At 43.6% G+C, this 114,330-nt stretch overlaps 1 protein-coding gene across 1 annotated transcript; it reads left to right on the forward strand.

The window, feature by feature from the left end:
• Positions 1-4,949: 4,949 nt before the first annotated feature.
• CUL1 (cullin 1) lies at positions 4,950-111,743 on the forward strand. The gene is made up of 22 exons (XM_060021057.1): positions 4,950-5,080; positions 43,292-43,592; positions 67,947-68,121; positions 70,186-70,353; positions 73,442-73,492; positions 73,749-73,839; positions 74,529-74,692; positions 81,053-81,215; positions 82,572-82,702; positions 95,889-95,996; positions 96,076-96,182; positions 98,502-98,550; positions 99,278-99,409; positions 100,651-100,768; positions 101,929-102,005; positions 102,500-102,631; positions 105,030-105,122; positions 109,077-109,124; positions 109,204-109,286; positions 109,832-109,937; positions 110,459-110,572; positions 111,222-111,743. Exons 2-22 carry the CDS (start codon positions 43,453-43,455, stop codon positions 111,300-111,302), a joined length of 2,331 nt encoding a protein of 776 aa, XP_059877040.1. The 5' UTR covers positions 4,950-5,080; positions 43,292-43,452; the 3' UTR covers positions 111,303-111,743.
• Positions 111,744-114,330: the final 2,587 nt, after the last annotated feature.

Here is a 114,330-nt window from a genome sequence, read left to right on the forward strand (position 1 = left end):
GTACCGTATCTGGGCTAGAAAGAAGGCAGCCTGATTGAACTAAATGATGCTGAAGTGTGAATGACTCTAAAGCCCTGTTGCCTCCCAGAGCTATCTGACTCTTTAAGAGTGGATGCTAGGAACCTTTGATGGAATTCCAGGCAATGAAACTAAGGTCTTTGTGTATTTGTTTGTATAGGCCATTTAGACGTCAAGAGTTGAGAAGGTGGGGCTACCCGGTCTGTGTTCCCCATTCAAACATACTTACTTTGTGACTTTGGTTAAGTAAATTTCTGCTTCCTATTTTTAAGGCTGCTTACATTTAATATCATTAAAATACTGTTTGGCATTTGATGGACTAAACTGAGCTATGAACTTTTTTCTAATGAATTAAAGTAGAAGATTAAAAACCTGCTTCTTCAAAAAGAACTTATGACTCATTGTCCTAAGTAAGAGAAAATGTATTATTTCATCTCTTTTCTGATTGCTTCCTTTGAATGTTAAGTTGGTTGGATTACTCTATTTAGTTATACAGTAAATGGGTAGTTATTTTCCTAAGAGAAACTAGTTGTTGTTGTTTTTCTAATCATGCATAAAGTGTATTTCATGATTTGGATTAAGTAAACTAATTTAATAGAAAAATCTGTTTACTTAGCGCCCCTTCCTTGAAGTACACTATTTCAAGACAAATAAGACTTATGTGATATGTCATAATGCTAATACCAGAAGTTTTAAGACCATGACATTTGAAACTTTGAGAGGAAAGAGTAGTTCATTAAATCAGTGGTTCCCAGACTCAGGTCACCAGATTGGCCCTGGATAATTGTATCATCATCACCATCATCATCGGTCATGTTTGTTAAGTATTTAATTTATAACAACCTCATATGAGATACTATTATCATCACCATTTCATAGGGGAAGGCCCAGAGAGGTTAAGTAGCTTGTTCAAAGTTACTCAGATAATACGTAGTGAAGCCAGGATATAAACTCTGGCAGTTTCAAATTTCCTCCCTTCCCCTTCCCACCCAATTTTGATTCAGTAGGCCTGGAATGGGCCCTGGAATCAGTATTCAAATCCCCAGGTGATTCTGAAGCAAAGACAAGTTTGGGAACTCTCTCATTAAATGAATTAACTTTGCACTGGATAGCTAGTTCCTTACTCAGGTCTTAGAAACAATAGCTCATATGGCTGGTCAAGAGACACAGTATCCTTTCAAATTTGATTAGTAAACAATTTTGAACCTCTTCAGTGTTCTTCCGGCTCAATGCCGAGGGACCTGGGGAACGTCAGGAAATAGTGCCTGACCAAGGCACAGACCACGTAGTTTAAAGGCATATGTGAGAGGTTGGCAATCAGGGAGAGATCACCAAAGCCTGCGTAGAAGGTGCAAAGTAGGCTTCCTGAAAGTGGATGTGAGCTGTATATGAAAGCGGGAGGACGATGTGCAGATGTAGGAAAGGAGGATGGACCACTTGTTTGTTCGGGGAACAAGCAGAAGCGAGCATTCATAAATGGTGATTGAAGGCTGGTATTTGTGGGCCAACAGTAGACTTGGCAGGATGGGATGAAGTTGAGAGTTCCTTTTGGGAAATGGCTGGAGATAAATGTGGAAAAGTAAGTTAGGACAAGATTATGGTCAACCTTAGGTGCCAGGTCAGAGTTTGGATTGAACCCTATAAACAGTGAGGAGCCACTGAAAAGTCTGAGAGGACAACGATTCAGTGATGACGGTATCAGTTTGGAAAAACCATCGGCAGTCAGTCACTGCACAGGCTGGAAGGATATAGCAGAGAAGAGAACCAGGAAAACCATTCAGAAGGTTAAAGGGACAATACAGGTGTGGGAAGACATCACAGTAAAGGAGTGGATGTACCCGGACTTGGGAGTCACTGGATCAGGTTATGCCACTGATCAAGCCGAGAGATCTGGAGCAAATTGCCTAGTATCTCTGAGTCTTGGGTTTTTCTTTGGAAAGTGGGTGTGATGATGATAACGAATGCCCCCACAGATTGAGCCAAAATAGACAGAGGAGTTCTCTAGGATGGTGACTGGCTCTGAGATGCAAGGTCCGTGGGTCAGTCTTTTGAGTTTTCAGGCCCATATGACTTGGAAAATGTCAGTGTTATCAACAACGAAATAGGGCAGTCACTTGATCTCCACTGTATGGAAGATGAGGAGAGAAAGGGAACTAACTCTTGCTGTTTCAGGAAGTATGCTGGAATTACAAAGGAATTACCCTTCACCTTATGAGGTAGGTATTTTAATGCCCATATAACAGTTGGCTTAACCAGAGCAAAAGATGGTGGTTTGAGTTTGAATATAAACCAAGGTCTACCTAAATCTAAAACACGGGCTTTTTGAACTTCGTCATATTGTTTTAGACTTGTAAAGTTCTATTTTATTTCATTGGTTTTGGCCTAATATTCTAGTCTATGTTGAATTTTTTTTTTCTGAATTTTGATTCTAACATCTAACAAGTTAATTACCCCTCCAAACTTTGGGTCATCTGAAAGGGGGACAACATCAATTTTGCTGAGATGGGGGAGAAAGATGGAGGAAGAATGTTTTGATGTGGAAAGAGAATAGATGGCCTTGGTTCATTAGGTTGGAGGCAAGCTTACCTGCCCAGAGTACAAGTGGTATAGATGCAACCGGTTGTGAAGTGGACATAAAAGTCAATGGCGTAGGGGACTTCCCTGGTGGCGCAGTGCTTAAGAATCCACCTGCCGCTGCAGGGGACACGGGTTCGAGCCCTGGCCCAGGAAGATCCCACATGCCATGGAGCAACTAAGCCCGTGCGCCACAACTACTGAGCCTGCACTCTAGAGCCCATGAGCCACAACTACTGAGCCCGCGTGCCTAGAGCCCATGCTCCGCAACAAGAGAAGCCACCGCAATGAGAAACCTGCGCACTGCAATGAAGAGCAGCCCCCACTCACTGCAACTGGAGAAAGCCTGTGCGCAGCAATGAAGACCCAACACAGCCAAAAATAAATAAATAAATAAATTTGTTTTTTAAAAAAGTCAATGTCATAGTCTAAGAGCTAAGAATAATAGTGCAGATGAGTGGAGGGCAAAGGCTAGAAGGAAGTTAAGAACCAGGAATTGAGGTAATGAGAAGTGAGGAGGATGGTATAGGTGGACTAAATCCTTCTGTTAAGGAAAAAGAGAGGTTGGAAGAAAAAAACAGTAAAGAGAAAGTTGACCCATTCAGCTCATGTATTAGCTCTGGGAAGTCACAGGCAAGGAGACCATATTGAATGATGAGATGGGAGAGGGCAGATTAAGGGAAACTGGAGATGAGATACCTTGTCTGAGGAAAGCACAGGGAAGAAGTAAGGATCTAAGAGAAGCCATATACCTACAGTGGAAAGCATTGTCTGCAGGGACAAGCCTTCCATTTGTACCTTCAGTCTTACCAAGTGCCCACAAAAAAGTTAAATGCATCCAAGTTTCTTTTGAATATTTAGAAGTACAGGGTATAAACCAAGAATCTAAAAATCCTCAGACAGACTGAGATCACATACTTCGGTGACAAGTATAGACAAATGCCCTATTTTTAAAGATACTTAACAGGTGCTGACAAAAGACCACTTTTTAATATGAGGAACCACATCTACTAGTGGGATATTTCTTCTAAGAGAAACCCATATTCCTCAGGAAAGAGAGGACTATGGGGGTAGCCCTCTGCTCTGGGCCTAGGATTTCCACCCCAAGGTGATACTTAATGTTTTAGTTTGGAGCAAAACAGGAAGTTAACATTCATCAAGTTTGTTGCCCAGGTAATCTGAAATCCTTCCACGCTTGTTCATGGACCACGGGTATGAAGGCAGAAGCCCCTCCAAGTCCACGCTTCTCACCTGTGCGACCCTAGGAAGCCAGGTGGCTATTTGTGCTGCCAAAATTTGTATTTCAAGTACCCAATTGTGAATTAATTTCACCTGAATGCGATGAACTACTCCAGACCCCACGTGAAAACAATCCTATAGTCACACCTCATCCCATCCATATATGTAAAATCTTCAGTTTTTGATTTGTCTTTACAGAGATTAATGGTAAAGGGAATCTTTGTCAACATTTGCCTTAAAAAGAGTCGGTTAAAGAGTTTGAAGAGGGAAGCTAGTTTTGGTTTGATTTTAAAGAAACAGAGGGAGAGAGGCGCCGAAGAGCTCGGGCTTTCAGGTGCGTATCGCCGAGGCCCGCAGGTGTCCTGGGGCTCGAGAATGGACGACACGTTTATCTCTAGCCTGTACCTGCTTTTCAGGGCCACTCGCCCATCTCAGACTTTATCAGCCGGTCGGGATATGGCTTTTGGTTATTCTCCCAGCCGGGGAGGCAGATCCACCGGGTGCACGTGTGTGCGCGCAGGAGTGGGGGAGGAGTGGGTGTGTAAGACCCCCCTCCTCCGGGGTGTCTTGGGGCAGTTGCTCCCCAGGCTGCTGCCCCGACCTAAGAAGGTGACCCCTCCTCGTTCGGCCCGAAGTGGCGGGAAGCCGGGTCCTTAGAGGCGGCCTCTAGGAGAGGGAGGCTGTAAAACCTGGAGGAGGATCCGCTGCGCCCGGCCGGGGAGGGCGCCGGGGTTCGGGGCCAGGGGCCGCGGGCTTTCAGGTAGAGAACAGCCCCGCGAGCGAGTCCTCGGTGGCGCTGGGGGACCGGGAACCGGGTCCGCGGCGGGCGGGAGGTTTCCGGGCCCCTCCCGCGCCGCGGGCTGGTGGGGAGATGGCGGCGACGGTTTCCCGGTTCCCCCGCCCCGGACGCCGATGGCGGTGCGTTCCGGCCCTCCCCCACCAGCTTCTCCCCCACGGGAGCCGTAGCCGGTGAGGCCGGGAGGGCGGGGAGCGGCGGAGGAAAGGCTAGAGGGCGGAGGTTGCGTGGTGCAGGCGGCGGCGGCGGGAGGAGGGCCGGCAGGAGGGCCGGCGGGCGGGCGGGCCGGGAGGAGGAGGAGGCGGGAGCCGTGTCGCACGCAGCTCCAGGCGGGGCAGCCCCGGCGGCTGAGGGACGCGGCGAGACCTTGGCGGGACGGGGATTTAACCGGGGCCGGGCCCAGCGACCAGGTGGAGACGTCGCCGGAGCCATTTAGGCACCCGGGAAATGCGGGTGAGTGTCGACGGCGCCGGGGCCGAGGAGAGTCGGCGGCGCAGGCCCGGCCCGGAGCCGCGGTGTCGCAGTGACTGGGGCCGCGGCGGCCGAGCCCAGGCGCCGGGCGAGGCCTGAGCCGCCGAGTCGCGGCTGGGCGGAATGGCGGCTGGGCCGGGGTACTCGTGGGCGGAGGGCGCCGGGGGCGGGAGGGGAGCGCGCGGCCCGGCCCTGAGTCACCCCGGCCGGTTCGGGCCTGGCCGGGCCGCGGCCCCGGTCGCGGGCACGGGGCGGCCAGGCCCGGACTACGCACTGGGAAAAAGCCCGATTCATGGCGCCCGCCCCTTTCCCAGCGCAACCGGGCTCGGACCGCGGAGCCGGGCCGGCGGGCGGCCTCGGGTGGCCGGGCGTGCGAACCTCGCCTCTTCTCGGGCGGCGACCCCCGCGGGGCGCCCGGACCCGTGCCCTCTCTCCCTCGCCCCCTCGGGATCACTTCTCCCCCGAGCGTCGCTTGCCCCGGACTCGTTCTCTCAAGTAAAGTACTGGGCTCGCGCGCTGAAGGAGCCGCGGAGCCGGGCTCTCTGCTTTCCGGTTCCCTGCCCGCGGCTCCCGGGTTCCTCGCCCGCATTGTTGCGACTGTGCGGGGCGCTATTACTGGGTAATAGTCGCCCCTTTGCCCTGTTCTCTTGGGGGAGCGGGCCGGGGAGGCGCGCAGGGATGCCAGTGCGGCGGCCGGACGGGGCCCCCCGGCGCCGACCGAGCGCCCGCGAGTCGGGCCCGGCCTGCTCCGCCGCCTTGGCGCGCCCCCGGTCCCGCGCCCGGCGGGAGCGCGCGCTGACCCCGCAGGTAACCAGGGCGACGGCCGCCGCCCGCGTGCAGGGGTCGCCCCGCGTACCCCTGCCTCCGCCCGGGTGTGCTGTAGGCCGAGTGCTGGTTCGGGGAGAAACGATTGGTGAGCATTTCTTGAGACTAATCCTCCAAAGTTCGGGGTTTTCTCCCTTTAACGAGCTCTCTGCCAAAAATAGGATCCTCTTTTCCGATTGGATCCCTGTTGTTGCTCATCGTTCGCAGTTGGGGTTAGTGGTGAGGGTGCAAATGGGGAATTGCAGTTAACTCAGGTATTTATTTGCTCTGTGTAATTGCCCTTCCCCGTAGGGGCATTAAAACAGTCCAAGTTAGGAGTGGAGTAGTCTCGCAGTTTTGGAAATGCACTCGTCGAGTCACAGAAGGGAACTAAATTCACTTTACGACCCCAGCTTCTAGGACCTCGGCATATCTTAACACGCTGCAAAAGCGTGTGCAGTTGTAAGGTTAACACTTCATTTTGTGGCCACTCTGTCTACCCAATTTTCCGAAATCCTGGAGCGTTTGTGGGTTGTGTAGCAAAATAGGGAATGTTGTTTAAAAAGCAGCAATATTTCGTCTAAAAAAAAATTGGATATGACGTTTTCTTGATCTAAGTGTTCTTGGATATTAGAAAAAAATTTACTTCAACGTTCTATTTGTTGCTTTCCATGGGCATCGCATTTCAAATTCCGAAGCATGCGAACAGACTGGCTTGCTTTAACTCTATTATGCCCGTTTTTGGAGGTTTCGAGACAGTGCTTATTAAGCTGGAGAGGGGTGGCTGAAATACTGTCTAAAAATATTTAACTTTTTTTGTCATTGGAGTCATATTTTAAAAACTTATGTTACAAAAAACCCCACAAAAACCAAAAAACACTTTTAGCTGTAGTAGTAGGGTTTCTCACCGATTTGTAGTATCCTCTGTGTCTTAGGGCCACCGGCTCAGGTCCTTGCTGGTACACCCCCTTTTTTACCGCCCACCACCTCGGGGAACTAACAGCCCAGTGAATGCCTGGGCTGATTCTGCAGTTTGCTTAGATATTACCGCCCGGTCGACTCCTTTGCCTGTTGCTGAATATTACCTTGTAGAGATAATTAACTTAGTCTGGGTTGCCAGTGCAGCCTTACTTCCCATACTTTTCTGACTGAATTGCTTGAAGGCAGGAGATACTCCTTCTGTATTTTTGCATCCCCAAAGTAAATAGCATAGAACTTTGTCATGGGTACCTCAGTTGTTTTTTGAGTGAATAAATTTGGAATAATTCTAACTTACACCGAGTGTTTGACCACCTCCGATTTTGGCTACAGAAGCAGTCACTGCACTTCCATTGCGTAAGAACGCAAGCTTAATTGTAATTGTTATTACAGCACCCCAGAAACTAACACAGTGGCCCGACAGAAAAACTGCGCAGGTTTTCTTCAACTATGGCAATCCAGGAAAGTGCCAAGAAAACAAGTTGTGAAACTTTAATTTGCTTTTTTTGTTGTTTCAAAGCTAGTTTTAGGGTAGATTTCTAAAATCTGTGTGTGTGTTTTTAAACAAGATTGAGGTCTTTCCCCTCAGGTTAAATGTTTCAGCCTTACCTTTGAAGTGAAATCGTTTGGTGAGTTAAGGCTCTTCCCTGTTGGAGAGATGATGCAAATGCAGTGGTGGTAATAGAGCCCGAGTGACCTTTCTCACAGGAGAGACCTTTCTTGGGTCCTTGAGGGCCTTTTATCAGAAGTTCACACCCAGTTTTCCCAGCAGGCATAGTATGCCTTTCTTTCAGCAAGGAAAGGTCAAAGGAATGTGGTTTAGATTGAGGAGTAGTTACTTGCCATCCTTCAAGTTGAAAATTAGGGCCCCCCAAAACACAGGAGCGTGTTTGTGTTTTATTCCTCGCTGTTTCAGCCCTGCATAGGTTCCAAGGCCATGGGCTTTCTACCTCAGCAGTTGAGTCTGGAATAAGATGTCTTTTGGGGACCATTGGCTGAATTTTGGGCTTGTCTTTCAGGTATGCCTGGAGAAAAGAATGTACCATTTTTAAGGACCAATGAAAAGTTTACCTTGCTTTTTTGTTTGTTTCTTTGGGGGGAGGGATATCAGGTAGTTTCTCAACAAATTCTCTTCTTTCACTTGCCTTTCAAAACTGAGACGTGAACATGAAATGAGGAGTAAATCAAATTTAAATAAAACCTTAGGTTTATTGCTAAAGATTTAAGCTCTTTGTTTATAATGTGTCCATTTAATAATGCACACTATAAACAGAATTATATTTGATGGCTTTTAAATTTTTTATTCACAGGGATATAGCTTCTGAAAGAGATGTGTGTGTAATTTATTCATGTATTTTTGCTTAGGTATAGAAGATGTTGCTTGGGAGAGAAGACATGGGATCTGGTTTGAACTTAACTTTGCTGAGCCTCTATTTCCTCATTTATAAAGTGAGATGGTTTTCAGTTGACTCTTAAGTTTTCTTCAGGCCCTCAAAGTCTGGGTTCTATGCGAATGCCATAGCTTCTAACGTTAACAACATTTGAGGAACCATCCTATAAAGCGTAATCTCATTCGTGTTTGAGAAGCAGGGTTGTGAAGCCTAGGCTTGTTGGTCATTTAAATGTTTTCCCTTGGGACTCTGGGATCAAGTGAGCAGAGTCTCCTGGCAGCTTCCCCATCACTGCAGCGCCTGTTCCCAGAATTGGCTTTGCTGCCCTTTCCTCATGCTCTCCCGCGGTCTCGAGTATTGTGTCCCCTTCCTGTCGCCCGACAGACTCCTGCTGCTTTGGAAAGGCTCCTCTCAGGTCCTGATGCTCCATCCGGGGTGGGAGCCTTCCCTGCGGTCCCGTGAGGCCCCACCCGGGTCACTGTCCTAGCAGTTAACCCTGGACTAGACTTGTGGTTCCTTTGGAATAGACAGACCTCCTGTAGGGCCGAGACCTTGTGACGGGCAGGTGTCCCTGTGCCGTTGCGCTACCTGCTGCAACTCATGAAACTCACACTTTGTTCACGATCATCGACCCACTTAAAATCTTGATCGGGCCCCGCAGAGTGTGGTGCTGTTGTTCAGTCCTCTGACGGCGTCGAGGAGCGGCTGAGGCTTTGGGTGGTTAAGATCAGGCCTCGTGAGTGGTGAGGCCTGGGTTAAAACATGACAGGGAGACTCCAGGGCTCCAGCTTTTAACGGGATGCTCCCAAAGTGTCTAATTTATATGAAGGTGGAAGAGGAGAAGAGAGCAAAGTTGAAATGCTTTCAAGATTGGTATCTTATCATTGATAATTAGGACCAAATTCATTATGCAGAACTGGGTTGCCTACCAAGAATGAGCTTATTCTTCTCGGTCTTTTAGTAACTGGGGGACATTGAAGGGGAGTAATTGGGCACTGATGGGATAGAAAGGAGCAGTTCTGGAACTTCGGGACTCTTGTTAAGTTGGTGTGATGTGACTCACTGGCCTTAAATTTATGAAACCATTTAAGACTGTTCATATCTAACAAGCTACAATTTTTAAAAAAGGCCTATGTCAGAAAATACTTTGGAAAACAGATTGTATGAAATGTGTGCTTAAAATGTGTATGTACTAGTGAAAATATTTATAAAGTAGTAAAGATGGTTGTAATTTTAGGATGATGAACTTGTGTGTTTTTAAAATATCCCCCCCACCCAAGTTTTTATCTTTTTAATAAATTTATTTATTTATTTATTTATTTTTGGCTGCGTTGGGTCTTCATTGCGGTGCGCAGGCTTCTCGTTGTGGCTTCTCTTGTTGCAGAGCACAGGCTCTAGGCGCGCGGGCTCGGTAGTTGTGGCTCGTGGGCCCTAGAGCGCAGGCTCAGTAGTTGCGGCGCACGGGCTTAGTTGCTCCGCGGCAGGTGGGATCTTCCCAGGCCAGGGCTCTAACCCATGTCCCCTGCGTTGGCAGGCGGATTCTTAACCACTGCGCCACCAGGGAAGCCCCCCACCGAAGTTTTTAAGAACCAAAAGATAATACAAATGATCTCAGGATGGAGGAACCCTCTCAGCATAACACCAGAAGTAGGAACTGTAAAGGAAAAGGCTCTTTTCATTACTTTAGAATAATTAAACTTCTGCAGGTTAAAATGCCTTAAACAGAATTAAAAAGCAAATGACAAACTGAAAGAGATATTGTAACTTAACACGTAAATTTACTTTGCTTACTATAAAAAGAGGGCTTATAAAAACTAAGGTAAAGACGATGCCCTCCCCTCCCCCGTGGGGAAAAAAAATGAGCAAACTGGTAATTTTTAAAAGAAGGATCCAGAAACAAGACAAAAATTTCAGCTTTACTAGCAGTACTCTTGGAAAAGTATATCAGTGAGATACTGTTTTTAAAAACTTGGGCATAGATTGAAAAATAAGCCACTTCTGGTGAGGGTATGGAGAAATGAGTCCATTCATTCATTGCCTGAAAAAGAATGATTTTTCTGAGAGCACTGTGTAAAAAATATATATATATGTATTTATACACTTAGAAATAGCTAATCTACTTTTAAGGATTTAGTTTAAGAAAATATAAAAAATGATTGATTAATATTCTGTCATGGGTACACTATTTAATGCTTTCTTATTGAACATTTGTTTTCAGGTTTTGCTATTAAGGATTATGATCTCAGCATTTTTAGATAAGTCTTTGCATTTCTGTAATTCTGTATTCAGTGAGGCAAAAACGTGCTGTAAAACAGTATATGTAATGCTTAAATTTTTCTTTTTAGTGTGTGTGTACATTTTTTAAAGGATAATAAGCGAAAATGTTTTGAGTGATTATCTTGAATAGTGGAATTATGGGTTATTTTTAGTTTATTCTTTTGGTTTTTATTTTTTCATCCAACTTTCTACAGCACACATGTATTTATAATGCGGTGGGTTAGCTTATGAAGACAAAAGACAATAGAAGCAGTGAGCCTGCTTCCGAGCAAGAGGTTTCTGCTCACTCAGTTCAGTGCTGGAATCACTCTGGTGTTTGCTTTATTTGCAGGTCCCTTGCCAGGTGTGTTGACACGTAGGGTAAATATCTGACTCTCAGCCCTCAGGTTCTCCTTGCAGCTCATCTTCCCATCCCCCCATCTTAATCCTTCAGCTGCTTTAGGCCCCTGCAAGTTTCACACCCTCCATGAAACTGTCTTAATCTCATGAACCTCGTTTATGTTTTGTTATTTTGTTGAATTACAGTGGATTATGTACTAGTGAATTGTCTTCAGTGGGGAAGTTTCCTTTTCTTAGAGATGCTGTGAACTTCCTGTCCTTTTTTGCTAACTTTACAACTCCTAGCAATAGTAGATGGATGTTTAAACCTGTCGTCATCATGCCTAAGAATGTAAATTTGCTAAAAATTAGAAAAATTCTTTTGACACATTTTGTGCTGTAGCCTGGAACATTGAAATGTTACTATTGATTTAAGAAACGTATTCTAAATGACACAAATTAGGGATACTTTTGGCCATCTGAGAAACAGGTGCACAGAACGTGTCCCCTATTAGCTAACATAGTTAAGTGTGCCTGGGCAGCTTCCGTAAGTCAGGATGTGGGAGAAAAGCCAGGGAGCTCAGAGCCCCCTTCCTGCAGTGGGGAGGGAGGCCTGCTCTGGTCAAACTGGAAGGAAAGGTTTGAAATCGTGGATGAGGCTGAGAAACAGGAGACAGCAGACTTCAGTCCCAGCTGGAGGCCCAGGCATGAGGGCTGGAGGCCTTTTCCCTCCCCGAGCCCTGAGTTTGTCTTTGGGAACTAGGGGACTTCAGTTTGGGGGAGGGTGGAGAAGAAAAAAGTCCAAGAGTGATTTCTTCTGACTTCTCCTGTCTTACAGAATCATCTTGCCTGTGGTAATAACCACTATTCCTCAGCGCTTAGAATGTGCCAGAGACTGGGCTGAATCCACTTTGGTGGCTTTGGAGCTGTTCCCCCTCAGCTTTCTGCTTCTTGCAAATAAATGCCTCATTTTGGACAGAAGTCCCAGGGTGAAGGTAGCCTTGGACGACACTCGGTGCAGGAATGGTTCACTAGTCAGTCTTCAGATAGAGACTCCTGAAACCAGAGGGTGATTAATGTCTACCCACAGGGGACCCAAAAGTCAGAAGGGAGGGCTTAGGGGTGCTGAAGACGCTTGGCCTGATGAGCAGTTTTGCCGCCACTGCTCCTCAGTGGTACCTCTGCAAGTGTCCCGTGTGTTGGCGCCCTTGTCCTGTGCGGGACGTTGTGTGTTCTGTTTTTGAATGTCTGCAGTTTAACTGGGGCATTTATGGTGAAGCCTGTAACACCTGTCATCACTTGACATTATGAAGCTTTGTTTAGTCACTATTATTTTTATAATAAAGGAGCTCAGCTTTACCATTCCCTGCATTTTCAGTAATTTTTGATTTGCCTAGAGCAGTATTTGCCCACCTGTGTTCTGTGACGTGTAAGATACTGGAGTGGAAGGGAAGATCTGTGAGGAAGTACATTTAGGAAACGCTAGGTTGCATATTGGGGGGCTTTTAATATGTTAATGTGCATTGAGGGTCTTATAGGGAGACATTATTTTACAGAGAATGTGTATCTTACAGGATATGTGTGTGTATGTACTTGTGTATGTGTGTAAGGTGTACCCTTAGTTTAATAATAGCCTTTGGGGGAAGAAAACCCTGCCACCATGTTAAAGAGTATGTTTTGTTTTGTAGAGCACATACTGACTTTAGAATCAGAAATGTGAAAAATGGCGTGCCATGCAGTAGAGGCGTGGTCTGGAGTGAACGGCTGTGTTCGCTTCTTCCCTCTTCAGTGGAGCGTCGATGAGCATCTGCAAACGCCCGTGTTCTGGGGAGCAGTGTGGGAAGTGGCGCGGAGATCGGGATCCTCATGAGTACGGAGTTAGACGTGTAGTTGTCTAGAAATGGTTCCTGCTTCAGTTTATTCCTGGTCTAAATAGAAACCCTAAATACTATCACAGGAAGTCTCTAAGAAATTGTTTTAAGCACATGGACCAGCATTAATCCGTCCTCACTACTGAGGACCAACAAACAGCAGGATGACAGCACACATGGTTCACATTTTCTTAGAGGTGCCATACGTTGAAAGTACTTTTTAAACCTGGGAAATGCTGGTTGGTAACATTAACTGCAAAGATGTTTCAAAAATTTTAAAGTCTAAACTGCCAGAGTTTTCAAAGCACTTCAGTCCCTTGAAACTCTGACTTGGCTTCTCCTTGTTCAGGTTCTGTTAGATTCTTTCCTGTTATTTTAAGTGGGTTCCCCTGCATGTCTCGGGCTCAGTGATTTCCAGAGTGTGAACACCGTTCACGTGATACATTTGCAAAGTGTAACCAGGACTGTTTTCTAGAGCGTTTTGGCCCCTTTAAGGAGGTGATGTAACATGCAGTGTTTTCCAAGCTTCTGGACCAGGTTCTCATCCTTTTTTCTTGAGTCATCTCTTGGCCTTAGCTTCTGTGGAGAATACTTTGCTCTTCCGGTTATGTCTTCTTCTCTAAATGGACGCGCAGGAGGTACCTCTGGGACCTGATTCTCTGTTCTAGTCCACTTTGCTGTGGGGTTTTTCAGCTCTGTTTTGGCCGGAGCAGTTCTGACTGTTCTCGCTGGTAGCTGGTTGCCTTCCAGCTGAGCCCCAGTGGCCTCTCTGCCTGCCCGCAGGGCTTCCCCGTGGCCCACCTGCCCTCCCCACCATCACAACCTCCCCAGACTGATCTCATTTGCTCTCCAAGCCACATCCAGCTTCTCTGTTTCGAGGCTTCTCTCCGCGACTGTGATGTTCCATAGTGACTACCGAGTATTATTAGTTCCTCCTTCAAAATGCCCTGTCTTCATCCCTCCCTTGTTCGGTTCTGTCACCAGCTCCTGTTGCCTTGTGTTCAGGATTTGTCATGGCTCCCTGACTGCAGAGTCTGCCCCCAGCGGGTGTTGGCGTCACCACGACAGGCAGGAGTGGGCTCCGCTCTCCGTCCTCGCCAGCCCTTCACTACACGTCCCATCTCATCCCCTTAAGCTCAGAAAATACTGAAAGTCGGGCGGGCCGTGTGCTCAGTGCTGATCTGCGGCACTTCTCACCTAAAGTGGCTGGTGTGGGTGCCGGCTCTTTGTCGTGTCCTCATTCTTCCAACCTTCTACCCATAACAATGAGATTTCAGTAAAGCAAACCATTTTGGGGAAGTTCTGTTAATTTTGAGATTTAACCTATAATAAATTATAAATGAGAAATTTTCTTTTGATAGGCTGATTTATGGAAACAGTCTATGATTAAAGAATTCAAGGTTCTGGGCTTCCCTGGTGGCGCAGTGGTTGAGAGTCCGCCTGCCGATGCCGGGGACGCGGGTTCGTGCCCCGGTCCGGGAAGATCCCACATGCTGCGGAGCGGCTGGGTCCGTGAGCCATGGCCGCTGAGCCTGCGCATCCGGAGCCTGTGCTCTGCAACAGGAGAGGCCACAGCAGTGAGAGGCCCGTGTACAGCAAAAAAAAAAAAAAAAAAAAAAAGAATTCAAGGTTCTAACCAACAAACCGTATGTTAACACCGTTTAATTCTGAAAGTATGGATGTGGTGTAAGATGAATATCCACTGTTGCTTTTTATGGTAGATTTATAGGTGAGTGAGTGTGTGTCTAACTAGGACGGTGGATTCCCTTAATAGTTGTAAAAAATGATTTTAAAACACATTCAGATGACTCCCTTGGCAGCAGTTTTACATTAAAAAGAGAGTTTTTCCCCCCAAAATGCAGAGGCAGATTTGTGTGTTTTGTTGGCAGTCTACTGTAGACTGAGTGTAAGTGCATACTCGGGGTGTGTGATCTGAAAACAATTAGTCCTAAATGTGCTGCTTTCTATAGTTCGTTGCATTTATACAGTAGTACTTTGCAGAAGTTGATTTATTGCAAAGTTTTGACGTCTAAATTTTATTGTAAAAATTGGATCATGTTTGTGAAGCTCAAGTCTTCTAAAGTGCCCATTTGTTATAGAAGTGAGTTCTTGTTAAACTGTGGAGGAAATCTGCATTTTGTGATTTTGATGTTCTTTGAAAAAATACTATATTTTCAACTGGGAGCATGATTTGATGGTTTTCAAAGTAAGCTGTTTGAAGCGTAGGCTTGAAAACCTTGCTTGAGAAAATATACACAAGTTAATGAAGTAAATTATGTGAAATCAAGAATTTTGCCAGACATTTCTCTGAGGCTTCTCCCACCAAACTTGAGCTTGACTGTAAAGATGATGGTACTGCCCCAGTCGCAAGTAGTATATTGATAGAAATCTGTACCAATCTCAGTATGTAGGATGTTCTTTATTCTTATTTAAAATATGAGGCTTAATTATTGTAGAAGTGAAATGAGCTGCTTTTGTCTCTTCTGCCCCTAAACAGTAACCTAAAAAGCCACTACTTTTATAGTGACCATAAAAACAAGTTGTGCGGATTATGAAGGAAATTCACTACAAGTTTTTGCAACTAAAAAGAAACATCATGACTAGAACCAGTTCAGAAAAAAACCACAAGTAAAAAATGCTAGAAGCTTAGGTCAGTTTCAGAATCATTTTCTTAGGTGAGGCCGTTACAGGTTTTACCAGACTCTTTCCCGTGTTATAGGTGTGGCCGGATTGTGCTCAGTCAGAGCGGGGAGCACGAGTTTTTAACCACCACCGCCCCTGCCCCCCAAAAAAGAAAACACCTCCCTTATTGGAGGTTATCAAATGGTACATTTTCATGAACTCAGAAGACACACTTAAATAATTGAGAGGCTGAATTTAATCTGTTTATCCTTGATAGGCGCTAAAGCCCAGGTTCAAACACACTTTTGTGTGCTGTGCACCTCCTCATACCCTTTCCCGGGTATTTACAAGTCTCTTGACTACTTGCTGTTGTCGTAGCTGGTAAGGACATTTTCAACGGGATGCTTTTTATCAAGTCCGCAGTGCACGTGTGCACGGGGTGGGGCTGGGTGCCGACCCCCAGCAGCGGTAGGTGCCTCTCTGGCTCTTCACGACCCCGCGTGGCCAGAAGCACTATCCAGGCGCCTGTGCCGCCAGATTGCTCTCGTACCTTCGGTAAGGTGAATAAATCGGTAAACTGTATTCAAAACGTGAAAGCTGCAAATCGGATGGAGTATAGAAGTGGGACTGTTTATTCTTTTTGAACCAATTTGTAGTGAAGTGGGCAGTGTCTTGAAAATTCACTTAGCTAGAGGGAGCTGCCGGTCAGAATTTTTTTTAAATTTTATTTGGTTTGGGCTGCATTGGGTCTTCGTTGCTGCGCGCGGGCTTTCTCTAGTTGCGGCGAGCGGCGGCTGCTCTGTGTTGCGGAGCACGTGGGCTCTAGGTGCGCGGGCTTCAGTAGTTGTAGCTCGCGGGCTCTAGAGCGCAGGCTCAGTAGTTGTGGCGCACGGGCTTAGTTGCTCCGCGGCATGTGGATCTTCCCGGACCAGGGCTCGAACCCGTGTCCCCTGGATTGGCAGGCAGATTCTTAACCACTGTGCCACCAGGGAAGTCCCCTGGTCAGAATTTTTGAACTTAAGATAATTTATTTGTATTAGTGGGAAAAAAAAAGTAATGAAAAGCCTTGAAAACCCAGATTAGATGCAGGATCTTGTTCAATTAGTGACGTGGTAACTTTCAAAATCTGCTGGGTTAGCAGATATTACTTAAAGGTCTAGCACTCACCAACTACAGGGAAAACCGTGGCCACACAGGAGGGAAATCTGCACATTAGTTGAACAGAATTGTGGGAACTGTGAGATGAAACATTTCATTGAAACGAAAGTGACAGCGTGTTTGGTAGAACAGTGCATCCTTTCCTGAAGCAGCAGCATCACCAGGAGTGGGAGAGACCTGTCATCTGCATGTGACATGTCATTCTGTCTCCCCAGCTGAAGGTCCGTGTCTAGATTTCCACCCTCGGTGGCCTGAAGATGTTTCCTGTACCACCAACATCCCGGTCATCTCAGGAGTGAAAACGACTTGCTGTCTGTATCTGCCTGTCTGTTGTTAGGCTGGGTCCTGATGATGCTGCAGCACCAAGACAGGAGAGAGATGCTGGGATGCTGGTGTGCAGGGAGAGCTCCGCCGCAGCAGGCTTCCAACCTCGGTGGATTCGATAAAACAGCAGCTCACCCACTAACTAGGGTGAGAAACGGTTTCCAAGGTGGTATTTTAGGGCATTCTATTACGTGTATTTGGTGGTGGAATGAAAGATCCAGATGAACTTTAAGAACGAATGAAATTTCAAAGAAAATCTGAACTTTTACAACTGCTTCTGTCTGGATCCCCAGGTCCGTCAGAATACAAGGTTCCCTGTCTTCTGATGATGGGCCCACTTTGGTGGGAATTTGTAAAGTACCCCTGGTGTTACGTTGTCCAAGCATATTGTGAAATTTTCAGGCAACATTACTTTACTTCATTTTGACTTACACGCTGGCTTTGACATTTCCCCCTGAGAAGTTTTTTGTTGTTTTATTTAAGTAGCACGTTAGGAGTTTCGAGGACATCTGATAACCTTTGTTGAAGTGTTAATATGAATAGTAGCAAATACTTACTGTGTGTCTGGTACCCTTCTAAACAGTTTATTTAAATAACTCATCTATACCTCCCAACAACCTTATAAGATAGGCACTGTTATTGTCCCCATTATATATATATGTCTATCTGTGTTATAATTGCAGATAATTATAGGCACAGAAGTTAAGGAATCTGCCCAGGCTCACACAGGCTGTGAGTTGTGGAACCAGAACTTGGGGGTCCCCTCAGACATCCACATGCACTTATAGATTAACTATTTGAAATAGTCATGTCACTGTGTAATGTCACTCTGTGCTTCTTCAGTTGTTTCTACAGTAAGAAATACATTTTGTAGGTTAACTCTGTACGTACACAGACATAACTGAATTAAAGATGCGCTGAGCAATACTTATGTTCTATGAGCTCTTCTCATTTTCACTCCTTTGAAGAGTTCCGGCTACCATTTACTAAGCTGATTTCATGGCCCACATGTTAATGGATTGCAGTCCTGAATTTGAAAAATATGCATGGTGTAGATAATGATCAAATGTAATACTGTATTTCCTTGTTTTAAAGTGAACGAAAATGCTTGGAAATGAAATACGTGCAAGCACCAGGCTAGATCATTGAATAAATGTCCCTATAAAAGCATTGTGCTGAAACTGAGAGCTGAAATTCGGTCCTTCACAGGTAAAGCTCGTTTATGTGGACGAACCAGTCAGTCTGCATGACACCTGCTAAATAGTAAGAGGTTAGGGTCACCTTCAAGCTTCCTAAAGCAGTTTATACCAGTGGTGCTCCTGTCATCCCACTGGAAGGCACATAGTAATTAAAATAGGAAGAATCTGTATTCTAATGGACTTAAGATTCAGTTATAACTTGGACAGTACTTAAAGCTTTGAGTGCTTGTATTTGGATTTTTAGGATTTGAAAACACTTATTAATTAGTTGTTCAAGTACCAAGAATAAAAATTGTATCCTAATTCCTAAGATGCTCATAGGAGAAAATTCCATACTTAATGGCATCCAAAATTTCTCATGATTATAAAATTGTATCTGTGTTTGGGGGAATGAGTTGAATTAGCATATTTCTGTATTTATGTAATTAGAAGGACAAAGGTTGATCTCAAGGAGAAAGCAGCTATGTTGCCTCGTTTAGTATAAGTTTGAGGGCCTACTAATTTCAAAGCTCTGCTAGTCTTTAGGAAGTGGGAGAACTCATCAGACAAACCGTGAAGATTTAAATACATGTGCTCACATCCTGCCCCAGGATGGTGAGTCCTTGCTTCTTCCCTTTCCAAGCCATCAGTTTTACAGTTTTTATCGCCTGTTTGAATAATTTCTCTTAAGTTTTATACATAACGTAAATGGTGTGCCTCCCCTCTCCCCATTTTTCTCAGTACTGTTACTGTGCTGGGAGAAAATGAAATTGCATGTAATTAACATGTTCTAGCATGCTTCTTTGTAGTTCTGTATGCTGATGGGCTGGGTGGGTTTGGGTTTTTTTTTTTTCAATCTATTTATTTTTGGCAGTGCGCGGGCTTTCTCTAGTTGCAGCGAGCGGAGTCTACTCTTCGTTGGGATGCGCGGGCTTCTCATTTCGGTGGCTTCTCTTGTTGTAGAGCACAGGCTTCGGGCACGCAGGCTTCAGTAGTTGTGGCACACGGGCTCAGTAGTTGTGGCGCACGGGCTTATTTGCTCTGCGGCATGTGGGATCTTCCCGGACCAGGGCTCGAACCCGTGTCCCCTGCATTGGCAGGCGGATTCTTAACCACTGCGCCACCAGGGGAGTCTTGGGTTTGGGGTTTTTTTATGTGTCATCAGTGATTCAGACGTGTCCCCAAAATATTTGGAATCATCATTTCCCCAGTCTCTCTGGAGCCCTGCAGTGTGTCGGGACACTATGTTTGGTGCTGAGGATTTAGCTGTGAATTAGGCCCCTGCCTTCCAACCACAGAGCAGAGCCCATGAATCAGAAGTCTTACTTCTATTAAAGTCTGAAGGTCTGGGGCCAGATATTTTGTTTACAAAGAAGAACCAGTTATTGATATACTTTACATTTTTACAGTAACAGGTATAAATGTAAAATCTACTTATTGACATATCCATTATTCAGGTAGCGATAATTATCAAAATAGCCTAATTTTCATTTAAGAAAAATAAGCAAATACAGTATTTGATATTCAGTACTAGCTCTTTGTTTACTCATGTTTTCTAGATTATAAAATGCAAGTTATTTCATGAGCAAAATAGAAAGATCAAAAGTGAGCCTCTACTTTTATTGTTTTGTTTTGATTTTTTTAACTTTTTTTTTTTTTAGCAGTTGTAGGTTCACAGCAAAATGGAGAGGAAGGTATAGAGATTTTCTATATACTCCCTGCCCCAGCACATACACAGACTCCCCCGTTATCAGTATCCCCCACCAGCGTAGTACATTTGTTACAACCAGACCTCCATTAACACATCATAATCACCAAAGTCCATGGTTGACATGAGGGTTCACTCTTGGTGGTGGACATCTTGTGGGTTTGGACAAGTGTATAATAACGTGTATCCATCACTGCAGTACCGCACAGAGTAGTACACTGCCTTAAAAGTCCTCTGGGCTCTGCGTGCTTATTTCCCCACCCCGAACCCCACCAAGCTCCTGGCAGCCACTTAAAACTTTTCACTGTCTCCTTAGTTTTGCTTTTTCCAGGATGTCATATAGTTGGAATCACACAGTATATAGCCTTCTCAGAATGGCATCTTTCACTTAATAATATGCCTTTAAGTTTCCTCCATGTCTTTTCATGGCTTGATGGCTCATTTCTTTTTAGTACTAAGTAGTATTCCGTGGTCTGGGTGGACCACAGTTTATTTATCCATTCACTCCGAGGGACATCTTGGTTGCTTCCAGGTTTTGACAATTAGGAAAAAAGGTGCTATAAAGATCTGTGTGCAGGTTTTTGTGTGGACATTAGTTTTCAACTCCTTTAGGTAAATACGAAGCAGCACAATTAATGGCCGAATTGCTTGGTATGAGTGTTTATTTCTGTAGGAAACCACCAATCTGTCTTCCAAAGTGGCTGCACCGTGTTGCCTTCCCATCAGCAGTGATTGAGAGTCCCTGTTGCCCCACCTTCTCACCAGCATTTGGTGTTGTCAGTGTTCTGGATTTTGGCCATTCTAATAGGTGTGTAGTAGTGTCTCATTATTTTAACTTGCATTTTCCTGATGGTGACATAATGTGGAGCATCTTCTCATATGCTTATTTGCCATCTGAATATCTTTGGTAAGGACTTTGGCCCATTTTTTAATCAAGTGGTTTTCTTACTGAGTCCTAAGAATTTTTGTATTATTTTGGTTAACAGTTGTTTATCAGATGTTTCTTCTGCGAATATTTTCTCCCAGTCTGTGGCTTGTTTTCTCATTCTCTTGACAGTGTCTTTCCCAGAGCAGAAGTTTTTAATTTTAGTGAAGTGCATCCATCCCATCAGTGATTTTTTTCATGGATCCTGCCTTTGGTGTTGTATCTAAAAAGTCACACCTCACCCAAGGTCATCCAGGTTTTCTCCTGTGTTGTCTTCTAGGAGTTTTATAGTTTTGCTCTACTTTTCTTTTTAAGGAAGATTTTGCAAATATTGCATGAAGAATGTTCAACATGCCAAAAGTGTCCTTGCATTCCTTGCATTTAATGGGTTAATCATTTTCTGACCAAGATCAGGTGAGTTAGATGGTTTCACCTCCTACTACACTATTGTTTTTTGAGAAGGAAGGGAGAAAAAGAGCTATTGGCTGGGAAATTCCTACTAGGTACCAGCCATAGAACTAGGCCTTTTTACATACGATGTCTCATTTAAAACCCTTTAACAGCCCTGGAAAGTTGTTTGGGTCTTTAGTTTCAAATGAGTTAACAGAATTAGAGCTGGCACTGAAGGAACCAAGTGTGCCCTTCTAAGTGAATCCGACTAGCGGTGCTCCCTGGTTTTGGGTCATCTGGATTTGTCTGTTCTCTGTAGTAATCGGTGTAGTATTTTCTCAGTCCCATGTGGGCGTGATTGGAGTTGGGGGTCATCTTGAGATCACCAAGGGGACCCCTGTAAGAGGGCAGTGGGAAGCATGAACTTCAGATCAGATTTTGAATTCAAGGTTTCATACGTTCAACTGTGAGACATTGCACAGAAGTTTTATTATGAGACAGCTGTTGTAATTATCATTGGTTGTATATTATTTTTGAATAGGTTATGTGATTTGTCTTAGAAGTTGAAACATGATAGTTGTCATGTTGTATTCAAATAAAAGTTTGTAACAGTTATGCTTGTATCTGGCCTTAGGATTTAAAAGGAACACTCATGTCTCTCACTTGCATTGTGTAATGGCGGATGGAGCTAGTCCTGGGTCCTCCTGTGAGACCGGGTGTCAGGAAAGGCAGGTTTCCAGGGGCCCCAGCAGCAGCGGAGCCGGCACCTTCTCCCGGCCGTTAGGGGGCGTCTCCACGTGGCTGCAGCTGGCTCCCACTCTGGAGCTGCATTCTCAGAGGTACCTTCTCCTGGCGCCTGCTACAGTCAGCGACTTTCATCCTAGACCTTCTCCCTGATTGATCGCAGCCTTTGAGCCTGTCGAGGACTAGAGGTTTCGTCCGGCTCTCCTCCCTGAGCTTCTGTTCTCTGGCCTCTGGTTCTCACACCTGTGTCCCCCCGGCTCGCAGCACTCCTCTCTCCTGGGGGGCCAGGGGGAGGGGGGCTCCCCCATGTCCTGTAAATACAGGTTTGAGTTCTCGTCGCTGTTACGTTCTTCCCTTATGCTGTGAAGATTTTATCCACGTTAATGCCGACAGTTTTACCTTTTTGCAGATTACCAAATTTTTTTCTACAGGTGCGATTTCCTTTGGGCTACAGTTGTGTATTTTCAAACTGCCTGATTGAGCATTTTCATTTTGGGTTTTTTTTTTTAATTCCTTCCCGTTCATCATATCTAAAATTAAGTTTCTCATCTTCTCTTTAGATTCAGACTTCTTCACATAACTTACCAGTTTATCTTAATAATATGACCTTTTTCTTTTGGGTTGTTTCTCTTTAACACTTTTACCCCTGGGTTTTTTCCAGCATGAGAATTTTTTTAAATGAGTGTTCAATTTAGTGACATAAGGAATTTTGTAATAACAGATGTATGAATGTCTAGATGGTCATCACTTAACCCAGAACTTCCATGAGACTTCGTGCTTGTGAATTCCTGTTTATTTACAATTCTATTGTTGCCAGTTATTACCTAAAGCAGAGAGCACAATTGGTTGAGACCCTCTAGGCCAACTATGGCTCACAGATAGATGTTTTTATAACTTTTACAGTGTAACTTTTTGCTTTTCTCAGTCATGAAAGATGTCCAACAAAGAACAGCAAACTTCACCCCTGAGAATTACATGTTAACGTATTTTAAATATTTCCTGTTTTTTTAAATTTATTTATTTATTTTTGGCTGCGTTGGGTCTTCGTTGCTGCGCCCGGGCTTTCTCTAGTTGCGACGAGCGGGGGCTACTCTTCGTTACTGTGAACGGGCTTCTCATTGCGGTGGCTTCTCTTGTTGCGGAGCACGGGCTCTAGGCACGTGGGCTCAGTAGTTGTGGTGCACGGGCTTAGTTGCTGCACGGCATGTGGGATCTTCCAGGACCAGGGCTCAAAACTGTGTCCCCTGCATTGGCAGACGGATTCTTAACCACTGCGCCACCAGGGGAGTCCAATATTTCCTATTTGAGGTATAAAAATTTTTATGCCAGGCTACTGTAATTCCACAGTATTGATGAGCAGAAATGATACTGGCAGTAACTGTCATGGAGTAATGAAAATACCTGTGATTTCCTGGTGGCAAAGCCAGAGGTCCTGCTAAAACTGTTGTGGGCTGCTGCCTACATTCGTAATCGGAGGAGTGGTCAGGTTTCAGTCAGAGGTGAGTGGGAGATAAGATGTACTTTTTTCCCCACCCGCGTTTGCAACCCCCGAGTTCTATCCGCGGACCCCCAATGAATCTCACCTGCACCCCTCTCCTCCGTCCATGGGTAACCATTTGTATTAGTGTTTGGTTTATCTTCCACTTGTTTCTCTTCGAAAAGAAAAATAGAGATCTATCCGAGTGTTAGTATTTACTCCCCTCCCCTCACACACGCAGGGAACCTTGCCTTTTTCAGCGACTGTGTCCACTGGGAAGTCACTGTGTTGTCAGTGGGTAGGGGTCGCCCTCCTTCTTTTCCATAACTGTGCGGCGCTCCGTGATGTGGGTGCACCATAAACGATGCTCCGCGATGTGAATGGGCCATCATTTAGTGCTCCATCCCCTGCTGGTGGCTTTTAGGTGGATTTTCAGTCTTTTGCGTGACTAAACTTGAGGAGTTTACAACTTCTTGTAGTTTTTGGCCAGTTTGTCTTGGGGATAGATTCCTAGAAGTGAGATCGTTGGGTGGAAGGGCCAGTGCACCTGTGGTGTTACTAGATGTGGCCAGTCGCCGTCTGTCTCGGTGAACATCCCCGCCAGCAATAGTTAAGTCATTTTGACTTTGTAATGCAGTGTCCGTCAGATGCTGGAATCCAGAGGTACATTTTTGGAGATGTGAAAGTCCAAGTTTGAGAGGCGCCCTCTTCATCCTTGTGTCGTTCCTCACCAGTGCCACCCATTCTGGTGCACGTTCCCATCGTCCCTGCTTGGTTTGGTTTTAAGCATCTGGCCTTTTCTTTTTCCATTGCTGTTCCTCTAAGTTAGTTAGTGTCACTGACCTTTGGTCCCCGTTCACCCCAGCTCCAGCTCCAACTCCAGAGAGCTGTCACGTGAATGTTTCTAAAATCACGGCAGTCATGTCACTTCCCTGCCCTGGAACCTTGCAGGCCTCTGTCGCCCACTCAGAATAAAGGCCTCCTCCAAGGGGGGAAAGCCGAGGGCAGGTGGGGATGGTGGTGTGATGAATTGGGCGATTGGAATTGACATGTATACACTGATGTGTATAAAATTGATGACTTAGAAGAACCTGCTGTATAAAAAAATAAAATTAAATTAAAAAATTTAAAAAAAAAGAATAAAGGCCTCGTGGGAGTTCCGTGACGGTCCAGTGGTTAGGACTCTGCACTCCTACTGCCAAGCGCCCGGGTTTGATCCCTGGTCGGGGAACTAAGATCCCTCAAGCTGCGCAGCCAAAAAGAAGAAGGGCCTCACGTCCTCTTACTGAAAACCTGCCCTCCTGCCCCTGAAGCTTCCAGCCTGAACCCCACGCTCAGCCTCCCGCTCTTCCCTGGCCGCCCTTCCTGTTCCTCTGCTGCCCTTCAGATCCTTCCTAAGAAGCGTTCAGAGCACATGTGTGTAGAGACTTCTTGTCATTGTAGCTGGAATGACTTCTTCTAGACCCTCTGAACTCTATTGCAGTTCTGTCTTTATCTTTACTGTGGCAGTAAAACGCCTCTGCCCTCTGCCGTGCGGCAGCTCCGCTGGTGCTTCCAGCTGTCTTTTAAATGATTTGTGTTGCAGGAGAATAAGAGCCCCTCTGTTGGTAACATATTAAATAGCAGTTCTTAAATAAAGCTTTCTTTCCAGTAGAACACCCAATAATACTGTTTTTCATGCTAAGGCTCCTACATATGCAGAACCTGGTCGTTTTGTAAAGATACATTCCTTTCTGTGAATGACCTGAATTTGACCCAGAAGGATTTATAGCTAGCACGCTTTAAAGCTGTCTTTTTTTCCTTCACAGTTTTATTGAGGTATAATTCACATACCGTAAAATTCACTTGTATAACTCAGTGATCCTTAGTAAAGTTAGAGTTGTGCAGCCATCACCACAATCCAGTTTGAAAACATTTTCATCACCCAGAATACCCCACGTGGCTGTCCGCGCTCTCCATCCCCGCCACCCCCGGCAAGCACGAGTCTGCTTCCTGCCTCTGTAGTTTGCCTGTGCCGTACATTTCATGTAGTAAATGGCATCGTATAACCTGTGGCCTTTTTCTTCTGGCTTTCACTTAGCGTAATGTATTTGAGGTTTGTCTGTGCTGTGGTGTGTATCAGTACTTCCCTTTTTATTGCCTGAGAGTATTCTTTTATATGACTTTAGGCTACTTTGCTTATGCGTTCACCTGTTAGTGGACATGTGGGGGGTGTTCCACTTTCTGGCTTTTATAAATAATGTGCTGTGAACATTCTTGTACGGGTCTTTGGATGGACATACGTTGTCTTGTTTGTTGGGTAAATACCTCGTAGAGGAATTGATGGGTCACGTGGTAAATTTATGTTAACTAAACCCGGTGTTTAAATGGCCCAAATGGTTAATCACTAGCTTTGAGTAAAGACATAAACAAGGCAATTCGAGCACTTAGGATACATTCAGGTCTTGGGAACTTGGCTGTGAATTGGTTGCTTGAGAAAAAGCAGAACCAGCGTCCAGTCTGGGTGAGTGTTTTTGCTTCTCTTTCTAGCCGCGGATTTAAAGGTTTTGAATGACTAAGTGGAGACAGAAACTCAGTTAAAGTCTCTAGAAAGCCATCTATTAAGATGTGAATTGGAACTTTTTTATGCTTTTGTCAACTGTAATTGTTTGAACTTAATTGTAATTGTTCCCTTAGTTCTATATATAGAAATGGAATAATATATTTAAATTTTATAATATAAGTAAGTATAAATTTTGCAAGCCTTGTGTTTCAGTAGTGAAATAAGGTAGGCTTATCCGAGGTAGTAAATGCCCTTCCTGGTGATGTACAAGTAGACCCCTAATTATTGAATGCACGCATTCCTGGTCTGCATTTACAAGATATTAGCCCCTGTTCTTTAAGATTCCTTTGATTTAAAAAGTGAAAAATTTTTAATAATTAACATTCAAATACTAATAAATGAATATTCAAATGAAGTATGTGAGTATGAATAAATGTCCAGTTCCTGAGTTGGCCAGCTCTTCCTTGACCTGTGGGTTTGCTGTCCTTTGGGCTCGTCATTACACACTTGGGTCATGAAGCTTTCAGTTGGCCTTTTTGCATGGTTCCTGTGGTTCGTGTTGTAATTTCAAATTGGAGAGTAAGTCTTCATAGCACACTTTTTGAGGAAGTGGAATAAGAAATCTCCACCTTCCTGTGGAAACAACATGGAGGGGCGGGTGACAGAAAGAACATGGCTTTGGAATCCAGATAGTTGGGTGTGAATACTTGCCTCTTATTAGCAGAGTGGCTTTGGGCAAATTATTGAACATCTTCAAGCCTGAGTATCCTCATTTGTAAGAAATTGATAGTACCATGCAGAGAGTACGGTTATTGTAAGGATTCAGTGAGAAAAAGTATCACCACTAATATTGCCACAGGGTCAAGCACTGAGACCTACAGAAAATATTGGGTCCTTTTTTACACAGCGAGTAAACCGACATGCAGCAAGCAATCCCACTTGATGGACACTGTCCGGGGTGGTCATCACTGTGGTAAAGTGTAGATGGTGGTTGTGGAGTTAATTCATTTAACAGAATGAAAGGCTGCTTGTATTTTAGAAATTAACCCCGGGCCCCATTGTAGAGGGTGAACTGGACAGGGTGAGAGCAGTGAAGAGACTTTTGTTAGGGACCCCAGTGAGAGACGGTGATACCTCTTGGACTCTAGGAGTTGTGTGGATATCAAGAGATGTGGATGATTCAAGAGAAGAAGAAGGGGCTTCCCTGGTGGCGCAGTGGTTAAGAATCCTCAGGGGACACAGGTTCAAGCCCTGGTCCGGGAAGATCCCACATGCCGCGGAGCAACTAAGCCCGTGCGCCACAACTGCTGAGCCTGCGCTCTAGAGCCCACGAGCCGCAACTGCTGAGCCCACATGCCACAACTACTGAAGCCCGTGCGCCTAGAGCCCGTGCTCCGCAACAAGAGAAGCCACTGCAATGAGAAGCCCGTGCACTGCAATGAAGAGCAGCCCCGCTTGCTGCAACTAGAGAAAGCCCGTGCACAACAATGAAGACCCAACACAGGCCCAAAAAATAAATAAATAAAATTTTAAAAGAAGAAGAGGGAGTTGATGGAACTGACTTTACATCAGGGGTAAGAACAGAGAGGAATCAAAGCTGACCTCTTACCAAGATGGGAAATACAGAAAGAGGGTTAGTTAGAGGCTAAGCATGACCCTTAATTTACAGTGTCGGGGAGGGGCTGGGTGGGGGGTGGTGTGTGAATGGAGATGTGTCTGCCGTTAGCAAGTGGTGCTTTCATCACCCTCAGGAGTTTGAATCGGGCAGCTGAGGCTTCTGTTAACTAAGGTGGAGGAAAGGCGGAGAGGGAGGTGTTCCGTTTTATTCATGTGAACTTGTGGTCTCTGGAAGGTCAGGGAAAGGAGAGTAGGAGGGAGAGCTGGATTCAGGAGCAGCTTGGAGTGGCAGGTGCACAGAGGGTCGTGCCGCCGGAATTACCAAAGTGAGAGTGTAGAAGTCTAGTAAAATCCTGACCAGAACTGTCTGCAAAGTGTATAGCCCGAAGCTTCGGTGTTACCTGATCCCAGGGGTGCACGTCAAACCCAGGTTGACTGCATCTGCCTCTCAGGTGTTACATTCATTTAAAACTCTAATGGAATTTAAGACTTTCTAATAGAATTTAAGAATTTCTCAGGTTGGGAGCTTTCCAGTCTCAGTTCTAAGTGGCACTGAGATTTCTTTGTATCAACTAGATCATGATTAAACATCACAGTATTTCCAGGGGTGCAAGTGGGAAGCTACTACTGTAGGGAACCCACCCCCCGGCCCTGTGGAATAGGATGTGTCCAGTGCGGGCTTGCTCCCTGGGTCTGTGCTGCGTTCCAGTCCCATCTCCACCCACATCCGTGTCTGAAAGTTCACGTCCCCGCCCCCCACCCAGTCCTCTTGCTTTTCTTTCTATTTGTACTTCATATGTTGTGTAGGTTTGCAGAGCTTTTAATTATGGAAAATAGAAACTACAGTGTAACTATCACTCAGCTTTTTTTTCTGCAGTATTTTAAAGTATATATCCAGCCATCGTATCATTTCACCCACAAGAGTATCTGACGAGGATGGTGGCGGGTGTTGTTTGGTTGGTTTTAAACATGAGCCAGGAAACCCGGGTGCCAGTGCCTCCCCCAGCCGTGAGCCGAACCTTCCAGGCTTTCCTCCTATTCTGTCAGGGGAGTGCGAGCCTTCTCTCCTGTGTTTTTTGTTTGTTTGTTTTGGGGGGATTTTTTTTTTATTCAAACAGAAAGTCACGAAAATTATAATCATCCTCATCAGTTCACTCAGTCCCATGTAATTAATTGTTTTTTCATCTTGATCTTTTGTTAGCACTTCTATGAACTCATCAGTTTTCCTTAGAGTTCTGAAAATGCTTCTTCATTCAGTTCAGCAGTATAGCCAGTTACCAGAAACCTGTACTTGTCAGAGTCTTTTCCATGAATTCCTTGAAGATGAAACCCTTTTATAGGAACATTTTTCGAAAGCATCAGAGTACACCCAGAACTGTCTGTAAATGACAAAAGACTTAAAAATGACCACGGTTAAAGATTTGATGAAAGTTCATAATAATGCAGTTGACAAGGAAATTTAGTTATTTCTGAGATATACATCTTAAAGTAATAACTAGAATTATGACTTATAACATTATACCAGAACATATAAGATTTTTAGAAATTTCATGTAATGTCTGAAATATTTATATTAACATATTTCCATACAAATAACCCAAAGAAACTTTAGTATTAGTTGTTTCTTTGTTTGTTTTTTTATACTGCAGGTTCTTATTAGTCATCAGTTTTATACACATCAGTGTATACATGTCAATCCCAATCGCCCAATTCATCACACCACCATCCCCACCCCACCATGATTTTCCCCCCTTGGTGTCCATACGTTTGTTCTCTACATCTGTGTCTCAACTTCTGCCCTGCAAACCGGTTCATCTGTACCATTTTTCTAGGTTCCACATACATGCGTTAATATACCATATTTGTTTTTCCCTTTCTGACTTACTTCACTCTGTATGATAGTCTCTAGATCCATCCACGTCTCAACAAATGACTCAGTTTCGTTCCTTTTTATGGCTGAGTAATATTCCATCGTATATATGTACCACATCTTCTTTATCCATTCGTCCGTCAATGGGCATTTAGGTTGCTTCCATGACCTGGCTATTGTAAATAGTGCTACAGTGAACATTGGGATGCATGTGTCTTTTTGAATTATGGTTTTCTCTGGGTATGTGCCCAGTAGTGGGATTGCTGGATCATATGGTAATTCTGTTTTTAGTTTTTTTGCGGAACTTCCATACTGTTCTCCATAGTGGCTGTATCAATTTACATTCCCACCAGCAGTGCAAGAGGGTTCCCTTTTCTCCATACCCTCTCCAGCATTTGCTGTTTGTAGATTTTCTGATGATGCCCATTCTAACTGGTGTGAGGTGATACCTCATTGTAGTTTTGATTTGCATTTCTCTAATGATTAGTGATGTTGAGCAGCTTTTCATGTGCTGCCTGGCCATCTGTATGTCTTCTTTGGAGAAATGTCTATTTAGGTCTTCTGCCCGTTTTTGGATTGGTTTGTTTGTTTCTTTAATATTGAGCTGCATGAGCTGTTTATATATTTTGGAGATTAATCCTTTGTTGATTTGTTTGCGAATATTTTCTCCCATTCTGAGGGTTGTCTTTTCGTCTTGTTTATGGTTTCCTTTGCTGTGCAAAAGCTTTGAAGTTTCATTAGGTCCCATTTGTTTATTTTTGTTTTTATTTCCATTACTCTAGGAAGTGGATCAAAAAAAATCTTGCTGTGATTTATGTCAAAGAGTGTTCTTCCTCTGTTTTACTCTAAGAGGTTTTTTGTTTGTTTGTTTTGTTTTTTTGCAGTACGCGGGCCTCTTACTGTTGTGGCCTCTCCCGTTGTGGAGCACAGGCTCCGGACGTGCAGGCTCAGTGGCCATGGCTCACGGGCCCAGCCGCTCCGCGGCATATGGGATCTTCCCAGACCGGGACACGAACCCATGTCCCCTGCATCGGCAGGAGGACTGTCAACCACTGCGCCACCAGGGAAGCCCCTCCCATAGGTTTTAAATAGTTGTGTTTTCATTGTCATTTGTCTCTAGGTATTTTTTGATTTCCTCTTTGATTTCTTCAGTGACCTCTTGGTTATTTAGTAACATATTGTTTAGCATCCATGTGTTTGCTTTTTATGTTTTTTTTCCCTTGTAATTCATTTCTTTTTTTTTTGTGGTACGCGGGCCTCTCACAGTTGTGGCCTCTCCCGTTGCAGAGCACAGGTTCCGGACATGCAGGCTCAGTGGCCATGGCTCATGGGCCTAGCCGCTCCGCGGCATGTGGGATCTTCCCGGACTGGGGCACAAACCCATGTCCCCTGCATCGGCAGGGGGACTCTCAACCACTGTGCCACCAGGGAAGCCCCCTGTAATTCATTTCTAATCTCACAGCGTTGTGGTCAGAAAAAATACTTCATATCATTTCAGTTTTCTTAAATTTACTGAGGCTTGATTTGTGACCCAAGATGTGATCTATCCTGGAGAATGTTGCATGCGCACTTAAGAAGAAAGTGTAATCTACTGTTTTTGGATGGAATGTCCTATAAATATCAGTTAAATCTGTCTGGTCTGTTGTGTCATTTAAAGCTTCTGTTTCCTTATTTATTTTCATTTTGGATGATCTGTCCATTGGTGTAAGTGAGGTGTTAAAGTCCCCCACTATTATTGTGTTACCTTCGAATTCCTCTTTTATAGCTGTTAGCAGTTGCCTTATGTATTCGGGTGCTCCTGTGTTGGGTGCATATATATCTAAAATTGTTATATCTTCTTGGATTGATCCCTTGATCATTATATAGTGTCCTTCCTTGTCTCTTGTAACATTCTTTATTTTAAAGTCTATTTTATCTGATATGAGCATTGCTACTCCATCTTCCTTTTGATTTCCATTTGCATGGAATATCTTTTTCCATCCCCTCCCTTTCAGTCTGTATGTGTCCCTAGGTCTGAAGTGGGTCTCTTGTAGACAGCATATACATGGATCTTGTTTTTGTATCCATTCAGCAAGCCTGTGTCTTTTGGTTGGAGCATTTAATCCGTTCACGTTTAAGGTAATTATCGATATGTATGTTCGTATGACCATTTTCTTAATTGTTTTGGGTTTGTTTTTGTAGGTCCTTCTCTTGTGTTTCCCACTTAGAGAAGTTCCTTTAGCATTTGTTGTAGAGCTGGTTTGGTGGTGCTGGATTCTCTTAGCTTTTGCTTGTCTGTCAAGTTTTTGATTTCTCCATCGAATCTGAATGAGATCCTTGCCTGGTAGAGTAATCTTGGTTGTAGGTTCTTCCCTTTCATCACTTTAAGTATATCATGCCACTCCCTTCTGTCTTGTAGAGTTTCTGCTGAGAAATCAGCTGTTAACCTTATGGGAGTTCCCTTGTATGTTATTTGTTGTTTTTCCCTTGCTGCTTTCAATAATTTCTCTTTGTCTTTAATTTTTGCCAATTTGAATACTCTGTGTCTTGGCCTATTTCTCCTTGGGTTTATCATGTATGGGATTCTCTGCGCTTCCTGGACTTGGGTGGCTGTTTCCTTTCCCATGTTAGGGAAGTTTTTGACTATAATCTCTTCAAATATTTTCTCGGGTCCTTTCTCTCTTCTCCTTCTGGGACCCCTATAATGCGAATGTTGTTGCATTTAATGTTGTCCCAGAGGTCACCTAGGCTGTCTTCATTTCTTTTCATTCTTTTTTCTTTGTTCTGCAGCAGTGAATTCCACCATTCTGTCTTCCAGGTCACTTATCCATTCTTCTGCCTCAGTTATTCTGCTGTTGATTCCTTCTAGTGTAGTTTTCATTTCAATTACTGTATTGTTCATCTCTGTTTGTTTGGTCTTTAATTCTTCTAGGTCTTTGTTGAACATTTCTTGCATCTTCTCAATCTTTGCCTCCATTGTTTTTCTAAGGTCCTGGATCATCTTCACTCTCATTATTCTGAATTCTTTTTCTGGAAGGTTGCCTATCTCCACTTCATTTAGTTGTTTTTCTGGGGTTCTATGTTGTTCCTTCATCTGGTACATAGCCCTCTGCCTTTTCATCTTGTCTGTCTTTCTGTGAATATGGTTTTTGTTCCACAGGCTGCAGGATTGTAGTTTTTCTTGCTTCTGCTGTCCGCCCTCTGGTGGATGAGGCTATCTAAGAGGCTTGATGGGAGGGACTGGTGGTGGGTAGAGCTGGCTGTTGCTCTGGTGGGCAGAGCTCAGTAAAACTTTAATCTGCTTGACTGCTGATGGGTGGGGCTGGGTTCCCTCCCTGTTGGTTGTTTGGCCTGAGGTAACCCAACACTGGAGCCTACCTGGGCTCTTTGGTGGGGCTAATGGCAGACTCCAGGAGGGCTCATGCCAAGGAGTACTTCCCAGAACTTCTGCTGCCAGTGTCCTTGTCCCCATGGTGAGCCACAGCCACCCCCCGCCTCTGCAGGAGACCCTCCAACACTAGCAGGTAGGTCTGGTTCAGTCTCCCCTGGGGTCACTGCTCCTTCCTTTGGGTCCCGATGAGCACACTGCTTTGTGTGTGCCCTCCAAGAGTGGAGTCTCTGTTTCCCCCAGTCCTGTCGAAGTCCTGCAGTCAATTCCCACTAGGCTTCAAAGTCTGATTCTCTAAGAATTCCTCCTCCCGTTGCCAGACCCCCAGGTTGGGAAGCCTGACGTGGGGCTCAGACTTCACTCCAGTGGGTGGACTTCTGTGGTGTAAGTGTTCTCCAGTCTGTGAGTCACCCACCCAGTTACAGGATTTGATTTTACTGTGATTGCGCCCCTCCTACCGTCTCATTGTGGCTTCTCCTTTGTCTTTGGATGTGGGGTATCATTTTTGGTGAGTTCCAGTGTCTTCCTGTCGATGATTGTCCAGCAGCTAGTTGTGATTCTGGTGTTTTCGCAAGAGGGAGTGAGAGCACGTCCTTCTACTCCGCCATCTTGGTTCCTCCCATTAATACGGTTTTAAGACCATGCATTCATGACCTGAATAGTTCTGCAAACTGTAGTCCAAAGTCAGGGTTTCGGCAGGGCCATGCTCCCTCCAGGCCGTCGGGGAGGATCTTTCCTTGCCTTCCGGCTTCTGGCAGCCCCAGGTGTTCCTTGGCTTTTCTCTCCTATGTTTTTTGTTGGTTTTCTTTAGCTCTCATATATAAAAATGGTATCGTACAATATGGATTCCTCTGTCACTTTTTTCGCTCTAGACTCTTTTCTAAAATTTATCTGTGTTGAAGTAGCCAAAGTTGATTTGTGTGTGGTCTATTGTGTGACTGTCCTACAGGTTATTTGTGAATTCTGTTGGTGAACGTGTGGGTTGTTTCTAGGTTTGCGTTTTTGTTCTCGTTCTTATAAACATATGGCAAATGCATGTTTGCATATTTCTTGGTGTGCATAGGCAAACGTTCCTCTAGGTCTAAATCACTGTTTTATCATACATTTCATATCTTATGTGCCACACTGCAGGTGAAAGCCGGGGATTCTGCATACTTTTAAGAAGTGTTAGAAAATAAGTAATTGCTGAGTAATACCCAGGATCATTCACATTTTAATCAGATTTAAAATGTTACTAAACTAGAAAAGCTACATTTGGCCGCCTTGTTTGATTTTTTAACAGTGAATTTTAACTGTATTTTCATTTACTCTAATGCTTTATTTTTAGAAGATACTGTAACAGTTGAAGTCCATGCTTTGTTTTTATCTTTTTACATTTTTTCCAAAGCAGTCACGTAACTGAAGCAGCTGTGGTCTTTTTGAAGAACCCTGCTTCATGTATTCCTGTTACAACTCTGATCTGATTGATTTTGCGTTGTTTATTTAACCCTATTCAACATTGGCTTGTGCAAAAGCATCTGCTAAGTGTGTTTGGTCTTAATTTATAGGAACAGAGGCAACTATCAGTACTGCATTAATAGACAAAAGTGGTATCTGGGTTTTTTTGAGTATTGGAGGTGAAATTGAGCAGGGGACACAATTCTTTTATTATTTCTAAATTTGTGGGTTTCTCCCCTAGCGTAGAAATGCAGTTACGTTCATTGAAGTCTTAACTTATATTCCTGTCTGTTCTGTATTTAGGGCTTGTTGGGGGAATAATACAACACATTAGGGACATGCACGGAGCTTAGCTGGTGAGACGTGGTCCAGGCCGAGGGCCAGGTCCCGTCCCATAAACTGGAAGCCACCCTCTACTGAAACCAGTGGCCTGAGTCCCCTTGTGTCTCCCCAGGGTCTCTCCCATCTCTGAACTAACCCCCCGTAGCTGCATTGTCTGTCCCCAACGACCCAGATCCCTACCCCGGTCCTCCCTGCCCTCCCTGCTTTCCCCACCTGGTTCTCATGGAACCTTCTGGAGCCCAATTCCGGGAATGGGAAACTCCTCCTTGCTCTTCCTCAGAGCCTAAGGCCCCTGAAGCGGAGGTGTGGCCGTCGCTCTTCCTCAGCATCCCATGGGCTCCCGTCGAAGGCGGTCTGGGGGCTCCGCTCGTCCCCCCGGTGCTGCCTGACTGCTCAGCCCGCCTGCAGCGGCCATTGTGCCCTGTCACCCTTTCGCAGGCGACGTGGCCTTCGGTGCGTCCACCTCACATCAGCCCCTCTCGGGCCTGGCCGCCCAGCTGCACCCTCCCAGCCACGGCCCCCTGCCCTCCCATCCCGCGCTCTTTCTCTGGAGAGAGGATGAGGACATGCGTGCCTTTCCCAGTTGTCGCATCCCCTTGCAGCCTCTTCACGCCTCCATGGCCAGAATTCCTAACGACAGTCTGCATTTCTGTCCCTCCCAGCCCACTCCAGTTTGATTCCTTCCTTAAAACCAGTGAAACCTGCCTTGCTCAGGTCCCCAGTGACTTACGTAGAACTAAAGTCAGAAGCTCCATTTCGGATACTGTCATGATGATGAAAATAACAGCTGGCGTTTATCGAACACTGCGTGGCCACATTCAACCCTGACCCTCATAGATACTAAGTGATTTACCCAAGGTCATACAGGAAGTAAATGGCAGCGACCTCCTTAGGCCCAGCCAGCCATGGCCTTCTCTGGCCTCCAGGACAGGTCTCGTTGCTTTTGGCTGTAACTTTGCAGGTACGAACTCTGTGGGTTCCCCAACATCTAGTCAGTTTCTAAATGTTCCTCAGGATTCAGTTTGGGCCCATCTTTTTCTGTAATTTCTCTGATTAACTCTGGTTCCCAGACTGAAGTAGTGCCCATCAGAGATGAGCTCTCAAGCACCTCAGATTCCCTGGGTCCAAAAGTGAACTGTCTCCCGCCTGTCTTCCCTCTGATGCGTTCTGTCCTGGTAAATGGTTCCATGGTCCATTTATCCTGTAGATACTCGTGGGTGTTTATCATATATGCTCAAAGTATGCTCAAAGAAGAGAAGTCCATAGGAGGCTGCCTGTTGCAGTATTACTTACAAACTGTTAAAAAGTCAACACCTAGAAGCTCTCTAGCGGGGTGGTAGTGTGATGAACAGTAGAATAGTATATGCCCACAAAACCAGTGAGGCGTATTTCATTAAGTGAAGTGAGGTTTATCTCATTGTTAAATGGAAACGTTACAGAACATCGTGTGGTTGATCCCAGGAGAGTTAGGACCCTGTAGGGATCAGCACAGATTTACCACCACCACCCCCTTTTTTTAAAGTTATGTTGTTCTCTGAAACATTAGTGTTTTCTTGGAAGTCCAGTCCTGAGATATGTTCAGGAAAAAATACGCTCTGGCCAAGTCAGTTTGAGTAGGGGATGCTTTATCCTGTTTTTCTGATGGAAATTCATAAGACACATTCACTTATCAAGGCCTCTGAAGTCTTGTAGCAAACAAAATATTTAGCTTCAGTAAAGCTAGCATTTCCCCAGATTCCCTCGATGATCTGTTCAGTTGACATTCCAGTCAGCGTCGGTAGATGGCTGTTACAAGTGCTCTTTTAAGAAAGCCCTTTCCTTACTAATGAAACTGTGAATTACTGATATCAAAGAGGATGTATTTTGCAGGATTCTTGGAGGTCATTTGGTTAGTTCACACTTGTACTCAAGGAAGGAATCTTATGCACCATTAATCTTGAGAAGCAGGCTGATTCGTTCACGATTTGAATTGTTAGAAAACTTGTTTAATATTGATTCTGTTGGCTTTCATATCCCTTTGGAACAACAGTCTCTTGCATGAGGCAAAGCCTTAAATAGACAACCTCCCTTCTGTTAGATGCCTTTGTTTATTTTGGCTCCTGGGTTCCTCCCATTATCTTACTTTCTGGGAGAGAGGAAGGTGAAGGGAGGGCGGGTGGGTGAGCAGTGTTCTCATGCAGGCTTCTGAGCCAGGCTCTGGGGCGGGACGCTACAGCCTGCTCTGCCGTGGGTTCCTGCCCTTGGTTGGCTGCATTCTGAGCCTTGGTCTCCTGTGCTTGGGCCTGTGCTTCCAAATGGTGAAGTGGCAAATCTGCAGATTCTCCCTCCGAAATCTTGAGTGTTCCTCCTGGATATTCATCACTGCAATTGGTAAACCCTGTGATGCCAGGGACCTACTGTAACGGAGTACTTTTGAAAACCACCCGATTTCCTAAGTGTATATTTCGTTTCGTTTTGTTTTTTGTTTTTAATATCGGCTTCTTGGACATCCTAAGTTTTTTGGCTCTGTGATGTGAATTATTGGGAAAATATTTTTAGCCCTTACCCCAAAGCCATTTACGCCTCTGACTTTTCATGAGGTCGGATTAAGATTATTGATAGTTTTTGATGGCCTGGTTATGAGATGGAGGGTATACGGTTTGTAAAGTGGTTTATTCCTGAAAATTCAACACTGACAGTTAAACCAGTCTTTTTTTTTTGCGGGGGGAACTGCGTTGGGTCTTCGCTGCTGCGTGTGGGCTTTCTCTAGTTGCAGCGAGCGGGGACTACTCTTCGTTGCAGTGCGCGGGCTTCTCACTGCAGTGGCTTCTCTTGTTGCGGAGCATGGGCTGTAGGCCTGCGGCAGTTGTGGCTCAGTAGTTGTGGCTCGCGGGCTCTAGAGCGCAGGCTCAGTAGTTATGGCGCACGGGCTTAGTTGCTCCGCGGCATGTGGGATCTTCCCGGACCAGGGCTCGAACCCGTGTCCCCTGCATTGGCAGGCGGATTCTGAACCACTGCGCCACCAGGGAAGCCCCTAAGCCAGTCTTTTATGGGTACCTCTATTATTGTACTTTATTACTCCAAACAGTTTTATAGTCAGACACTGAGTGCTGCATAAACAGGTGAAATCCAGACACACAAACCTGCACACACCCCAAGGTGGAAACCTCCGTGAGCAAAGCATCTTGGGTCCATTTGGGCCCCACCCAGGTGCCCCGTCAGGGAAAGACTTGACTCCTGTGCATGGTCAGCAGGTGGCCTCCAGTTAGCGCCGCCCTGCCTGGCCCATTGCAGGGACTGAGCCGGCAGGAGCAGAAAGGCTGCCTCTGCAGCCCTGCGTGCCATGTCCGGGCAGTGCTGGGCATCCAGCTGCCTGCCAGGTGGGGACCACCTCACAGTTCCCTTCCTTCTCTGCCCAGTCCTGCTTCCTCCCCTGCCCCTCACAGGTGTCATCCCTAAGAAGCATCCTCCACCCAAACTCTGTCCCAGCATCTGCTCCAGGGCACCCAGCCTGAGACCAGCAGGTCAGCTGCTGTCAGCATGTGACCTGATTTTTAGGGCCTTTTTCTGATGTACTGACGTTTAACATTTCCCTTTAGATTTAGTTTGTTGCAGTGTAAGTGATGAATGTTAAATATATAAATGTGAGGCTCGCTGGGGGATATTAAAAATATAAGATAAGGTTGTCCTCTTCAAACTTCTCAGTTAAGTCAATAAGGACATGGGAATTGTTGTGAACCTTGGATCAACTCTGTATGAATTTTGGAATCTCAGTGGAGACAACGAGAAACAGGGAATGAGTAGTTTCAAAGGGAAAACAATAAAGCACCTGAAAGCAGGAGTAGAATACTTGGCTGATTTTTCGGCCTGGTCTCCACATAAGCTGAGATCTGCTGCAGCACCAGATTTCCACGCGTAGACCTAGACACAGAACGTGCATAATAAAGTAGACTTGACATTTCAACATGAAAAGGTGGTTTTTGGTCTTAGGATACTAGTGACTTGACAGAGTAAGCTTATAACTGGAATCAGATGTACACGACGAGGAGGAAAGAGCACACTGGGGTGCTGATGTTGCGTGAGGACAACGAGGTATTGTGAGGAGAATCACTGACCGTTTTATTTGCTGTATCTTAACCTTGCCTCTGGGGCAGGGTTCGGGGTGAGGTTGGTATGACAAGTGCTACCCTGACTTTATACTGCTCTGATATTTGCAGTGTTCTTAGTTTAAAAAGTCAGGCTTTTTTTTTTTTTCCCCCAACCCAACTTTCTTAAATTTCAAAATATTTAAATAGATTTAATATTGATACGATTAAGACTGGTTTGTTCTTTCAGACTATCAACTGTTTTCTTTGGAGCTGTTTGGGTTTGTGAGATTAATAGATAACTGGTGCATCTGTTTGTTTGTTTATTTTTCTTATGGCTCTGTTAGTGGTTTCCCTGTTTATTGACACCTTAAAAATCAAAGAATCTGGGCTTCCCTGGTGGCGCAGTGGTTGAGAGTCTGCCTGCCGATGCAGGGGACACGGGTTCGTGCCCCGGTCTGGGAGGATCCCACGTGCCGCGGAGTGGCTGGGCCCGTGGGCCGTGGCCGCTGAGCCTGCACGTCCGGAGCCTGTGCTCCGCAACAGGAGAGGCCACAGCAGTGAGAGGCCTGCGTATCGCAAAAAAAAAAAAAAAAAAAAATCAAAGAATCTAAAGTTCAGACTAGAGTGTTGGGGAGTACTGGCTTGAGAATCCAGAGCTCTGGCCTGGGGTCCTGCCACTTCCTAGCACTGTGACCTTGATCAGCTCTGATTGCTTCTTTGAGTCTGTTTCTTCATCTGTAAAAGGAAGGGCCAGAACCATCTTTTAAGATTAAACCTCTAATCGTCTGGGACTGTAATCGGCTCTTGTGAGCAAACACTTTTGGCACAAATGCCTGGTACATAAAGTTTCCAGTTTACAAGTGGGTTATATACCAAAGGTGTATGTTAACCCCTTAGATGTTTTATCTCATGGCAGTGGTGTTATGGAAGTGGACCACGTCTGCTTTGATTTACTATTAACAGTACCTAACCAAGGCAGAGGACAGTGCCTGGCACAGGGTCGCTTCCTACTAAATATTTGTTAGATAAATATTAATGGTCACTAGATTTCTATAACATAAGTCTGTTTAAAAACTGTGTTAGGGCTTCCCTGGTGGCGCAGTGGTTGAGAGTCTGCCTGCCGATGCAGGGGACACGGGTTCGTGCCCCGGTCCGGGAGGATCCCACATGCCGCGGAGCGGCTGGGCCCATGAGCCATGGCCGCTGGGCCTGCGCGTCCGGAGGCTGTGCTCCGCAACGGGAGAGGCCACAGCAGTGAGAGGCCCACGTACCGCAAAAAAAAAAAAAAAAAAAAAAACTGTGTTAAAATATGTATACATTTGCAGTGACCAGGATAATACAAAACATGACTAAGTGAAAGAGCAAGAAATAAATTTTAGCCTAAAATCTAGTGTTTGAAGGAAAAAGTTGAAAGGGAACAAGATAGAATTTGTGGAGATGCTCGAGGGGGATTTGGGGTGAGTTTAGATGCTCCATGATGCTGGTATTTCCTTATTTCTAAATCCTTTCAAAACATGTAACTCATCGATTCCTTAATTTACTCTCTCGTTTATTCATGCGAAACATTGATGGAGCTCTGCGCCTGCTCTGAAGTGGGCTCAGAGACACTGTGGTGAGTGAAGAGACGGCCTCTGTGCCTGGGGATCCTTCACACCGGTACAGGGAGAGAGTCCCAGTAAAGACACAGCTGTGGAGTGTCGACTCTGAGTGAGAGTTAAGGCGGGAAAGGCCTGGAAATGGGTGAACCTGAACCTCGCCTGGGAGTTCCCTAGTGTGTCTTCTGTGGCTGGAAGAGAACTTGACGAAGAGGAGCTTTCCGGGAAGAAGCAGCAGCAAGTGCACAGATGTTCGGGAGTGGAAAGGGGACTGGCACGTCCAGGAACGGAGGACAGGGTCTGTGTGGCTGTCCCCAGGGGCGTGAAGGGGGAGTTTTGTAAGAGGCAAACGAGGAGAGAGATGTGACTCTGCCGTAGTGAGGATTTCTCTGCTGCGGCTGCCTTTGCTCTCAGGACGACAGCCTAGTCAGAGTGGCAGCTTTAGACTCAACTGCTGTGTGAAGAATAGATGGCGCGTGACATAAATACTGGGAGGTATGGGAGTCCAGTTCCGACTATGAAAACAGTGGTCCAGGTAAGAGAGGATGGTGATGGTTATTGGAAGAGGAAATAGAGATGAGTGAGTGGATTTGAAATGACCTTGAGAGTTGAAATCTGTAGCAGCTGAATGTGAAAGATGAGGGATAAGGCATTAGAGTCATTCCCAGGTTTCTGGTGTGTGGGTACGTGGAGTTGCCACTTACTGAGGTGGGCAGTACTGGTGGAGAATGGAGGTTGGAGGAAGATCCTGAGTCCAGTTGCGGATCTGCTGGGTTTGAGACATGGGAGAAGACGTGAACTGGATACAGAGGTAGGCCTGGAGTTCAGAGAAGTCTGGGCTGGAGATGAACATTGTGAGTGACTGGCCTGTGGAGGTTTGAAGAAAGAAGGGTTCATACATCCCCGTCCTATGCTTATGTGTCATAATTGAATTTACTTTTTTAAGGTACCCAGTTGAAATGATAAGGTGAGGTAAAGGTAAAAATGGGGAAAGTCGAGGGACTTCCCTGGTGGTGCAGTGGTTAAAGCTCTGCGCTTCCAATGCAGGGGGCCCGGGTTCCATCCCTGGTCGGGGAACTAGATCCCGCGTGTATGCCACAACTAGGGAGCCCGCGTGCCGCAACTAAGACCCAGCACAACCAAGTAAATAAATAAATAAATATTTTAAAACATGAGTTTAAAAAAATGGAGAAAGTTGAACATTTTCAGTTGCCGGTAGAAATTAGAAGAGAAGAAAAGGAAGTAAATAGAGCATCTAGATGGGTCTGAGAAAGCTTACGGTCTAAGATAGAATTACCTGAATTGCGAGTCTGGGAAATTAAAGTGATAATTTCCCTTTAGGGAAAAGCTAAGTAAGTGGTAGGGAATGGAGTGTAGGTTTAAATAGGGACGCTGTCGGGTGGCGCTGCCAGTCCGCAGTGCCCCAGTTCCTGTCAGGTGGGGCGTTAGTATGTACCATCCAAGGCAGATTGAAATTATATTAGGAAACACTTGCAAAGCGGTTGCTGAGTTGTTAGTTTCTTAAAACTTGTGGATTCGTTCTTGTTAGACATTGTTATATTTCGCATTTGGACATACCTATTTGAATGTATAACATAAAATATTTTCAGGATCAGGAATGATGTCATGGTTTCATAAAATATTAAGTCCCATAGCTTAGGTTATAAATATTAGAGATGATTTATGCTTCCGAAGTTCAGACTTAATCCATATGCGTGACCTATGTTGTCCTTAAATGTGCCTTAGACTACGGAGAGCTCTATAATGCCGTTGAAGATGCAGGACGCACTGAATCCCTTGCAGACTTTGACGGCCCATTCTTCCTGTTCCAGATTCCATTTACGTTCCAACAACATTTATTTTTTGGAGCCATTAAAATAATTCAGTGTTTCCTAGTTTTGCACCACAAATACTTGTTTAAAAGCCTCCACAGGTCTTCCCTGGTGGCGCAGTGGTTGAGAGTCCGCCTGCCGATGCAGGGGACACGGGTTCGTGTCCCGGTCTGGGAAGATCCCGCATGCCGCGGAGCGGCTGGGCTCGTGAGCCATGGCCACTGGGCCTGTGCTTCCGGAGCCTGTGCTCCGCAACGGGAGAGGCCACAGCAGTGAGAGGCCCGCGTACCACCAAAAAAAAAAAAAGCCTCCACATTTCAATGTGATGTACATAGACAGTCCTTAAAGTATGTCTGTAATGTTTTGTATTGGGAAGTACTGACTTAATACAATATTGGATAGCTGAAGTTCTTTATCTGTGGATCCATAGTCCTGAGACATTATAAATTGTATTTTGCAGTAGCTTCATTCACTTAGAAATAATCGCCATTACCACTTGTCACATGTTCACTGTGTGTTAAATAGATTTGCCCCCATTTTGCAGGCTGGGAAATTGAGGCTTAGAGCAGTGAGAAGTTAAGTAACTTGCCCAAGACCACGTATTTGTATGTATGGAGCTGAGCTTCAAACCCAGGTCTCCCTAAATTGAGGGAGCATTTTAAATTTTGGTAATTCTTGCCCAGTTCCCTTCTGAAAAGAGAGTGACCAGGAATTCACTGGCGGTCCAGTGGTTAGGACTCGGCACTTTCACTGCCGGGGCCCAGGTTCAATCCCTGATTGCGGAGAACTAAGATTCCACGAGCCACTGGGCGCTCGGCACCAAAAGCGGGGGGCGGGGGGGGCGGCGCAGAGTGACCACTTCCCTCACCTTCAGCCTCAACATTTGCATTTTGCCAAATGCGAAGTGAAAAGTGTTTTAAATTCCCAGGTAACTAGTGAGATTGAATGTTTGGCTTTTTGTACTAGCTACGTTTGTTTCTCTTTCTGGAAATTTCCTTTGCCTTTTCCCCTTTGAGTTTGTCTTTCTGTTACGTAGGTCAAGTAATATAGTTTAAGTTTCGATACCTTTAGAAGGCCTGCAAAGTAACGTGTTGGTTGTGCTTGTGTCCATTTTACCCAGCTTTTCTTGTGAGCACTGATAGTCATAATGATTTTGAACTAAGCGTCTCCGTAAGCACAGACCATGTAATATGAGTGTGTTTCCACACAGAAAGAGAAACACTCTCTGGATTAGAGTGGTACCTGCTGAGGCCTGCAGACTATTTCTGCCATGTGGCAGGCATCCTATCCCACCCCCGCTCCCACCCCAATGCAGGATGTTGAAAAAGGATTAATTAGTTCCCTTTATTTCTTCTTCAGGTTTGCCTGCAATGAGATTTCATTCTCTGCCTTTAAAGGAGTCCTTTCTGAACTGCTGTGAATAAATTTGGAATGATACTGTATATTTTCATCTAATGGAGAAGTAGCTGTACCTTGAATAAGGATTGCTGCACTGGACGACTTCAGAATATTATTCAACAATGTCATCCAACAGGAGTCAGAATCCCCATGGACTGAAGCAGATTGGCCTTGATCAGATCTGGGACGACCTCAGAGCTGGAATCCAGCAAGTGTATACCAGACAAAGTATGGCGAAATCCAGATACATGGAACTCTACACGTATCCTCCTGCTTGAGCTGTGATCGATCTGCTTAGGATTTTGATTATTTACTGGTCTGATCTGTGAGTTGTTAGAAATTTTACGTCACGTGTTCTCTTCCAGTTCATCCTGTAATGTAAGACTCGTTTTTTGCTTTAAAAGTTAACTCATTTACTCTTCTTTGTTTTGAGCAGAGGTGAAATTGGCTACTTGGTGGTCTAAAGCAGTGCTGCTCAGGACAGCAGCCTGTAGCGGCACGTGGCTGTTGACATTTGAAATCATTAGTCGTGGTAGCCGTGTTTTCAAGTGCTCAGTAGGTAATAGACTACTTTTATCATTGCAGGAAGTTCTGCTGGACAACGCTGGTTAAAGCCGGGGAGCATTGGTTTCTGTATTGTGCCGGGCTGCCTTCATGCTATGCGGGCAGAGTGGAATAGCTTGCATCAGAAACGGTCTGATCCACAAAGCTGTGTATTTACTGTCTGGTCCTTTATGGGACAGGTTTGCTGACTCCCGTCTAAAGGGTCACCACATAGAGCAAAAGTTGTACTGTTATGGCCTTGTTTTACAAATAATGTGTTCAAGTGTTTCACTCACTGTTATGTGGTCCACGATGGGTGCAGGGAACTGCTGTGTGCTACGAAGGATACCTTGTCTGTTGTATACAGTCGGCCCTCCTGATCCGCAGATGCGGAACTCCAGCTGTGCTAGCCACTTTACATGAGGAACTTGAGCATCCACGGGTTTTGGTATCGCTGGCAGGGAGCATTCCTGGAACCTGTCCCCCACAGGTATCGAGGGACGCCTGTACTCCAAGACATACTATTTGACTTGTAGAGTTTCTTGATTCCGTTCAAATACAAGAAGTTGCAATTTAAGCTAACTCACCAAAGAGCAGGTTGCTGGTTCTAGGAGGTTAAAGTTGCCAGTTCAGTGGAGATTTAAGTAAATCTTTAATATGTATCAGTGATTGTCAATGCGATATTCCAGTATGCCCTCAACTATGCTAATGTTTTATAATCTGAAAAAATTAACATTAATTTAAATAGATATGAACCTATATGTCTATCTCTAAATTTAAACCTTACTGTAAGTATGTACAGATATTCATAAATGTGTATATACTTACACTGTAGAATACTTTAAAAAAACAGCTTTAGTGAAATATAATTCACATACCCAAAAAACTCACCCCTTTTTAAGTGTACAGTGCAGCAGTTTTTAGTATAGTCCCATGTTGTGCAAGCGTAACCGCTGTCTAAATTTAGAGTATTTTCATCACCGTCCTGTCCCCCCCGCCCCAAAGAAACTCTGTACCCATATTAGCAGTCACTTCCCATTCTGTCCTCCCCCAGGTTCTGGCAGCTGCTGACCTACTTTCTGTCTCTCTGAATTTGCCTGTTCTGGACATTTTCGCATAAATGGAATCACACAGTGTCTGGCCTTTGTGATGGGCTTCTTTCACTTAGCATAATGTCTTCAGGCTTCCTCCTTGTAGCACGTGTCGGCACATCATTCCTTTTTACGTTTGAGTTGAATGCGTATTCCATATTTTGTTTATCCATCAGTAATGGATATCTGGGTTGTTTCTACTTTTTGGCTATTATGAATATTGTATATGAGTTTCTGTGTGGACATGTGTTTTTAATTCTCTTAGATATATGTGCAGGAGTGGAACTGCTGGGTCGTGATATGTAGAACGCTTTTAAGGACAGTAGAATCTTTGCAAATGAGAGGATATTGACCCACTCAAGAGGGTTGTGGCTTGCTAGGTATGATGGGTGGTTGTTGTTTTTTAAATTCTTGTAAGTAATAGATATAAAGATGGTGATTCCAGTTGTGAGACGATAAGGCACTTAGTTGGATTCCTGGTGTGCAAACAACAGGGGAGCCCTAGTGTAGACATCATGGAAATTTAGCTGCTGGTTTGTCTCTGGGGAATTTATTAGTTGTAATTTTTGACCAACTCAGACTGGTCCTTAGCCCAATCAGATGTTTTGCTCTTCGAACTCTGAGGAAGTAGAGACTTGTCTGCTTGCTGCAATTACTAAATTCTTTTATTCTACAAATAATTATAATTGGTAGTTCTGACACCTTCAATTTTAATTTTTTTAGGAATACTATTAAATTGAGTATTCTTCCAGTTTTGTCTGAGAAAATACTAACTGCATATATTTAATAGGAGTGGAGAATCTGAACTGAGTCTAAAGCATCTGACTGTACTTCTTTAGATATTATGAAATAATATCTATGAAATCATAGCTACCATTTGAGTCCTGTGTGTCAGATATGGTGCTAAGAACCGTCTACATGTTATTTAAGGCTTACATCACCCACGGCGGTTGGTGGTAGTAGCCCTCCTCTAGTGCTGTCAGAAACATGATCTCCAAAACGCAAGTAACTTGCCTAGTTGTTAAGCAACTGTTGGGCAGTGATGATGCCTGTCTAAAATTCTTAGTAGCCTGAATCTAGAAACTGCCTTTATCCACTCACTGTATGGCCTTCAGATTTTGTATGTGAATGAATCACTGTTCCCAAAGTATTTTCTGTATTTTTCTTACGAAGTTCCAAAGAAGAGGGTTTGATCATCTCTTAATAATTAACTTTTAGGATACAGATGAAACAGAATGTCTATTTGTATTAATTTAATTACTGAAAATCATAAAATTTTATTCCCCACTTCACCTGCATTTTTAACATCAGTGTTATTTTCCTAAGTAGAAGACCTTGAGTCATCTGACACAGTTTTCTAGAACACATCTACACTTCCATTTCAGTTAGTTAACATACAGTATTTTTGGAAACTGTGTGTCGCCATACCACAGTTTTATCCCAGCCTCAGTTTACCTAACAGTATTTTTAAAAGTTTTCTCTTTCGGGTGTATGTTCAGCCTCCCATGTAACCGCTTAACTGCATCACCCTTTAAAATAATCTCCCCCAGGCTGGTCTCCAGTGACAGATGATTTAACACTTTGGATTGTGAGGTTGTGTTTCAGGCTTGGAGGTACTTTCGGTCCCAGGAAGAAGGAGCAGACTGTGCATCTCCCTGCTGTAGTGTCACCCTTCAAAGTCCTGGCCTTATGGGGAGCTGGTGAGGGAGAGTGGCTCAGAAAGGGAGGAGAGGGAAACTGCCTGAGAGAAAAATGAAGGATCCTTTCCCCATAATTGTAGCCAGTAGCTAATAGCTAGATTTGTAACCCTTCGTTCATCCTGGAGAACCACGTGACATGTTTTCTAGAGAAAAGTAACCTACTTCTGGATGTGAAACAGATATTCTTCGAGCTTTTAGGAACCTCTGGCATTTATTGGTGCTATAACAAGAAGGTGGGTTATTATACAGTATAAACATTTTTCTTGATTTTTCAACTCAGAATGGCAAAGGAAAGAGAAGGGAACTTGGGGAAAGAAAAAAAAAAAGTCCCAGAGCATCTACAGTCAGAAAGATCTAGTTCAATTAACTTTGTTTCTGGCCGTTTCACAGACGTTTCCTTTTTCTTCTAAAGTTTAGCCGGAGGCTCTTGCTCCCCCACTGTATGTCTGTTCAGCACTTATATTCGGTTCTGATTTTCTAGGACGTCTTAGGTATGTAGAGTTACCGTACAGCGACTTTTTTTTTCCTTTTCTTTTTTTTTGCAGTAAAATGTAGGAGTACATTCTCTGCTGGTGGGTAAATAATAGTAAATTTCCTTTCTCTTGAACTTGAAATAGGTAATGAAGTTTCCTATTCAGTTTCTTGACACCAGTATGTTCCCGCTGCCGTGCCCAGCTCAGAGAGCAGGCCTGGGTCCTGACTCGCAGGCGGATCTTGGTGAAGGGAGTGCAGTGTGATGAGGGGACCCCTGTGGCATAACCGAGAACAGCCAGTCTGGTCTAGTCTGGTCTAGACATCAGGCCATCTGGTTAAGTGTGTTGGTTTTGCTAGGCCCCAGGTCTACCTGCTTCTCACTTCCAGGTCAAAATTCTCTTGTCCTGAAGTCATTATTCATCTCAAATCATAAATTTAGCTTCCTTGGAGTCAGTGTAAACTTCCATGGTGATGCCTTTCTCTTTTTTTCTCTCTGCCTGCGTTAGTTCTCAGAAACTTAAAAGTGGCTGTTTCTCTCCCTGTAGTGCTGTGAGCTGAATTAGTTTATTCTGTTTTCTTAGCCTGTTTTTTCAAAGTTCTTTTTCCCGGACCAGTACACTAAGGATCACATTCCCGTTGCCTAGCCTTTACTGCACCTCTCAGTAAGTTATAACACAAGTGCATTCAGAATTCAGTTAATCTCTGTCCCGATACTCTGTGACAAAGTTCACCATCACTGGGGCTGGGGCACTTTTTCACCCAGGCGAGTCTGCTGGGCCCTTGGCAGCCTGCAGCGTAGGCCTTGCAAGGTTGACACGCCAGGATGTGCTTGGTCCTGCTGCAGCTCATCACCTGCCAGCTGGGCCGTCATGTCGCTGTCACTATGCTCAGGTCGCCGGCTCCTCTGCAGGAGCTGTGGATGCAGGGCCGGTATTCCAGGTGGCGGCCTTTCTTCTTGGCCTGCCTGCTCCAGAGTTCTCTTTCCTTTATAGAAACTCAGTCTTGTAGAAAATCGGATCAAACAGAAAGTGTCACAAATTGTTTTCACAATAGATTCATAATGATGCATGTCCATTTTGAAATAACCATGTAGGCGGTGAAGGTATTTGGACATTTTTCGTCTTGTATACTTTTTATTCAGGAGTCTTACGTTCATCTGATTTTGCTCACCTAACGAGCATGGCTTACAGCAAATAGACCTAAATGTACAGAAGTGTTTTTTCCAAATGTATGCGACTGTTCATACATACATATATATGTCCGTACTTTCAGAGCACGGTTCGGAAGGATGTCACTGGTTCACAGAAGGAAGAAATGCAAATGGTCAGTAAGCATATAGGAAAATTTTCAACCTCTTAATTATTAAAGAAATGAAGAATTAAAAATTTTTTAAACTTACGTTGAAAACATTTTTAAAGACATGTTCGTAGCCAGTGTTGGCCAGAGTGAAGGGAGTTGGAGCCCCGGCAGTCAGGTGGGAGTGTTAGTTTGCTATGATCTTTCTGGAGAAATTTAGAAATATAAAGACGTAAAAATGTACTTTGGTCTGGTGATTTTTTAACTTTTAACTCTGTCCTAAGGAAATAGTTGTGTCCAAATTGTATGTGCAAGGTTGTTCGGCATACTTTAATAATAGGAAACAACAGAAAACAACCTCAGCCTTCAACATTAAGGACTTGGTATAAAATAGCTATAAACAGCCATTAAAAATTCATTGAAGAGTATTCATTGACATGTAATAATGTTCGTAATAACGGGGAAAGCAGGGTAGGAAGTGGTCTGTGTGCTGTGAACCCTCACGGCATCCTCTCTGCTTTTGAAAAGCTTTCCATAGTATTGAAAGTGGCTATCCGTATGTATTGGGCTTATAGATGACTTAAAAAAAAAACTGATCTGTGCTTTCTGGATTTTCAGTATAGAACATGCATTTTAAAATACAGTTATTTCGTTTTTGCTGGTTTTCCTTATGCAAATATAGGTCCTAGTTATTATACTTACTTGCAAAATCCTCCCTACCTTTCATTACTGACATCGTACTATTAAAATAGTTTATGGGATTGAGAAATTTTATCTATCTTTGAGAGAGAACCCACAGAAATGATAATTATATTGCATAGTTGTCTCTAGAAGCAACTTTTTTGGTTTATTAGTATAAATGTGGTATGTTCAGCTTTTATCTTCTAAATCTGATTCATAGTGAATATACTTAGAGCACTTTGAGCATTGTTGAGACAAATTTTATAGTTAATCACAGTCCATTGCATGGAGTCTCTGCCTTTGAAATAAATGTGAACTTACTTGCTTCGTCTGGGATTCTCCTTTTCAACGCTGTACCTACCACAGCCTAGAGAGAACTTGATTCTTTTATAACTTTACAGGCGACAGTGCGGGATGGTAGGCAGGCCTGCCTCTCCTGCCACTGGCTGCAGGTGGGACGTTTGTTGACACGAAGATAGGAAGTATTTTCAACACAACTTTTAGTGCAGAGCCTTTCCAAATGATTTTCATACAAGCAATTGCTTAAATTTCCACTAAGTTCAGTTGGATGAAGAAGTGGTAGTAGAAAGTGGTTTCGTTCTGTTTAGTTTTGCTTCTTCAATTGACTTGTCTTTTACAAAATGAAAATGCCTTGAGTTTGGTAGTAACTAAAAGTCACAAATTGATTCCCCAGATGTGTTGACTTTATGTAGACGGCCTGGTGCCGTGTGGTAACAGACAGTGGGGGCATCTGCCTTATCCTAAAGCGTTTGCAGCCTCCCTTGGCCTCACAGCTGGGACAGCGTGTCGTCACACGCAGCGCCTGGGATGACAGCGGCGGGAGATGGCTGCATGTCACCCGACCCCTTTCGCGGTGACTTGTCGCAACCAATCATGCAAGAAGTGTGTTTTGGCAAATGACGGAGCAGTTCTAGGATACGGAAGAGTCGTAGGCCCATTTCGGAGGCAGAACCAGGCTCGGCTCTCGAACACCAAGTGCTGCCAGGCCACCGTGCCATCCTGGCCGCCTGCAGAGACCCCAGGTGTCTGCCTAGGGTCCCACTTACTGCCCGCCTCTGGCCGTGTTGCCAAAGGAACTCTTCCAGGGAACCTTTTGAAAACAAGCTCAAAGTTTTAAAAGTCAGATACGGGGGTTTGTCAGGCTCTCGCTGACGTACTGTAAAACAGCCACCCGCTGACTACTGAAGGAAGCTTCTGTTTAATTGCCTGTTAGGTTTTTAGTTTACTTTTACCTCTTGAGGGTTTTTTCCCCTTATTTCCTCTTAATTCCCATATTTAACTTTTCTTCATATTCTATTTTGTTTTTGCTTTAAAAATCATTTTAGACCTGACCATTTTACTTTCAAATCTGAGTCATATTTACTGAGTTTTTACAGTCATCACTTAGAGTCAATGCCTTGTTGACACGCAGCTGCCCGTGTCGGAAGGGCGGGTGGTACAGGTGGGCTTGGGGCGGGGACCTGCAGGAGGAGCCCCTGCTCTTCAGCCAGAAGCCTGAGGTCGGTGGTTTCCCACAGTGGAATGAACCACCCCCAGCAATCGCGGGCCACCCCCCTTCCAGAGCCCCCCTCAGGCCCGGCTGGTCCTCCCCGTCCAGGTGACACGCGGGACATACCAGTGACGTGTGTGGAGGGCCGGTCCCCTGCACAGACGACTTCTCCCTGCAGCTTCTTTTTTTTTTTAATTAAAAAAAATTTTTTTAATTTATTTATTTTGGGCTGCGTTGGGTCTTCATTGCTGCGCGCGGGCTTTCTCTAGTTGTGGCGAGCGGGGGCTACTCTTCATTGCGGTGCGCGGGCTTCTCATCATAGTGGCTTCTCTTGTCGCGGAGCACGGACTCTCAGCGTATGGGCTCAGTAGTTGAAGCATGCAGGCTCAGTAGTTGTGGCTCGCGGGCTCTAGAGCGCAGGCTCAGTCGTTGTGGCACATGGGCTTGGTTGCTCCACGGCATGTGGGATCTTCCCGGACCAGGGCTCGAACCCGTGTCCCCTGCATTGGCAGGTGGATTCTTAACCACTGCACCACCAGGGAAGTCCCCTCCCTGTAGCTTCTGATACACATTAGGAGTCTGCTTTTTCCTTTTCTGATAGCATTTCCCCACACAGTTGATTTTAAAGCCAAGATAAAACACTACAAAGTGAAGATTGCACATCATTAGAGCTCCGTGGGTCCATCTAGGTGGGAGGCCGTGGGTCTCGCCTTTCTGCTGACGCAGCCTGGGCTCAGAGCGCAGCTGGTGCTGTTCTTTTGTGAAAGGCGTTCACGACTCCGTCAGAAGCATCCACCGGTTGGTATCTTCCCGATAAACTTTGTGTCAGTTTCCTCTTCAGGAAAACAGCCAGCATGGGCCCCCAGGCCAGCATCTTCTATGAGGCATAGCCCAGCTTCGGGCTGAAGTCTTCCACAGTCAGGCGCAACTACCCATTTGGGGGCTTTTTAATAATTTTTGTTTTTTAGACAAATAATCCTGTAGTAAAATCTAGAGGTTTAAAAGGACACACAGTGAAAAGTACGAGTTCTTGCCATCCACATGTCGTTCATGTCTCTCAGCCCCCGGGAAGTCCCTGCACTGCTGTCTTGGGTACATCTGTCTGAGTGTTATCTACACACACATACATCGTACAGAAAACGAGTGTTTGTATATAACTTAGAAATAACCTTTAACAGCATTTCCCAAGTGTAAGTAAACATGTACCTGTGATGGTTCCCTGGTCATCAGTCTTTGCAGAGCACTTTCTCTGAATCCTCCCCGTGAGTGTGAGAAATGGTCTCGTCGTGATACCATTTTTAGCTTATATCTGAGCACTTGTAGTTGTTCTTCAGTGCTCTGGAAACAGACGTCTTTAGAGAGACAATAGGAAAATTCATTTTTCCTTGATTCCTTTGATAATATTTGTACTATAGTCAGGAGTAGGAATTGCCCTAACAGTTAGTTCTGTTACTTAAATGCTATTAGAAATGCGGAAGATAAATACTCTGAAACTGGAATTAATTTTGGCAGGTAGTCCTCCAGATGTGAAATATGTGCATTTCTAATAATGCATGGTTATTTAAGTAAGTTTTAGGATGCTGACATAGACACAATAATTTTGTGCCCTGTCTTTTTTTTTTTTAAATAAATTTATTTATTTTTGGCTGCATTGGGTCTTCGTTGCTGCGCGTGGGCTTTCTCTAGTTGCAGTGAGTGAGGGCTACTCTTCGTTGTGGTGCGAGGGCTTCTCATTGCAATGGCTTCTCTTGTTGCGGAGCACGGGCTCTAGGTGCGTGGGAATCAGTAGTTGTGGTACACGAGCTTAGTAGTTGTGGCTCGCGGGCTCTAGAACACAGGCTCAGTAGTTGCAGTGCGCGGGCTTAGTTGCTCTGTGGCATGTGGGATCTTCCCAGACCAGGGCTTGAACCCGTGTCCCCTGCATTGGCAGGCGGATTCTTCACAACTGCACCACCAGGGAAGTCTTGTATCCTATCTTATTTTTGTGTTCTGTAAATATTATTTGGGCTTGTATTTTTTATTTTTCTATTACGTTTCAGGTCTTCGCATAAGCTATCTCAAATCCCTAGTGAAGTGGGTGGTGGGGGATGTGTGTGTGTGACGGAATATTTGATGGTCCCGTTTCATGAATTAGGAAGTATATTATGATGGGTAGTACAGAGGGGATGCTCAGAGGAGGAGGGAGAAGGATTCTGACACTTCCAAGGTTGGAAAGTTTCAAGAACTAGTAGAGATTAAGTGGGCCTCAAAGGATGAGTATAGATAAGGAGAAACAAAGGGATGAAAGTCTTGCAGAGTTTTGCTGGAGGGAGAAAGATGAACGTGAAAGTGGGAAGTAGCACTTTGAGAGAACAGGATGCTGGTCAGCTTGAATAGATGCTGTAAGAATGGCTACCCAAGTTAGTTTAACTGGCTTTAATAAAGAGTGACTCCAGATTCTGGTGAACCTTGAATACCAGGTAAATGAGTTTGTTTGTTTGTTTTACAGTGTTGTGGGTCCATAGAGATGGATATATGACTTGATAACTAATGACTTTAGGAGGATGAATCTGGAAACCAGATGGGATTAAAACAGGAAAGATATCAAAGGCACAGAAAGACCAACTTGGTTTTAGTAATCCAAGTGTGATGTTGTGTAAGTTCTGAACTAGGGTAGAAACAGGAAACAAAAGGAGCAAATTTCTGGGCTTCTGGTTGAAGATGAAATTTATGTTTTGACTTTCTCGTTTGTGACATCACTAAAATGATAGTAAAATAATTTTTAAATCAATGAAGACAAAGAATGGAAGAAAACAGACATCATAGATGAGAATTTAACAGTTTTTTTTTTTTGGAGAATGAAAAGCAGATAGAGTCACAGTACTGATCACCAGGGTATAGGAAGCCTCGCTTTACAGGGTACATCCCCAGAGGAGAGCACCGCTGGCCCTGCAGGACTGGAGAAGCTTGGGACCTGAAGGCTCCGGTTTGGCAGAAGGTGGAGGCGTGAGACTGGGCGGTGCTTGGGAGGTGAGGGATGGATTCAGAATCCGTGAAATTGAAAGCCTGTCATTTCCCTCTACTCAGGTATAGAACACATGGTAGTCAAGAGTCTGCATCCCAAGCAGAAGATTTGTTGCTTCTACGTAGAACACGTTGAATGGGACTGCTGCAGAAACTTGGGAACAGGAGGCCTAGCAGAGGTTGTCACGAATAGGAAGCAACAACAGTGGCTATGATAGAAAGTTGGCCTTTAGAGTGATTGGTCCCTAATTCCATATATTCAGAATACTGGTGGTGATGCTAGAGACAGAACAGTGCTCTGGAAAAATTGAACAGCCCTGAAAAATAAATGCATTTATTGACATGAAAGGTGAGCCATTCAGAACTGTGGCCCACCAGCCTCACTCAGGCCAGTGGTGTTTCCAGTTAGTTTTTTAGTACCTTATCGTTATTAGTACTAAGGATTAATAGTTGTATGAAAGAACAGAATACACACACAAAGAATAAAAGGGAACAGGAAGAAACTGATAATACAGGGAAAAGAAGAATATGTTTTAAAAAGTAACATTGTCTGATATGAGAAGCTTCTCATTATGACAGTAAGTTAGGAACAGGATGCTGTGAGAAAAGAACTCACATTTGAAATGGTAACTGAGATTTTAAAAAGAAGAACAATTGAAGACCTAGAAGGACAGTAAAAAGTAAAATAAAAGGACAAGTAGCTTTGGAGACAGGAGTCACCCAGGAGGCCTAGTATCTGACTGTTAGGAATTCTAGAGAAAAACAGGGGAAGAAGATTTTTTTGAATTTATAATATTTTTAATAGAGAGTGAAAAGTAACTTCCCAGACCTGAAGGTGCTATATCTCTAGTGCCCAAGATAATAAAGGAAGAAAAGATCGATCCCACAATTTCTGTGCACAGAGAATTAAGAGATATCCAACAACCTGTGGACTGAATTTGAGAACAGGATGCAGTTCCTGGGTTAGTGTCGCCCAGTGGGTCTAGAGAGCAGTCTGTCTAAACTGAAGCTAGAAGACTGGGGAGCTGTTGCAATTGCTGCTGGAATTAAGACCGTAAGTGTGTTGAGTGGAAAGAACCCAGCCTTCAGTTACCAAGAGTAGCATGTAAGGCATATCAGAAGCCCTAAGCCTGTCATTATGAAGAGGGGCACAGTTAAGGGAAATGAACATAATTTAGCAGCCTCAAATATTGAAATAGTTGGAGTCTGACCACCTGTCTTAAGTGATTAGCCCGTCACAATGTAATTAGCCGGGAGCACCGTTATTACAGTAAGTCTTAATAAAAGGACCAAAGTGGTACACAGGCATTTGTTCAGCAGTTTTACGAATGACTGGTTTTGTATCTTTGCTTTTGATTTTAGGTAATAAAGCATGTCTAATTGTCTTTAGCAAATGACATCAGAGGCTCAAGTGTTCTTTATGTTTTGTTTTGAAGGTTGTTATATGTTATTTTCTGTCTTGGAGTTTTCAACCTTTTATTTATTTTTGATAAATTTATTTATTTATTATTTTTTGGCTGCGTTGGATTTTTGTTGCTGCTCAGGCTTTCTCTAGTTGTGGCGAGCGGGGGCTACTCTTCGTTGCGGTGCGCGGGCTCCTCACCGCGGTAGCTTCTCTTGTTGCGGAGCACGGGCTCTAGGCACGCGGGCTCAGTAGTTGTGGCGCACGAGCTTAGTTGCTCCGTGGCATGTGACATCTTCCCAGACCAGGGCTCAAACCCATGTCCCTGCCTTGGCAGGCGGATTCTTAACCACTGCACCACCAGGGAAGTCCCTCAACCTTTTATTATAAAAAATTTCAAACATACAAAGAAGTCAGAAGAATTTTAGAGTGAAGACCCATTTAACTGAACTTGCTTAATTACATATCTGTCTATCCTGAATTCCCATATCCATCCATCCATTTTACTTCCTACATTTCAGAGTAAGCTGTAGACATCAATGCACTTCTCCCTAAGTGCTTAGGCATCTACATCATTGGAGTTTGATACTTGTTTATAGTTTCCAGTAGGTAAGTTTTAACTAACACATTTGCCCAAGTAACCCAAAGCCCTACCAAGTTACAGGGCATAATCATCCCCACAGAAAGTTCCTTAATGCTTCCCAGTTAATCCTGGCCTCCCCCAAGGTAACCACCATAGATTAGTTTGGCCTGTCCTAGAAGTTCATCTAAAGGAAAGTATGTACCAAGTGGTGCAAAGGAAGTGTGAACCACTTCATGTAAGGCTGCTTTCACTCAATATTTTTGAGATTTAGCCATGTTATCATAAGTAGCAGTAGTTTCCCTACCCCCCTTTTTTTCTGCTGAGTAATATTCCATTGTATGAATATGACAGTTTCTTAATTCATTCTTCTAATGACAGATACCTGGGCTGTTTCCAGTTTTGGGCTGTAATGAATAAAACTACTATGAACATCTAAGTGGAGATCTTTTATATCTCTTGGGCAAACGCATAGCAGTGGGATTGCTGGAATGTATGGTAATAGTATGTTTAACTTTATAAGAAACTAGCCAACTATTTTTCCAAAGTGGTTGTATCATTTTGAATTCATGTGAGCAATGTTTCTGAGTTCTAGTTGTCCTACAGTTTTGCCAACATCTGCTCGGAATGTCATTCTCTTTAATTTCAGCCGTTCTTGTGGGAGTGTTGTGGTATCTCCTGGTTTTAATTTGCATTTCCCTAGTGATTAATGATGTTGAGTCCTTCTCATATGCTAGTTGACCATTTGTATGTGGTCTTTTGTAAAGCATCTGAGTCTTTTACTTTTTTTTTTTAAACTTTTGGGTTAATATCCTTTTTATTATTGAGTTGTAGGAGTTCTTAATATATTTAGGATGCCAGCATTTCATCATATTATCAAGATATGTCTTGCTACTATTTTCTCCCAGTTTGAGGCTTGCTATTCCTGTTCTTAATGGTGTCTTTGAGTGAGCAGGTTGTTTTTATTTTGAGGAAACCTAATTTGTTTTATTTTCTTTTACAAGTATCATCCTCTGTGACCTTTGCCTAGATGACAAAGATACTGTGTTTTCCTCTTGAGGCTTTATGGTTTGGGCTTTTAGATTTAGGTCTGTGATGCATCTTGAGTTAACTTTTGTGTGTGGTGTGAGGTAGGGCTTGAGGTTAATCTTTCCCCCATGTGGTTCTCCAGTTATTCCAGCGTCATTTGTTTCCCCCAGTGTGTTGCTTTGGTGCCCTCGTTAAAACTAAGTCACAATATAAGTAGGTTCTATTTCTAGAATTCTGTTTCACTGATATGTATCCATCCTAAAGGAATGACATACTACTAATTTGATTTGTTTCTATTTTGTGCAATATGTTTACATCTATATTTATGTGGGATTATTGGTTGGTGTTTTCATTTTTCTGTAATTTCTTAATTACTGTATGTATGAAAACTCTTGAAGTCAGGTAGTATAGGTCTTCCAACTTTGTTCTCCTACCCCAAGATTTTTGACTATTCTAGGTCCTTTGCATTTCTCTATAAGTTTTATTGTCAGCTTGTCAATTTCTACTCTATTAGTTTCTGGATTACAATTGGGATTACATTGAATATTTTTTAATAGCAGTTTTATTGAGATACAATTCACATGCCATACAATTCATCCATTTAAAATGTACATTTCAGTGGTCTTCAGTATATTCACAGATATATTCAATCACACATTTTAGAACATCTTCATCATCTCAGAAAGAAACCTTGTACCCTTTAGCTATTACTCCCTTAGTCCCCCGCCTCCATGCTCATCTACTTTCGGTCTATAGATCTGTCTATTCTGAACGTTTTATGTAATGTAATCATATAATATGTGGACTGAAGTGTATGCCCCCCAAAATTCATATGTTGAAGCCCTAACCCCAGTTTTATAGTATTTAGATGGGACCTTTAGGGAAATAAGCATAAATGAGGTTGTAAGGTAGGGCCCTGATCCTATGGGATTGGTGTCCTTATAAGAAAAGGAAAAAATACCAGAGAGCTCTCTCTCCAACGACACAGGGAGAAGACAGCCATCTGCAAGCCAGGAAGAGAGGCCTCACCCAAAACCAACCCTGGCACCTTGATCTCGCACTTCTAGCCTCCAGAACTCTGAGAAAATTAACTTCTGTTGTTTAAGCCACCCAGTCTGTGGTATTGTGTTATAGTGAACTGAGTAGACTAGTTCTGTGTCTGGCAGCTTCCACTTTACCGTGTTTTCAAGCCGCATCCATGTGGTGGCATACATAACTGCTTCATTTGTTTTTATGGCCAAATAGTATTCCACTGTGTAGATATAGATATTACATTTTGTTTATCCATTCATCAGTTAATGGACGTGTGTTATTTCCACTTTGTAGCTATCATGAATAGTGCTGCTGTAAACACTTCTGTACAGGTTTCTATATGGATATGCTTCTGTTTTTCTTGGTTAGATACCTAGGCGTGGAATTTCTAGGTCAGATGGTAGGTCTATGTTTAACCATTTGCAAAACTGCCAGAATGTTTTCCAAAGTGGATGATAATACTGTTTTACTTTCCCACCAGCAGTGTGTGAGGGGTCCAGTTTCTCCACATCCTGACTAGCACTTGTTACCAGCTGAGTTTTTTGATTCTAGCCATCCTAATGGGTATGAAGTGGTGTCTTATTATGGTTTCGATTTGCATTTCCCTGATGACTAATGATGTATCTATTGGCAATTTTTATACATTCTTCAGAGAAATGTCTGTTAAGAGCCTTTGCCCATTTTTTAATTGGATTGTCTTTTTATTATTGAGTTGTGAGAGTTTTTTACATATTCAAATAGTTTATCGGATAAATGATTGATAAATTGTTTTCTCTCAGTCTGTGGATTGTCTGTTCGTTTTCTTGGTTGTGTTCTTTGACACGAAAAACTTAAATTTTGATAAAATCCAGTTCATTTTTTTCTTTGGTTGCTCATGCTTTTGATGTCATATATGAGTCCCTTGCCAAGTACAAAGTCATGAAGATTTATTTTTATGTTTTCTTCTAAGAGTTTTATAGTTTTGGCTCTTAGTTCTAGGTCTTTGGTCCATTTTCAGTTAATTTTTATATACGGTGTGAAGTAAAGGACCCCTTCATATATTTGCATGTCACTATATAGTTGTCCCAGCGCCATTTGTTGAAAGACCATTTTTCCCCCCATTGAATGGTCTTGGCACCCTTGTCAAAAATTAGTTGTCCACAGAGACATGGGTTTATATCTAGATTCTCAATTCTGTTCCATTGATATATGTGTCTATCCCATGCCAGTACCTCACTGTCTTGATTACTGTAATTTTGTAGTAAGTTTTGAAATCATGAAGTGTAAGGGCTTCAACTTTGCTCTTTTTCAAGATTGTTTTGGGTCCCTTGCAATTCCATATGAATTTTAGAATCAGCTTGTCACTTCCTACGAAGAAGTCAGCTGGGATTCTTCTGATAGGGATTGTGTTGAATCTGTAGATCAATTTGTCATCTTAATAATAAGAAGTATTGTCATCTTAATGCCATCTTCACCTATTCTAGTGTAAGTATTTGAAGGTACCAATTTCTTTGTAAGGATTTTTAGCTTCATTCCACAAATTTTGATTCGTTGTATTTTCATTATCATTTAGTTCAAAATAATTTATGTCTTGTTCTTTGACCCTTGGGTTTTATAGAAGTGTGTTGTTTAGTTAGAAATATTAGAGGTTTTCCAGGGTAGCTTATTGTTGCAGATTTCTAATTCCATTTTGGTCAGAGAATAAACTCTATATGAGTTCAGTCCTTTAAAATGTATTGAGGGCCGTTATGGCCCAGAAAACGGCCTATTTGGTGAGTGTACAATGTACTGTTGAAAAGAATGTGAATTTGTTGGGTGTAGACTGGGGCAGGATCCTATTGGCTTGTGGGAGATGATTATGCACATCTCTCCCCAGCTCCCTGTCAGTAATGTCATGTTGGTAGCTTGAAATCTGCCGTGGAGGGAGTCTTACCCCACAGATAGCTGCTAAGGCTACAGTTGGGGCTTTTTTCTTTTCTTCTTTGAGAGAGACAGTTTACTAGCATCCACTGGGTATAGAATTAGGTGAAGGTGATTGATAGTGTCAATCAGGTCGTCTGTGTCATGACTCCTTTCCCCCCTTCCCCGCCTGTGGTCTAGTTGCTGAGAGAGGGATTTTTAATCTTATCCTATGATTGTGGAATTGTCTTTTTCTCCCTTTACTCTGTCATATTTTGCTTCATGTATTTTGAAGCTCTGCTATTAGGAGAACATACATTTATGATTATGTCCTTTTATTATTATGAAATGTCCCTCTTGTCTTTGGTAATACTTTGTCTTGTTGAAGTCTGTTTTGTCTGATACTGTTGTAGCGTCTTCAGCCTTCTTATGCTTAGTGTTTGCATGATAATCTTTTTCCATCTATTTACTTTCGATTAGTCTGTGTCTTTATATCTAAATTGTGTCTCTTAACAGCATATTGAAAGGTCTTGCTGTTTTGTCCCTTCTGATCATTTCTGCCTTTTGACTGTAGGTTTCAGTCTACTGACATTTATTATAAGTATTAATAGGTTGGTTTTTAGGCCTACCATCTTATTATTTTTTCTGCCCTGTAAAAAAATTTCTCTGTTCCTGCTTTCCTCTCTTCTTTTGGATTATTTGAATTTTTTCAGAATTGCATTTTAATATATCTGCTGGCTTTTTTAGCTATTCCTCTGCTGTGTGTGTGTGTGTGTGTGTGTGTGTGTGTGTGTGTGTGTGTGTGTGTGTGTGTGTGATTGCTCTAGGGAGTACAATATGTATCCTTTTATTTCTTTTTTAATATGCTGCTTAGAGTTGATATTGAATGACATCACAGAAAACATAGAAAAACCTTGTAACTGCAGTGTTCCATTTACTATCCCAAGCTCATCCTTTATATTACATCTAAATAGTTTTAAGACCCACAAGGCAATATTATAAATTTTAGTTTTAAATCATTCTTTGTATTTTAAAGAATTAAGAAAAATAGTCTTTTATATTTGCCCAAATATCTACTACTTCTAATGCTCTTCATTCTTTTCTGAAGATCCAAGATTCAGCCTGATACCAATTCCTCTCTACCTAGAATTTAAGTCTGTACTATGTGAAGTCTCTAAGTTTCATTTTATTTGAAATTACCTTTATTTTGCCTTCCTTTTTGAGGAATATTTTCACTGGATAAAGCATTTTGGGGTTGATAGGTTTCTTTTTTTCTCTCAACACTTAAAGATGTTATTCCACTGTCATTTGGCCTTTGTAGTGGTGATATTCTTTTGCCGTATGTTACAAGTCTACTTTTAATATTTTTTCTCCCCTTTAGTTTTCAGCAGTTTTTTTTTTTTCCCTCTTTCTTCTTCAGAATTGATCATTTTTGTTGGTCTGTCTTCATGAGTCTTATTTCGTTTCCACTCTGCTCTCAAGCCCATCCACTAAATAACTTATTCTAGGTAATATGTATTTCAGTTCTGTAATTTTTATTTGGGTTTTTTTTTCATAGTTTGTTTTTTACTGCAATTAATTTTCATTTGTTACGAGCCTGTTTTTCTTTGTGTCCTTGAGTATAGCTATAATAGTTGCTTTAAAATCCTTGTCTCCTAATTTGGAGACAGGTCACCTCCAGGTTGGTCTCTGTTGCTTTTCTCTTGAGTGCGTCTCATTTTCCTTTCTTAGATCTATAGGCTTGGGTTGTGCCGTTCCCTTCTTCCAAGACTAGGATACTCTGCAGTATAAGCCACCTTTTGGTTGCTCTCTGGTGCCTTCAGACAGTTCTTTTTACACTTTTTCAAGTTTATCGTTACTATCCCACAGAAACGTGGTTAGATACGTTGGTACTGATCGCAGAACCAAAGTTTAAGTAGAACCTGAAGTTTCAGCGGCAACTCCCGCAGGCTCCACAGTGACATGGGCACTGCCGTGGCAGGATTGGGTTGGGGGTGGCCACGAGAGGGTTTTCTGTTGGCAGGAATTCAGTAACTTACGCGAAGATTAATTAGTCAAAAGACAATACAGGCGTATGATTTGAAGATGTGTCTATTTGCCTGAAAAAGAAGAACTAAATCAAGAAACAGTTAAAAGCGGTTGCTGCTGTGGGTTGGGAGGGGTGGATCGTAGCACGCTTGCTTTTTATTATAAGTTCTTCGTTATTTCATCTAATTTAGATGTAAGTTGATAGAAGGAAACCTAAGTTTTATAAAGCAGGACAGCTCCTAGCCACTACTGTCTCTAGTCAGCACTGTCTCATGTTTTCGGTGCCTGGTTGGATAATGGTGAGGGTGATGCTAATTTGGGAATGAATGTTAAACTGTGGGTAGAAATTTTAAAAGAGCTTTTAAGGGCTTTTTTTTTTTCCCCATTAAAATTTTGCCGTTTAGTCTGTTCTGTGAGGCCCAGGGTTCCTTGCATTGTTTCCAGGTCCTCTTTGAGGAGGTGAGGCTGAAAGGAAGTAATGGTGGGGTGAGAGTGTGTGTTCTGGGCACAAAGAATACTTTGTGAAGAAGAAAGAATTCTGTAGTTAAAAGTTTTTAAAAACCCTTGCTAGCCCTGCTCTCCCAAAGTAATGACTATTAATGTCTGGACAGATACATAAACTTTATCTGCATGTCCAAAGGAACCACACTGAAATGCTCATTTCTGAGTTGTGCTTTACACTTTTATCTTTTCAACGTCTTTCTGTATGGATCTATGCATGTCCCACGTTCCTTGACTCCAGGGCTGAGTGCACCCCTAGTGGGCGGCATGGCTCCCTGGTTAGTCAGGTGCTCATTACCTGCACCTGTGCCGAGTTACCTGCCCCGCCCCCACCCTTGTTCTTAGGCTGCAAACCATTAAGGACCATTTTGAAGAGTATGGCCGGAAAGAACAAAACCTTTTAATATCAAGCCAAGCTCAGGATGGGAGCAGATTAGAAAGAAACCCCACCGTGGGCTATGGGCTGTGGCCTGCTCTCAGCTTTTCTTTATTTGCTTACAAGAACGTTGTGATAAATCTTTTTAAGTCTAAACCACTAATCTTTTAGTCAGTATAAAAAAATCCCATCTAAACGCACTGTGTCAGATTCTAATTGGCAGCATTTTCGTAGTGTTACTTAAAGTAATGATACATATTGTGACCAGAGTCTTGGATTAGATGAAATTTGGTAAATGTATTGCAGTTTTTATAACCACTCTATATTCTCTGACAGTATTAAAAGCGCCATATTGTATCCTCAGGTGAATCCAACAGTGTATTTAACTAATTATGTTTGACAAGTAGGTTGTTAGAATTCTTTTTATCATCTTCAGCAATGCTGTGATAGTTTGATAGCTGAATTAAAGTATTTGTATACTTCCATGATAATTTCACTATGATAAATGCTTGTGAGTATAATTACTATATCAAAAAGAATGCACTTGAATTTTGAATATTTCCAAATTATATTCCAGAAAAAAATATAACAGTGTGTGCTCTGACCTCCAATGGATAGATGCTCCCATGTTCCTGCACTTTGGCTATCACTGGGTTTGACTGTTTTGTTTTGTTTTGTTTTTAAAACCTTTGTTAATTTAGTAGCTAGAGATTAATATATTGCCGAGAAATAAAGGTCAGGCTGAAGTAGGTAACCTAAAAAATTCCCTAGAACCAAACACCTCGAACTGGGTGCTAGATACAAAGTGAGACTCTGTGCTGCCCGAGGATCTGGGTGAGAGGCGGGTAGGCTGGAAGCAGTGGTCACACAGAACAGGAGCAAAGCCTGCGCCCGGCCAAGAAGCTGATGTTTCCATGGAAATCTTCAGTGAAAAGGTGAACTGGAAAACAAAATAATCGACCCACTCTCCCAGGTGGGCCACTAGGAAAGTAGTTTGAGCCAAGGTCTGCATGTGAGGGGAGTGGAGGGGGAATCCGTCCTGAGAATTTGTCACCTCTGGTGTCTTTGGGATTTGAGTTTGTATTGCCAGCTTGCTGGGGGATTTCCCCAAGCTGGGAAATTAATGTGAAAGCCCCACTGAAAATGAGTTTTTAAAAAACCCCAAAGTTACAAAGTGAGGAGAGTCTCTGTCCACGTGAACAAGTCAGCATATAGAACAAACAGCAGAACTAGAGCCTCAAGAACTTCAAACAGAAAGGTCTTTAGAGAGCACTTCTAAGTGTATTAAAAACAATTAGGGGTGTAAAAGAGTCAAGAAGATAAAGGAACAAAACACTATGGACAATAAGACATCTTTTTAAAGAAATAGGGAAAATCTGCACATGTAAAATAAAATTATTAAAGGTAGCAAATTTGACACAGCTGATAGAGAATTACTTAACTTGTGGTAGGTAGATCAAGAAAAATTAGAAAGTTTGAACAAAGATAAAGTGATGGAAGTAACTGAAGTTATAAATTGAGATAAGGAGGTGACATGAAAATGTAGCAGAGAAGCTAGGAGAAAATAGAAAGGGGACCAGAAGTGTTTGAAGAGGAAATGACCCAAGAATTTACCAGAATTGGTGAAAGCAAAATATGCATGCCAAATTTTAAGGCAACCATTACAAGAATTTGAATAAGATGTGTAACTCCAGCATAACAAAAGTACTACAGTGGAATAAGGAAACTATCGATCCAATATAAGAGAAAGGGGGAGAAAACAAGAAGCACAGAGAAAAAAAATGAAAATAGAAAATGCAAAATAAGGTGGTAGAAATTAATCGAGATAGCAGTACAAAACAGTATAATCTTAAAACCAAACCTGCCCATCAGAGACTGTCTGACTCAATTTCTATTTTAAAAGTGAATCTTACTGTGGTGATTCACAGTAGACAAACCAAAACATAGAGATATAAAAGTTGAAAGTAAAGAGGTGGAATACAGGTATTTGAGATGAATTCTAACCAAAATATAGGAAAAACCATATTAACATCAGATACGATAGCTTTCTAAGGCCCTGTTGTTAAGAAAAAACATGGTTACTTTCTAATGATAAAAAAGAACAAGTTATCAGGAATATAATTCTAAATTTGTAAACTTATTAACAGGGCCTCAAAATATATGGCAGATTTTTTAGAGAATTATAGGACTCATTGACAAACCCATAACTGGTTAGGGGGATTTTAATAAAAATTTCTCAGTAGTTAATAAACAGACAAATCACTGGCAATACAGAACATCTGAAAAGCAAAAGTGACCAGCTTGCTTTAACAAACCGTGTGTCCAGCAGTTAGAGAGTGGACATTTTTTCAAGCACATGTAAAGAAAAATCACTACATCTTCGGCTACAAGTCTCATCATATATTTTTTTAAACATCTTTTTTTTTTTTAATTAATTTATTTTTTGGCTGTGTTGGGTCTTCGTTTCTGTGCGAGGGCTTTGTCTAGTTGCGGCGAGCGGGGGCCACTCTTCATCGCGGTGCGCGGGCCTGTCACTATCGCGGCCTCTCTTGTTGAGGACCACAGGCTCCAGACGCGCAGGCTCAGTAGTTGTGGCTCATGGGCCTGGTTGCTCCGTGGCATGTGGGATCTTCCCAGACCAGGGCTTGAACCCGTGTCCCCTGCATTAGCAGGCAGATTCTCAACCACTGTGCCACCAGGGAAGCCCACTCATCATATTTTAAAGAAACTATCCAAAAGATAACACTCTCTGATTAATTTTAAAAAGAAATTAAAGGGTTTTTTTAAAGGTTAAAAAAAAACACTTTGGAAATCTAAAAAATTCTAAACTCTTATAATCAAGATAACTAGCAATGGAAAAAAGAAAATATAACTGAATAAGGAGAATACATATCAGACTTAGGTGATGTAGCCACAGAGGTGTAGAGCAGAAAGTTTGTAGGATTTTTTTTGGTTTTTGGTTTTTTTTTAAATAAATTTATTTTATTTTTATTTTTGGCTGCGTCAGGTCTTTGTTGCTGCGCGCGGGCTCTCTCTAGTTGCGACGAGTGGGGGCTACTCTTCGTTGCGGTGCGTGGCTCCTCATTGCAGTGGCTTCTCTTGTTGCGGAGCATGGACTCTAGGCATGCGGGCTTCAGTAGTTGTGGCTCGCGGGGTCTAGAGCGCAGGCTCAGTAGTTGTGGCACATGGGTTTAGTTGCTTCGTGGCATGTGGGATGTAACCCGACCAGAGCTCGAGCCCACGTCCCCTGCGTTGGCAGGCGGATTCTTAACCACTGCGCCACCAGGGAAGCCCAGAAAGTCTGTAGGTTTTAATGCTTATATTAAAAAGAGCAAAGAGGACAAATTACAAAGCTAAGCAACCAAACGAGGATTTATAGAAAGAGAGCAAACGTAAAGAAAGAAGTAGATTGGAAACAGTAGAAATACAGGTACAGTGATGAAAATGGATAAATCTCAAACTGGTTCCTTAAAAAGACTAATAGACAAGCCTCTGGCAAAATTAATAATAAAAATATTTTAAAAGGGGGACAATAAAATTAGCAGGCATTTTTTAAAAGAAGACTGAACTGGGCAGTGTACTTGAAAAGTTTATTGAAATGGACAGTTATCTAGAAGGTAGCAATACATATAGTCAGGAAAGGATAAGACCATTTAATATGTGGTTTGTGAACCGTTGGTTTTCTATGCAGAGAAATGTAAAATCACCTTTCTTCATGTTATATACAGTTTTAACCAAGGTGGATTAGAAATGTCAGATTTAAAAGAAAATACAGTAAAATCATGCCAAAATTTGGAACCTGCCAAAAGATCGTTAGCAGGGTCTAGCAACGAGAGAATGGATAAATCATAAATCTGTACTATACAGTACATTACATACAGCTGTAACTATCTCAAATGTTGTCAGAAACAAATTGGCAGAAGCAGATGTACAACGTGTTACAGTTTGTGTAATCTAAAATTTGAAAACATGCAAAATAATTTCATATATTGTTACACAGTAAAATATAAAACATTCATAGGAATGTTAGACACCAAATCACGGGGACATTTGCCCCTAGGGAAAGGGGGAGGAAGAGTGCGATGAGGGAAGAGTTCGTAGTGTGTCAGGTATACTCTGTATCATTTCATTTCCTAAAAAGTTGAGGGGGGTTTGGATGGAATGAGACAAGCATGGGAATGTAATAAGATTTGTCCAAACTAGGTCATGAGTTTGCAAGAGTTTGTTGTGTATTATAATCTGTGATTCTGTCTATATTTGAAATATTTAATAAAATGAGTCAGTGTTTTATGGCATAGTTCTTTGATTACCACTGAGATTGAGGGGTTTTTTAGGTTTTTGGCTACGAATACGTATTTCTTTTAGCTTTTGGATTTTCTGTTGGAATCCTTGTTTCTTTAGAGATTAATTTTTTTCACATTGTTTTAAATTACCTTTATTTATTAAAGGTAGTAACTTTAAGATATCTCTTACTAAAATAGTTACAGAATTTCAGATGAAGTGATTATATGACTTTGCTTAGAAAGGCCTTCTCCAACCTCAGATCAAGAAAGTATTTGTGTGTATATTCTTTGTTTTATGGTTTCAGTTTGTATATTTTAATTCTTAATCTGTTTGTAATATATTTTGGAATATGAAATTTTTTTGAAATCACCTATAATGCCATTTATTCAATAATCTTTATCCGCTGACTTGAAATAGTTTTTATATAGCAAGTTCTTAAATACACCAGAATATTCTGTTTCATGATTTTTCTTTCTGTCTGAATCAGTATTGGTGTCTTTCTATTAATTTTATCCAAGTAAAGAATATGCAGATAAACTGAAATAGTATTAAAGGTTATATAAAAAAAGAGAGACCACATCTCCATCTCTCTCCGTAGTGCCTGGGTCCTGCTCTTTCCTGATTGGCCAGCTTTAGGCATCCATGACTTTCAGTTGTAATAGAGGACTCCGTCTCTTTCACTGCCGTGTCTTCTGCTTTTCATTTTTCATTCTCAGAGGGTAGCTTTGGTTAAATCCACTTACAGATAATTTTAAAGTTTTGGTTATTTTTATATTTATGACATATGCTTCTGGAAATATTCATAGCTAAGCATTATAATAGACTATGGTTATAGCTTGTTGTTTTCCCTGAAGTAGGTAGTTGCTTTTCTTCTTTTCATTTGCAACCTTTTCTTTGTACATTTGCCAGTTCTTTTCTTACCTTCTAATATACTCTCAGGACAGTTTTCCACAAGGTAATGGCATTAGACGATCTTGAAGGTCCAGAGTTTTCTTGGTGACCTTCCTCCAGGATGTTCCATCCTCCTTGGCTGGCTGACTCTTAGCTTTATTGGTGTGTGAATGGGATCTTTTTTCCACTCTAACTTTAACAGGTTTTGGTTGATACATGGGAAACATTGATACTGAAGTATCTTATAAGAAAATATGTTCGTATTAATCACTGTTGACATTGATGATGCCTGTTGATTTCCTTGACTTTTCTCCAAGTCACGTTTATAACTACTGCACGAGTGTTCACCAGTCAAACCAGGCTCGAGGGGCTGGTGTCCCTCCCTCTAAATCAAAAAAGGGGCAGACGCCGGGGGGAGCTCAGTTTGTTGGCTTGGAATTGTACAAACGGCTTAAAGAATTTTTGAAGAATTACTTGACAAATCTTCTGAAGGTAAGATGTTTTATATGTATACTGAGCATTTATAAAAGAATGTAAAAACAGAAAAGGTAGTGAAATAATGATTCTATTGATAAGTTAAATCTTTCACTGTCATTGTTTCATTGTTTTTGGCGTTGACGTGTGCCTGAAGATGTTTTGCTCTTGCTTAGTCATTTACCTATTGTGAAGATGAAATCTTCATAAGCCCATATTCTGTTCTTTGATTTGTTAAATTAGAAGTTTTTGATAGCCTTTCACCATAGTAGTACTTTCCTTCAATTACTAACCATTTGGTATTTGGTGGTTAGAGATTGATGAACCTTTTTAAAGCATATGATTATGAAGTCAGATTACCTGTATTGTATTTTGAACCCAATGTGCTGTTCTGTATCAAAATGTATAAAAGACTGTAAGGTTATCCAGCCTTTGGTAATCACATTTTCCAATGTGTTCTTGCCTTTTCTACATGTCCTTGTGGTACATTTCAGAACTATAATGAAATTGTGCCCTTGGCTGGGTGGGTTTCGCCACGAACATTCATTCCTCCTGCTCTGAGCCTTTTGCTTGGACAGTGATGTGGTTTTTCCCCTTCATCTTCTGCCTTTTTCTTCCTCAGTCTCCATCCTCTGTAGCAAAGGCAGTGTGATGCCTTCCATCCAGCCACAGGATGGGCAAGTGGCTTCTTCATCTGGTGCTACGCACATTATGTAGGGTGTGTACCCTGGGAAGTCTGCACACTCTGTGTATATACTTGAAAGATTTTTTATTTACACAGATAACAGGCAGAAAACTTCAGCATGCCACATTTGTTTTTCTTAATATATTTTACAAGGTAATTGGAAACTTAACATCATTTTAACAGACCATAATCGACTGACCACAAATCGTGACTAAGATGGTATTATTTTCCACGTTCCTAAGCAGTCTTGATGAAGCCACTGTGTCCTCCTTGCTTTTATTCACAACACTTTGTAAAGTGAACACTGGAATTAATTATTCTTTTTTAGTATTGAAGTGAGGAACAGTGTATTGTGTTTTGAAAGGTATTGACAGCCATGCCATCAGCGATATTATTTTTTGCATTCTAAAAATGGTCATCTACTATAATCCAGAATAGCTTAGCTTTACATGTTCGGGTTCGTTTCTTGTTATTTAAATGAACACAGATTTGGTTGTATCCAGATACGGTCAGGTTTTCACGTGGCTTGTCGGATCACTCGTGCAGCGTGTATTTATGGAGCTTCTGAGAAGTTCAGGGACGGCCCCAGGCCCTTAGTTCATGGAGGGGGCTGCCCTCTCCCAGCTCCCCCTGGAGTGCTCTTCTGCTACGGCACGTTTTAATTATACTGCAATTTAATGCCCCATTTTTAAAGGGTAAGACCTAACTTTGTAGATGTCATTAATACGTAAGAAAAAATTTCAAGTTACTGTCCTTCAAATAAAAATTTGTGGTTTAAGTTGTAGACATTTCAGTAAAAATAATTTGGTATAATAATTTTCCTCGTGAGGCCTTGTTAAAGAAGAGATATTGCACCATTATACTGTGTACTTTATTTTTACAAAAATGCAGCAGATTACCACAGAGAGCTATAGATTTTTATAATTTTTAAGTAAATTTAATGAATGAAGAAGATGCATTAAAAAATGGAAGAGTATCAGCCCCGTGGTCTAAATTGTTAATTGGACATTTTAATTAATTTTTTAACAGAAAATATCAAAAATAGGAGTAAGTTGAGGTGAATTCCTCATTTGTTAATATAAAGGAATTACCCTCATATTCTAAAAAGTTCAGTCTTTTTATGAATGTATATGCATATTAATACCATGAAAAATATTCTAGTTTGAGATCAAAGAATTTCCATTAAAATTCTCTTTAGTCTAATCCTCATGAGCTACTTTCTTGTGAGAATTTATAGTAAATGAGCATGTTTTGTATACAGAATAATCCAAAGAACCCATCTGAAGCCATACACATCAGTGTATCCTAATGCAATAGATTTGTTTCAGTTAACTTTTATCTCTGATTTATCATGTGACAAATTAGTCATCTTAAAGCTCTAGTGAACTTGTCTTTAGGACGGAGAAGATTTGATGGATGAGAGTGTCCTGAAGTTCTACACTCAACAGTGGGAAGACTACCGGTTTTCAAGCAAGGTGCTGAATGGGATTTGTGCCTACCTCAATAGACACTGGGTTCGCCGCGAGTGTGACGAAGGACGGAAAGGAATCTATGAAATCTACTCCGTAAGATTGTTTTTACACACCTTTCAGATGTGTGTTTTCTTAGGGACACATCTTCCTTCCCAGTAGGAGATCTAGGCAAATAGTAAGCAGTTTTCAGACTGGTGAGCTATAACTCCCTTTGTTTTAATTGATCAATAAATGGCCCTTAGATATTTTGTGGCGAGAAAAGAGAAGGATGAGTAATTGGAGTTCTAAAATACAGCCTGCACGCTTCTGCATTTACTTATTAAAAGTTTCTTCTTCAATTATCTGACCGACCATCAGGCTGAGCCCGGAGCTGTCCCCGTTTTAGCACAGCAAGTCCTGCATCCCGGCCGCAGCAGGCAAAGCGGGTCCCTTGCTTGGGACTCGAGCCTCAGTGATCAGCCATCCACGGTCTTCTGGGGTCTGGGAAACTGCTTCACGGAGGGGACTGTGATGTGAAATTCCACTCTACCCACTCAATATACGAAGTAATAGGAGTCATGACACTTAACAGAATTCAGAATTGAGGGTTTTTTTTTAAGACTGCATGGAAATAAATTTTGGAGAGGCAAAATTTGAATTGTTAAATCACCTTCATTAGTATGTTTCTTCAGTCAAGGGAGCTTTTTCCAGGCTCACTGGTTTTCAAAGTGTGGTCTCCAAACTTGCAGCATCAGTATTACCTGGGAACTTGTTGGAAATGCAAGTAATTGGGCCTCAGCCTAGACTGACTTAACTAGAGACTCTGGAGCTGGGGCCCAGCAGTGTTTTTAGCAAGCCCTCCAGGTGATGCACTGTCGAGTTTGAGAACCAGTCAAGGGAGGACTCAGAACAACAGAACAGTCTGTCTGTTCATAGTAGGCTCTCAGATATACAGACAGTACCTTTTTTGAACGAGTGGTGTTAAAATGTCAGGTTCTGCATAATGAGATTATCTCCATATCCAAGAATGTTGCTCTAATAGCAGTGCTTTGTTGCTTTGCTTTTGGCAAATTTAATTAAAAGAAATGTGCCATAGATGCATGACACACTTTTATTATTTTATTATTTGTGTAGCTCAGTTTCTATACCAAACGGTTATTGCTTCATAATGGTACTTTGTTATATAATTTTAACAGAACTTTCTAGGTTTAGTGTTTTGATTTGAGTCTCTTGTAGTCCACCTTTTCTTTTCCACTTACAGATGCTTTCTCGAGACTGAAAGTTGTCAGTGTAGGAATCAGCGTGATTTTCGTTGATTGCCTGTTGGCTGCTTGACCTAAAACACCATATAGATGCGCTATAATAACATCACATACTCCCCAAAATTATTATAGTCTTTAAACTTTTTTGTGTACTGTTTTCAAGATTTGACTGCTTTTTTTTCCTTTTCTTTCTTCCTTTTTTTTTTTTTTTACTTTCAAAATTCGTAGTTTCTACATCCCTAAATGCTGTAGTCAGTTTGGAAATGCAATACGCAGCCATAACTCACAGCAAAGGCCAGTTAACACGTCTCTCTAGAAACAGTATTTCCTTTGCCTGCTCTCGCAGGGAGCCTGTTGAATTCATTTAAAGCTCGAATATCAGTTGACACATGGAACAGTTCTTGTGCAGTGATGCCTCATTGCATTTTCCAGACTCTCCAGAAGACAGGGATGCTTTGTCATGAACTATAAAGATCTACTTTTTTCCCTGATAATTTTGTCTTTCTCTTCAATTATAGAAAGCTGTGGGTTTCCTTTCCAGTCAACCAGAGCGCGTAAACTAATTCCATTATTAACACGTTAAAGGAGTTCAGCAGGACTTCTTCCCTGAATCTGTCCTGAACTTTCTCTGGTTTACCTTCAGTCCTGCTTTCTTATCTTGCCTTTCTTCCTTCAAAGTGACGAATTATCCCAAGTCAAATGAGGTCTGCCTAGTGCTGTCTTAACTTAGAAAAATGTTTGAAAGGTGCAGTATCTTTACTGGAAGTTGATGGCCACACGTTGCGTTTGCCTTGCCTCCCCCTGCACTGACAGGTCTGAGGAGTGTGGGAAGAGGAGCAGCGGCCAGTTTGCACAGGGAGAGTTACCTTCAGACCGCGCCCCACAGGGTGTATTTTTCCTGAAAAATAAGACTCTTTCTTCCCGGAGTTTTTTTTGGTAGCATAATTCCTAATTCTGAAATAACCTTTTTATTCTAGTAGTACTTGAGTATATATTGTTCATGCTTTACTAAAAATATTTTTCTCTTAAATAGTGCTTTCAGATTGCCCTTTTTTTGGTAGAAACTTTTTCATTTTGTAAATTAAATTTACACATAACCTTTTCAGAACTGTATTATCTTACATAAACCCAGTTTTATCTATGGTTAAATTTGGCAGAAAATAAGACTGATAGCATTTACCTTTAAATTAATTTCTCAGCAGTTTGTATTTGAGTGTTAAATTGTTATAAATTTGAGTTTGAACTTAACTGAATAATACCTTTCTCAACAGTTTAAAAACCATATATGAATTGTAACATTTCCCTTTGGGGGAACATTTTACAGTAACTTTCTGACATAACCTCTATTGAGAAGTTCCAAAACTTTTAAAAATGCATCATACGCACACATACTAGTAAAATGGGAAATTTGAATAATTTATGTATAATAAACTGATTCATTTAAGATGTACAGTTTGATGCGTTTACAGTTGTATGCATCCATGTAACATAAAACACCATGATAAACATACAGAACTTACTCGATATTTAAGATCTATTATTTATTTTACTGAGTATTAGGAAACTATGATAAATGGTAAACTATGATAAATCTTTCTTAAATGTGTTAGGTCAAAACATACATTTGAGTCAGAGAACAATTTTATACATTAAATCCACCGTTGCCCTTTAGGCTAATATGTATGTTCTCCTAAAATCCAGATTTTCTTTTTCTCTCAACTATTAAAATGTGAGCTAATAAACGTCTGTACTTTGATACCTTTTGAAGTTGTTAAGAGAATGGCTCTCTGATTTCATCATGATGATTTTCACCAAGTTTATAATCTAGAAATATTGATACATGTAATCTAGGATTCAGGCTATTTCCTATGACTTCAGCTTTGGAAAAAGCATAGTAAAAGTACAGCCATTTAATACTGTTCCTTTTTCTTTTCATCCAGCTTGCATTGGTGACTTGGAGAGACTGTCTTTTCAGGCCATTGAATAAACAGGTACCTACTTGTGTGAGTGTGTGCATGTTTTCCTTTTGAAACCCCTTCCAGATTTCATTTCTTAGCCATTGTCTTCCTCACTCCTTTGGGATGTCCTAAGGGTGCCTCTCATCTTGCATTTAATGGATTCTAATGTTGAAGAGCTATGTAGTAACATAATGTGGGGTTGGCTAAAAACCCGAACGAACTTTTTGGCCAGCCCAATACATACTGTAGTCTGTAATCTACATGTTTTCTTCCTATATCCTTTCTAAAGGTAACAAATGCTGTTTTAAAACTGATTGAAAAGGAAAGAAATGGTGAAACCATCAATACAAGACTGATAAGCGGAGTTGTACAGTCTTATGGTAAACAATTTCCCTTTAATTTATTCAGTTGTATATCAAGTGACAATTGCATAACAATGCTCCAATAGATTTATTTTCAGATAGTTTAGTATTATCAAGAATATTGTTAGCATTTACAAAGGTACTCATAATTCTCTTTATGTCAGTGTGATTCGGTTTGATTTTACCCATTATAAAAATTGTTTGATCTTTGTGCCCTAAGGAAATTTTGATGGACTAGACATTTGACATTTGAATTCTTTTCTTTTCTGGTCTCATACTGAATTACTGGATTTATATGCTAGAGTGTCATTAATGGAGCCGAATGATAACAGATTGAGAAATCTGAAAAGTAATACAGTATTTCAAAAGCTTAGGTAGCATTGTATTTCTTTGAAAGTTTAGAATTAGGCATTCTTCCTTCTTGTAAGCTTTTAGAAATATAAACTTTCTCTGAATGAACTTCATGATAACTTGGAACGTGCCTGGCCATCCATCAGAATTACTTGCTTTTGTGTGTCTTGGACTTTTTTCTTTTTTCTTTTATTGAAAGTATACTTTACTACCAGTGAATAACAGATTTGCCTTATGCCCTGTTGTTTTATTCTTACCTTTTAAGCATAACTTAAACTGAATGCCACCCCTAAGTATATTCCTTAAAATATAACCAAAAATAGGGCAGTTGAAATGTAGTTCCTATTTACTTCCAGTGGAACTGGGACTGAATGAAGATGATGCCTTTGCGAAGGGCCCAACGCTAACAGTGTACAAAGAATCCTTTGAATCTCAGTTTTTGGCTGACACAGAGAGATTTTATACCAGAGAGAGCACCGAATTCTTGCAGCAGAACCCGGTTACTGAATACATGAAAAAGGTAAGCTTAAACATAGTACTTAAAGTAGGCTTAAGTTAAAAGTTATTGCTGCTCAGATGAATTATTCTTTTTAATATATGCAACTTTCTTCAAAGTCATTTCTTAGGTACTGTTATCCTGTAGTGTCTGTAGCAGGTGCAGATCGTTGCTCCCAGTTCACCAAGGAGCTTTTATAAGTTAATTTGATAATCATGGCTCCATGTTCTCCTTACTGATCGGAGGATGTAACCGTAATAGCTGTATGACTTTCGTGTTTTGAACTGTCTCTACTACAATAGAATGTATATGTGTATCTAACGGGAGCCACGGTCTCACGTCAACGAGAAACTAGTTTTTAAGAAACAAATATTTGCAAACTTTAAGCTTTTGCTTTTTTGCTTCTGAAATATCCCCTAAAAATCTATATAACACAGTCTTCAAGTTTGCATTAGAGGAGAAGTCCTTCTGAGAGAACAGGATCAAAGTCTTAGACAAGAAAAAATCCAAGATCGGTGTCTGTATCGTAAATCTTTTTCTACATTAAGTGATGTTACAGTGAAGTTCTAGTGGAATTATTCTTCGTTCTCCTTCTTGGGAATACAGGTATCCCAGACTTATGCTCTGAGGAGTGACCTAAGTCAGGAGGTAGCAAACTTTCTATGAAGGGCCAGATGGTAAATATTTTAGACCTTGTGCACATGTGGTCTCTCTTGCAACTGTTCAGCTCTGCCGTTGTAGCGCAGAAGCAGCCACGGCAACATCTAAACAGTGAGTGCCGCGGTGTTCCAATAAGTTTACTTACAGGCAGGATTTTGCCCACAGGCTATGACTGCTGACTGAGACGGGCAAGGAGACCTCCAGGGAGTCTGGGGCTGACTGTGTCTGACACCTGCTTTTTTCCCTTTATTCTCTGTTTGCTTGGAGAGGAAATGCACTGCAGAATCACTTTCTCCATGTGCTGAGATCGAAAGTTAGTAAGTCAGAAAGAGCAACAAACAGCTCTCCCTTCTAACCATGTAGAGAAGGTCCTCCCCAATTTGTTTGTGACATTCCAAGTGCATTTTCCCATAAGAGATAGTGATTATAAGTGGCCCTTACAAGTTTGAAGCTGAAAGTCCTTGACAAACAAATTTCTGATACCTCAAAACCTAACAAAAGTGGAACGCTTCAGAAATATTATACTTGGGGGGCTTCCCTGGTGGCGCAGTGGTTGAGAGTCCGCCTGCCGATGCAGGGGATGTGGGTTCGTGCCCCGGTCCGGGAAGATCCCACATGCCGTGGAGCGGCTGGGCCCGTGAGCCATGGCCGCTGAGCCTGCGTGTCCGGAGCCTGTGCTCCGCAACAGGAGAGGCCACAACAGTGAGAGGCCCGTGTACCGCAAAAAAAAAAAAAAAAAAGAAGAAGAAGTATTATACTTGGAGTAGTGATAGTTCCTTGTGTATACTTACGGATTAAATTAGCTTTTGTGTGCCAGTCTGGAACCTAACCAGCTTATAGAGAGTTTCTAACAGCTGCCTGACAAATCTGTTTTAAATCTAAGCATTGCCTGTTACTTCATTTTTTCATTTTGGCAGAGTGTAGTTTGCATAAAGACATATTTTATTGAACTCTACTATATATGGTGATCCTTTTAAAACTGTGTATGTTTTTAAAAGTGGGGCCTTTTATCGGGGTACACATCCACAAGCGTGGTTCAGGCCTTTTCAATTTGCAGACTACTTAGTGAATTGCAGCTACCTGCTCTCCACAACCAGGAAGGTAGTAGTGCTTTGGTACAAGGAAATCCGCTTCGTAGGCCAGAGCTACGTCAGCACTCCCAAAACAGGGAAATCTGCTTTTAAAATCGGACCGGGGGGCTTCCCTGCTGGCGCAGTGGTTGAGAGTCCGCCCGCCAATGCAGGGGACACGGGTTCGTGCCCCGGTCTGGGAAGATCCCACATGCCGCGGAGCGGCTGGGCCCGTGAGCCATGGCCGCTGAGCCTGCGCGTCCGGAGCCTGTGCTCCGCAACGGGAGAGGCCACAACAGTGAGAGGCCCGCGTATGATTATTAAAAAAAAAAAAAATCGGACCTGGAACCAAAGGCAGCTTGAGGAGCAAACATTTCCAATGGCCTGGATAGTTTCAACCCAGTGTGAGCTCTGCCTTCAACAGAGAGCATGCTTCCAGCATCCTTGCTCTCTTAGAGGGGATTTCTTCCTAGAGGCGTTAAAGGTTTGGCCCAAATCTGGTTGGATCTTACCAAACATGACATCCATCCATTCTGAAAGTCCATAATGCAGAGACTCTGTGAGCATAAAATTGGAATGTGTGAACAATTCTACCCTTACCTATAGCTATAGCCTTGCATCTCAAACTGAGCTATGGGTCTAATTTAAAATCCCTACTCCACCATTTACTAGGGAGTTGACCTTAACCTTTCTGTTCCTCAGTTTCCTCATCTATAAAATGGGGATAATTTATTATTATCATTATTATTACTATATATTATTTGATGCTTGGCAAAGAGCAAACATGATATAAGTGTTTGGTATTACACACATACATTGTTTAGAACCTTCAGTATATGCCTGAGAATATGCAAAACCATGGGATAAATTGTGGCACATTTTATTCAATAACTTAAGAAATTACGTTTATATTAAAACATTCTATCAGGAAGTAGAGTACAAAACTCATGAACAATATTGAGATAAAGCATGAACTTTCAAGAAATACTCTGCTTTTAACAGCCAGTTTGGGCTAGATGTGCAAATTCCCTGGAGGGGTCTATGTTCCCATTTCTGTGTTGTTAGGAATCTTTTAGTGGAAACAGTTGAGAATCTTTGGCTTTCCTTCTACTGATGACTTTGATGAATGAACACCCCTGAGCCATATTAGTGTCTTAGCATATCTTACTGTCTCATCTGAGCTACGAAAAAAACGTGTGACTCTTCTAGGTTTCTAATGTCATTTTTTAAAACTTTAAAAATAAATATACCTTATTTCATTAATTTGCTTACTTTTTTTTTTCATTTTGTTTTTCCTGCATACTGATGCTAATAGAATTAATAGGAACAGTCTTGAATTGCTTAACTTTATTTAGTCATTCTGAATTTGATCTGGGTGTTCTGATGTAATTATCTGCCAAGTACAGTGCTGATCAAGAGCTTATTTGCCTTCCAGTTAACAAAGAATGTACATGACTGTCCTTCCTAAAACCTAATGACATAACACCCAGGACCTTGGGTTTTTCATCAACCTCAGAGACACTGCAGGCTCAGGTTCAGACCACTGCGAGAAAGCAAGTCACTCGGATTTTTTGGTTTCCCAGGGCATAACGCCATACTCTAGTTTATGAAATGTGGAGAATAGCGTTATGTCAAAAACAGCAATTTACATACCTTAATTTAAAAAAACTTTATTGCTAAATGATGCCAAAACAATTACAATAGCAGCATCAAAGATCACTGATCACAGATCAGCATAACAAATAATAATAATGAAAACGTTTAAATATTTTGAGAATTACCAGCATGTGGCACCGAGACCCAAAGTGAGCAAAGGCTGTTGAAGACACAGTGCTGACACACTTGCTCTACCCACAGTCCTTCAGTTTCTGTTTTGTTTTTAAAAAAGCAGTATCTGTGAATCGCAATAAAAGGAAGTAGGCCTGTGGACAGTAGTCCCACCTTATTCACAGTTTCAGTTACCCACAGTCAACCTCAGTCCGAAAAATATTAAATGGAAAGTTCCAGAAATAAACAGTCCATAAGCTTTAAATTGTATGTATTGAAATATGTCGTTCTGAGTAGCATGATGGAATCTTGCCCTTGAATCATACCTTTGTCCATAGCATCTCCCCTGTTAGTCTCTTCATCGACCAGGTGATCAGATCGACCGTCGTCCGCAGTGCTTGAGATCACATAGCCCTTATTGCACTTAAAAGTGGCCCCAAAGCACCAGAGTAGCAATTCAGATACGCTAAAGAGAAGCCATACAGTGCTTCCTTTAAGTAAAAAGGAGGAAGTTCTCAACTTAATAAGGAAAAGGTTGCTAAGGTCTGTGGTGAGAATGAATTGTCTCTCCGTGAAATTGTGAAGAAGGAAAATCTGTGCTAGCTTTGCTGTCACACCTCAAATTGACGTCATGGCCACAGGGCATGACATGTGCCCAGTTAAGACGGAAAAGGCATTAAACATAACTTTTATTACATTATATTGTTATAATTGTTCTACTTTATTGTTGTTGCTAATCTCTTACTGTACCTAATTTGTAAATTAAACTTTCTCATACGTATGTATGTATAGGAAAAAACATAACATAGTACCTATAGGGTTCACAGTTTCAGGCATCCCCTGGGGGGTCTTGGAACATATCCCCCGTAGATAAGGGGGGACTGCTGTGTAAACAACTGCTGAGCCCCTCTGGCTTTTGTGATCACTTAGGGACCAGTTTGCTCTTCCCTCTCGGCCCCTGCAGGAAGAGTCTGTAGAGTGCTACTGTTTTTTTGTAGTACAGGGGATGGAAAGCCAGTGTCCCCCAGAGAGTGAATCAGCAGTGATACCAAAGCTTTACCTTTCATTTTAGGGAAGAGAAAAGTTTTTAAGAGATGACTTTTTGCTGCCAGGGTATTATGTTCTTCCAGGAAACAGGTATAACCTCGAGAAAAAGTGGTGCTTTTTGGTTTGCATGTCCTGTATTTCACCAGCTTTATTTCTTGAGGTATCAGGCTTAATGAAATACTAGATATGAAGGAGCAGAGGCTTGGAACTTCAGAGTTAAAGCACAGAAAGATCTTTTATTGTTTTTTAAAATAGCTTTGTAATCAGGAAAGAAAACACACAACTGTAGACTTGCAGGGAAATACAAATAGCATAAACCTGCACAAACTTGGGACACTTGCTCAAGTGTGCGCGTAAACACCAAATTGGAGTAATGCTGTAGGGTTTTGTTTTGTTTTTATTTATTTATTTTTGGCTGTGCTGGGTCTTCGTTGCTGTGTGCCGGCTTTCTCTAGTTGCAGAGAGCCGGGGCTACTCTTCGTTGCGGTGCGCAGGCTTCTCATTGCGGTGGCTTCTCTTGTTGCGGAGCACGGGCTTCGTAGTTGTGGCACACGGGCTTAGTTGCTCCGTGGCATGTGGGATCTTCCTGGACCAGGGCTCGAACCCGTGTCTCCTGCATTGGCCAGCAGATTCTTTAATCACTGTGCCACCAGGGAAGCCCTATAGGTTTTTTTAATAACTATTTTCCCCCACTAATTTATTACATTAATGTATTTTCTATTTACTGGATAGCAGTATTCCATTAACCAAATAATATAGCAAATTATGTCTTATCAGAATCTTCAAGTATTTCTTACTTTGCAAATTGTTCCTTTTCCTTTCCCATGTTTTTATTTGCACATACTTATTGATTTTTCAGAGATTATTATATATTAAGGATATTGACCTTTTGATATATACTACAGATATTTTCCAAGTTTATTTTGTTTTTCACATTTAACTCTATTTAGAATGTGCAGTAAGGTTTAAATTTCTGCAGTTGAAACTATTGTCCTATTAGTAATTTTTGACAGCGCAAGTCCTGCCCAGTCATTGTTTCATTTTGTTTTTTTGGCTCTTGGATGTTTATTCTTCCATTTGAATTTTTCTAGATTTCTCCAAAATTATGCCAAATTAAAAAATCATTTTGGGGGCTTCCCTAATGGCGCAGTGGTTGGAAGTCCGCCTGCCGATGCAGGGGACACGGGTTCGTGCCCCAGTCTGGGAGAATCCCACGTGCCGCGGAGCGGCTGGGCCCGTGAGCCATGGCCGCTGAGCGTGCGCGTCCAGAGCCTGTGCTCCGCAACGGGAGAGGCCACAACAGTGAGAGGCCCGTGTACCACAAAAAAAAAAAAAAAAAAAAAAAGAAAAAAGAAATCATTTTGGGAAGTACTGGCATTTTTATAATACAAAATATAGTTTTTCACTCTTTATTCAGGTTACCTGAATAAGGCGAGATCATTGAAATTTCTTTTTCTTTTTTTTTAAGAAGATGTTGGGGGGAGGAGTTTATTAATATTTATTTTTGCTGTGTTGGGTCTTCGTTTCTGTGTGAGGGCTTTCTCTAGTTGTGGCAAGCGGGGGCCACTCTTCATCGCGGTGCACGGGCCTCTCACTATCGCGGCCTCTCTTGTTGCGGAGCACAGGCTCCAGACGCGCAGGCTCAGTAGTTGTGGCTCAGGGGCCTAGTTGCTCCGCAGCATGTGGGATCCTCCCAGACCAGGGCTCGAACCCATGTCCCCTACATTAGCAGGCAGACTCTCAACCACTGCGCCACCAGGGAAGCCCTAATTTGCTGCTATTTTTGTTAGCAGTTTTTAAAAAGCAAACCCAAACCTCTGACTTGAATTAATTCCCACAGGCGGAGGCTCGTTTGCTGGAGGAGCAGCGGAGAGTCCAGGTCTACCTTCACGAGAGCACCCAGGACGAGCTAGCCCGGAAGTGCGAGCAGGTGCTCATCGAGAAGCACTTGGAGATTTTCCACACAGAGTTTCAGAATTTATTGGATGCCGACAAAAATGAAGGTGAGCCACTGAGATTCAAAACACAAGGGTATTTATTCTGATCTGTGATGTTGAAATTGTGTGAAGTTCTAGACTCAGTTAGCATTACCAACACCAGTCATTCTTTAAGAGACTCACATGTGAGATTGTGTGTGCGCAAGTGTGTGCCTTGTGTGTTGATTTCAGACCTCTGCAGTGTGCTTGGGGTGTGACTTTGGGGGAAGAGCGTCTTTTCAGTTTGGTTTGGAGCCTAACCTGTTCCATACACCTTAGCATTAAGTGATACTACCACTGGTTTTTTTTGTTTGTTTGTTTTTGGGTTTTTTTTTTTGCAGTACGCGTGCCTCTCACTGTTGTGGCCTCTCCCGTTGTGGAGCACAGGCTCCAGACGCGCAGGCTCAGCGGCCATGGCTCACGGGCCCAGCCGCTCCGTGGCACGTGGGATCCTCCCGGACCGGGGCACGAACCCGTGTCCCCTGCATCGGCAGGCAGACTCTCAACCACTGCGCCACCAGGGAAACCCCTGGTTATTTTTTTCTTGCGTATGTTTCTTCTGAAAATTCTTTAAGATGAGAAGGCTATAATTTTGCAGAAGTATTTCCTTTACCCCTTCCTTGTTTTACTGGGACATGTTAGGAGCTCAGTAAAAGATTGGTGTTTGGATTCAGGATTTTTCTTTGGTGTTCATATATCAACCATGTGCCATACATATATTAAGTGAAGAATATGGGGACCCTTTTGTGACTTATTTGTTTGTATAGTTGGGATGGATATTCATAAATAGTCCTTAAATTTATTCATTCTTTTAAGTAATATTTGAGTGCCTATTACGTGTCAGGTATAAATAATATCTGAATCTCAAATGTTAGGAAGCCTCAGATGTAGTTCCTGATCATCTTCTTTCTCTATTAGTAGTTTCTCCTAGCAAGGGGGAGAATATGCTTTTTTTTTTTTTTTTTTTTGCGGTACGCGGGTCTCTCACTGCCGTGGCCTCTCCCGCTGCGGAGCACAGGCTCCGGACACACAGGCTCAGCGGCCATGGCTCACGGGCCCAGCCGCTCTGCGGCATGTGGGATCCTCCCAGACCGGGTCATGAACCCGTGTCCCCTGCATCGGCAGGCAGACTCTCAACCACTGCGCCACCAGGGAAGCCCGAATATGCTTTTATAATAGCATGACTTCCTTATTACTTTCAGCTAAATATACATATGCTAAATATAAAGTATTTGGTTACAGTTAAGTGCATTTGATTATTAAGGTGTGAAAACACGGTGGTTTTATTCCAGTGTACCTTTCACCTCTGTAAGCACTTACTTAGTGGAATGGATATGCAGAGTTTGTTTCTGTGCATAAAGGTGTGGCGCCTTCTTCTTTCAGATTTGGGTCGCATGTATAATCTTGTATCCAGAATCCAGGATGGCCTGGGAGAATTGAAAAAACTCCTGGAGACACACATTCATAATCAGGGTCTTGCAGCGATTGAAAAGTGCGGAGAAGCTGCTTTAAATGTAAGTACTGTTTAACTGAAAACCAGTCGGGCCTAACCATTCCCACGCACGGACTGCAGGTGTGTCTCGTGTCTCCACCTACAAATCCAAGGGGTAAGATTTTCACTAGACTCTCATAGAGAACCTGGTTTGGGCTTTCTAAAATAGAAGGTTCACAAGCATCTTTATTCAGTAAACATCTCCATAAACTCTTCTCTGGCACTTTTTAGGCATTAAGCGTTTAATTTCTTGATATTCTTTTTTCCTTTATGTCTTCTCAAAATTACATTCCTTGCACTAGAAGAGAGAAGATTATTCCATAGAAAGAACAGGCTAAAGCCTCCTAGAGACTTGTCTCTGGCACTCACAGGCCACAGGCTGCCCCTTGCAGGAACTTGGTCTGTGTACTGCCCTCCCATTGAAGCTCACAGGGCTGTTTGCCCTGGAAAGGCCCTGAACTGTATGGCATTTCTAATGCACACCCCCCTCCCCACTGCGGGAGGCACAAGAATACTCTGCTGGGTTATCTGTAATTCACTTGATAATTTTACATAGCAAGTATCATGTGTTTCTAAGAGACAGGTAAGTTGTCTTCAGTTTTGTCCCTATTGTGAACTTCAATTTTGATAGTGTTTGGGACAACTATTGGAGAAGAAAAGCTTCTAGAACACACAGTTGGTTCTTAGGTCTGAATCAGAAAACTTTTTACCTCTGATTTTATTGTGTTTGGTGTTAATTATTTCAGCAGTACTATCTTTAGTATCTTTTTTTAAGTCTTTATTTTCCTGTTTTCTTGGGGATCTCTTTTCTACTTTTAATTATGGGGGTTGCTGCCTCACTTGTTATCACATCTATGAAATATTAGAGGGAAAAATGTAAACACACCTTTAAAGGACCTGACACAGGCATGTACAGGGGATTCAAAAGGGGTGACCTGATGAAGCTATCTTTTCAGTAACGTAAGGTGTTTTCACAGATGTTAATTCAAAACCCGGTTTGGCTGTGTGGGCAGCAGAACCAAGTTAAATGACTTTCCTTCAAATGAGTTAAGGTGGCGAGTCCTATTTCATCAGATATGGATTAGAATAGCAGATAAATGAAGCAGGTTTCGCTTTTTCATGTAAACTGTTAAATGTTAGATATGAGATTGGCCTTAGGGACTCATGTTCTAGGTGAATATAGTTAGATTAAAAATCAGTAGGATAACCTGCTTTTTTGTTTTCATAGGTATGATGGGACATTCCTTCTAATGTCAATCTTTTCCAAACCAAGTAAGGTTCTAGATGGAGAAGTAATCACGGTGTGATTCTCCAGGACCATTTTCTCTTTCTTTTGGACACAGTCAGCTGCCTGGTTGACTGGGCCAGTGGGGCTTGAACCTGAAGTTGACCTTTTCGTGGCAGCTAAAGCACAAGTTCAGCTTCTAAGTAAAATCATTGCTCTATTAGTAGAGACTTCGTCTGTCAGCAGCAGACAGCAAAAATAAACTGTATTTACCAGCAGTTATATTTTATTGAAAATTAAGCTTTTAAACAATATTTTTATTTATTATCTATTTATTTAATTTATTTTTGGCTGCATCGGGTCTTCTTTGCGGCACACAGGTTTCTCTCTAGTTGTGGCATGCGGGTTTTCTCTTCTCTAGTGGAGGCGTGCGGGCTCAGTAGTTGTGGTGTGTGTGGGCTTAGGTGCCCTGCAGCATGTGGGATCTTAGCTCCCTGACCAGGGATTGAACCCACATCCCCTGCATTGTAAGGCGGATTCTTTACCACTGGACCACCAGGGAAGTCCCCTAAACAATATTTTTATTACTTAGATGCAAGCCACTGATACACGTGTATTTAAACATCAAAATAAGATTTTCCCCCATGAAGAATAATTATATATAACTTGGTAAATTTATACTGCATTTGCCTTAACTTCCAAAAGTCAAGCATTTTAAAAATAACATTATTCATTATAATTATTATTTCCATAGGAACTGTTTTTATACTGAACTCATGAAACTGGTTTTTTAAATTGTTCTTGTGAGGAAAAGTTTCTTTAAGAAAACAAATACTTTTCCTATTTTCTGCAAAAGGAGTTTTCCCTGGTTTTCCATTTTATTGGCTCATCTCTGAAGTTTCGGTTGACTTGTAAGTTCGTGGTGCCGTCTGACTGGCGCGTGGATTTCTTTACGACCTTCCCCGGGCTGGGTCGGACCTGCTGCCTTTACTCACCAATGATGTAAAAGCCCAGGAAAGTTGAAGAAGCTCCAGAGAGAAGCACATGTAGCCAGTCTTAGCCTGACTCACAGCTGTTATTGTAAGACAGAATAAATACAGCTGCTAAAACATAAATAATTTTAAGTAGGTATTCATTTTTATCACATGTGTAGTAAACGTAAAAGATGTATTGTAACCCAAACCATGATGGCTTTCCAAAACCCATTAATGCTGAAAAACAAAAAAAGCGGCAGAAAAAGGAGATTGGTTGAATTAGTAAAAAATTACAATTATCGTACCTAATTTTAAGTGGGGTTTAATTACTTTGAAAACAGTTTTTAAAGTTTTTCACCTAATTGAATTGAATCATAGTATATGAGAATCATTTAAATTCATCTATTAAATGCCATAGAAGGCACTGCTTAAATGATTTTTTTTTAAGGGCTGAAAAGTTATCTAGTCCTATGATTCCATTTATCCCATCAGTTTGGCTAGAAAACAAGTTTTACTGCTAATCAGTGTGGCCTAGGCTGAAATTATTACAGGTTTCACACTTGTAATGTGATTCAAATAATATTTTTGTGTTAGAAACTTCAAAATCTACTTAAGAATTTTCTGAAGGCATTTTTTTTTTCAGGTAAAACAGATTTGAGAATAATGGCTGTTCCTGGGTAACCAGTGTCTGGGGTGTCCCCCTCTCTTTACCCAAAGAGGAGCTGGCAGTCTTGCCCTGTGAAGTGTGGCTGAAACCCTGAACACATGTGCTGTTTTTAGACACACTGCTTCTTGTACCTGCCCCGCCGCACCCAGGCTGGGGAACACCAGGGAACGCAGCTCGGGATCAGGGCTCCTCTCAGGGTACAGGGGCTTCAGGCTGAAGCAGATCAGTGTGGGTCCATCCCACCCACCATGACGTGAGATTCCAGCACGAGGAGGCGTTCTCTCCAGCCTTCGAGAGACGCTCGCGACTGAGGACACTCGGGCCTAGCCGCGCTGCAGGCACCGTTAGCATGTTGCATCGGGGCAGCAGTAGAACTTCGGAAACACAAAGAAATCTTCAAGGATGGGTTTTAAACAGGTTTAGAGCTGAACAAAGGATCAGATAATTCTTTTAATCGGCAAGTTTATTTCATAGGCAAGTTACCCCGTGTGTGGCCTCTGGACTGAGAGGAGATAGTGGGGCAGCAGCAGGGCAAATCAGCACATTTCACGTTGCCTCCAGGCCGGCAGGAGTCGAACATTGAGAGACCCCGTGTGCTTGTGTAGACGGGCCGCAGCACTACACGTGTGCTCAGTTGTTGGCCGTGTAGTAACGGGAGAAAAATAATCCGTATTAAAATACAGGAGGAGGTTGGGCCCGTCCACTTAGGTGTTGAGGGGAGCATCTTGAAAGCAGAGCCCGCACCTTCAGGTGTTCATTTGAAAGGATTGAAGGCCGTGGTGGGGCGGCCCCGTGCTGGGTTCTCAGCCGTTTCGTCTACCAAAGCAGCCGGCTGCTGGTGCTGGCTGGCGGTAAAGCTCAGAGGACCAGCGGGTGCCGCAGAGGACGTTGACGTCACTTCCGCTCATCCAGCAAGCGTCACGGCCTTCCTGTGCTGCCTCTGCTGCCGAGGATCCCAGTGCGCGGTGCCGCCACACTTCTGTCTTCTCATCGCATCTCACTTGGTCTTCTCGGGTCTGCGTGACCTCCTCGGCCCGCTTTAGTGACTGTGCCGCGGGGCCATTTTAACGCTCACATCTTCCTTCCTTGCTTCCCTAGCACGGCGGCGGCAGCTGTGGAGTATGTGCCACGCGGCCTCACCCTCTGCCCCTGGCAACCTGAGCCTCCTCAGGTGGAGTCATTTCCTACGGAATGTGGGCATGGCCGTGGGGTCCTCTCGGACCAGCGGGCAGCCAGCCTGTCGGCCCCCAGCAGCGCGTAGCCGCCGCCCAGTCCTCTCTGCTGAGTCAGTGGAGTGGGGACGTGCTGCGTCCCTTGGCCCTCCAGGCTTTTCCTGCCTAGTCCCAAAGCTGCCCTTGGAATCGAGGCCCCGTCCCTTCATTTCTGGATGGTCTTACATCTCTCCCATTCCTGTTCAGCCCTCATCTTGCTTAGCAGTTTCGTCTTCCAAAAATACTCCTCAATGTGTGAACAGTTTTACTCCATGTTCTTCATCCGTTGCTTTAAATAAAGCACAAAAAACCCCTCTTCCCTAAAATAATATATTAAATCTTCCATATTATATTAAGTCAAAATCCTCTTCTAATATGCTCCCATTGTCATGAACCTCATCTTCCAGTGAAACTGTTCTGTCCTCATTCCCCCCAGAACACGTCCTTGTTCATTATACACATGCTACCTTCTGTGCCTGGAACGCGGTCCTTCCTTCCTTCTCTTTTTAACCTGCTTTTGAAGGCCAGCTCATATCCCACTTTCTGAAAAAAAAAAAATGCTCTCCACTGACTCTTCCCGCCCAAGTAGTTGTATCCTCATCCTAAACCATTAGGGCATTTAGAAAAATCTCCCAAATGCCACTGTATATTTGTGTATAACTTCTGTGTTTCTTGTCACTCCATCTATTATAAATCCCTTAAGAGTAAAGCTGACACCTTACTATGGTTTGATACTCTTTATAATTTTAGAACTAGCGTCTGATACAGCAAGTAGTTATTGTTGATAATGACGATGACCGTGGTGGCAAGGAGGAAGGGCCACCTGCTGCCGCCCCAGCTCCTTTCTGGTTTCATCCTCCTTACTCTTCATCCTCATCATGTCCATCGTCGAAACGTTTTTAAACACTCCCAGTTCCATACGTGTGCCGTGCTGTACCCTCCTGGTTCTTCTGTCTGCTTAGACATATTCCTTCTTTTTTTCCTATATGTTAAACATCTCTATCTTTCAGTACCCTCAAATGCCATTTCTTCCATGAAGGCTTTCTCGATCACCCCTTTGAAATAGCAGCATGTTGGACAATTTAGATGACATTCACACTCCGTATATCTTAGATGTCTGTGTAAATGTCTTCTACAGGGATGGCTTTATCCATCTTCATGGCCTCAGCTCAGCACTGTGCCTCACACAGAATAGGGTCTCCGTCTACTTATGTCTTAATTATACTCCTCACTGTTGCCAGCAGGATTCAGGGCGGCTTACACAATACATAAAAGACAATAGGATAAATGAAACAGTAGCAAAATAAGGGTTGGAAACACAAAGGAAGCTAAGTGTAGGATAGCACTCAGAGTGCGTGCGGTGAAGTCTGGTCTCTCATTAGAGGTGGGTTACAAAATTTGCCTCTGATGTCTTCCATCAGTACAGAGAGCTTGCTGGAAAGGACAGTTGGTAGTACTGTGAAGTACAGTCAACTCCTTGATTCATAGTGCTCTTAGGGAACGAGCCTGTGGCTCAGAGGAATGACTTTATCGGCGTTCAGAACCGACGGTACCTTTCCTTATGGCCCATCCTAAAGAGAACACCAGCTATGTGGAAAGTCATCCATGTAAATACAGAGTAAATACTATATCAAGTCATTGGACGGCTTTATAAGTTCCCCTAATGCCACAATTTTATAGCAAAATAAAGTTCAGGAAAAGAGTCAGTACAGACTTGTAAGTACCTGCTAGTGAATGCTTGACCGATACAGTTGGTTCCATGTTGAATTTTTTAATTAACACACGATTCTGCAGCAGTCTGGGTGCTATTGTTCTTCCCTACAAAGAAAGCTTCATAAATCAGGTATAGAGAATGTTTCATTACTCTGTCTTCAGGGCAGAAGTGGCAACAGATAAGCACAAAGTCCTCTTTGAAACCGTATCTTGATTTAGTGACCTCAGTCTGACTGGAACTGAAATATAATCCAACAAGAATGGGCTTGTAGATGCTTCGATGTCCAGCAGGGCTGTTGGTGTGACGGTGGGAGGTTGGGCTGCAGAACCAGACTGGGGCACAAAGTTGTGAATGTTTACTTGCAGCTTTGGAGGCAAAGGTGTACTGAGATGGAGAGGCGTTTCAGGAGCGGCCCAGGGCTGCCGCGGCGACAGTGCTTGTAAGAGGGAGCAGTTAGAGCGGAGAGTTCTAAAAGCAGAAGTAAAATCAGGGAGCTCGGACGAGCAAATTTTTCAGTATAAGACAAAGGGGCTGAGTCTGGGACCCCTTACGAAAAAGAATTACGAGAAAGTTCCATGGTTGGGATTGAGGACTCACTTGTGTGTGAGCTTACCCCAGACCGAACAGAGTAACACAGTGCTGGGTGCCTCTGGCAGATTTGGGTTTTTTATACAGCCAAGATTCCCTTTCTCTTCTGGAGTAAAAAGCTTAAATAACAGTCCTGACTCCACCTTGCTGTGGGTGGTAATAGAAGAAAATTACCCACGCAGAGCTAAACTTTGGCTCGGGGACCTTTTACATTTGGAGTGTGACCCGGCTTTGTGTGGTCAAGGGAGATGGAGACCATATCCATCGTGTCTTTAAAGAGCGTGGAGAGGGCGGGATAAGAAGATCCTAGACTGTCACAGCTGCAGGCCGTCCCTTAAGCTGGGTGATGGCCAGCTGATTGTACTATTTCTTATTTTGAATATGTTGAAATTTTTCCATAATAAAACTTTAAAAAAAAAAGCAAAACGGAAGAAATGTACTAGTTTTGGTGCAGTCGATGTGGGAAAGGAGAAAGAGGAGGGAGCGGGTTACAACTTTAATTACATAAAGAGCTGATACTCGGTGACAGTGCAGATTGGTTCAGAAAGCACGCAGCTAAATTTATGAATTCGTCTTCTGTCTTTGCCGTGAGATGAAGAGGGTAACCATTTTCTCTGAAGGAAAAAATACACAAATGTCCATCTTTAGTCTAAGATAACCAGGCTCTGAAAAGACGCACTGTATCCTTTGTGTATCCGGGAAACACCCTTCTCTCCTTCAGCTGTAGGGAGAACTCCAGTCCTTTCACAAGCAGACCCATCGTGGAAGCCTCTTCCTGCCCAAATCTGACTTTATACCCCACGTTAAACTAATTTTGGCTTCGTCTTTGCTGCGTATCTGTACGTCCTGAAGTGGCCCCTGCCCGGTTCAAGACCAGTCACATGCGACCTGTGAACTGCTCTGGCCGCCCACCCACCACCCACCCGCTTCCCTTCTGTATAGGCTGCTCCTGTTTCTGAGCTAATGCATTTGTTACTTTCTGAAACATCATTCTTTCAGTTAGAGGAGACACAGTTTTTCTTGGCAAGTCGAACGTAGTTCCACTTTCAAGAACTAATATTTTCGCCCTTGATCACCCAGCACCTAAGTCTAGTCAGTTAGAGCCTCAACATTCACGGGGTAACCAACACCAAAGGGCTGGCTGCAGGCACACCTGGGATTCAGGGCAAGATAGGGGGTGAGCGGGCATGAGGGGCCAGGGTCAAAAATGGGAGCCCACACGGTCACGTAACTCAGGTCAGGGGTTTGTAAAAGTTTATCAGAGGCCGAAGGTTATGATCAGATTGAAGATGTGTTCATTACGCTCTGAGGCTCATAAGAAGTAAAAATGACTGAAGCAGAAAGTAGCGGGTGGACAGAGGTTAACGTGGTGGGAATGGAGAGCACTGGTTCAGTTGCTACGTTTGTTTGTCTTGATATTTTAAACTTAAACCATTCTCAGTCAGAAAAACTAGTGATTTCTGCTTATCTAAACAAAAGAGTTGAGGCGATGGAGTAAGAAAAGCCCATTAAAGGACTTCCCTGGTGGCGCAGGAATCCACCTGCCAACGCAGGGGACATGGGTTCGAGCCCTGGTCCGGGAAGATCCCGCATGCCGCAGAGCAACTGATCCCGTGCACCACAGCTACTGAGCCTGTGCTTTAGAGCCCGCGAGCCACAACTACTGAGCCCATGTGCCACAGCTACTGAGCCTGCGCTCTAGAGCCCGTGAGCCACAACTGCTGAAGCTCGTGAGCCACAACTACTGAAGCCTGCACACCTAGAGCCCATGCTCTGCAACAAGAGAAGGCACTGCGGTGAGAAGCCCGCACGCACCGCAACGAAGAGTTGCCCCTGCTCACCGCAACTAGAGAAAGCCCACGTGCAGCAACGAAGACCCAATGCAGCCAAAAATTAATTACTTTTTTTAGGCCCATTAAGAAAATGTGAGACTTAGAATACTGAATGGTATTTGAGGCCTCCCATTTCTCTCCCAGTTTGGGGAGGGGGCTGTTTGGTTTTTTTGGTTTGGGTTTTGGGGGTTTTTGCTCATTAGGTAATATCAAAATTACTTTTAAACCCTGAGTGCACACAGGCTGGCAGCGGAGGGGGGCACCTCAGAAAGTGCTGAGTGATGGGGCGCCGGGCTGGGGTTGAAGCTCCCGCACGTCATCGGCAGAGTGTAGTCGGTGGTTTGGGACTGTTCTTTTTCTGAACCTCTTGCTTCTCTGTGTTTTGCTTGGAGATGATGCGACTCCAAAGGGGAAGTGCTAATGCTTATGGGGAAGAAGAGTTCCACTGACCCCGAACGATGGCGTGGTGTGTTCTCGTCAGTTGAGACACATTTCTTTCCCTTTCCTTCTTGAAGAGAAGCAGCCCCGAGGTGGGGACGTCGGCCTCGTGGAACAAGGCCCTGGGTGGCCTGTGCTGCCTCCGCCTGTCCCCCGCGAGGACAGGAGGCCGGGTGCCGCCCGGGGCCCTGGAGGCCGCACGGGCTGAGAGCGCGATGCACGTGCGTGAGGTGGAGGCCCCAGGCCTGTGGCCCCCGTATCCTCTTGAGGCAGAATTACAGTATTCCTGAGGATCACAAGTGACCCCGAGAAATCCTGCGTGACGTGCAGCAGCTCCCCGTGAGGTACTGGCCTCACTCCTCTGGGCGTGCCCCACGCGCCTCTCTGCTTTAACTAAGGGTAAGGTGGAAGTTATGTCAGGCTCCTAAAGTGTGTTTTCTCTCTGTGAGACGGGCTTTTAGAATTATCCTGTTAGTGGAAACATGTGGGATAAAAGGTAGTAATTCAGTTATGATTATGGTTGCTCCCGATTTGGCCATTTCAGAATGAGTTGGCAAAGGACAGGAGGCAAGACAGGCGCAGTCTGGTGAGCCCCTTGAGCTCATGCCCGGCGAGGGAGGCCGCCCTTGGAGCAGCTCACAGGGATGGTGAGCTCGTGTAACAGGGAAGCCTGGCCTGTCCTGGAAGCTCAGGGAGGTTCCCCGAAAGTATTGGAGACCAGTAGAAGAGCTGGAGCTGCCTGGGCCAGGTGGGGGTCCTAGACAGAGCAGAGACCTGTCCTGGCCACCGCGAAGTCGGCTACAACAGGAGGAGGGAGCAGGGCACAAGGTAAACCTGCGAGGGTGGGCCTGGGCTGGCCAGACCGTGGGAGACCTCGAAGGCCAGGCTGATGATGCACCTTAATCCTAAGAGCAAGACGAACCCAGGAGGGTGGTTATAATAAAACCGGACACTGACGGGATCAGATTTTTTTTTTTACAAAATCGCTACCATGTAGAAAATGGATTAAAAGGAAGAAGAGTTGCTAGTGTACCAGTTAGTTTGTTAGAGTGGTTCAGATGGAAATGACACGGGCTGGTGATGGGGGGACACAGAAGGAATTAAGTAATTAGACTCTGTAATGGACGGGATCTGTGTTGGATAATTGTTGAAGCTCGACGATGAATACGTGGGGTGGGTTTTCCTGTTCTTTGTAATTTTGAATATGTTTGACTCTTTTCTGCAATAACACGTTGAAACAAAAGAAATGGAAAGGGAGAGGTCCAGAGAGCAGCAGAGCCAGGGAGGAGATGGGGCCGGCGCTGGCACACAGAGTTTGGGGATCCCTCCAGGCGTCCGCGGCAGGTTGTGTGAACCGAGTGGGGGCGTCTGGTCTGGTCTGGTCTGGAGAGGAATGTGATGGCCATTGGCAATAAAGACACCGATCACGTAGGAGTTGGATGAGATCCCTCTGGGACCAGCCTGAGAGGCGTCCTGTTTCTTATATGCAGAGAGCTCTCATGTACTATTGAGTAATCACGCCAATTACTGACTACCTTTTTTTTCTATTGGAGTATAATTGCTTTACAATGTTGTGTTAGTTTCTGCTGTACAATGAAGTGAATCAGCTCTGTGTATACCTATATCCCCTCCCGTTTGGACCTCCCTCACCACCCCCATCCCACCCATCTAGGTCGTCACAGAGCACCAAGCTGAGCTTTCCTTTTTTTTTTTTTTTTTTAACGTCAGAAATTCACATCTTCATGCTCTTGAAAAAAACGTGCATTTCATCCGGCTGATCTTTTCTCTCTCCTTACCTCTGTTGCTTGTCTAACCCTGCGATCTGGTGCCCTCTGAAGAGACCGCCATTTACCTCCTGGTTGCTAAATCACTCACCTTTTGAACGTCTTTTCTCTGTTTGGCACTGCTGACGGGTCCTTCCTTAACTTCTCTCCTCTGTGTTATTCCTGTGTGTTCCCATCTCCATCTGCCCTTGCCAGGTTCCAAGGTGGCTTCTCTCTGGATCTCAGATGCTAAATTCAAGTCTCCAGGGCTCAGTACCTTGGCACGCTCTTCCCTCAGTGGGTTCCGTTCACACCCTCACTTCTCACCAGCCAGGCTCCTGGCTGAGTCTTCTCGTATAGCAGAAAGAATCTGGAATTGGAGTCTGAAGACTTCTGTTCCCTTAGGGAAGTGCTGTCTTTCCATGGGCAATTCTGCTGGGCATTTTTGGGGACATTTATGTTTTTCCAAATCCTAGATCTGAGAAAAATTGGTCAAGAAAACGGAAGAGCGTTGTAGTTCTCCTGTAAACATAATGGTCACCGTGGAGACTTTCCTGATTCAAAGGAATCCATTGATGATGGTCCAGGGCAAGGGGAGGGGTGCTGATGTGGGGAGTCCAAGCTTCAGGTCGTCTCTGGGAGCCAGGGTGAGGTAGAGGAGCAGTGTCACCCAGTGGGTCCGTCTTCCTTGTAGGTGATGCCCAGGTATAAACGTGCATGTGTCCCTCTCTGCTGCTAAGGGTGAGTCATTCTTGCAGATAAAATAAAAACTAACCTGTTTATATACATAATATACTTTATATCAATCCTGTGAGTGGTGTTCCAAGAAAAAGCAAGTTTTGGGAGCAAAGCCCTTAACTTGGCTGTTTTGATATGCGGTTCTTTGTAACGCTGTTAACCTTTAATGTTCCTTTATTCAAATACTACACGATAATGTTTGCTGGCATTTTCCGGTGTGTAGATACTTGCTAGAGATTAAAGTTCTTTGTAAATACTTTAAAAGAACAAATGCAGAGAGAAAAATAATTTGAATGATGTGAAATAATTTGACATGAAATCAGAAAGCAATCTGAATTGGCAAAAGCAATATCAATTTCGATGGCAAAACCAAAATTAAGTCAAGCGGACAGTATTATTTCATTGTTAGAAAAAAGAAATGAGCTTATATGAAGTACGCTGTGTGCCAACTGAGAGATGCTTTTGGGTGCAGTCTTGTGAGTAAGACCATTAATACAGAATGCAAAGATTCTTCTACAGCCGGAATAGCTGTCATGAAACTGAGAGCTGGGTTATCTGGTGGAGCAGCTAATGCGGTGTGGGTGCTGAGTTTTAAGATAGATAATTTTTAGAGATTAAACACATGTGGCATTGGCTTTCAGTATTTTAAGTGATTTTTGTTTGGCAATTATTTTGTGTTAAATTCCCTTTTAATGTTTTGTCGAATGTCTGTCAGGTAGAGGCCACTTTACATGTCATTGAAATGATAATCTTGTTATCATTTGTTCGTAATAATAATAATCCTGGCATTTTTATTACATCTTTAACAGAAAACCTCTGAAACTCTTAGTATAACCCTATCTGTCACAGAAAAATGATTTACTCTTAATGGTTACTCATTATTATTTTAAAACAAGTGTCACAAAAATGCAGAACAACTAGAATTGGGGGAGTTCTGGTTTCTCGTTCCTGAATCCCGAGGAGAAACACCTGTGAGGAATTTGGAAACGCTGGCAAACCATTTAAGCCCCCTGCACCAGGCCTTGCCTCTGTGACGTGCTGGCCGCCGTGCCCTCAGCGCGCGCCACGTGGGCTCAGCCTGTCTTCCCGACCCCTCACCTGGGCCCTTTCCTTCTCAGAGGCTCTCAGGAGTCAGGCTGCCCGTGTCCAGGCCTGACTGCCGCCGCTTAGGCCCTTGGCCGGCTGGTTGCCTGTGACTTTGTTTCTTCGTCTGTGAGGAGGGGATGCGAAGAGCACTGGCCTCGCGGCAGCGTAATGACAGCCCTCAGCGGGCTCAGCGCCGTCCGGTGCGCAGCAGGCGCCCAGCGTCGGCCTCTGCTTTCTTGTGACCCAGGACTGTCTCCTTTGGCGCCCCCCTTCCTGTGTTCCTTCTGTGTCGCTCCAGAAGCCTCTCCTGTGGCTGACTTTCACATTTCACGTCCATCCTGTGGTTCCTTTGTCCAGAGACTCCCACGGGGCTGCCCTGCCGATCCCACAGTGCTCTGCCTGTCCTGTCTCCCAGGCCCTGGCCTTTCCCGTCTCAGTTCTCTCTGTTTGTCCACGTGGGTCTTCTGATTTTCCCAGATGTACTAGTCTCACCCTTGCTGCCACGTCTGACCTACTCCGGCCCCTCAGCACACTTCCTAGGACCTAAAAGCTATGTTATCTTTGCATTGCCTGCCCAGCTAAGTTCTAAATAACGGGTAGACTGGTTTCCCCAGCCAAAACAAAGTCAAGAAGTTGAATTGTTAACAACAAAAATTGGCAAAGTAAAGCTACCACTTCGAAAGTTTGTTTTCTGTCATCCCTTTGAGTTTTCAGATAATTTGAAAAAAATCACTATTTTTCATATAGCTTGAAGTCAGTATTTAATTTCAAGTGCAGAGAATATATTTTCTTTTATTATATCTATAAACATCATATCCTATGTGTTTTGATGATGGAATGAAAACTATTTCTTGATCTTGTTAACATCTTTGAAGAAGTATCCAAACCTTTTGGAATGTTTTCTAGTAGCTGTTAGTGTGCAGTTTAGTCCCCAGAAACCAACTTGTGTGTCTGCTTTTCCCTCTACCCAAGGACCCAAAAATGTATGTACAGACAGTGTTGGATGTTCATAAAAAATACAACGCCCTAGTGATGTCAGCGTTCAACAACGATGCTGGGTTCGTGGCCGCACTGGACAAGGTGGGTGTGCTGGCCCATGGCTCTCCTGGGGACAGTGGCTGGCACACTGGCCTCTGACTGTGTTTCCTGTGATCTGCAGGCTTGCGGCCGCTTCATAAACAACAACGCGGTTACCAAAATGGCTCAGTCATCCAGTAAATCCCCCGAGTTGCTGGCTCGATACTGTGACTCCTTGTTGAAGAAGAGGTACTAGTGACTTTGTGTTTTTTCTTAGTAAACCTGTTTAAAATCTCAGCCTCTAGATGAGGAGTTAAAATTTATATTACATTTTACGTATGTATGTTAAATTGTAATTTTTGTACCTTTTGAGAAAATACTGTAAACCTAATACACCTTCTTTGTCTTCCTAAAAGGCATTTCACGTTACATGTACTGTGCCCAGTTCATGTTTTTCTTACATCACTAGTGTCTATGATGGCAGGTGGTGTGCGCGTGGCCCTTCAGCTAAATAGACTCCACTGCGCAGGTCCAGCTGGTGGTGACGAGGGTGGAGGTTACGGCACAAAGTCACCATTTCTCTTCACTCCCTACTTGCTCTTTTCTACTGGCCTTGATTAATTATTTTCCAGTTGAAAATCTGCAGTAGCTCCCACTGGCTGCTTTTTAAAACAGAAGACTCTCCACATGCTGTAGTGTTTGCATCAGTCTGTGTACTTTTAACATTTATTTTCATTTAACGAGTTTGTTTTATTGCTGTTTCATAGTCTTTATATTTTAACCATCTTATTTCTCAACTGGTATTTTTCCTAATCAATGTATGTGTATTAAGCACGAGAGGCAACGTAATCTAATATGGTTTTCTTCTCTGTGTTGTGTTTTTGGAAGTTCTCACTTAATTTTTTGTGTGTTTGTTTTGGTTTTCATCAGCATCTCTTTCACTGAGGAGTAGCTTTTTTCAGTTTAGATAATGCTCAAGGCTTATTTTCCTATTCCAAATATCACACCAACAGATTTTGCAGTAGTTTTCCGTGCCCCCCAATCATATTGGTTTGATATTAGTAAATTGTATTTTAAGCAGCTCTCAAAGGCTCGTATAATCCCATTACAAAAAAGACTGAGAACACCTACACTACCAAGCAAAAGACTACAAACAAGTCTCACTTAGAAGAGAGTTGTGGGAATCTTAAGTAAAATGTTAGCAAACTAAATCTATCAGCGAACTAAAGGATAACTGTCCAGAACATAGCATAGCTTTCTAGGAATGAATGCAGGGATGGCTCAACAGTAGCAAATCTAACGTAGTTGACTTTATTAACTGAGAGCTGTATGAACAACTATGTGGTCTTCTTGATTGACGTGAGAAAACATTTGATGAGGTCAGTAGCTATCTCTCTTCTAACTTTGCCGGAAAGTGATTTGCCCAAGGCAAATTGAGTATTTGATTTTTTCCCCCTACTTATCACAATGCTTGTCTAATGTATAATTTAGCAATTCTAGTCAGATCCACTGATGTGCTCATTTCAGGAGTGAAAATGGACTTTAAATTGGGATGCCTCTTCTGACCTGATTTCATTTTTTAGCCTCTATAAAATGAAAGTTTTCAGTATTTTAAATATGCAGGTACTCTCATAGAGCTCCAGTTTGTTTGGCAGAATACATAGCTTCTTTTTTAGCCATTGTCTTTTTAGAAATTGTCTCATCAAGTCTCTTGATAGATTTTTCTTCAGTTAAGGCTGCTGAAGCAGACAGAATGGCGGAGAGTTCCAAAAGCGCTGCTTTAATGAGCGCGTGTCAGTGACTAGACTCCAGTGGGCACTAAACTAACCTCTTTCAGGAGAGATACAGCCCTGACCTCTCAGTGAGAAAAAGAGAGAGAAGAATGGACCTTCGGAGCCAACTGTTCTTAAATAGGAGCCTGTCTGGTGGTTGGATCATTTTCTATGAATTTATAGGGGTCTTGTTTATAAAGGACTCTTGGGATAAAAGCTTTAAATTTGTATTTACCCTGAAATCACCTTTCAATTAATAGTTGCTCATAGAATAGAGTGAATGAATCCGTTGTTAAAGGACAAGCATCTATTTTGTAGACATAATGACAAACGGAAGGCAACACTTGAGAAGTGGTTTAAAAACCCCTTTCATTGTCTTTAATTATTAGGCCATTAAAAGGCGTTTGGTTTTTTTCAAAGTTAACTTAAAGCATATTGTAGAATGCAATTAGAGAAGTGAAGCTCATTTACTTACATTTAAGTGGATTATCTTAAAGGAAAACTTGGTTCAGAATGTTTTGGGAAACTTAACAGGTATCTTCTGTTCAGTTTCATTGTGGATATTTTAAATGATTATATGTGAGAATAGATTATGAAATTGAGACACAGTATAAGATTGCCAAGTTGCCACAGGTAAGGAAATCTAACTTTCCCTCTTCCACCTGTTAATCTGAAAAGAACTGAGCATTTGAATGTTCAGAACCACAGTCTGATATGGTGGTTTGGCTAAGTGGCGCTTGTTTAGTAAATGTTTGCTCGTTTGTTTTAAAACACTGTGCCTTTAAAAATTTTTCAGTTCCAAGAACCCAGAAGAAGCAGAACTAGAAGACACGCTCAACCAAGTGGTAAGGTGCTGGATAGTTATGTCGCTATGTTGTAACCTTTTCTCTGACAGGTGGCTTTAAAGTTATTTATATGAGCTATCTGGAATGTGGAAAGTAGTAGAATCATTTATTTTATTTTGAATCTATGATTTTACTCCCTATGTTGAGTCATTAATTTTAGCATTTGTACTTTCCTCATTAGTACTAAGTGTAGACCAACTTAATGTGATTTAAGGGGTTGATGAAAATATTTACTTTAAAGATTACAGGACAGTAATTTTTTTAACTTTTTTTTTAAATTTATTAAAAATTTACTTTTGGCTGTGTTGGGTCTTCGTTGCTGCACGCGCGCTTCCTCTTGTTGCGGTGATTGGGGGCTACTCTTCCTTGTGGTGCATGGGCTTCTCATTGCGGTGGCTTCTCTTGTTGTGGAGCACGGGCTCTAGGCGTGCGGGCTCAGTAGTTGTGGCTCGCCGGCGCTAGAGCGCAGGCTCAGTAGTTGTGGCGCACGGGCTTAGTTGCTCCGCGGCATGTGGGATCTTCCTGGACCAGAGCCCGAACCCGTGTCTCCTGCATTGGCAGGCGGGTTCTTAACCACTGCGCCACCAAGGAAGCAGGACAGTATTTTTTGTCGTCATAAATGTTGACATACAGGGCCGGACAAGACAAAGCACACGTGTCGGTTTCTGGCCTGTGTTTGGTGACAGATTGTAAGTGCGTTAAGTGTGCTCTCGTGGTGGCTTTCTAGATGGTGGTCTTCAAGTACATAGAGGACAAAGACGTGTTTCAGAAGTTCTATGCGAAGATGCTGGCCAAGAGGCTCGTCCATCAGAACAGTGCCAGTGATGATGCCGAAGCAAGCATGATCTCGAAGTTAAAGGTAAGTGTAACCTTTCCCTGAACGATTCCAGCTTTAAGGCATCAAAGTTCTTAGTCTCTCCAGGTTATCAGTTGGGCAAAGCCATCAATCAGTGATAACACAGAGTCCGTGCAGTGTGCGCTCTGCTACTCCGCTACCGAGAACCCGCCACGGTTGTGATGAGCCCAGGTCTCCCCTCATCAGGCCTCACGTGCTCTCCCGACCACCCTACCAGCCCAGCACACACACCCGGGGGCCCTTCTGTTCCAGCCGAGCCCTGCTCGACGCCCAGCGCCTGCTCCTGCACCTGTGGCCTCAGCTCTGCTCCCGCCACCAAGAACTGCTCCACGTGGCGTGGCCCGTACTCTTGTGCTGTTGGCCTTGAGCGGGCGGGGTGTTTTGTTTTTTTCTGGGCTTGCTTAACAGTTAGTAACCCCACGTCTGCAGGAGGACGGAAAGCGTCAGGGTTAGTTTGCTGTTGAGTCTTTCTTTCTTTATTCCGCCGCCTCTGCACTTAGCCTGCTCGCTGGCCTGTCAAACGCTGCTACATGTTTTGCAGCATGTTTCACTTTGACCCGAAATTATAGTTCCACGGGTATCTTGTTCAGCTCGGGCTGCCGTACCAAAATACCATAGACTGAGTGGCTTGAACAAGAGAGATTTATTCTCAGAGTTCTGGAGGCTGCCGGGAAGTCCAAGATCAAGGTCCCAGCCAGTTCAGTTTCTGGTGAGGGCTCTCTTCCCAGCTTGCCTGGGGCCGCCCGGCCACATCCTCACATGACCGGGAGCGGGGTCGGGGACAGCGTCTCCGTCTCTTCTCACAACCACACTAATCCCAATGTGGCGGAGGCCCGCCCTCATGACCTTTTCTAAACTTAATTATCTCTCTGTGACCTGACTTCCAAATGCCATCAGCACAGGACTGGGGTAGGGGCACCGTTCAGTCTGTGATAGTGGATGAGAGACATAGCGAACTATGGCATCTTGGTGTTCCCCCACGGGGTCACAAATCCTTGCTCTTTGGGCCTGCGTGATAGTTACTGTGTGTATAAAGTCGTAACCGTTCCATTTATAACTGTATAATTTTTGATAGTGTATGAATTTTAATCAGTGCATGTTTATACCCTGAGACACAGTTACATGTTAACTAGCTTTAGTAGTACGGTTAAGCGTCTGTCATGTACTGTGGTCCCCATTGGATTCCCTGTATACATTTATATTTCTATAGAAATTAATAAGGCAGTTATCTGGGTTCATTTCAGCAAGCTTGTGGTTTCGAGTATACCTCCAAACTTCAGCGGATGTTTCAAGACATCGGTGTAAGCAAAGATCTGAACGAGCAGTTCAAAAAGCACCTGACGAACTCGGAGCCTCTGGACTGTGAGTATGCCCGGCTTTCCGAGCTTCCTTTACAGGCAGGGTTCTCGGAGGAGGTGGCGCTCTTTGTAGCTAGTGAGAGAGATGGTGGATGCCTTATCAGAAATTCAGGGACAGGTAAACAGGAAGTCCTCCCCACAGGCACTGCCCACCTCCTGACTTGTGTGGTGACAGGAGGTGACAGCCTTGGAAGCGTGTTGGCCTTTCCCGGAGGGCCGAGCCGGGCGGGTGGCTTGCGTCCAGGTCCTGAGCCCCGGCCCCTTCTCCTGGCTGACGTGGCCGCCCCACCCCAGGCGTTCGCCATCTCGGGGCTCCACGCACAGTTTAAGTTTCAATGAATGTTTTTTAACCTTAGTTTAATTCCATTCTAGCAGTTTTTTTAATTATAAGAAACTGAATTGGCTGTGTAGATAACAGAGTCAGACATGGCTTCCGATTGCCATTGGGGGTCGGGACAGGCGGGTGCCCGGCCTCGTTCGTGGAGGCCAGCTGGGCTCCTGCTGTGAGGTCTGCCTGCTGCAGGAGGTGGCAGGTGATGCTGACATCATCATGTGGTGATTTTATCTTTTTAAATGAAACACGAGGTTTGTACTTTTCCCAAATTGAAAGCACTGTTTCATTGTTAAACTTGACAGCCGTGCCAGCGGACTTGTTGTCAGCCATCTGCGATGATGACGTCACTGTTACGAACAATGTATACGTTATATGTGTGTTAGATATATATAGTCCGTGTGCTATACACAGAGTAATCTGTGCTACACAGAACAAAGAAGTCGGTTTACGTTGGGGTTCTCGTTGTCTAGAGTTTGGGGCTCTCGTGCCATCCATGCCTGGTGGCCTCAGGTGCGCCTCAGGGGGACTGAGGTTATTCATGGCAGAAAACTAAAGCAGGTGCAGCCAGACGGGCCCACGATGTTGTAATTCTGCGTTAGAAGAGGAATGAAAAGCTCGCTCTTTGGAGGAGGGAATTTCTGGCTCTTCTTCCCTTTACTGAATTTAATTGAAATTAAATGTGTTCAATCCTTAGTTTTATATTAAAGCAGGATTTTTCATTCAGTATGCTTTCTTTTAATAAAAAGCAATCCATGTGTATCTGACATGTGGCGCATTTCAGTTCACGGGGCTAATCACATGTATTCCTGGATTTTTCCCCATCCCCCCAGTGGACTTCAGCATTCAAGTTCTGAGTTCTGGATCGTGGCCCTTTCAGCAGTCTTGTACGTTTGCCTTGCCGTCGGAGGTAAGGATGACTCTGTCATCTGTTCGTTCCCTTCGTGTTGAGCAAAGGTGAAAAGGGGCAGCCTCCACCATTATACACGTGCTGTCTGCAGAAGGCCTTCCTGCTAGTCGGCCATGCGGCATTAAACCGGGCGGTGCTAAGGCAGCCGCGAGCCCCGGGCAGGGCAGGAGATCCGGAGGTGCGCCACCCCTGTTCCAGCTCAACAGTGTGTTCATTTACATGGTCATTTACTCTCGAAAGTAGAACCTAACAGTTCTGCGATGAACATCGTGATGATACCTACTTGTCTGGAGCTAAAAACTTTTTGATTGCACCTTCAAATGCTTAAATCAACGTGCTTTTTTGCAAGAGAGTAAACACTTGATATTTGTATTTTACTGTTCTGTAAGCATTTTGTCCGGTAAACTTGGACCAGTGTTTTTTATTTAGAGATGTTGACTGTAGAATATGGTGAGATATATATTCCACAAATGCTCTTCCCCCTCTGTATCCAGCTGGAACGGAGTTACCAGCGATTCACAGCGTTTTATGCCAGCCGTCACAGTGGCAGAAAATTGACATGGTTATATCAGCTGTCAAAAGGAGAATTAGTAACAAACTGCTTCAAAAACAGATACACTTTGCAGGTAAGATCACCTTTTTATTTTGGATTTTTTTTTTTTTAAGTATAAATGAAGACAAGTTACAGAAATTTAGTGTTTCACGCAACAAAATCTGGAGTCAATCTCTGGCAAAATAATACCGTGGTTAAACAGCTTGGATTTTTAAGAGTCAGTGGAGCTGAGTTCTTACTCTCTGTGGCTAAGGGAGAAGTTACTTAATGACACTGAGCCTCACTTTTCTCCTCCACAAAAGGGCGGGCGGGTGTCAGTGCTTCGACTCTGTGGTGTGAAAAACAAGCGAAATCATGTATTTAATAAGTGTTGGGTACAGCTCCTGCCTGACACACACTAAGTGGTCAGATAGTAGTTTAAAAAGCTGGAGTTTCATGAATTTAATTACGATAATAGCTCTTTCCCTTTGACAGGGCAGTTTCACATTAACAACAACCCTTGGCGCTCACTGTGGTGCTGAGTGCTGTGTGATGATAACTGTAACTTAGGTTCCATTTTATATCTGGGAAACAGAGGATCAGGCAAATTTAAGTGACTTCCTCTGGCTCCGGGCTGATATGCAGCAGAGACGAAATTGCAGTTAAGGTCTTTTCCCTTAAAGAATCCATCTTGAAGAGGGTTTCGCTAGTGTGCTTCTAAAAACAATTATAGATCTGTTGTTAAGTGTTAAGAAACTTCTGACTGCATTCTGCAGACTCAACCTGCTCATTAATTGAAACTTTTAATAGTTCTACCCTGATAAAAGTGTTTGATATTCTGTTACACCAGGTCCAGAGGTCTTTATCCACTTGAATGTGGGTTTCTCTACAGCTGACCCTTGAGCAGTGCGGGGGTTGGGGCATCCGTCCTCCAGCAGCTGAAAATCTGCACATAACTTAGAGTCGGCGCCCTGCATCCACGGTTCCCTTGCATTTGGATTCAACCAGCCTCGGATCTGTAGCACTGTCCTGTTTACTATTGAAAAACAAAATCCACGTATAAGTGGACCCACACAGTTCAAACCTGTGTCAAGGGTCAATTGTACGGTTGGAAATTTTTCTTTATTCCCAAGTATGCATAGAAGAATCTGTGAGTTCATACTTCAGTACCTGAAATCTCAGTGCCCCTTTTTTGATAAGTGGACATTCTGTAAACTTTACTGAGATAATTTATGTAAAAAGACACCCATCTAAGTGTACAGATGGAGTTATGACAAATGTGGACACCTGTGGGGCTACCACCAAGCTGTGGAACATTTATCGGAGACTCGTTTTGCTTTTGGTCACTGCCATCAGAGATGAGAGGCCCCTGCTCATCTCAGGAGAGACCTCAGACCTGTCAGTCTTGCCCCCCCCCCGCCCCACCCCCTGGGCCCCCCAGGCCATTTTCCTGGCTGCATCCTGAAGTCTGTCAGAGGCACTCACCCCGCCCACACTGCCGCTGCTGCCCCCCCTCCCGTTGACCAGGGTTTTGCCGGGACAAGTGGCGGTGCTTATGGCCCTTTAGTTGTTGCCACGGGTTATGGAAGAGGGGAAGGGAGGAGGGGTTTGCATGGGGCGTGTGGCACGGCGCCCAGGGCTCCCCCAGGAGCGGAGCGCCCTCCCTCAGCGGGCGTCGTTCCCTGCACAGCTTGAGAAATTAAAACCAGTGCATGCTGCCTGGCGCACGGTTTGCTAAAAATACCTCAGAGCGATTGTGGTTTGCTTTAAACCATTTAAACTTTACATAGTGAAGTACTTAGGAAAAAAAACAAAAAACACCCAAGTATCATACAGCTCAGCTGCAGGTTCCTCTGTCAGTGGTGTGCCAGACACAGTTTTCTTTAGTATTTGTGGAAAATCAGACTTAAAGATGGATGCTCAGTGCTTCTGTCGACACTGGCTGAGTATCTCTGTGTTTATCTATATAAAATGAGTGTGGCTGCATAGATGGTGTGTACACTTAACCCTTGAACCACACGAGCTTGAACCTCACGGGTCGACCATTAGGCGGGTTTTTTCCGTAGTAAATACTCCACAGCCCGGATCCACGGTTGGTTGAATCTGGCTATGAATCCTCAGGTGGGGAGGAAGCGCACGTACACGGGGCCGAACTTAAGTTACACGTGGCCGCTCAGCGGCTCAGGCTCGGCACCCCTAACCCAGCCCTGCTGGGGGCATTCAAAGGCCGGCTGTCTTTGTACAGACAAAGCATTTGGAAGAAAGTTCAAAATCACTTGAATGTTTGAGAAGGTGGAGAATGACGTCTTTCAGGAAAACGTGGCAGCGTGGTGGAATTAGACACGTTGTCTTCCCTTGCAGATCTGCTTTGGTTTCCGCATCTGTTTGGGAATTGGTTTCATGAGTAGGTTCTTCACGCTCAGGCTCTGCACTCTGGGAGTTGTCCGCACGTTTAGGTTTTGCCTCTCTTTCTTTCATGTGGGGACCCGAAGGCGTCGACGTTCCAGATGGCCATCCTGCTCCAGTACAACACAGAGGACGCGTACGCCGTGCAGCAGCTGACAGACAGCACCCAGATCAAAATGGTACTCCTACCGCCAGCCTCTCAGCTGTGGGAAGCTGGGGGGGGGAGGGGGTGGGGGTCTTCTTTGATTTGAAATGGGTATCTGTCTTACGAACATGAATATGCTCTCATTCCAGGGCTCAAGGCATGATTTTTTTTAAATACTAATTTTTAAACTCAATGTAACACACACACACACACACACACACACACACACACACACACACCCACGTACACATGATATGCTTTTCTCTCATTCATTTAGCTTGTTCTTAACCCTCTTTCCAGCTAAGCTTTTTCTTACTAAACTTAAATTTTCACTTAATGTTATTCTTCCTATTAATCATTTTTTTATTGCGCTATTTCACATAACATAAAATCCACCATTTTAAAGTATACAGTTCAGTGGTTTTTCACAGGGTTGTATAACCACCGCCACTATCCAATTCCAGAACATTTCCATCACCTTCAGAAGAAGCCCAATACCCACCAGCAATAGCTACCCTTCACCTGTCCTCTCCCCAGCCGCCATGACCGCTAATCTGCTCTGCTCTGCTCTGCTCTGCTCTCTCTCTCTCCCTCTCTCTCTCTCTCTCTCTCTGGATTTGCCCGCTCTGGACATGTCATATAAGTGGAATAATATGGCACGTGGCTTTTTGTGTCTGCCTTCTTTCACACGGCACAGTGTTTTCAGGGCTTATCCATGTGGGAGCACGTGTCTGTATTTCATCCTCTTTATGGCCGAAATACGTTCCAGCATATGGATGGACCACCTTATGTCTATCCATTCATCAGCTGGTGGACATTTGGGTTGTTTCCACCTTTCAGGTCTTTGTATGAACATATTCTCAGTTCTCTTGGGTATAAATCTAGATGTGGAATTGCTGAGTCATGATAACTTATATTTATCTCTTGAAGGAACTGCCAGACTGTTCCGCAGTGGCTACACCAGCTTGTATTCTCACCAGTAGCGTATGAGGGTCCACTTTCTCCACATCCTTGCCAACATTAGTTGTTACCCATTTTTTTAAAAAATTATACACATCCTAGTGGATATGGAGTAGTGCCGCATTGTGATGATTTGCATTTCCCTAACAACTAATGATGTTTATGCCCGTTTTTAATTGGGTTATTTGTCTTTTTTGTTGAGTTGTAAGAATTCTTCTTCATATATTCTGCATAGTAGACCCTTTTCAGATACATGATTTACAAATATTTTCTCTTGTTCTCTGGGTTTTCATTTTCTTAATCACACACATCGTTTTAATTTTGATGAAGTCCACTTTATTTTTCTTCTATTGATTGTGCTTTTGGTGTCATATCTAAGGAACCATTACCTAATCCAAGGTCAGAGATGATTCTTTTCCTGTCTTTTTCTTTTTATTGAAGTACAGTTGACTTTATATATATATATATATATATATATATATATATATATACACACACACACACACACACACACACACATACATTTATTTATTCATGGGCTCAGTAGTTGTGGCTCATAGGCTCTAGAGCGCAGGCTCAGTAGTTGTGGCACACGGGCTTAGTTGCTCCGTGTCATGTGGGATCTTCCTGGACCCACAGGGGATTGAACCCGTGTCCCCTGCATTGGCAGACGGATTCTCAACCACTGTGCCACCAGGGAAGCCCTGACTTTTTATTGAAGTATAATTGAAGTATAAATTAATACATTAGCTTCAGGTGTACAACATAGTGCTTGGATATTTTTGTACATGTTTTTTCCCTATTGGTTCGTACTAGCAACCTGTCAAAATCAATTGGCCATAGATGTATGGGTTTCTTTCTGGATTCCCAATTCTTTTCCACTGATCTAAATGTCTGTTCTTATGCCAGTACCACATTGTCTTGGTTACTGTTGTTTTGTAGTAAGTTTTGGAATTGTGACATCCAACTTCGTTCTTTTTCAAGATTGTGTTGGCTATTCTGGGTCCATATAAGTTTCAGAACCAGCTTGTCCGTTTCTGCAAAAAAGGCAGTTGGAATTGTGATGGGGATTCTGTTAAATCTGTAGATTGCTTTGGAAGGAGAATTGCCGTCCTAACAATATTAAGTCTTCTGTGAACATGGATGTCTTTCCATTTATTCAGACTGTCTTTTATTCTTTTTAAACTGTGTCTCATATTGATAGTTTTCATTATGCAAGCCTTTACACTTCTTTGGTTAAATTTATTCCTAAGTATTTTAAGTTTGATGCTATTGTTAATGGAATTGTTTGTTCATTGCTGGTGTGTAGAAATGTAATTATGTATTGAACTTGTATCCTGCAGCCTTGCTGAACTCATTTATTCTAATATTTTTTGTGTGGATACTTTAGGTCTTTTTTAATATGTGACCATGTCATCTGCAGATGCAGATAGTTTTACTACTTACTTTTCCTATTTGAATGCCTTTTATTTATTTTTCTTGCCTAATTGCTTTGGATAGAATTCGCAGTACATTGTTGAACAGAAGTGGTAAGAACAGGCATCCTTGTCTTGTTCCTGATCTTGGGGGAAGCCTTACAGTCACTTAAGTTTCTCTTAGATGCTGTTTACTAGACTGAAGAAATTCCCTTCTATTCCTAGTTTTTTGTTTTGTTTAGTTTCGTTTTGGTTTTAGTGTTTTTATTATGAAAGAGTGTTGGATTCTGTTTAAATGCTTTTTCTACTGCATTGAGATAACTGTGCTTTTTGTCCATCAATAATGGTGCATTATGTTGATTTTTTTAATGTTGAATCACCCTTGCATTCTTGGGATAATACCACTTGGTCATGGTATGTAATGCTTTTTATATGCTGCTGGAATTTATATGTTTGCTGGAATTTTCTTGAGGATTTTTCCATCTTCATTCATAGGAAATTGGTCTGCCATTTTCTTTTGACGACTTTGTCTGGTTTTGGTGTCGGGCTAGTTCTGGCCTCGTAGAATGTGAATTAGGAAAGTCGTTTATTTTTGAGTCCTGCTTCAAGTCAGTCCAGAATACATTCTCAGTTTCTAATAACAAAACTAATCTGCTTCTCTGCACGTAGGAGTGTTCTTCACTCCTCACTCCTCACCAGAAGGAGGAGGCTTCCGTTAGGGTGGAGGTTGCCCCCAGACCCTGGTGTGGGGCTCTGCCCTCGGTTGGGGACCTGCTTTTCGGAGCTGAGCTCCCCACCAGCCCCTGAGCCAGTTTTTAGTGCAGAGCCGGCTCCCCGTGGGGGGCTGACCCCTCCCCTGCCCTCCTCAGTAGGAGTCAGCTTGGCTCGGGAAGGCAGCCTCTGCATCCGTGCCCCGGGCGTGGCCAGCAGCGTCCTCATCCTGCTCTGGACTCTGGGCCAGTCACCACACCAGAGGCCTCTCCAGCTCTCCTTGACCAGGATGGGCTTCCCTTACGTGGGGGGCGGCCCTTTCCATCCAGGGAGGAGGGGCTGCGCATGTGAGCGGCCTGGTGACTGTCCGATTCCATGGGATCGGGAACCTGTGGAGCTAAAGGAGAGCTGAGAAACGGTTGCCCACCTGCTCTCGGGGGGAGGAAGCGGCCCAGAGGCCACACGACGGGCTTAGACTTCACCAAAGGTGGGTGAGCGGCAGGGTGACGGGCACCATCCCCGTCCTGTTTGTGAGCAGACGGTGTTGTCCACCGTGTCCGGGCCCATGACACTCCCTCTGCTCATTCTTTGCGGTGATCAGTGTTCAAGATGCGCCGTCAGGCATCTAAGAAGATTTAGTCAAAAAATCAGTTATGCACGATTTCTAATATTTGTAGTAGAATTGTCAGTTTTAATACTAGGTGATCAAGAGCAGAAAGGGGTTGATTTCACTTTTAGGAGTAGGTTTTGGGGACCCTGTAAGAGGCACCATCCCTCTTTTTCCTCCGGGCATATTCTACTTCAGTGACTTTTATTTTTCCATAGAAGAATGGACTGTGGGACTGGGGCTGTGGTTCTTATTACAAAGAAAAATGCATTTTCTCTTTTCTCTTTAATTGCAGGACATTTTGGCACAAGTCCTACAGATTTTATTGAAGTCAAAGTTATTGGTATGTTTGTGTACTTTTTATGTTAAGCTAGAAGAAAGCTTTTTCCTGAGATTACGTAGTAACAGTTGTTTTCTTATAGGTCTTGGAAGACGAAAATGCAAATGTTGATGAGGTGGAATTGAAGCCAGATACCTTAATAAAATTATATCTTGGTTATAAAAAGTAAGGAAAATCTAACAAGTAGATGGTCCTAGGCCGTAGACTTATCCCCTGACCCCCAGTGCACTTACTGGTGTCACCTCAGATGGGGGGCTGTGAGCACGGTGCCAGGCCTGGCAGGCCTTTGACAGGGTCCTCTGATTCCCTCTGACCCATCCTGGGTGGGTCTCCATTTGACTCTTTCAGCTTTGGGGTTTTTCTTCTATTGGCAAATAAATGTCTCCTTAAATGGCTCGCCTAGAAAGTTTGGACCTCTGTGTCCCCGTGTCTTGATTTTATTTCACTTGACAGAGTTTGGGAGAGCAGGTTAAGGAACTGAATTTCCCGCAATACAGACGTCCTGCTGCTGGCAGAGCAGGAACCCGCCCTGCAGAGAACTAGGGGCTTTTCAGAGAGATGAGTGTGGCAGGGAAGCGGGAGATGGTCGGTCACACTCTCCACCCTCCGTCTGGGGAGCAAAGCACTTCTTAAAGATTGAAAACAGAAAGAAGCCTTTACTGCGTGCCTTTTAAAACAATAGTGATTGATTTCCTCGATTTTCTTGACAGTAAGAAATTAAGGGTTAACATCAATGTGCCAATGAAAACGGAACAGAAGCAGGAACAAGAAACCACACACAAAAACATCGAGGAAGATCGCAAGCTTCTGATCCAGGTGACACTGGGTGCCTGTCCCCTCGCGTGGGAGGTGGCCGCCGCAGCGGGGGTGGTGCTTCCTCTGGGCTGTGTGTCCTGTGACTTGGGAGTGGTGGCCAGGATGATGGGTGGTTCTGGATGGAGTAGATGGAATAATCGATGAAATAGATGAGAGCAAATACCTGTGGTGAGTTACTAAGATGGGAGGGAGGGGAAGTTGTTTAGTGCAGGGTCAGGCGGCTTCCGTGGCTTCGAAGACTGAACTTTTTCTCATTTTAAAAGTGTTTTCTACTTGGGTTAAATTGCTAAAATTGCTGCTCATAAGACCAAAACATTTTAATGTTTGTTGTGTTGGCGCTGAAACTTAAGTAGATGGAGTTGGCGCCCTGCCCGCTCTGACCTGCGGTGTGCTTGTTACCTGTTAGGAAATCGTAGTCCTCTGCGTATTTGGCAGCCTTGTTGCTAGTTCTTCTTAATTACTACGGCTAAGTTCTTATAACTCCGTTAAACACATTTGTTTTTCTTTCCTTGGTCACACAGGCGGCTATTGTGAGAATTATGAAAATGAGGAAGGTTCTGAAGCACCAGCAGTTACTTGGAGAAGTGCTGACCCAGCTGTCCTCAAGGTTCAAGCCTCGGGTCCCAGTAATTAAGGTACAAGAATTAATAGCAGAAGCATTCAGATTACATTTCAGAAGCCAGAAGAGGTAACCACACTAGGCTGATTGCTGTGTCGCGAAGAAGGAACTTGGCTTAGTCACGTATAATAGGTTTCTGCAAAAGAAAATAGGATGATTTTTTTCAGCGTTTTATTGAAGCACGTACACAGAGAAGGGCCAAATCCTCAGCATTCAGCTTGCTGACCTCGGCAAAGCGATCAGCTGCCCCAGACGAGAGGGAGCCTCGCGCTCCCTCCCGGCCCGGTAGCCACGCCCTGGTGTCACCACCTCCGCGTGGCACTTTGCCGCCTTGAACTCTGCCCAGAGGGTCTTGAGAGTCCCCGCCCGAGCCCGCGGGGGAGGCGGTCTCCATGGATGTGGCTCGTTGCTCCGGGTCCCCTGGGTGGCCCGCGGCCCCTGGGCACACTCGAGGCTCATTTCCGGTTGCCGTCATTTCAAACAGAAACTGGGTGGCAGGTACCGCGGGGCGGGTGCGGCTGGAGGGACGGGAGCCCCGGGGGCGGGGCTCTGGGCGGGGAGGCGGCGGTGCCCCAGGGATGGAGGGGGGTCCGTCTCCGTTCGGACCCTGAACATGTTTTTCTTTCCCTTTCACTACCTCTTCCTCTTCTAAAAACGGCACCCAGAAATGCATTGACATTCTGATCGAGAAGGAATATTTGGAGCGAGTGGATGGTGAAAAGGACACCTACAGTTACCTGGCCTAACCCTCCTGGAGGGGTCTGACCGCGGCGCAGCCCCTCGTCCCGTGGGAAGGATGGAGACGAGGCAGCGGCGGCGGCGGCAGCGCCATGCGGACCTCCTGCTCGGCCCGAGGCCCAGGCTCCCATCGCGGGCTCGGGGCGATGAGAACTGCTCAGGATCGCCACACTTCACGTCTGTAAATACGGACACCGACGCCATTTAAGCTAATTTAAGACCAGAGGGGATGGAACCTTCCTCGCTGAGGGCTGCATGCTTCTGCATCCGAATCAACCCATTGGCCACGTGAATGACAGCGGCCGGCCGGGCGGCCCTTCGGAGGCCGGCAGCGCCTGGAGAGCAGGTCTGAATGGACCCACGTGTAATCCGCTATGAAAAACCATTTGTATAGTGTGTTTCATTTTTTAATGTGTGAAAATAAAGAAAATTAAAGGATTTCTGTACAAGTCGCATTTGGTTTTGTTTTAAGTTTTACTAATTTCTATATGTAAATAAAAGACATAATGATTGTGCAAACGGGTATTCCCAGTGTCTTCCTGAGGTCCCAAGGGCTGCCCTCCTGAGATTGGCCTTTGTAAGCTCTTCCCAGCTTAAGCCCTTTGTCGTCTTTTTCTCCTCGACGCTTGTGCTCAGCCCCGCGATTTCCTCCAGCGACTGAACAGCAGCTCCCAGGCCTCAGCGCCTCCCATGGCTTCTCTGTGGACACTTGCAAGGCTGGACGGGGTCATCCCGACACCTCCCGTGGGAAGAGTGGCCCCTGTTCCCGGGCGCTGGTCACGAGTGCGGCTTGGGGACCGTGTCTACCACCAGCGCCTCCCTCCTGCTTCCGACCAGTTGTTCGAAGGACAGTCACTCCTCATCCACGGTCCTGGTGTTGGCGATATACCACTGTCACTCAGCCCCCAGGCGGTCACTTCCCGGCCCGAGGACAGAAGGAACGGGAGGTGGGAGCAGAGGCCCCGGGGAAGGCTCAGTCTCAGGGGCTTCGTGGTCCCCATAAACCACAGGCAACTCCCGTGATGTGAGACGTGAACATGCTTGTCAACATCTGTGTGGTCCCTACCTGCCCGGAGGCCAGGTTCCAAGAGCAGGGCCAGAGGAAGACGCCAAAGCTAAGTCCTTACAGTTTCTTGGACCAATCTGGCACCTAACAGGTTAGTTTTAAAAAATTAAAAGTTAAACAGGTTATTAAAAGGAGTAGTAATAGACTAAGCACTTGTGTAATGGTGTCCACTCTTTGTTTTTCTAGTACATTCTTCCTTTTCAAACAATCATAAAAGATTCCCAGTGTGTGAACCAGGCAAAGAGCATTGCCACCACCCCAGGGGACCGTCCCTCCCCCCAGATCCTGCAGTGCCCTGGGGCTCCAAGGACGGCCTAACTGCCCGCGAGTCCTGGCTGGGACCACAGCTCTGCTGCTCCTCTCAACAGTCCATCCGCCTCCGCGACTAACGTGCTGTAAGTAACCACCACGGAGCCAGTTGCCCAGCTTGTGTGTGAGTCTCATCGAGAGTGGGAAGGTAAATTTTAATGAGATTTTGCTGCTGTCTCTTGAGTTCCTCCAGGATGAGGAGTGCCTTTGGTAGGACCTAGGACATCTGTGAGCAAAGGCGGACTGACGGTAGGTGATTGGGTGGTTCCCTCCCATCCTCAGATTCAGTACCTGTACCTGCCCACCCCCCTCACACTTGGCAACTGTCCTGTTTAATGGGTGTGGAATAAAAAGCAGCTCAAGACTTTGTGCCTCTGTTCCCTAAACCATAGCCTAGCCTAACAAGGACGGCCGGGCCTCCAAACACAAGCCATGAGAATTGAGTTTCCTGCATTTTCAGGATAACGTCAATAGTAAGTATCTTCCGAATCTACTTAGGGACAGATGCCCAGGCCTTCTGAAAGCTGTTTGATGCACAGTTGCTACAGGAAGTCCATGCCCTGGGGGAGGGATGGTGGACGGCAGCCCTGGCAGGACCCACAGGAGTTGGTCGGTTGAAGGAAACCCATGTTCCAGGCTATCACTGTGGTACCGTGGTCTGAGGGAACCATTTCCTCTCGCCTGGGAGGGGAGCAGGCAAGGTGGGGCCCCACTGCCAGGAGCCTCCCTCTCCTGGGCTGGGCGCTTGGACCTCACGTCTGTGTTAATGCAAACTGCCAGGCGGTCACCCGGCAGTGCCTTTGTGAGAAGCAGCCAGGGACGCCAAAGTACAGGCCTAGGTAGCAGGTGCAGGGAGAATGAGCTGCAGGACCAAGAGGCACCTGAATTTAACATATTTTTACTGACTGAGCATTTTAAGATGGCCTTACCTATTTGTCGAGGTATCTAATTTTATTTTGAAAGAAATTTAAGATTTTACCACACCCAGATGAAAAAATCCAACATGCTGACCCATTTGAACTGAATCCCCCTTCTAATGAAGACAATTTCTTTTTTTTTTTTCTTTTTTAGGAATGGCAATAACTTGTCTGGGTGATTGGATTTTATATACACGAATTTCATCTCCAGTGGCAGCACAGTGACTTGGTCATAATAGGTGAGTGTGGATGGTTTTTTAAAACCTCTTTCTGGAGGTGCGGTTCACATACAAAAAGCTGTGCGGATTTGATGTATTGGACCATTTCTAATACCAGGTGCTACATACACCCGTCACTGGAATTGTTTGTAACAGGTTGGAGGAACAAGCAAGCATTTATTTGAGCTTATTCCAGTAAGAGCCCAAAGCTCATACAACTTCCGGCAGAATACTTACGTTCTTCAGAACGTCCACATGTGAAATCCCTCTTGACGACCCATCTACGAATCGAAATTACACGATGTTAGTTGACTTTTGGCGGGTGCGGGGGCAGAGGTGGAAATCGGGACTTCGGAGTCACTGACTGGATTCAGTGAAGGCTGGAGGGTGAATGATTCAGACAATATCAAAAAATAATCAGCGGGACTTCCCCGGCGGTCCAGGGGTTAGGACTCCACGCTCCCACCGCAGGGGGCACGGGTTCGATCCCTGGCCGGGGGAACTAAGATCCTGTATGTCACCCAGC

Source organism: Delphinus delphis, chromosome 9 (assembly GCF_949987515.2).
Source record: "Delphinus delphis chromosome 9, mDelDel1.2, whole genome shotgun sequence".
Classification (NCBI taxonomy): domain Eukaryota; kingdom Metazoa; phylum Chordata; class Mammalia; order Artiodactyla; family Delphinidae; genus Delphinus; species Delphinus delphis.

Coding starts and splice junctions, on each gene's coding strand:
- CUL1 (XM_060021057.1), top strand. CDS start 43,453: ATGTCATCCAACAGGAGTCAGAATCCCCATGGACTGAAGCAGATTGGC. Junction 105,123..109,076: donor ACAGCACCCAGATCAAAATG/GTACTCCTACCG, acceptor CTTTAATTGCAG/GACATTTTGGCACAAGTCCT. Junction 110,573..111,221: donor CTCGGGTCCCAGTAATTAAG/GTACAAGAATTA, acceptor AACGGCACCCAG/AAATGCATTGACATTCTGAT.